The sequence below is a fragment of the Tiliqua scincoides genome, chromosome 1 (assembly GCF_035046505.1).
Source record: "Tiliqua scincoides isolate rTilSci1 chromosome 1, rTilSci1.hap2, whole genome shotgun sequence".
NCBI lineage: Eukaryota > Metazoa > Chordata > Lepidosauria > Squamata > Scincidae > Tiliqua > Tiliqua scincoides.
Genome location: NC_089821.1, coordinates 161,487,509 through 161,609,404, shown reverse-complemented (window position 1 = coordinate 161,609,404; position 121,896 = coordinate 161,487,509). Strand labels below are relative to the sequence as shown.

At 41.7% G+C, this 121,896-nt stretch overlaps 1 protein-coding gene across 1 annotated transcript; it reads right to left on the bottom strand.

Moving 5' to 3' along the window:
• Nucleotides 1-473: 473 nt before the first annotated feature.
• Nucleotides 474-73,901, bottom strand: MBOAT2 (membrane bound O-acyltransferase domain containing 2). The gene is made up of 11 exons (XM_066612196.1): nt 73,838-73,901; nt 43,874-43,969; nt 38,535-38,590; nt 37,261-37,315; nt 35,880-36,063; nt 15,309-15,501; nt 13,611-13,714; nt 11,263-11,327; nt 9,904-10,036; nt 7,490-7,641; nt 474-6,567 (listed from the first exon to the last, which is right to left on the bottom strand). Exons 1-11 carry the CDS (start codon nt 73,867-73,869, stop codon nt 6,345-6,347), a joined length of 1,293 nt encoding a protein of 430 aa, XP_066468293.1. The 5' UTR covers nt 73,870-73,901; the 3' UTR covers nt 474-6,344.
• Nucleotides 73,902-121,896: the final 47,995 nt, after the last annotated feature.

Genomic DNA, 121,896 nt, shown 5'->3' with positions numbered 1-121,896 from the left:
ACTCCTTGCCCAATTTCAGCTTCAGGGTTAGTCCATTTTGCTTGCATTATAGGGAAACAGGATAATCACATGCTATGCGAGGGAGACATAGCAACCTCCAGCAAATCGGGAATAATTTTCTATATGAAAAACTACCTGAACCATGTGCTACCATTTATTACAATATACTTTTGTATGTTTGCAAATAAAAAATACTGTGAGCAAATAATTTTTGAATCTATGTATTCCCAAATATGGTTTTGTAAAAATGTCTCAGATTGATCTTTTACTTAAGTGGTTTCTCTCAAAGACTATTTTCTGAACAATGGTCATGAAGTGAGTGTTAAGAATTGTGAAAATATTAGGTTAAAAACATTTTATTCTCTTTTGTGGCTAATCCCACTCTTTAGATGTTATGGTTTGTTGAATAAAAATGCATCTCATAGCTGTTTAGATTAAATCACTTAAGAAATGAAGAAAAGAAACTTCAGGCCTTTTTTTAAACTACTGTTTAATCAGATTTGAAAGACACAAATTAGAAAAACGTTTATAGGCAAGTTAAAAACACCTTTAAAACATAGCAGCATACTACCTGTGTGTAGCACTGCTGAGACAAAACTAGAAATAAGTAATTATTAAAATATCACATCACAGTGTAAACTAACACAGTGGTATTTTTAAATTACCATACACCAAGAACTAGTTTTATGGATCTGTTGAAAAATAACAATTTTTTAAAAATATATATATTGGAATAATAAAAATGAAATTCATGGACAATGCCTTTATCGTCTGATCCAGGGAAGGCAAATTGAGGAAATACTGCAATTACCCACTTTTGAAGCATATTCTGATCTCAAAAAGCAGATATTTGAGGCAGGGAGGGGAACATTCTGGACTGAGCTAAGAATAAACCCCTTCATCAATATGTGACCAGATAGGAAATAACTAAATCCCATTGTTATAGTATTATATGGAATAATTTTATATTTTTATATCCCTATATGCATCCTCTTGAACTGGGATACTAGTTTCCATTCAATACTTATGGAAATCTCTCTCTAACTGAGCTAGAATATGCTTGAGGTCTGGTTTCAAGAATCATTATCTACATACTACTGTATTTGTATGACACGTTTTGCCACTGTAAGACACACCCAAAGACTTAATAGAAATAGTTGAGATCAATGATTATGAAAAAGGTATGAAACTAGATATTCATAAAATGTTAAGAACCTGACAAAACACATAAAAGGCAAAAAGAAATGTAGGCAAATGTTCCTTTTATAAACACTTCCAGTCTAAGTGTTGATGTACCTTTGATATGCACAGTGAAACAACATTTTGAAACCTCTGCCAAGTTGGCAGGTCATTTCGCAGGTAAATACAGTAGGAATAAAACAGCCACGTCTCAAAATCAAGATGAGCCTGTAGACAGCTACAACAAACCAGCTAATGAACCTCAGGGGTTCACCCAAGTGCCAAAATTAACATATTTGTTTGTAGCCTGGCATGACAATGAGATTTTTAAAAAAAGTGGGGGTGGGGGGGAACTCTCAGTATTTTCAAGTGGATCCAGGATTGAAGTCCCATACTAGGATAAAAGAGTCACTGTATTTTGCATTTTAAAAAAAGGGTCATGTCTTCGACAGAACCAAGATGGCAAATGAAAATAACTTTTTTCCCTTGCAACAGAATTACAGTACTACATTGCTGCTCACACAGTAGGTTCCCAGAAGTAAAAAACACACAACAATGGATAGACACTTGTAGTGAAAATCATAAGTTTCACATTTCATTAAAAACTAGTGAATTCAAAGTAAATCATGGCAAATATTAATTTGAAGGACGTTTGAGTAATATCAACTTTTAAGATGAGGCAAAGGAGTGGCTTAAAAGGGAATTATATAACCTACATAAAACAAGAATAAAAGTACACGTGTCTGTTCACAGCATGGGAAATAAAATAGCTGTAACACACACAATGTGCAGTTCTGTGGCACTTAACAACTAAGGCCAGGGATCAAAACTGTGCTGTGCACATTCAAAATGTGTGCACACTTACTTACAGTGGGTTAAGTTTAATCAGTAAAGGTATATGGAGCATAGATTAAAACTAGTTCTCCCCTAATATATGAAAAATTCCCAAACCCAAGTATGATCCAATAAAGGTATTACCAACCCAATCGTCATGAATTCATGATAAAGCTGTCAAGATCACCCAGTACTTCTCATCAGGCTGGATGTTGAGCAAGTGGGCAGAGGTTGGGGGAGGAAGAGAGAAAAGAGAAACAAATGTGGGTACGATGGACAAGTTCCCGAATTTGCGGTTTATACTTCTTAAAATAGATGCTTACTCCCTCCAATTATGCAGACATAACTGGATTACTCTCAACAGGAGCATGACAAAATTGGCATGCATCTATTCTTATGCACACCATTTTTGGACTGTTATAGAATGCAAGAGGATTTTTGCCCAGTCCCCCCACCCCCAATCATTTTGCTTTACATTCCAGCATGATCAAAGAGTTCTGGAGAACCTGAAAGCTTAACTCTTAACTTTTTGGTTGATTTTTATAAAAATATTACCATACTTTGGCTTCTGGATATTTTCAAAATAAACATGACAACCTATGTTCTGTGCAATAAATTCCCAATTTATGATGTGGCAACAAGTTAAACATGATATCAAAGGTTGATTTAGGACTCAGATATTTTAAAATAATTTCTTCATAACAGAAATTGATATTTGAAAATATTAACTTAAATCTTAGCTTCAGTCAGATTAGACCTTTATAGGCACTTAGAGGATGTATTTCATTTATAACAGGGCAAACTTCAGGCTTATGGGCTCTACCTTGTTTTTTAACTAGAACCTCAAGTTCTACCATCCTGATCCAGATGCAAAAACAGTGGCTCAGATGAATGAACAGACAATTAGAACATACACTTAACTATTTCTTAAAACAGGTTGCCTCTAACCACATGTTCTTCCCAGGAATATGCTTCTAATTTCAGAACTAAGAGCACAGTCCTTTCACCCCAAAACCAACTTAGAACCCAATCCTATGCATGTCTACTCAAAAGTATGTCCCATTATAGTCCATGGGCCTTACTCCCAGGTGTGTGGATAGGATTGCAGCCTTATAGATATAGATTGCAGCCTCCACCCCAGTTTTGTTGTTTGAGCAGTGGGAGGCAGGAGAAGACAGCCGTTTTGTTGTTGCTAATGAAAAACAATTGCAAAGAAATCTTTGCTGATCCACTGCTAATCACACAAAGGACTAACAGTAGATCCCAATCTACCTTTTGCCAGCTTCTAATTTAAAATTAGAGCAATGCAAAAGCTACTCTTATTTAGATTCAGAAACAATTTAAATTTAATTCTTATACTTTGTATGTACAGTACATTTTTCACTTGGTGTCAGGCTAGAAATGACAAAGGAGATAATTATGTATTCAATCACGGAACCAAATTATTGTTTGCATCAGAGAGCAGAATTTGGCATACAATATTTTGTGTTATATAAAATTATATAACCTGAAATTATAAAATTATAACCTGAAAGTGAAAAACATTCTTTGAAGGTGGCTCTTCTTAATGTAAATAGTGATGCAACTATAACATTCAAGCAGGAATCCAAATAGTAACATGGTATTGCCTAAATAGACAGAGGAGCACATGGTCATGATTTTTCAGGGAATCATGCTTGTCATCTCTACAATAACAAATTATTTCCAGGTTGCGATGAGGCCAGGGGTGGGGGAAAAATATTCCTTACCTCATTCTCAGGGTAAAGATATCATGGTTGGTTTTGAATAGTTTTGAAAAGCAGCCCTGGCCCTGCTCCTCAGTGGCAGACAGGAAGGCAGCAGATGAGTGCAACAACCCACATTATTTTGTTATCCCACTCCTCACTAAGGCAATTACCATTGTAGAAGGTGCTGCAAACATCAGGTCACATTCTTGACTTGGGGAATAGATGTGTCTGTTAGTGGTGAGCGGTAGTGGGGAAAAGGATTTGAACTTCCCATTCCTATCACTTACCACTGGACAGACCTTCAGCTAAGACATACAGAAACAGGAGTTGGGGTGGGGCTAAGCAAAACAGCAATCTCTGTTCTTAAACGTTGCTACTGAGTTCTATGGGGGGAAAAGAAAATGGGATTCAAGTTTGATCATAGTTAAAGAGTGAACTTTCCCCATTCCAAATGGGTATCACCAGAGTTTTGTAGGAGGTTAAATCCAATGTATTCTGATGGCAACCATTTATTTTCTCCTGTTTCAGTGAATAACTGCCACTCATATGGGAAAAAGAAAAGCACATCACTTGGACACTGTTGTGGATGGAGCAAAGTGTCCACTGGGTTGCCTATACTCCACTGAAAGATGCCCACACACACTCCTTTCTCTGCCTCTCTCTCTCTAATAAGAATGCACTCAACCTACCAGAGACACCAGCAACATACAGGCCCTCCTTTTCAGTACTAGTTCACACCTACCATCATCTCAGCCAATATTGCAACAAGCCTAGATCTTTTAATGCTAAAATTGACTTCCGTAACACAGTCAGTATACAAGCCCTTTTCAGTATGCAGTTACATGCTCTCCAGATGCTTATTCCAATCTGCATTTCTAATAACGTATGTGATCATTAAAAGGCATTCATTTCCACAGACAGAAGATACCTGTATCCAGCTATCTTGGGATTTCAGGGAAGAAGACAATGAAAAGAACCAGAACTCTTAAGAAATATATGCCATTCTTACTCTTGATTCAAAGACAGATCTGTGAAGATTGAGTTTCAGATGCCCTATTTCTACATCCACAAACTCATTTGTTTTCTATATCCCTGATAACAGCAAATAGCTAATTTTGCCTGTCTGGATTCATTTAAAATATTCAACTAACCACAGCATAATGTTTACAGTGCAAAACATTACTGGAAAGAAGATTCAGCCTATCTTTAAAACAATTCAGTCCTGACCTTCCTTGCTTTTTTCTTCTGGCATTTTCTTTGAAAGATAAAATGGCTTGCATCTGAACATTGAAAAACAGAAAGGTATGCAGAATAAGCAAAGGAAAAAGTATAGCCCTTTAAGTACTTCATTTCTTCACCAGTTGTTAATATTCACAATAAAGTGATCACTATTTATCTATTCCCATGACAGATTTTCAAAATAAAATTGTGAGAACAACTTGGGAATATTTTATCAAAAAAGTACAATGAAATGTCTATCTCAAATCCATGTCTGAAATCCTGGCTTAGACATTTCCTAAACCACAGGCTGTCCAGTGTTACAGGTCATATAACATCAAAAGATGAGCTACACAATACCGATATAACAATTTCACCATTTGTTTAATATAAACTGAATTATAACCATAAAATAATCTGGCTATACTTATATCATAAGCACCTTCTTGAACTATTTCTTTACATCTCTGACAAAGTTTCTAAGTGATTGTTTCTTCAGGCCAAAAATTGCAAAACGATTTCTACAGGATAACAAGGAGGAGTTTTACTGGAAAGGTGCAGCTTTAACAGGAACTTGGAGTTTCTTTTCATCTTTGCCATTTTGCAGCAAGCTGCAAAGCTCCTCATATAACCTGAAAGAGCAGCAGAAATCTAAACTTGAGCATTTTGCCCTGGAAAGAGTGACTTCAAGTTAAACAAGGCAAAAAAAAATAAAAAAATTCCAGGGCGATCTTCTGTAATGACAATGTTCATCAAACTAAATTATCTATAATTTGGCATTGGCAATGTTTGCAGTCCTGTATGGTAAGAATTTGATATACTAAGAAAACCCTCCAAATACTGAGATGCTTATTGCAATTCATTTTTATAGATTCAGATATGATGTGACTCTCTGCTTCCATTTCTCCATTGTTTCCTTCGGTACCCAAAAGCCTACATTTGAACTATGTTTCCCATATAATATTAAACCTGAAATACCACTATTATTTCAGTAAATAGAGGGTTTAAGGCAAGGCATTCACTTGGAAAAATGGTATTTTCCATCTGTTATTCTGGACTAATTGTTCATCACCCACATCAGTGCCTTGGGATACACAACGTACATTCATCAAAGGGGCACACTATGACCCAATGGACATACGCTGTAAGTCCTGAGTGCCCATTGAAATAATGGTAATATTTTCATATAAGGCGTGATCCACAGGAACATGGCACGGGAGAGGTTAATTTGCTTTGCTTGCATTCCTACTAGTGTAATTCAATATTCCGTAGGGATATATCATTCTTTTCTTACTACCCATCTTTTCAGACAAATACAAACCCCTTTAGAAGGTGCTATAAATGGGCTTTGAAAATATAAAATATATCCACCATAGCATCTCCTAATCATTGTTGCGTTGCTGTATTTCTGCAGGTGATTTCTCTTTTCTGATTGAAACTATTTATCGTAGAATAACTGTTATGTCCCATAATGCTTTTGTTTCCTTCTCGCTTTTTGAACCATGAGGGCTGGATGCTTTCTCGTTCTTTATTTTCTTTTTGAGTTCTTTTCACTGGAAATATCAACAACACTAAGATGCAGGCAATGTGGAGGCAGAAATTCCAGGAGCTAAGCAAAGAAGTAAAAATAAAAAATTTTAAGCCAAATTGGTCATTTGAAAACAGCATTTTACCATACCCCCACCCACATATAATGTATCAGATTTGCGTATCGTTTCATATTTTTATATAGTGAGGTGGCTATTGTTTATAAGACTGGTTGGAATGGTCCAAGTGTGATTTTTCCTTCAGAGGGACTTAGTGATCGGAATCTAGCCTTCTCTGCCCTTCCTCCTAGCAGCACTCTAAGGAATTTAATACTGAAGGAATTTCAGTCTTCAAGCAAGGAAGGTGGTTATGCGCATGAGAAGGAAAAACACTGTCATCATGGAAAATGCAGGAATTGTTCAGGAGCAGAGAGGTGATGATGAAGATTTAAAGCTGCCTTCCCCCATCAATTTCTCGTAACAATTCTATGGGAGGAGCTCTGATGTATTCCATTGGTTATTCGCTTTAAATATTGTGTTACAAACAATGTCAGCTTTCTTTTACATTTTATATGCTTTACAGTGCATTTTTTTACACTGAAATGTAAATTGTTTATGTTTATGTCTTGTTTGGTTCAGAGATTTAGGGGAGCTTAATATGCATCAATAATGGATAATATTGATTAAAATAAATGACTGGAGGCCATAGGAGAGAACACATAATCAGGCACAGACTAGAAAATCTACAGGTGGGTTATCAAACAACTATTCATCATCATAAGAGCTGCAAGCCTTTTTATTTTGTTAAAATGAAAACTGAGACTCTCAAGATTCCATGAGTGTTGCCAGATTCTGCATCAGGCACCAAATACGCCATGAAATTCCATGCATGAGAAAGCAAAGACTACCAACCCCAGTTACTACTTGCTCAACTGTCAGCAAACACCATGAATAATTCAACTTGCCACTTAAAGCTTGCTTTTTTTTTTAAGAGTGTCAACTTACCTGTAAAACATGAAAGATGGTTTTACAGAGAGAAGTACAAATGGTACAACTGTATAACTTATTGCTACTTGAGTCGTCATCCACGTCATGATATCATAACATAATTTAATGGCTGGAGTATCAATAAAGTAGTGTCTAATGTTCTTCCTAATCTAAACCAAAAAATGATACACAATTAGAATCATTAAAATCTTTACAGAATACACAATATCATTACAGACCTTATAAGAAACAACACCTGGATGAAGACCTGAATTTAAAGGCTTTAGTATTGACCTTAACATCATATCAATCCAGTTAGGCTATTTTTATTTAAAATAACCTTTCTCCTGTAGACTGTTCAATAATAAAGTGAAAACATTACCTTCTGGTATTAAAACTAATTGAATCATTATGACAAAAGAAGCTAACCGTGAGAACCCGAGAACCCCCTTTCATCATGCACACTGCTACAGTGAATCTCTGGCAAACTTAGGCCAAGTTCTGAAATGGCTTGCAATTTTCAAGTTTTCCATTACCCTCTCTCTAACACAGCTTGCAGTTCAGCAGTTCCCAAACTGTGGATCCATGGCCCACCAGTGGGGTCATGCCCCAACTTCTGGTAGGTCATGAAGGCAGACTATACTATGTGCATTAAGGATTAAACAACCTTCTACTTTGGGGGGGGGGGCACTGCTGCCCAATCACCATTATAGCCACAGAGGCTTGAGTGACTGGTAAAGTGATTTTTGGGGGGTGGGTTCTGATGTTAAAGAGTTTGGGAAAAAAGCAGTTGATGGAAAAAATAAAAACTTGCCAGAGCCTTCCTGTTCTACTTTTCTTTCACAGTCAGAAAAATAAAAGAATCTCACGGCAAAACTTTCTTGAGATATTAAAGACCTTTCCAAACTAGTAAAATTGTTTTCTGCTAGCATGAAAGACTAATTAGTTTAAATCCAGTGTCCATCACACCATATAAGTTTCCATGTAGTGGAAAGCTGTAAGCTTCCTTAAGCGGCTGGAATCAACTTGCTATGCCAGTAAGTCCTATTATATCAAACTATAACACACACACCCTCTCTAGGAAAACCAAAAAGCACTGGCAAAAGAGCAGGAATACAAACAGGGTCTGATTTAGATGTGGGGATGTTTTTACAAGGAGGTATTTCCCAAATTCAAATATTATTTCTACAGGAAGAGAAAAATTATAGTTTACCTGCAACATAGAGTATCACTGGTTTGAGAGCTGGTAATGCCTGTGACATTTATTTTTTTAGTAGGTGTGCCTACTAAACTCTATCCTGCAGAATGACTTACAGAATTTTTTTTCAAAACCATATATTTCTGTCTCCAAAGGGCTTGCGATCTAACAAAGTGTGAATCATGTTTGATGCGGTAAGTGACTGTGGGGATGAAGTGGTTCTTAAAATAGGCCTTCACACACTTCCTGTTTAAAAAGTCATTCTGGTTTATTCAAAGAACTAGGAATAGTAAGCTGTGCTCTATCATCCAGACTCTCTGCTAGGTATATTCCAAGATTGTGTTTAGCCCCTGGAAGCCCTGAGTAGACATAACAATTTCCAAGTTCAGGTCAAATGTATGCATTTGCACTTGTTTTCCTTTCTTCTGCTTGACATAATTGCTCCAAATTTCCTTCACAGTCCTTACTGTTTGTTGAGTTTCCCTTATTATTGATCCCAGCTTCCTAAGGACATCCCCAGCTTTTAAGATGGGTGGTTGGAACTTATGAATGACTCAGTTATTAGTCGTAGTAGTAAGAATTTTTTTACACTTCACCAAAAAGTATAGCAAAAAAATTTTTAATGGTCCTTTTCTCAGAGGGGTTTACAATCTAAAAGAGGATGCGATGAGAGACACCAGTAAACAGCCACAGGCAGGATGCTATGCTGGATGAACAAGGCTGGTTACTGTCCCCTCACTAAATACAAGACAGCCACCACTCGATGACAGATTCTAGCAACCAGAATTCAAGATTTCTGTTCAAAGCTTAGAGCCAGACATTAACACAAAGTAAGGTAGCAACATGGACCTTTTCTGCCTTGGGCACCGAAAGGTTTTGAGTCATCTCCACTTTGTCCTTCAGAGATCATTTTCCTCCTCCACAATGATGTTAAGATGCTGGCCACAAATCATACCTTTCAACATTCTCACTTCAGGTTCTAATGGTTTGAGGAAGCACTATTCACCTGTATGACCCCAGTTAGAAATTGGTGCTTTGGTTAACATGTTCACAACTGTACAGGATGATTTCTGAAAGCATGATGAATAGACTCCTTTTTCTTGCATGCATAGCACAAGTTCAGATTTTTGGCACCAATTTCAGAATTTTGGCATAAACCCCAGTAGCAATTTTGCATTTCTGCTGTCACTGTACTTAATTATTAAGAGTAGAGCATACATGCGGTGGTACTTACAGTTCGTGCTGCAAGTGTCATTAGTACCCCTGTTAGAAATGTTAAATAATATCCTGGATATACCCCATGCCAAATGGCTGACAAGATAAAGGTCTGTATCGTCGGACTGAAGGAGGCTCTTTCATAGCATACTCTAAAAGTTCAAACATAAAATATACCCTATAAGTGGTACAGAACATACAGCCAACCACAAGTAGTATGAATTATTTATCAATGAAATTTTCAACACAGTATAAATCGGAATCTATGCGCTGAACACCATATCCAACATATACATTCATTAGGATACAGCCCAGTCTGAGCTGGTAATTAATTCTGTCAAGAGGAAATGTAATTAATACATTTCTCATAAGATAAATAGTTAAAGGAGCTACTCAATCTCTTTTGGATATAAATGATCCAAGATACAACTGCTGATCCACTCACATGGATAGGTTAGGATGTCTTTCAAAGAAGGTACAGTGTCAGTAACATGCTGAGCTAGGAAGCTGTTTACAGTTCTAACTTACACAAGGGATTTCAAAATGGTCCCTAAATTACTTGCAGGAAGCCTCCTTTCCCAGAGATCAATCCCCTCCAGTGAAGCCCATTTTCTTGCACCCTCACACCAAAAATCCTGGTTCACCCACATTCTCCTGCACCCAGTGGCATAGCTAATGAACATGTAGCCCAGTGCGGAGCTCAAAATGATGTCCCAGAAGTGATGTCATAACCAGAAGTGACATCACACCCAAGCTTTTTAAAAGAGTGCAAATTGGGGGGAAACCTGCCTCCTCGATATTAACGCCTTATTGGTTCCATGCTGTATCATAACATCTCATTGGCTCTCAGAACGATCAGTCTCATAGGTCAGTTTTGAGTTAAAGAAATCCACTTTTTGTTCCTTAAGGCAGTTGTGTTTTTGTTTTCTGGTTAATTGGCCATAACTTTTGATAGAAAACAGATATTCTGATGTGGTTTGTTGCATTGTATTCCGCATTAAATTACCTTTACAGTTATATATAACATGATGGTATTATTCGTACATACAAAGATTTTCACAATTTTAGCCACTAGTGTCAAGCTCAGTTTGTTGCCCCCCCCTAAAGCTTGTTGCCTGGGTGTGACTGCTACCCCCTACACCCCCTTAGTTATGCCACTGCCTGCACCACATCTGGAACTCTTGGCATACTTTAAATAGCATAAGATTACTATTCCTAGGACAAGGGCCTTAATGAAAGTAGGGCCCAAAAAGGTTGAGTCCAAAATGGCTGCTAAGGTTCTGGCCCCGGGCCCATGAACAAATATGCCAGCCTTGCACATGACGGCATTAGTGCTTTTACTGGAGCATAGACAGGGCATGGATATCCACATCGGTACCTTTTAAGCCACAATGCTGTCTGGATATTCCAGTTATCAAGAAACATCTTGAAACTTGTTGAAGACTGTAAATTGTAACACACACAGTTATTTTATTTCAGTTAGAATAGTAAAGCAGATATACTATCTATACAGTATAGTCATTTATGGCAGATCAGAGATATCCATGCATTTTAAGATAGGCAGCGATAGGCAATAAAGGATTTGTTTGGGTATTTTAAAAAACACACACATATACCCAGTGCTTTTTTTGTGGAAAAAAAGGTGCAGGAACTCACAACTTGTTAATCTTTTATTTTATTTATTTATTTATTTTTAAACCATTTTTTATTGGAGAAATAAAATATTTTTTATGTGCTTCCCCCCTAAAGATGAACTTACTTCTGAGTAGACATGCCTAGGATTGGGCTGTCAATCTCCACATCCCCTTCCCCCTAGCTATTTTTTCTACACATGGGGAAAAATACTGTACAGGTGCACTTGTAGCGTGTAGTATGTAGTGTGGCACTACTTCGAGGAGAGGAAGCAGTGAATGGATTCCGAAAAATGGCTTGCATGAGTTCCATGTAGTAAAATTACTCTAAGCAACTGTGGGAGTAAGAACAAAAAGGGAATTCTTACACGAGAGGGGTCCTTAGGTGCACATAGAAACAGCTACTTTTGCAAACAAGCGATTAAATATGGTTTAATTCAGGTATCAGAATACTCTGTGTCTTTGGGAAGGCGCTTGGCATGCAATTGTATGTTCTCTGCTGCCCTGAGCAGCCGCTTTGCATTGCTAGAGAGGAGCTGCAAACGCTGGCTGGCGGAGGGCATGCTTGTGGGGGAAGGATGAGGAGGATCTCTAGCAAGGTTGGACAGCATGTTGTACACACGTAGAATTCCTTTTCACCTGCCCTTAGCATGTGAAAATGGGTGCAGATATATATCTCTGCCAGGATTAAGAACCCAATCTTAGGTATGTCTACTCTGAAGTAAGTCTCGTTCTAGTCAATGGAGCTTACTCCCAGGAAAGTGCCTAGGATTGCAGCCTAAGAGCCCAATCCTATGCATGTCTACTCAGAAGTCTACTTTAGTGAATGGGGCTTACTGTGGATAGGATGGCAGCCTTAGAGTCCAATCCTGTGCCTGCCTCTGTTTTGCTCCCCCCTCCTGGAATGCCTCCGAAGGGGAGGGGCCCCTGCAAAAAGGTGACGGAACTCCGTCCCCCCCGCGTTCCATTAGAAAAAAAGCCCTGCATATACCAAGAATACAAACTGTTTTGAGCTCTCTTGATGGTGCTATTCAAAATTCTGCAGCTGCATAATCACCAATAAACATGACAAACTATGCTGCTGGCAAAACACAGCCAGAACTATGACTGGCTCAACCACCCACAAATAAGCAGCCTTAGGGCTACAAGGTGTGCCCAACCCTTGGCTATTGAGTTGCTCCCAGCACATGCAGCTCCTTCCGCATACCAAATACACAGTCACAGTGATGTATAATATGCAAAGTTTTGGGCACACACTCCTTTCATGCAGAGATACCTTTGCTTCACCCTTTTTCTATATTACACTATTTTTGTCCTATCTCAAAGAAAAAAAAATAAAAAATCCCTTAAGGAGGCCCTAGCTAAAAATCAATGCAACATAATAATTTTCCCTTGCCCCATGACTGAAACATCTCAAATATACTTGAAAGTAAACATTCTGCCAACTGCTTGCTCCTTTGCTTATCTGCTTCTGCATCTGAAGAAGTTGGTTGTAACCTAAAGCGCTTCTGTCTGAGAAAGGTGATGAACCAAGAAAACCAAGAAGCTATGACTGAAACCAAGAAGGTATGGATTTTGTAACTCAGTCAAGTGTAATGAAAAATGAATACGTTCCCAAGTACAAGATCTTTTGCACTCATAGGCACATATGTGAAAATTTGCGCTTGGTCAATGCAGCACTAATGTTGGGTATAACCATGTTGGAGAGAGTGTAGCACAACAGAATTTCCCAGCAAGATCAGTGATTCTCAAGCAAAAGTGTGAGCAAAGCATGAGCTGGTTGGCTATAACAGGGACTGACAAACTTCAAATATTAATCAGGCACTATCTGAAGCTTGTCATTTGGACTCCAGAGGGGATTGTCCATTTGGATAAATGTGTTATCTGTATTTGTTATTATCTGCATTTATTCATGCATGGTATCAGCCTTTTGAATGTATTTGCAATTTAAAGGCAGGTGATATTTGTTGTGAGATGCAATCTGTTCAAGATAGTAAGTACATTATATCTGTTTTAATATATTCTTTTACATTGTACAGTCCAGGGGACAATTTTTTAATTTTACACAAATATTTTCAGAAATCCATATACTAACCTCTATCTGCAGAATTCTCAGATTTGAAATTGAATCCCAACAGGAGACTCCATTTTTATCATAGCCTCTAAAACCAAACCCAGCTGCATTGTTAATTGCATCTGCTGCAAAGAGACAAGAGGAAAAGGGAATAGTTTGTAACCAACTACAAAATGTTGTTATACTTATTATAAAAACTAGTGCAGTATTCAGGAGTGGGGAGACCTGAATTCAAATCCCTGCTTGGCTAATAAAGGTCACTGAATAACATTGTGTCAGTCAACATCTCTCAGACCAACCTACCTCACAGGACTCTTGTGAGAATAAAATAGGGAGGGAATAACATATGTCACACTAAGCTCCATAAAGGTGGGTTTAAAACGTAAACAAAGAAACAGAAGAAGCTATTACTACCGGAACATGGCATTTTGACTTTTTTGGAAACACATTTCAATCCCCTATTTAGGGGTTTTGAAACCCCCCCCCCCAAAAAAAAAAACAAACTCTGGATGAAAAACTAAATCTCTGACAAGACTGAATTTTGAATGCTGCAATTCTATACATCAATGATAGACTTCTTCAACCAAATCATCTAATGAAAAGGTGGTTTGTCCCACTGCAGCTTTTGCCACAAGCACAGTACAATTTATGTAACTGTAGAGAATACAAATTCCAAACTTCCCAAATCCCAAACTAACTTAACCACCAGCATCACATGCTGGAGCTCTGTGAAGATTCTGACCCCTACTGGCCTTTATGTCCTGGTATACACTGCACTCCTAAGCGCTCACATTGGGCCTGGGGAAAGATGCCTGATTGTAGGAGAATTTAGGAAGGGAGTGCCAAACTAGATTTTTGTTTTGTAATGAACTGGGTCTGCTGGAAGCCCAGGGATTTTGCCCTCCCCTCCCCACTCTCTTCAGGTCTGGGCATGCAATGTGACTAAAATCAAACCGTCTCTCTCTTATTTAAAAAAATGTATAGCCAATCCTTTTAAGATTCACAGTGGCTTACAATTCCCCCCCTCACCCTTGAGCACAAATCCTAACTTCCTCCAGAATTCTATCACTATCCTTGATAAGGCTGTGAAGGCAATAAAGAAAGTTTCCCTTGCAGGATCAGATAGTTACATTTAAATGAGGAAAACATGGTCCTGCTAGCAAGCACTGAAATTAATGGATAGCAAGCAAAGTTAAAAGGTTGCTGACCACTTGGAAGTGGTCATGTTCAATTACAATTTACAGTCCCATATTCCACAAAATGATTGGGTATTCCCCCCCCCCAGCTTTATACTTAGTTATACACAGATATCAGCAATGGGGCTAAACAGGTGTAGAATACAGGTACCAGAACTATAAGATAAATGAATTCTACAGAATGCATAGGTGAGATTTAAATCTCACCTAATGATGCTATTGTTTCAAAACTGAATGCTTCCTAAGAGTAGTTACTTAACCGGCAAACTACAGACCTCATGCAATATTTGCATATTTAAATCTAGAGGAAATAAGCTGCTAGCAGCTGGAAGATCAACTTATTTATGTTATGGTTCCTTCTTGAAAGCCAGTGTTTTGCAAAGGAATCTTTTTGAACATAGTTCCTTGTCAACCCACAAGAGGGCACTGTCCCAAATACATCCTTAATCTGTACAACACTAATGTATACTGTACTGACTGAACCTGTGCAGACCAAGAAGTTTGCTATCAAGAGGCTACTTACCTAAAGTCCATGCAAAATAGTATTTGGGTCTGGCAGCCATAAGAGACAGGTACAGGTAGATAACCCTTGTAGGCATTGATGCTGTTGCTCTGAAATGATCATCAATGTTGTATTCCACAGGCAAAGTTTTGCTAACAGTCATATGAAAAAATAAGGATAGTCCACACACTAAGAGTTTCTGCGCCACAGCTGTCTGAAACATGCAGGAAGTAAGACTTTGTGAGTATCTCTTTAAAATAAAAACTTTCACATGGAATTATTTGATTTCTTCATCCAACACATGAGTATGCTTAGACGACACCTGTTGTGTTGCTTTTGTTTGTTCAAAAGAATAAAAAAACATGCATGGCTCGAATCCCTTCTAGTAGATTAGTGACAACTAAAATGCTATAGAACTTTAGTTGGCAAAAAAGTGTTCTGCTAACTGACATGCTATGTAGCTCCGAACGCTCAGAGAAGCAGCAAGAAGCACAGTAACTCACAATTCCATTTCCCATGCTTCCAGGTAATGCGTGAACGAAGAACCTGAATATTTGCCTCATAGAGATACAAGTTTGCCAGAAGCTTAAGCCAGCGGGGCATCTAAGTTTTGCTACTTCTCTGAACGTGCAAAGCAGCTAGATTCACTTAAAACCGACTGTTTTGTCAGCTGTTAGCCAAAGATGGTGACAAAAGGCTGTACAGCCATATATATTCTGGGAGGTTCATACATACACCTACTGGAGACTGGTGCATCCTCTCTTATTCAAATCAGTAGTGATTCTCTCTTTGACCTCTATCCAAGCTGAACGTCCCTGCTAATGTAACATTTAGTTCAGAAAAGAGGGGAAAGGTGAATTTGGAAAACAAGATGATTTCTTTAGTTCCTTTCTTCTGAAGCATGCTTTTACAAGACTAGGTCTCCTAGAGCTAGCTGGCTGTGAAGCAATTGGCATGTATTGGAGTTGTACTTTGGAAATCACATCAGAGCACAGTCCAGAAAGTAGATGCCTCTGTTTCTTAGCTCTTTTTATAATTCAGATTATAAAGAAAGCCAGGGTGATGTAGTGGTTTGGGAGGTGGACTCAGACCTGGAAGATCCAGGTTCAGAGCCTCCCTCAGCCACAAAACTTCTTGGGGGACCTTGGGCTAGTCACTTTCTCTCAGCCTCAGCTACCTCACAGGGTTGTTGTGAGGAAAAAAGGAGGGGAGCAGTCGTGTACACCGCCCTGATCTCTTTGGAGGAAGAGCAGTATAAAAATGTGATAAATAAAAAAATATAGCAAAGAAGTACACATCCATCATCATCATTATGGAATAACATACCTAAAATATGCACTGGGCCTTATGTCATTGCCCTCTCTCTAGCCCAGGGGTGTCCAAACTTTTTGGCAGGAGGGCCACATCATCACTAATGCTGTGTCGGGGACCAGGGGAAAAAATTAATTTATATTTCTAATTTGAATAAATTTACACAAATGAATATAGTATTAGAGATGGAACTTGTTTGAATAAATGAAGGTCTTGCAATAGCTCAAGGCCTATAAAAGGCCTTGCACAAAGCAAGGCTGATCTTTCCTTTATTGCTGCTGCCTCATCACAAATGTGAAACAGCAAGCAGTGGAGGGAGCCCTCATCCCACAGCTCACACAAGAGGTTGAACAGTCACCCTCATGCTGCGAGCATGCATGTCGGGCAAGGGTGGGCTCCAACAAGTCTCTGGAAGGCTCACTGGAGACTGGGGGCTCCCCACGGGCCAGATTGGGAGTCCTTGATGGCTGCAAGTGGCCCTCAGGCTGGGATTTGGTCACCCCTGCTCTAGCCTATAACCTTTAAAAAGGTCATCTTAAATTGACCTGGACCACATAGTATACAAAAAGTACTGCAAATGCATTTCACTAATGGATAACAAATGCTATGTGGCTTAATTCAAAGTGCTGGCACTGACTGCTCTCAAGAGAAAAGACAAAAATATACAGAATAGGATCATTCAACATCAATTTGTAGAAGTAAGGAAGATCTAGTTAACAGAGTTCTTAATGTAACCAATCTGTGGCAATTCATCCATCAAATAAATCACCACATCAGTGGCTTCCTTGCAACTAATATACCATCATTCACGCCAAAGAGCATTTCACAAGTTGCTTTATGTGTTGAATAGCAGACTGCTGCTTTCTCCTCAGGCTGGGGAGGGGGTTATATTTTTCACAGTGCTTTTGCCACACCTTCTACCAGTTTTGATTTCATCCACCTCCTATTCCCTCTGACTGCCACAAACTTACACCCTGACAAACTTTAGCAAGAGTTTGATTGAACAAAGTATACTGCCATGGTAGAGAAGACAGTGGTTACAGCAAGGCATTGTCACCTGTGTTCTCAGCATTTCATTCCACTTAGCAGGTTTACTGTTGACTATTCTAGATAGTATGTCCACTGATGGAAGAGATGTGCACAATATTTTTTACTGTTCACAGTCTAGTTCCTGCACAAAATTTTTGTATTGTCATTTCACCTCCTCCACTTGCTAGCTGTATTCTTTTTCCACTGCCCTGTTCTCAGTTCTTCTGTTTATCTGCTGCTCAAAGAAAGGACAGAAAAATGCTTATTGTTCTCTTTTTCACTTTTACTTAAGCAATAGGTAACAAACTATCAGAGAATAAGACTGTCACTACCAAGCAACCTCTGCCTCATCACAGAGCTTATGTGGCTCCTTGGTTTACTGAGGAGCTGCAGGAAATGAAGTAACTTGACAGATGTACAGAATGTGGCAGAAAAAATGTGACATGCCCAACTAAACATAGGTGAGAGTTCATGTTAGAGCTTACTCTGTGATGGGGATAGTAGCAAAGAAAACTTTTTTCCTCTGCCCCATTGCATTTGTGGAGAATGGGCCAAATCAGCTGTTCCAAGTTGTCCAGGGCCAGCTTGGCTCCTCGGCTTGGTGAGGAGAAAGATACCTCAATTATCCAGTGCTGTGACCAATTTGCAAGATACTTTGTAGATAAAATTGCTCACATTTGTTCAGACATTGACTCCACATTGACAGTGCTGTTCAGTGCTCCCATAACATTTGTTGGACCAGTTGTTTGGGATACTTTTCACCTTCTACAACCCAAGGATGTGGACAGGATCCCTTGGAACCTGAAGCCATATGCTTGATCCTTGGCTTGGCTTGTTAGATCTGCATGGGGGGGAGGTGCTTGAATGGATAGGGAGGGCTATTAATTTATCTTTGATGGAAGGGGCATTGCCAATTGCCTAAAACAGACTGTGATTTGCCGTCTCCTAAAGACACCCTCCCTTGACTCCACTGTATTGGAGAACCATTGGTCAGTTTCTAACTTCCTTTTTTGGGCAAAATGATCAAGTGGGGTGGAGTTTCATCTCTAGGGATTGTTGGATGGAATAGTTTATCGAGATCAGTGTTTCTCAACCAGTGGTACTTGAGGTGTTTGGTGGTACTCACAGAACCCTTGGACACCTGCCACCCGGAAGCAAGACCAGGAACGTGACACAACAGCAGTAGGAGGCTCAGCAGACAGAGCTCCAAATCATGCTTTTTCATGTTTGAAAAAGCCCTCCCATACACCCTGAGCCTCTTCCTTGGGTCACACCTGGCCTCCCAACCCAGAAGTAACTTGTAATGTCATCATCAGTTACTTCTGGTGGTACTTCAAATAGGTGGACCATGTGAAATGGTACGGTGGAGGACAAATGCTGAGAAACATTAATCCAGATCCCTTTCGATCCATCATGTTTGGCTTGAGATATGCTTGGAGACTGCAATTCGGGAAGAATGAGGCAACTTGTGTGATTATGACAGCTTGGAGGTTTAACTCAGTTCAGCTACTGCTGTTTGGACTACACAGGCTGCAAGTTTATTTCTGAGCACAATTCATGGTGCTGATTTTGGCCTTTACAGCGCTATAGAGCTTAGGGCCAGGGAACCAACCTGTCCCAGAGGACATCTCAAGGGGTCTTGCTGCGTGTGCCACTCCTGGTGGAAATTAATTTGGCAGTGAACAGGAGCAGGGCCCTCTCCGTGGCAGCACAATTGCTATGGAACTCCCTTCTGGTGGAATGAAGAACTATGCTCCTTGCTTACTTGCCAAGAAGGCCTCAAAACTTTTTCATTGTGTTTTCCCCATTTGAATAGTTTTCACATTTGGATTCTTTGTCTCTGCTATTGTATTTTATAGCTTTTATACTTTTGCGCCTGTAATTTTAGCTTCTATATTATTTGTATTCTGCTGTTTTGTATTTTTTATCATTTTATTGTTAAATTGCTTTTAATTGACTTACTGTTTTTACTGCTTGTTATTGTAAGCTCCTTGACACCCTGTTTTAGGGGAAAAGGCAGGATATAAATCCTTTAAATAAGCTTCATTTTGTTGAGTTTATTCAAGTCATCCATTTACAAAATGTCTACTCTAGCATTATTCTCCCCCTAGTTTCATAACATGGCTACGGGAAATATGACCTGGATTATAAATAATGTCATGTCAGCTCTCAGGAGAATATGAACTTCTTGTAAGAGCCTAATATTCTGATCCACAACCTATTCTCTGAGGAGAGTATCAGGAGAAAGTTGTCTTTGAATCCACCTTACTATGATTGATTAAGCACATATGCTGTACCAGTGCAAACCAGAACGCAGAAATGCTATTGCCTTTCATTTACGATAAGGGTGAAAATTTATTGAACTACCAACTAAATTTTCAGCATCCAGCTAGAAACAGTCTGATAAAGCAATCTAAGATAAACATTAATTTCCCTACCTTAGAGGCATAATACTTAAATTATATTACAGGAAACATAGCTGACGTTTTATGTGTATGCCAGCTTTGGTCAATTCTTCAACTATAATTATTTATAGATTAACTTAAATTTCTAACATTTTGTTTCTAGTTTAAAAGCATTTTTAAAAGTCCGCTGGGATACTGCGGGGGCTACAGGGATGCTCATACACAGCACCAGACTTTGAATTCTGCGGAGGGAATGGAGATGGTCCCTGAAGCTTTGCTGTATGTATAGAATTGAAGTTGGGCTTTCAGACAGCGTATTGTTTGACTTCCTGCACTTTGCTGGGGCTAGCATCACCACTCCTGATGGTGGGGCCTCACCACTCCTGGTTCACTTCCCCCTCAGCCCATATCATATGGCTGTCACCTCTCCAACAGGTGAAACTTCATGGACAGCCAGGTTTGGACTGAAGCACATATCATGCAATGGCTTATATCTCAAAGTCATTAGCTTAATGGAGTGAACCACCTTTACAAAGGCAGACATTTGTTGTATCAGAATTTCTGGATGTAACACATTTCCTTTCAATGAAGTGGAAATCCGCCATAAAGAATGGACAGTTTGCAGAAGGAGGTGCCTTTCTATTCTATGGTTCACACTTTTCTATACTGATGTCAAAAGAGGGTTTCCTCTTCAAAGTACCTCAACACAATTTTTTCAACTCAATGTCTTCATTTTGTCATACTAACTTTGCAGCTTGCCTCTTATTCATGCAGGATCCTGACTCAGAGCAGAGAACTTGATTCTTATATTTATATTTTGGTTGTGATTCAAAATGACAGGATCTTTCAATATCTTACTATGTTTTGAGCCAACACTGGAAAAAGGCTCCCTGTGAGGATGACTTACCAAATGTTATGCCTACTTTTTGTTTTGTTTTATTGTACATGGTATGAAAGAAGAGCAATACTGAAAAGGATCTGCCACTAAAAAACTTAGGTTGGTGAGGCTATATTCTTCCTCACTATAGTAAGCCAAGATGGAAAAAACATTTTAAAAGCACATTTGGCATTAAAACAGTATGCTAAGGCAATAACCACAATTTTATACAATGCAATTGCTTAAAGAGCCCAATTACAAGTAATCCAAGAAGACTGTTGTACAATGAAATATAATTAAGCCAGTGGAAAAGAGTAATGATAATCAATACTTGCTATTCAACTCAAACTAATCCTGTACCAAGCAAAAATACTCCAACAATTTAAAAAACTGAAATGAATAGGTTTATAGAGGCATGACAATGAAGTGCAGAATGCAGTTTAAATGACGGCACTATACAGTATGAAAAATGAAGATAGTCCCATGTTTATAGAATAGGAGCAGATACTTGAAAGGTATTCCTTTTAGTTAATGTAAATGCTACAGGGATTTTATTTTTTATGATTTGTTGTGCATCTATGTATTCTGGATCATGGCCTTTCCCAACAAATGAGTTGAATAAAATGAATGAATAAAAGGCAACAACAACAACAACACAAAAGCTATGCAGTCAGACAGCCAGCAGCAGGGTGGGGGCTATCCAGTGTTCTGCATCGAGTGCCACATGTATGATTATATGCCTCTGGGGCATAAGTCATGGGTGTGTCCTCGGTGCAAGGAGCTCCAGGCTCTCAGGGAACGCGTCCGCTCCCTTGAAGCCTTGGTGGCCGACCTGGAGAAGCGCAGGCAGCCAGAGGAGGACCGTGGGGAGACTTCCGGGGACAATCAGGCTTTGTCCCAACCTCAGGCGTGCAGCTCCTCGGCTGCCCGGGTGGGAAGTCTCGGGACTGGAGGACGTCATCCTGGAGAGGAGGGAAACAATCCCCTAGGGGGGATCCCTTCTCCAGGGGATGGGCCCGTATCCGAGCGCACTCGGGATACTCCTCGGCGGGAGGGGGGTCGGGGGCTTCTTGTAGTGGGGGATTCTATTATTAGAAACATAGAGAGGGGGATTTGCGACGGATGTGAGGACCGCATGGTGACTTGCCTGCCTGGTGCGAAGACTGCGGACATCACTTCTCATCTAGACAGGCTAGTAGACAGTGCTGGGGGAGAGGTAGCAGCTGTGGTGCATGTCGGCACCAACGACGTGGGCAAGTGTAGCTGGGAGGTCCTGGAGGCCAAATTTAGGCTTTTAGGCAGGAAGCTGAAAGCCAGGACCTCAAAGGTAGTGTTCTCTGAAGTGCTACCTGTTCCACGCGCAGGGCCAGCTAGGCAGGCGGAGATCAGGGGTCTCAATGCGTGGATGAGACGGTGGTGTAGGGAGGAGGGGTTTAGATTCGTTAGGCACTGGGGAACGTTTTGGGACAAGCGGGGCCTGTACAAGAGGGACGGGCTCCATTTGAACCAGAATGGAACCAGACTGCTGGCGCATAACATTAAAAAGGTGGCAGAGCAGCTTTTAAACTGATCCCTGGGGGAAGGCCGACAGGAGCCGAGGGGCATCCGGTTCGGGACTCCTCATCCCATAGGGATGAGGATGGGGAGGTTAGAGAACAACAAGACAAAGGCAGAGTAGGAGAAGAAATTGGGAAAGGTAGCGTGATGGGATGTGATAGACGGTTTGGCACAATGAGAGGATGCAAGGACAAAGGAGCGAATAAGCAGCCCATCCTGGGGCATTCCGTGTATAAATGCTTTTATGCGAATGCCCGAAGTCTACGAGCAAAGGTGGGAGAACTGGAATGTCTGGTGACAAGGGAAAATATTGACATAGTGGGCATAACGGAAACCTGGTGGAATGCGGAGAATCAGTGGGATACCGCAATCCCGGGCTATAAACTCTACAGGAGGGACAGGGAGGGGCGTGTTGGAGGTGGGGTGGCCCTTTATGTTAAGGAAGGGATAGAATCCAGCAAAGTAGAGATTGAAGGTGGGTCCGACTCCACCGTAGAATCTCTGTGGGTTAAATTACCAGGCTTGTGCAGCGATGTAATACTGGGGGCGTGCTATCGTCCTCCAGACCAGAAATCGGATGGGGACCTTGAAATGAGGAAACAGATCAGGGAGGTGACAAGGAGGGACAGGGTTGTAATCATGGGGGACTTCAATTATCCTCATATTGACTGGGTCAATTTGTGTTCTGGTCACGATAAGGAAACCGGATTTCTTGACGTGCTAAATGACTGTGGCTTAGATCAGCTAGTCACGGAGCCCACCAGAGGACAGGTCACTCTGGATTTAATATTGTGCGGTACACAGGACCTGGTTAGAGATGTAAACGTTACTGAGCCATTGGGGAACAGTGATCATGCTGCAATCCGTTTTGACGTGCACGTTGGGGGAAGAATACCAGGCAAATCTCTAACAAAAACCCTTGACTTCCGATGGGCGGACTTCCCTCAAATGAGGAGGCTGGTTAGAAGGAGGTTGAAAGGGAGGGTAAAAAGAGTCCAATCTCTCCAGAGTGCATGGAGGCTGCTTAAAACAACAGTAATAGAGGCCCAGCGGAGGTGTATACCGCAAAGAAAGAAGGGTTCCACTAAATCCAGGAGGGTGCCCGCATGGCTAACCAGCCACGTTAGAGAGGCTGTGAAGGGCAAGGAAGCTTCCTTCCGTAAATGGAAGTCTTGCCCTAATGAGGAGAATAAAAAGGAACATAAACTGTGGCAAAAGAAATGTAAGAAGGTGATATGGGAGGCCAAGAGAGACTATGAGGAACACATGGCCAGCAACATTAAGGGGAATAATAAAAGCTTCTTCAAATATGTTAGAAGCAGGAAACCCGCCAGAGAAGCGGTTGGCCCTCTGGATGGTGAGGGAGGGAAAGGGGAGATAAAAGGAGACTTAGAGATGGCAGAGAAATTAAATGAGTTCTTTGCATCTGTCTTCACGGCAGAAGAACTCGGGCAGATACCGCTGCCCGAACGGCCCCTCCTGACCGAGGAGTTAAGTCAGATAGAGGTTAAAAGAGAAGATGTTTCAGACCTCATTGATAAATTAAAGATCAATAAGTCACCGGGCCTTGATGGCATCCACCCAAGGGTTATTAAGGAATTGAAGAATGAAGTTGCAGATCTCTTGACTAAGGTATGCAACTTGTCCCTCAAAACGGCCATGGTGCCAGAAGATTGGAGGATAGCAAATGTCACGCCTATTTTTAAAAAGGGAAAGAGGGGGGACCCGAGAAACTATAGGCCGGTCAGCCTAACATCCATACCGGGTAAGATGGTGGAATGCCTCATCAAAGATAGGATCTCAAAACACATAGACGAACAGGCCTTGGTGAGGGAGAGTCAGCATGGCTTCTGTAAGGGTAAGTCTTGCCTCACAAACCTTATAGAATTCTTTGAAAAGGTCAACAGGCATGTGGATGCAGGAGAACCCGTGGACATTATATATCTGGACTTTCAGAAGGCGTTTGACACGGTCCCTCACCAAAGGCTACTGAAAAAACTCCACAGTCAGGGAATTAGAGGACAGGTCCTCTCGTGGATTGAGAACTGGTTGGAGGCCAGGAAGCAGAGAGTGGGTGTCAATGGGCAATTTTCACAATGGAGAGAGGTGAAAAGCGGTGTGCCCCAAGGATCTGTCCAGGGACCGGTGCTTTTCAACCTCTTCATAAATGACCTGGAGACAGGGTTGAGCAGTGAAGTGGCTACGTTTGCAGACGACACCAAACTTTTCCGAGTGGTGAAGACCAGAAGTGATTGTGAGGAGCTCCAGAAGGATCTCTCCAGACTGGCAGAATGGGCAGCAAAATGGCAGATGCGCTTCAATGTCAGTAAGTGTAAAGTCATGCACATTGGGGCAAAAAATCAAAACTTTAGATATAGGCTGATGAGTTCTGAGCTGTCTGTGACAGATCAGGAGAGAGATCTTGGGGTGGTAGTGGACAGGTCGATGAAAGTGTCGACCCAATGTGCGGCGGCAGTGAAGAAGGCCAATTCTATGCTTGGGAGCATTAGGAAGGGTATTGAGAACAAAACGGCTAGTATTATAATGCCGTTGTACAAATCGATGGTAAGGCCACACCTGGAGTATTGTGTCCAGTTCTGGTTGCCGCATCTCAAAAAAGACATAGTGGAAATGGAAAAGGTGCAAAAGAGAGCGACTAAGATGATTACGGGGCTGGGGCACCTTCCTTATGAGGAAAGGCTACGGCGTTTGGGCCTCTTCAGCCTAGAAAAGAGACGCTTGAGGGGGGACATGATTGAGACATACAAAATTATGCAGGGAATGGACAGAGTGGATAGGGAGATGCTCTTTACACTATCACATAATACTAGAACCAGGGGACGTCCACTAAAATTGAGTGTTGGGAGGGTTAGGACAGACAAAAGAAAATATTTCTTTACTCAGCGTGTGGTTGGTCTGTGGAACTCCTTGCCTCAGGATGTGGTGCTGGCGTCTAGCCTAGATGCCTTTAAAAGGGGATTAGACAAGTTTCTGGAGGAAAAATCCATTATGGGGTACAAGCCATGATGTGTATGCGCAACCTCCTGATTTTTGAAATGGGTTAAGTCAGAATGCCAGATGTAGGGGAGGGCACCAGGATGAGGTCTCTTGTTATCTGGTGTGCTCCCTGGGGCATTTGGTGGGCCGCTGTGAGATACAGGAAGCTGGACTAGATGGGCCTATGGCCTGATCCAGTGGGGCTGTTCTTATGTTCTTATGTTAAGGCACAGAGTGTGTGTAAAAAAGACACAGGAAAAAAAGTAGTAAATTCAGTTGCTCTCTCATGGTGTTTTTAGCTCTCTGAAATATGTTTAAAAGAACTTTGCCTGATGGGAGTTGTTTAAACAGCTTTAGAACACAGCCAAATTTGTTTTGCAGTTTTATGGCTTCTGCTAAGGAATTCTTTGTAGTCCCACTACTCTTTTCGCTAATCAGCAATGAACTTTTGGGTATTGAAGTGTTCTGTTTTTTGAAAGGAATTTTCAATGGGAGGGAATGAACTCAAACGGGCATTTCTCAACCATGCAAAGAGGCACTTTTACCCTTTTGCTAAAAATGTACATTACATAATAAAGGACCACTATGACAAATTTTCATGTCAGATGGCATTTTAAAAAAATTCCCACTTACACTTAACTGTTAATGTCCTGATTTACAAAAGAAAGTTTTTACAAAATCACACTGGGCATCAGTCTTTATCACAGTTTGTTTGCTGTTGAATTGCTTTCACATTCGGCATGCTGGGCGCACACCTATGCCTCCTAGGCCAAGCTCTTAAACTCACTCCTAGGCTTTCCTCTCACAGGCAGTAAGGATGCAGAGCTACTTACATTCTGATATACGCTTATTCCAGCTGGTCCCCCTCTGTTGGTCCTAAGGGATGCATGCCTAGTTCAAAAGACCTGGGCCAAGGCAATCTTGGGTGCCAGTCTAGGTATACAAGCAAGGTAGGGGAGGGGGGTGGATTACATACACAATGTAGACGAGATCTATAGACTAGCACAAGGAAAAAATGACTAGCCAGGCAAAGGAATGTAAACTATGACAATTCCCATAGTAGACAAACGAAAGCTTCTATTCCATTCCTGGCCATTCTATTCCATTCCATTCTATTCCATACTGGCCCATTCCTAAAACACTAGTCTTATTTACTATTTAACTAGGCAGAGTCAACCATCCCCATCTCCTCATTCCCCACTAGGACCAGGAGATGGAACAAAAACTGCCAGGGGACAGGGAGAAGAAAGTGCTTAATTCCTATATCTCCTCTACATGCTGTACTGTCCACCTCCTATTCCAAGACAGAATGTTCTTCAAATGTAAAATGAACAGTTATTACTTTATCAATGTTTCACACTCAAACGTTGCAGAGGATCAAAGAGACCATGTCCTCAAGGTATGGAAAGAGGCAGAAATGACAGCTTTATCTCTAACTCCGGTATCACAGGCCTATGTGTCACACAAGTCTGAAAAATATTTGATGGAGCCAAATAGAGTGAAAATCAATAATGAATGCTGTGTTCCCCACCTATTCTGTATTTTTGGACACTGTTAACCTTCTAGAAGCCCTATGTAAGTTCAACAGCTAAATGCTCCTGAGATTTCATTTTGCAAGCAGCTTTTGTCTGTGTGAAATTCAGTTACTAGAAGAGAGATCAGATGGATTTGTTGGGCTCTGGAATGGCTACCACCATTCAGGACTGGCATGAAGTTAGTGACTAGGAAGCCAAATCTGCCCATCCAGGCCACGGGTGGGATCCATCGGCTTACTCATAATTGCATCCATTTGGTGAAAACATTTCTTTGCATCTTTCTGCCTTTTCCACCAGCCTGCTTATACTTTTACTACCCAATTTCCTTTCCTTATATTGTTCAATTTCATTTAGATTTTTAATAAATGAGTTACATTTTGACTCTCTCTCAAAGGGTCCTACCTGAATTCTGCCTCATCTGTATTCATAGTTAATTCAGTGAATTGTCATATCTCATTGCCCCACAGATGCTACTGTCAATAATCAAATTCACAAGAGCCCCTGGGGTTCAATACTTTCCTGGGAGATGTTCTCATAAGCTTGGCTGTTTAGCTCCCATAAGCCGACACATATTGGACATGCACAGGCCTCCTTGTCCCTGAAATGAGCTGTAATCCTAGACACAAACTGCTTCCTTCTACACTTCAAGAGAAGGAAAAAAGAGAAGGAAGGAAGCATATGTGTGCTAAAGTGCCATTAATAAAATAGGCTACTACAGCATATCAGTGAAGAAATTATAGTAGCTAGAAGTACATTAATTGAAATATAGCTTAGGGCACAATCCTAAAGCGTTTTGGGGTGGGCGTTTCCGGAGGCAGACAAGCAGGACGTGGGGCCAGGTTTTGGCAGTTATGCTGGATCCTAACCCCATTCCCGGGCAGCCTGGGGAGTCCTGGACTGCTCGGATTTGCACTACCTCTTGAAGTGGCACAGATCTGAGTAGCCCCACTGGAGTTGCTGCTCCTTTACCTGGGTAAGGGGAAGTAATTCCCCTTGCCCCTGGCTGAGCAGCTTTCAGTCCCAATTCCGCCTTGGATGCAGCACAGGCCTACCGGCCTGCCTCCTCCAGGCAGGTTAGGATTGGGCTGTTAGATAACCATCTAAAGGCCAGTCAATTTCTATTCAATACCATTTTTATTTAGTATCCCACACAGTGCTGTCAAGTGAAAAAGATAAAATAGTTCAATCACCGATATTTGGTTCTTATTTACATGACTGGATGTTAATTTACATACACTGGCAAAATATATTTTAAATATTAATATTTCTAGGCCAAGAGTCCTCAGTCAGTCTTGAGACCCTATGTGCTTTACAACTTTAATATTTAATGCTGACTCCAGGAAATTTGAAGTATTTTTTTCCAATCTTATCTAACAATTCAGACTGTCAATGTACGCCTTCAGTCATTTCTTCCTTTGCTTCAAGCCCTCTCTTCTACCTCACTAAGCCTTGTTGGTTTAGGAGCTATGATGTCAAGAACTGTTAGGATAGCACATAATCAGTTCTTATTGTTGTATGCAGCTCAGTGACGATGATCTCTTTGCAGCATTTTAGGACTTCAGCAGGGATGCTGTCTTTTCCAGGTGCCTTGCCAAAGGCAAGGGAGTCCAGGGCCACGTGAAGTTCTTCTAGGGTTGGTTCACTGTCAAGCTCTTCCAGCACAGGCAGGCACTCAATGTTGTTCAGTGCTTCTTCGGTGACTACATTTTCTCTGGAATATAGCTCAGAGTAGTGCTGCACCCAGCGTTCCATCTGCTGCGCCCGATCCTGGATGACCTCGCCTGTGGCAGACTTCAGAGGGGCAATTTTCCTCTGTGTTGGACCTAGGGCCTGCTTGATACCATCATACATCCCCTTGATGTTGCCCATGTCAGCTGCTATCTGTATCTCGGAACAGAGCTGGAGCCAGTAGTCGTTAGCACATCTCCTGGCAGTCTGTTGGACTTTGCTGCGAGCAGTTCGGAGGACCTGCAGGTTGCGCTCACTGGGACAGGCCTTGTATGCTGCTTGAGCTCTCCTCTTTTCCTCAATGACTGGTGTCAACTCCTCAGAGTGGGCTTCAAACCAGTCTGCCGCCTTGTTGGTCTTTTTGCCGAATATGGACAAGGCGGTGTTGTAAACGGTATTCTTGAAATGTTCCCATCTGTTGGATGCGTTTGCGTCGGCCGGGCCTGGAAGAGATTCCTCAAGCGCTTGTGCAAATTCCTCCACTTTTCTCTGATCCCGGGTCTTGCTGGTATCAATGCGAGGTCTTCCTTCCTTTTTCGTGTGATACAGTCGCTTTGTTTGCAGTTTCACTCTGCTGCACACCAGGGAGTGGTCAGTGTCGCAGGCAGCACCATGATAACTGCGTGTGATCTTGATGCTGGGAAGGCTGGAGTGTCTGGTGAGGATCAGGTCGAGCTGGTGCCAGTGCTTTGATCTTGGATGTCTCCAAGAGACTCTATGTTGGGGCTTTGTGTTGAAGAATGTGGTGCTGACACAGAGACCGTGATGACAGCAAAACTCTAGCAGGCGTTGGCCATTTTCGTTCATCCTCCCAGTGCCAAACTGACCTAAGCAAGTGGGCCATGAACTGTTATCAGCACCAACTCTAGCACTGAAATCGCCGAGGATGAACAATGGCTCTTTTACAGGGATTTTCTTGACAGTGGTGGCCAGGTCATCATAGAATTTGTCTTTGGCTTCTGCTGGAGACGACAGAGTCGGTGCATAAGCACTGATGAGAGTGATAGGTCCTGCTGATGACTGGAGCTGCAGGGACAAAATTCTTTCACTTCCCACAGTAGGTGGAGAGAAGGTGGAGTACCTCAAGACATGAGGGATGCAAACATCATCACGCTGTACAAGAACAAAGGTGACAGGGGTGACTGCAACAACTACCGCGGCATCTCTCTCCTTAGCGTTGTAGGAAAGCTGTTTGCCCGAGTTGTACTAAAGAGGCTCCAGGTACTTGCAGAGAGCGTCTATCCAGAATCGCAGTGTGGATTCCGAGCCAACAGGTCCACCACTGATATGGTATTCTCCCTTAGACAACTGCAGGAGAAATGCAGGGAACAATGACAGCCACTCTTTATAGCCTTCATAGATCTCACAAAGGCTTTCGACCTGGTCAGCAGAGACGGCCTCTTCAAGATTCTCCCCAAGATTGGATGTCCACCCAGGCTCCTCAGCATCATCAGATCTTTCCACAAGGACATGAAGGGCACTGTTGTCTTCGATGGCTCCACATCAGACCCTTTTGACATCCGAAGCGGAGTGAAGCAGGGCTGTGTTCTTGCACCAACCTTGTTTGGGATTTTCTTCGCTGTCCTGCTGAAGCAGGCCTTTGGAACTGCAACAGAAGGCATCTATCTCCGGACCAGATCAGACGGAAAGCTCTTCAACCTCTCCAGACTGAGAGCAAAATCCAAAGTCCAGCTGAAATGTCTGCGTGACTTCCTCTTTGCCGACGATGCAGCTGTCACTACCCACTCTGCCAAAGATCTCCAGCAGCTCATGGATCGTTTTAGCAAGGCCTGCCAAGATTTTGGACTGACAGTCAGCCTGAAGAAAACACAGGTCATGGTTCAGGATGTGGACTCACCTCCCTGCATTACAATCTCTGAGCATGAACTGGAGGTTGTCCATGACTTTGTGTACCTTGGCTCAACGATCTCCGACACTCATTCTCTCGATACCGAGCTAAACATGCGCATCGGTAAAGCAGCTACCACGTTTTCCAGACTCACAAAGAGAGTCTGGTCCAACAAGAAGCTGACGGAACATACCATGATCCAGGTCTACAGAGCTTGCGTCCTGAGTACACTTCTGTACTGCAGCGAGTCATGGACTCTTCGCTCACAACAGGAGAGGAAACTGAGCGCTTTCCACATGCGCTGCCTCCGACGCATCCTCGGCATCACCTGGCAGGACAAAGTTCCAAACAACACAGTCCTGGAACGTGCTGGAATCCCTAGCATGTATTCACTGCTGAAACAGAGATGCCTGCGTTGGCTTGGTCATGTCGTGAGAATGGATGATGGCCGGATCCCAAAGGATCTCCTCTATGGAGAACTCGTGCAAGGAAAGCGCCCTACAGGTAGACCACAGCTGCGATACAAGGACATCTGCAAGAGGGATCTGAAGGCCTTAGGGATGGACCTCAACAAGTGGGAAACCCTGGCCTCTGAGCGGCCCACTTGGAGGCAGGCTGTGCAGCATGGCCTTTCCCAGTTTGAAGAGACACTTTGCCAACAGTCTGAGGCTAAGAGGCAAAGAAGGAAGGCCCATAGCCAGGGAGACAGGCCAGGGACAGACTGCACTTGCTCCCGGTGTGGAAGGGATTGTCACTCCCGGATTGGCCTTTTCAGCCACACTAGACGCTGTGCCAGAACCACCTTTCAGAGCGCGATACCATAGTCTTTCGAGACTGAAGGTTGCCAATACAAGAATACAAGATTGTTGTATCAAATACTGTCGGGTACAAACATAAGTCAGTACGATTATAGAGGATACAGTTTGGGTATAATAGGTTCAAATCCATCCTCAGCTCACTGTGAGCTTTTGGGCAAATCATGGTTTTAGGCCAACGCTTCCCACAACTAAGATAAAATAATGAAGATGAGGGTGAATATAACTCACAGCCCAATCCTAAAAGGCTGTTCCACAGGCACAAACGGCTTTACGGCCATCATAAACACAACTAGGCCTGACTGCTACCACAAGTGGCCGGGTCTGTGTGAGACAAACACCAGATACTCACTGGTGCAAGTTAGCCAGTGTAGGGATTGGACGGAGGCAGGGAGGGGTTTGAATGGGGTGGGCAGAATGGGTGGTGATAGGGGTGGTGGCAGTGCATGATGAATCCAAAACCCCTTCTCAGGCCTTCACTGATCAACCTTCACTGATCAACTTGAACTTGCAACAGCAATTGAGCTGGCACAGGTCTGAGTTGACCCCAGAGCAAGGAAACTACTGTTTCCTTACCCAAGGAGGCCTCCATTGGTCAAAAATCCCATGCGGGATACAGTGGAGGCCATGCCAGCACTGCTCCATCACCATGCGAGGATTTATTTGCAAATGGGCTATCAAAGCACTTCATATCCATTATTGCAGTAATCCTTAAAACAACCTTGTATGACAGGACAGTATTACCATCCCAATAAGGTAGAGATTGGAACTTGAGGCTGAGAGATTGAACTTGCTTAAATGTCACTCAGCAAATCCATGGCTAAACTGAGATTTCATTTCTTGCCTCATAAGCTCATGCTCTTTACAGCTAAAGTCTGAGGCCATGGTCTGAAAACAAATGACAGACCAACTGATGAAAGCTAAGCAGATCTGGATGGTGCTTGGATGGAGGACTGCCTGAAAAATCTATGCACATCACCTTGAGTTCCAAGAAGGTTGTAAGGAAATAGATGTGATAAAACAAACTGTATGCTCCCTTAGTTAAATGCAGTTGAAAACTACAGAACTACAAAATATTCTAAACATGGCAAAAGAGTGCAGAAATTATGAATAATGTTTTTATATTGACCTAAATTCAACATCCCACCAAAATCAGTGGAAAGATGTGCAACTGGTCAATGGATTTTAAATCAAGCTCTTAGTGATTAAAACTTTATTTTTAAGACACTTGTTGGAGTGAGTTCATTCTGATGCTTGCTTGGCAGTCTCACCAATTCCAATTAGTCCAGTAAAGCTTTCTGAGTGAAATAAAGCTTGTGGCATTTAGGATTGATGCACATCGAGTTATGCACACATTGCAGGCAATTAACATGGGGTTCAACAGCTAAAAATATTTCTAAGAAGAAGCCAGAAGCAAAGGGAATGTGTTCCACAGGAACATGGGAATTTAAGGGTAGCTAATAGCTATAAGAAAAAGAAACTTACGAAGATAGACATTAATTTCAGACAGTTGACACCACTTTGAGCACCAACAAATGATAGCTTGTAAAAAGGCATAATAGGAGGGAGATATGAAATAAATCACTTGAGAATGGACTCGATTCAGTTAACATGCAATTAGCACAGTAGAAACTGTTACATTAAGCTCATATCATGCACCCAACAAAGTTAACAAAAAGAGAAGGGGTTGTCATTAATTTAATGTTACAGAAATAAAATTAGAATACGAAAGGAAGCTTATTAGATTAGGCAGAACACAGTTCTTTCATCTAGAGCTTCACATTTGCTGATCCTCATTACTCATGAAAAACTTAATCTGATGATGCATTCTTTTTCTTTAAAAAAATTGGCATGAGAATCTAGCAAAAAGAAAAAAACTTCTTAGATAAGCATTTCAGCAAGATGAAAACACTGAAGTGTGACTCTTTATGTAAGAAAGCAGGTTGAGGTGGCAACTTGATACAGCAAATGCAGGAAGAGAGTTACATGATCTTCATTTTTTTCTCAAGAAGCACGCAACACACACTGGTGTTATAAAATGCAGCCAGTTTTCTTTTAACATCAGTCGGGGCGTGTCAAGAGCATACACAGATTTTCTGAAACGTAATATTAGGAAGCTAATGCAGCATAAACAAAAAAGTGAAGCATATGAGCAATATAATTAAAGGAAAAACTTACCTGTGGATTGCCATTACAGTACATGTTATTTTGAAGGTAGAGTTCTTAATAGATCCTCACTGACTGACCTTACACTGTTCAGATACTTGAGAGCTTTCTAGCAACTTTATACAGTAAAAAGCCAAGGACCATCTTTTTGTCAATTATCCTGTACAAATGCCTGGATTAGGAATAGTGTAAAAATTCAGAAGTGGGATGGTGGTGGAAGTTGCTCCAGTTCAAGAATTTCCTACCCATTACAAGCCAAGCGCAACCAACCCTAACATTTTGCCTTGGCTTGTAATGTTTGACACCAACCAATTTTCCTCCTTTCCCAACATTTTTGAAATTTATCAAGTTGCAAGGTTTAGGGGGAGGAAACCAGAAAAGGGTGAAGGCAGCCTTCACAAAGGGCAAAGTTTATGAGTCATTGCTGTGGATGTGAGCCCTGGAACTGCTGAATATCTTTTTGTTAATTCCTCTTTATGAATTGATCAGGAAAGAAAAAAAACTACAGCTCCCCAAAGGAAGGGCAATTCCTTCTTAGCAGTTCCTCACTCTATACTGAAGACTTCTGATCATATGAGGAGTCATCATTAGGGACTCTGGGAAGTAAAGTTCTTTATTGTTCATATACTGGGAGATAGAAAAAAAAACAATTTTCAAAGTTCCTATAATTATGCAGAGTTTTAGCCTTAATTACAGAGAGCTCAAACCACTTAGCAAGAACACCTAACTTTGGTAAGCCCACTCAGATGCTGCTCTCCCTTCCCCCTCTGGAAGTCTGGGAAAGTGCAGGATAGGAAAATGGCAGGTGAGATGCCTACTGATGATGTGGGCCTTCAGTGGGCTCGGTCTTACTAAATATACAAGGATTTTAAAAAGTTAAAAATAATCAAGTAATTACATTAAGCTATGCATTTGAAGAAAAAAAAAATATGGCCCAAGTATCTGATGGAAGACAAACTCCTACACTGGAGAAGAAAGAACAAAGCTGTGCTGTGTCTGATATGCAGCTTCTATCAAAACCATCAGTCCACGTCTCCATTTCAAATGTTTATTGTAATACTTTTGGTTTTAAATTCTTTGTTTAAAAATTTTGTACGCCTTCTTGAATATCAGTATTGATAGAAAAGTAAGGTTTTTTTAGTGCAAGTAAGTGAAAAAACGCAATATAAGGGGAAAATGTCATAAATACAGACATGCTCCCATGTCTGCAGGGGTTCAGTTTCAGAACACTTCCACCACCACACCCGCAGTTAAGTGAAACCACAGATACAGGCAAACAGGCGTCGTCCTCTGGAGGCAAGCGGAACTATGCTCCCCTCACTTCCAGAGGGTCCTCTGAGCCCAGCAGAGGCCGCAGACTGAGCCCAGGAGAGGCTGCAGACTGAGCCCAACAGTGAAAAAAGTCACTTCTGGTTTCTCCATGAAACTGGAAATGATGTTTTAATGCCTTATAAGGAATTAGGAGGCCTGGGGAAGCCCTCCTGGGCCAGAGGACCCTCTGGAGGTGAGAGAAGCAGAGCTCTCCTCACCTCCCCAGGAGGTGCAAATAGGCACCCAACTCATCTGCAGGGAAGTGAAACCGTGGATTCGGGATCCACAAATATGAGGGCCCCTGTACAACAGATATACCTGCTTAGCTAGTATAATCAGTAAGTTTCAAATTCCAACAATCCAGAAGTTACAAAAATGATTTTAAATACATTTAAAATCCATTTGTAAATATAAATAAAAAGTTGAAAACTTTTAAAGAACTTTTTAATATTTAAGAACAAAAGAATTTGTAAGGAATTTTATAATAAGAAATGGGGAGCTAAACGTAAAAAGGGTAAGAGTAAAATACAATTGTGCCTTGACATCCTTGACATTCCTGGAACCCCCACAGATGCTGTAACCTGCGGATAATCAAATCCACAAGTCAGGGCACACTAACTCTCTTTCTGAGGACTGTAGAGGCCGTGGATTTGGGAGCCGTGGATTTGCCCAACTTGTTACCCTCCAAACGCAACTGGTGCTATGCTCCAGTGGCATTCAGAAGTCCTTCTGAGGGTCTGATCCTTCTACAAATTGATAAATTTTATATTACGTGAAACTGCTTGTAACGGTATTCAGTGTTAATCCACAAGGTTTGGGAGTGAGCATCTATCGCGAATATCTACCTTTAGATTTTTCTTTTTGAAGACAGAACTGTACCAATTCATGAATATCACCATTCATGGTCGAGATACAGCTTGAGAATTATGCCTGTAAAACAAGTAATGCAAACAAAGCTTCTCATGCAATGACAACAGAAGAATAGCAGCACTGCAGAAGTCATAGATCTTACATTTGGAGAAGGATCTGTTTGTTCATATTTTATCTCTTCTTTCCCATTTGCTTCAGACTGTGTCAGTTGGTATGATCTGCCTTCAATGAAAGTAATATAATCTTTATAAGAGCATAATGGGCCTGCCAGGATACCCATGAAATTACAGTTGTAACTTAAATACTCCAGTAGACTTGGCATGCGTCTGTAATTCAAAGACAAGCAACTGGTGAGATTTTCCTTACACTTTTTAAGAGGTCTATTATAAGAACAGAACTAATAGCACACAGTGACTATATTCTAACCAAAAGGAAAGAAAAACACATAATGACATGGGCTTCATTCAGACATCACATTTCTGATCCACCAAACAATGGTTTGGAAGGGCAGAACAAGAAACAGGCTCAAGCACTCTCTCCTGTTATGTTTAACATACTGGTTAAACAAACCATAGTTTCCTGTTGAATATGAACTAGCAAAACTCTGTGCTGCAAACCAGGAGTAAACTCATGTTCACTCGTTCAAACCATAATTTGCCAAGTTAGACGTAATGGAAAACTATGGGTTGTATCTTAACGTACTTCTGCAAGCAAAATAAGCTGTACTTGCAAAACATGTACCACTTTCCTTGCACAATATCCCCTTCCTACTGTAGTTTCCCATCAATATCTGCTTGAATGTCCAAGAAGCCTCAAGAATAAAGGTACTAAAACTTGGTAGGTGGGCTCCAAAGATGCTATGCACAACTGAATGATTGATTTAAGAAGTCTGACTTGTGATTTACACCACAGAACAGGTGTCACGCAGTGGCTATGAACTGCACTATTGGGACTTCCCTGGTTCAAATCTCACCCCTGCCATGAATTCTGATTAGATGGCCTTAGGCAAGTCACTCTCTCTTAACCTCATCTCTACAGCTGCAATATGGAGATTACAATACTTATTCACCTTACAGGTTTGCTGTAAGGACAACATCAAGATAATATATGTGAAGCACTTTGCATACTCAGACAGCACTATATAAAGTTAGGTAGTATTACTATTTATCATTATTGTTACATCTAAGAGATTATTCCCAAACCCAAAACTCTGTTACAAGTTTGCCTAAATAAAGTCATAGGATTGGGAGCCAGTAATTCAGTGTAAAGTATAGAATGAGTGGCAGCCATCTTCACAGGTAGCAAACAATATCCAAAATGATTTATGTAGCTGTATTTATATCCTGCTTACCGTTTCTGAACCAAAAAGCCAAGGTGGCTTTATCTGCATAATACACAAATGGCTAAAAGAAAGTCATGGCGAGGGGCTTCCTCTCTTCTCCTGGTAAGCTATAGACTAGCTGACCACTAATGGAATCTACAGGGACAGGTAACAGCTTACACTGAAACAGGGAAAAGCTTACCTCACAGCTAAACATCGCTGTGATGGTGTCAATTCTTCCTCCTTTCGAAACATTCCTGTGAATGGGAAAATAAATGCAATGTCATACATTAGTTCCCAATTTATCTGCAAATGGAACAGGTCATGACAAAAACTATAGTTTTGGACAAGAAAAAAGTGTCTAGAACAGGGCTGTACAAACTTTTTAGCAGGAGGGCCATATCATCTCTCTGACACTGGGTCGGGGGCCAGGAAAAAAAAGAATTTACATTTCAAATTTGAATAAGTTTACATAAATGAATATATTAAAGATGGAACACATATGAATGAATGAATGAATGAATGAATGAATGAATGAATGGTCTTTCAATAGCTCAAGGCCTATAAAAGGCCTTGCACAAAGCAAGGCCAGCCTTTCCTTTGCTGCCGCTGCTGCATCACAGATGTGAAACAGCAAGCAGTGGAGGGAGCTCTCATCCCACAGCTCACACAAGAGATAGAACAGTTGGCTGTCACGCTGAAAGCAGCTGCATCAGGCCAGCACTGGCTCTAGCAAGTCTCCGGAGGGCCAGAGGCTCACTGGAGACTGGGTGCTTCCTGAGGGTTGGATTAGGAGTCCTTGAGGGTCGCAAGTGGCCCCAGAGCTGGGATTTGGGCACCCCTGGTCTAGATAATTCCCACATACCAGCACAAAACATATGCAAATTAATCAACAAAGAATAGGTAAGTAAGATCAAAGAAGTACTCAGCCCTAAGTTACCACAATTTTGTTTCCTTAACAAATTCATCTATCCTGTAGATTTGAGGTTCAATTTTTTTTGACATAAACAGAGACCTGTCCCCATCTTAAAAGATTTCCAGTACTGGGACCCCAATTTATTGACATCTGAATTATGGAAGCTATGTCAACACTTTTATACAGATGTAATCCATTCATTGTGATGCTTTTGTGCAACTACAATAGCGCTGGACCAGCAAGAGTGAGCTGATTCCATTTTCATACATTCTGACTTATGGATGAACCTCCAGAACTGGTATGTAACTTGGGGACTTAGTGTATATGGAGAAAAAAATTAGAAGAATCCTTGAGCAATCCATAACATATTCAGAACAAAAAAAATATCTTCAGATCTTTAGTTATCATGTGATGTCCCACCCATAGTCTGGTTAGCATATTGATTCATATTCCTGTTACCTAAACTCCTATTAAAAGACAATGAAAAATAAATATGACCATGTAGTTTATTTTCTAAAGCATTCAGTCGACATAACTATGCTCCAAAAAGAAAATCTTACCATCATGAACTTCATAAGCCAAACTTGTAATTTTCTGTGTAATTATCATCATTGGGCTGCAGAAATGAGAGAAGAGAACAAAGCTTTAAAACTGGGAATTCAGATCTTGCTTTCAAAAAAGTAACTTTCCTTCTGAAAGACTGAATGTGACAGACTGCACAGTGTGCTTCAGTGGTTGGAGTGTTAGATTATGAACCAATGGCTGAAGAGATCCAGGCTAAAATCCATGGTCAGCCATGACTAACTTTGGGTCACTGCCTGTTCTCTTTCAGTCTAACAGACCTCACAGGGTTGTTCTAATGATAAAGGGATTTAGACCTTGAATCATTTGAAGGAAGGTCAGGATTAAAAAGATAGGTAAAATTAAATGGTAGCTCAAGCATTCACGTACAGATGTTTCTTTACCTATAATAGTGCCTCTGAACTGCAGCCATAGTTGTATATGACCTTATCCTTTGCTTGTGTGCTTCCTAGAAGCACCTAGGGGGACATTGTGGGAAACAGGGTGTAAACTCAATGAGCCATTGGACTATCCAGCAGAGCTCTTCTTGTGCACTTAAGAGACAAGATTTTGGTTCTCTACTCCTGCTCTCCCCCCCCCCCACACACACATAACAATTTAACTCAAAGAAGGAAATGCAACCTGAAAAATGGCAGAGTGAGTAACTCACATTAAAAAAAACAACACCTGATATATCCCCAAAATGCACCTGAGGAAACAGGAACAAAACAGGGGTGGTTTAATCCAAGAGTGATACTGGGCGGGGGGGGGGGAGATCAGGAGTGCCTTTGGAAAACAGGGATAATTGAAAATTCATGTTGTAATATGAATGTCATCCTGTCAGGCATATACATTCAGTAACATTTGTTCCACAGATACTAGAATATAACTGATGTTGAAAAACCAAACTTAAAGTAATCAGTGTCTTCATGCAGCCAGTTTGTGGGGAGTATATTGGTTTTTCTATGTGATACTGAAGACATAGTTGGCTGCTTTTTAGTCACACAGGTAACGACAATGGCAGTGAAAGCAATATAACAAAGATGCATCAGTACCCAAGAGAACATCATTCCCTGATTACACAGTAAACACCACCCATTTTCAAACCATATATTCCCTCCAACCGGAAACCTGATGAACCCATGCCAACCAGCAGATCAGTGAAATGAGGCCCCACTCAGATGAGGGATGAATTTCTGCATATTTGATCTACAGAAACAAAACAAAAATCGAGACAACCAAAAAAATGCCTTCCTAAGGTGGGCTACACATGAGCAAAGTCCTCCCACTGGAACTGGATGTTAGAAACAAATTGAGATACTCCAACTGAGGGGTCCTTCCCTTCTCCCAACAGCCATCAAGTTCTGCTTAAGAACCATTTTGCCCTCAAAGAGAAAAAACAGACTAACAGTAAACTGCTTGAAAAGAGCAGCATGAAATGAGCATATACAGTATTTTAATCACTGATTATCCTGTGACAGGGAAAGGAAAGCAGCTGCTGTAAAAGGATGTTTTGAAACACCTGTGTTTTTATTGCACATCATCCTTAGGTTTGCTTTTATTATTATTATTAACAGTATTTATATACCGCTTTTCAACGGAAAGTTCACAAAACGGTTTCCAAAGAAAGACAAACAACTAATGGTTCCCTGTTCCAAAAGGGCTCACAATCTAAAAGGATAAAAAAAGAACAACAGTAGACAGCCACTAGAAAAGACAGTGCTGGGATGAGGAGGGTCAGTTACTCTCCCCCTGCTAAATAAAAGAAGAGCACCCACTTAAAAAGTGCCTCTTGCCAGTTAGCAGGAAGAGGCAACTCACAAACACAAAGAGACTCCCAGAGCTATCTAATCTTTCAATAAGGAATAAAAAGGAACTTCCTCAGAAACTCCACTGAGGGCATGCCATACAGCTTGCCCCCAACCTCCCAACAACAATCCATAGAACTCTGGTTGGGGGCCAACAAGTTCTGCCAAGTCTGGTATGCAGTAAAGTCCTCACAGTCACACAAAATGAACGTTGAAATCAAGAGTCATCTTTCAAACTCAGTCAAGCACTACTAGTAATACACCCTCTCTTTTTTTCTTTTTTTGCACATTAGACTTATTCAGTGCCCTATAGTTGTTTAAATTTATTTTGAGAGTTTTTGAACAAGGAAATGTTTGATACCATTTGTGTGTAAGAGGAAGAAACTGAATTCTCTCAAGTATACAATCAGTATATATTTTGTATATTCTCAAGTATACAATCAACATTCCTTCAAAGCAGCACCAATCATTAAATATAATCTAAACATACAGAAGTCATGAGATACACAAAATAGCTTAGAAGTTGTAAATTAGGGCACTCTTCATTTCAGAAACAAATCATTCTCTCCCAGCTGACTGAAAATGATTTTGTCAAAAAATGTATGTTTGTCAAACCCCAACTGTAATTAATTTTTTTCTATTTCCAACATTACATACTTTTAGAATTTTATATTTTACTCTCTCCCTCTCTCTTCCTGATAGTTTTAAATGGTTTTACCCCATCTTTCCTCTCCATATAGAGACCAACTTACAGTAAGCATTAACAGTATAATCAAACCAATTAAACAAATAAAACAAAGCAAATAATAGGAGACAGCAGATACAAAACCATTGCTAATTTAACTTTTACCAGAGATTAATTTGGCCCAATAATTCTTGTCACATCTCAAGTCCTCTTAGGATTTTATCACAGATCTGATAACAGCACCAGACGTTTCATACAACTGAAGAATTGTTCATTTCTCTTCTCATTTCAGAAAGACTAAGAAACCATTCTTTTTTGTCAGACCTTTGGAATTTCTCCCTCAAGGGATTGCTGATCCTAACTGGTTGACCTATACTTCCCCCCCCCCCTTCTTATTGCTCTTGATGTTATCTTCCTGTGGTTAATTGTTATTTTCTATGTTGTAAGCTGCTTTGAACATGCTTGCATAAGCAAAACACAAATGCTACATACAGTGGGCTTCTGATAATACTGCAGCGTCAGGACCTAGGCTAGACTTTTGGGAGGTATGCTAGACTATCAGGAGGTACTGTAAACTAGTTACATGTTACAATGTTAACATGCTTGGGTGCAGCTTTATTGCCTGTATGTGTGTGCATGTGTCCATATGCTGAGTGGACACAGAGTAGTACAGGAAGGGCAGGAAGAAGTACATTGGCCAGTGAGAGTGGAAGAGGAGGTTGCCTGGGACTTGCCAGTTCCTGCCACCTCCAGGGCTTCTGGCCCCAACTTTAGACCTTAACAGTGCTCAGCATCCCTAAATGAGGAGCAGAGGAAGGTTTGCCCTGTCAAGCAAAAGGGCAAAGTTTGGGTCAGAAGAATAGGACTGGCCTCTCCCCTTTGAACAGCTGAAGCTGCCCATAAGTCCTATTAGTTCCTGGCTTAATGTCTTAACAGCTGCAAAGTGATTGCTAGTGCCCTGCATTGCACTTGGGTGCAGCTACTTTGTCCTAGGATGTATACACACATGCCTCTGGAGTCATGTGCCTCCACTCCTCATGTGCTTCCTACCTGTGCCTCAGCACAGACAATGAGCTTGCCCAGAGTGCTGGATCTCTTGCTCAGCCAGCCAGGCAGTCACATGCAGGGATGTGAGGTTAATTTACCCTTTAATTTATCAGGAATGTGAAGGTTTGGAGTCTTATAGCTGCAGCAGAGTCAATAGCATAACTGACTTTTTTTTTTTTGCTGAATCTCACTCACTTCTCATGCCAGACTATCAGCAGTGTTGTACAAAAGGCTGTCAGTGGAGTGCTACTGAATGATATAAATAAATAAATGAACAAAATAGGCCTTGGTAACAACAACCCCACCCATTCACCAAATACATGTTTTGATGATGTAGAACAGTGGTTCTCAAACTCAGGGAGAATTTTACTCCCCAAGACTTTGCGAGGGAGGGGCCAGGGCAGCAATGCAATCCCCAGGATCATGGCACTAAGGGAGGGCGAGAGGGGTGCTTTCACTTACAGCGGGCTTCAGTAAGCAGCAGGAGTTGTGGGGAGCCCTGCACAAACCTCTGCAGGCCCCCCCAAGACTTAGAATGTGGAGAAACAGTTTGTGCAAACCACCTCCTGGGTGTGATGCAAAACCAGAAGTGGTTTCCTCATACTGTTTGTCAACATTCCAAGCCTCCGGGAGCCCTACAGAGGGCTTCACAGGGCTCCTCAACTCCTGAGGCTTGTTGAAGCCCACCATAAGTGAAAACAACCCCCTCACCCCCTAGCAACACAATCCTGGGGATCTCATTGCTACCTCCCCCCTTCCCGCACCCTTTAAATGAACAGGGGAAGCTTTACACAAGCTGGTGGGTCACGACCCACCAGTTTGAGAACCAATGATGTAGAATTTACACTATAATAAATAAGCTGGTGAGGTTTCATAAAAATCTTGTATGCAAATCAAGGGCCAAACTAAATGTGGGAAGTTTGTAATTAGCGCTTCCAATGTGTTTATCATGTTCAAATAAAGAGCCCCCACTTCCCGTCATGTTGGAGGAAGGCTAGAGAATGGCTTGCCACAAAGAGATCACAGCAGCATCTTGGCTCTTTGACTTAAATGAGACATGATGTAGGACAGTGGTTCCCAATCCTTGATCCATGTAGCCTTATCTGCCTTCTCGGTTTTGTGACCTGCTGATGTTGGAGATCCACAAATAGGATCTACTCCTGGAAGGAAGGAAGGAAGGAAGGAAGGAAGGAAGCTGCTGGTGAAGGGGGGCTATAGAGACTGGAGTTATTAATTTATTGAGGGGTTGACCCTTTTGACCCAAGACTGTTTTATGGATGAAAATGGCTTTCCCCCTAAAGCTATCTATGTCATGGGGCACCTGTATGATACAAATGTGCTCCCTCCTCCAGGCAAATATAAATAGAAAAAGGTGAAGTGTCAAATCCCCAACCACCTCACCTCCCACCACATCTACAGTTGCTATTCAAGTTTTTTTAAAACCCTGGGCCATGAGAGACTGTATTCATGCACCTAGTTCTGCCTTGAATGAAGCTGTGAAGACTCTAGGTAAATAACTGGATAGAGGCAACTCAGCCCAGAAGGCCTCCTTGCACAGCCAAGTAGAGATTAACTGATGCTCTTCTGCTACTACCTGTCTATCAGCAAGGTCTCTAAAAGTCAAGGAAACCAACTAAGATACTTTGAATTATGCACACATCTACAAAACATTTTTGTACATCTACACATCTACCTACGTTTCTAGGAAATAAGTACGCTTTAGTTCAATATTTATTTGTTCCCATTGTATTCAGCCTCTACTCAAATAGCTGGGATACAGTAAGTTATTTATTCTTACCCAGAAAAATCAGCAGAATATTGTCCATAGTCAAAGATATAGACTCTAGAAATTTGGCACACAGTGAGGTATCCCAAAGCAAAAACGAAACAATATCTGAAAGAGAAAAAAAAAGGTCATCAAATTATCTATCTGAATGGTCCAGAAATTGTTATACGCATTAGTGAATTACTCAAAAATTATTTTCATTCATTTCCCCTAACATTATGAAGTACTTCCATGATCCTATTTTTAAGTTTTATTGAAGTTTGATGAAAGTTCTATGCAAGAGTTGTTTCAGCTGGTTGCATAAACCAACAGCACCAATAATGTACATCATTTAAGCTCTTCATTTCATATTTTTGTAAGATTACATCTTTGTACAGAAAAACTAAATCAACTATTGGGACTCATCCTAATTATCTCTTGTCACTGTTCCATTAAGACTCCAACTGAACAAATTTTGAAAATAAAAAATGGCAAAACTAGGTGAAAGACAAAGCTGAGGAATGTGCATGCTACCAGGCTTTTACAACTGGAAGACTGTTCCAACAGTAATTTGATAAGTTCAAAGTCAGGGGTGATTTTTTTTTTCTTTCTTCCTGCCAAACTCACAAAATGCAACAACCATTTCCTTGGTTACTATAAAATCTTTCAGACCCATTTCATATTCCTTGTAGTAGTTCATCCTCATTTTCTTCTTTCCCTTTTGGCAGACTTGTTCCACCACTGCCTCCCAATTAATTCTTGCCCAACCAAATTCACACATATGTATTGATGTAGAAATTTAATACTACACCATTTCTACATTTAGGCTCTAATCACTACAGAAAGAACTGTTCTTTCAAGCAGAATGCATTTACATCAGCTTCTTTTTGTCAGTTACAGCTTGTATGCCAATTTCAAGTTAAATATTTATGGAGAAGCACATTGAATAACATGTAAAATGTAATGCTACTGCCAGGCAATACCAAAGAATACTGGGAGGCTGTTCACTTAGCCGAATCTAAGTATTCTGAACTATTCTAATACACCAGTGATTTTTCAAAGTTTTACATTCCTGGCAAAGGGGCTGTGGACAACGATGAATGCAGCCCAGCTTTATTTCCAGTGGATAGTCACATTTTTATGACTATAAAGATAATCAAAATAGCATCCACCTTGTTTCCAACCCAAATTAATAAAACATTTGAAAAACCCTTGGGCTATATTCCTTGTTTGAAATTTTCAAGACTTTAAAGAGACTCAAGTTCTCTTTAATGAGGAGGATTAGTTCCTCTCTTGTATATAAAAGAATTATAATCTTTTTCAAACTTGGTGAGAGACCCTAAGCATGAACTCAAAGCACGAACATATTTTAATTCAATTGTTAAACATAAAAATGAAAAACTCATATTTATATTTTCACATAATTGCAAAAATATAAAATCAAAACACCACCAGCATTTCAAAAGCAGTATACAAATTATTTGGTGTGTTAATAGAAATGTCTAAAGATTCTACCCTCATATGCTCTTATATAACTTGATTACAGTGTCCAAAATCTTATATATTTTGTTTTAACACCTTCAGATGTTTTCCATCATGCAGCAGTTTCCAACCATGCTGCTGTTAAACTGGTAATAATTAACTCATAATTATTTGGCACACCCACACAATGTGAACTACCAAAAACCACTTTCTTAGTCTCTATAGGACAGTGGTTCTCAAACCTTTTAACACCGGGACCCACTTCTTAGAATGACAATCTGTCAGGATACACTGGAAGTGATGTCATTAACCTGGAAGTGAGGTAATGGCCAGAAATGACATCAAGCAGGAAAATTTTTCACACCCCAATACAACAAAATCAAATCAATTAGTTAAGTAAATTAAAAGTTTACAATGAGGATAAGTTTTAAAATTTATTTAAAATAAAGAGGAACCCTTCCAAGCAATCACTGATCTGTTTGAAAAACATCCCCCAAACATCCCAAAGGCAGCAATTCTATCCACACCTACTTGGGAATAAGTCCCATTGACTAACATTTTTAAAAGCATATATATAGTAGCTTGTTAAAAGTAAAGGTCTGTAACATTTCTCCAAATGCAGTCACATACCGTGGGAGCATCAAGTCTAATAAAAAAATAAAATGCACATTGCAATTAATGGGGACCCACCTACAGATTGAGAAACATTGCTATAGGAAGAATATATCCTGTTAAATCAGTTATTAGTGCTAATATTTTAGGCTGGACAGCAGTATGTGTAAAACACATACACAGACTGTAATACAGATAGATGGATAGGGAGAGAGATAGAGAAATACACACACACCCCCTGGGGGAGAGGTTTAACAGCACACATTTTACAGTAGCAGCTAGCTGCTGGAGTCTCACAGATGGTCTTCCAAAAAATTCAGATGTGGGTCTTCCTGCCAATCTGCTCAGCTTCAGCTCCCTGCTTTACTTAACACTGCAACCCTTTCACAACAACTGATTTCAAAATGGTCACTGCCCCTAGTTTCATACAAAGCTGGTGCTCCCTGAAACTTCTCCACCCCATGATGTCCATCATTTTGATTCCTACTATCATTACAGAGAGGACAATATGAGTGGTTGCTGTATGTGGCTCCATAAGCTCAAACTTTTACCAGCAACACATGGTTGCTGCTTCATGCCAAAAATAAAAAAAGATATGACATCAGTAGGTACAATGACTGAGAGGACTAACTTTAGGAAAACCAGAAGGCAGTTTCACAAACTTAGGTGTGTGGCTAAAGCTAGAGAGACTAATAGGCATCTTATTATATGGTGAGCATGACTACCTTCAGGCAAAAGCAGTTTCAGTTGTTTTAAAAAAAAGATGCTCATTTATCTAATTCAACAATCTGCAAAATAATAAATGAAAATGACTGGGTTTCAACTTTCTGGATTCTTACAGCACAATCCAAGGCTTGTTTCCTCAAAAGTAAGGTCCATTAAATTCAGTAGGACTCAGACCTGGTTAAGGGCTTATAGGATTGTTTTAGTATCCTAACTGTTCCCTTTTACACACATGCTCATGCTGACCTGCTCTCTCCCCCATTATGTGTTGAGGTTGCAAAAATTTACTTACAGGTAAATCTTACTTAAAATACCCATAGAGTAATAATGCAAACTCATACATCCCTTTATGTCTGAGACCAGAGCTTGCTCTGCAATGTCATAATTCAAGATCTGAAAGGGAGAAGAGCAAGCATTTCTTGTGTAAGGTGCAGAAGGTACTTATTGATCAATTTATACACTGGTTTTCTGCACACATGCACCCAAAGTGATTCCATGAGCAATTAAAATATAATATATTATATATATAATATATTATATATATAATATATATATAATATAAAATATAATATATAATAAAATTATGCAGGGGATGGACAGAGTGGATAGGGAGATGCTCTTTACACTCTCACATAATACCAGAACCAGGGGACATCCACTAAAATTGAGTGTTGGGCGGGTTAGGACAGACAAAAGAAAATATTTCTTTACTCAGCGCGTGGTCGGTCTGTGGAACTCCTTGCCACAGGATGTGGTGCTGGCGTCTAGCCTAGACGCCTTTAAAAGGGGATTGGACGAGTTTCTGGAGGAAAAATCCATTATGGGGTACAAGCCATGATGAGTATGCGCAACCTCCTGATTTTAGGAATGGGTTAAGTCAGAATGCCAGATGTAGGGGAAGGCACCAGGATGAGGTCTCTTGTTATCTGGTGTGCTCCCTGGGGCATTTGGTGGGCCGCTGTGAGATACAGGAAGCTGGACTAGATGGGCCTATGGCCTGATCCAGTGGGGCTGTTCTTATGTTCTTATGTTAATATAAAAACATGTAATCATATAATACAGTCAAGAAAAAGCAAAGCAACAAAGAAACAGCAAAACTGAAATCCCCAATTCTAACCAAGGAATGCAGCCACAATGCAGCCCTGGAAAAGGGAATAAACATTCCCTTACCTTGAGGGAACCTCTGTGACTGCCTCCCCACCACAGAATGCAGCATATGCCCTGTTGGCACAGCTGCATTGATTCTGGAAAGTTGTTTAGGATTGGTGTGTAAGTTGAGAGGCTCTTCTCTTTCTCATATGTCTAGAAAAATCACTCCCCCTTTGTGTTTGCCACATTATTTCCTAGAGATAATAAGGGGGAAAAAGGGAAAGGACTCTTTGAATAGGGAAGTATATACCTTCACCCGTTACTGGTGTCTATCTTTCTACACTTTCAAATTATTTCAAAGCGTACTATGGTGGTAGATGGCGATGAAGATTGGCAGTTCAGAAGCAATAAAGCAAACATGGGGGACTAAGCTAAACCCACAGATCACCAGATGCTATTCCCCTAATCCAGTGGTTCCCAAACGTTTTAAACTGGTGACTCCACTGACGTACTCGACACTGACGGCGTCTCCCCATTAGGGCTACTACAATCCTATGCACTGTATCAGGCACTAGGTTTTTTCAAGGATTCTGCGGCTCCACTGGCGGGTTTCTGTAGTTCCCTAAGGAGCCATGGCTCACAGTTTAACCACTGCCCTAATCGAAAAAATTTACTTTTTGTACACACATCATTCTGTATGATATCCTCCACCCCCAAATATTCCAATCCAAGCATACATATTACTTCCTAAAAAAAAACAGTCTATGGTTTTGCAGTCTGGGGATTTCTCAGACACCTTTACAAACTAGTAGCAAATACATGCCCTCCCCCAATATAAACAAATCTTGAGGCTTCTCTGTAAACATTTGCAAGACTAGTAGAACCAAAACAAGATGTTAACAAGATGTTCCCAAGATTAAATTAGTTTTCTTATAAATTTTTAGGTGCTGAACACAAATATGACAATGAAAATGCAAAATTAGCTACAGTTAGTGAAGGATATGTAATAAATAGTTCCACAGATGTGAACTGGTAAATGTCCACTTCTTTCCCACCACCTATGTATGCAATGTAGTATCTCCTAAACTAGAGCCAATCGACATATTTCAATCGAAATATTTCATATTTTCATTTTTGTGTTCAGCACATCAAAATTAGTAATGATTAGCTATTGTGTGTTGTCCAGCATTATAGAAAAGGGGTGTCAAACTCATATAGTAGGCCAAACAGTTTCCATGGTGCCTGCTGAGGACTGGACTTGATGTCATTAAGCAGGAGGTGATGTCATTAAGCAGATGATGGCCAGAAATAAGCACTTTGTTCTCATGTAAATACTCATTAGCTGCAAATGACAGACGAGAAAAAATGCAAATCTTGATCATATTTCCAAGATATGGGAGAGCCCAATTTTTACGCAGGTCACCCTTTCAGCAGTGTTGCTTCTGCCACAGAGTCAGTTTGCAGCTCAGCAGCTTAAAAGTGGCCTTGTGAAGTGACATCTCAGAAGAAGAGGCACTGGTGAAAGAGCATTCCACATGATAAATAGGCTTTTCCAGCACCTTGGCAGTTTCTCTCTCTCACACCCACCTCTTGGTCTACCCCTTCCCCAATAGTATTCTTGCCTTCCGAAGGCTCCTTCCATCTCCCTCCCAGAGTCTTGACAGAAACAGCGCTGTGGAAAGGGTAGCAAAGGGACAGCCCAATTATCATGGAGACAGGATAAAGAGCTTCCAGGGGCTGTATCCAGCCCAAATGCCTTATGTTGGACACCCCTGTTATAGGACTATCTAAAGGTGAATATATAAGCATAGTTGAAAAAAATCCTAGCCAACTTAAGATTCATCTCTCCCAACATTGCAAAGAGCAGCTGAAAAGAGAATAGCCTAACACTGAACAATCAGCCCAATCCTGAGCTTCCCAGCACCCTCTGGAGCAGCAGCAACAAAACAGTTACCACTGTATTCAGCAGGTGCCAGGAAGCAGCTGGAGGTCTCCTCGAGAGGGAACTTTCGTCCCCTTCTCCTAGGGAAAGCCCCAAGTCCTGCAATAGAGCTCCTCAAGTCTACGCCGGCTGTTTTGCAGACTTGAGAGACTCCGTGTCAGACCTTCTGGCCCAACAAAGAGTCCAAGATCTGGCTGAGCAGAGCTTCACGGCACATTTACTGCACCCAACACCAGGGCTAGGCCTCAGCACTGGTGCTTGCTAAGTTTAGGATTGGGCTCTATCTTGTTTTTAAATCATGTTTTTAATTGTGTTCATCATTGTTGTAAGCCACCTTGGGTCCCTTCAGGGAGAAAGGTGGGGTAAAAATGAAGTAAATAAATAAATAAACAAACTATCTTGTAGAATGGAATGACATGTTTTGGATTTCTTAGCAACCAACCATGTATGTTACTGTTACGTGAAAAGCCCCTTTTTCCTTAGTTGTGATTTTATATCTGGTTAGGTTAGTAAAACATCATGCAGGCCACCCAGCACACTTTTCCAAAAAACCCTGGTCAAGCTACAAGCTCATGGATTACACAACCTCCCCTTCAATGTGGACACTATACTCCTTGTATTGTTTAACCCAATCACTGTTTATACAAAAGTGTCTCCTGATCCAGTCACTGTTATGCAAACACATTAAACCTCAACACACAGGTCACAATCAGGTCAAGTCACCTCCACTTCCCTGTGGTTATATGCATCTTAAATCCACCTCCCGGATCATACATTGTAGAAGAAGTCTGACATAGTAAATTGTTGTTTAAGTACCTCCTATTCATTGTATTGTTTAACTCAATCACTGCTTAAGTACTGTATGCAGATTTGAACTGCCTTCCTGGTTTACTGCATGTTGTAAGTTCGCCCCCTCCCCCAGGAAGCCAGCCATTGCTGATAACTGACTTCCTGATCATTCATGTTTTACATATTCCAAGTACCCCACTGTGTGTAGTAAGCAAGTACATCCAGGTCAGCTCCAGGTCATCCAGGCCAGTTACAGGTCAGCAAAAACCCTTTTAAGAGAGAGGGCTGGCACCTGCTCGATCTCTCTGACTCTCCCCCACCCCCAAGGCAGAAGGTCCTCCTCCCAGCACTCCCCCCCCCATCCAACTGCTCTACAAGAAAGGTAACTATATCGTGTCTGGAACCCGTTCCTTTCTCCCCCCCTTTTCCTCCCCTTCTCTCCCCATCTTTAGTTAGCAACTGGGACTGGCAGATCAGGGACCCCTAAAATCCTTCCCTACAATCTTTCCCTTTTCTAATCTTCTCGGATGCACCAAATATTGTTCACATGCAACCACCATAAAGCTAGGTACACTGGATGCTACACATAAAGCTAGGTACTAGGACCAAGACTCATCATTTTTCCATGTGCATTATGTTTACCTGTGTGCTTTTGTAATAACAATATAATCTTTTATTGAAAGTTATCTTTCTCTCAGTCTCCTCATTAATCTAAAGGGAATTTCTCTGCATTACGCCATCTTGTTATCCAGCCTATGGTCCTACAGTTTCCAATAAGGGCAGTATAATTATTCCCCTATTCAAAACAGCCCTTTTTGGTAACAGTTAATACATATTATTCTACTTCACTGATGTAGTCAAATTAGACAGATGTGGGGCAACAGTACTCTTTGGCGTTCCAGTGCAGAACACTTGCACAAAGGTCAACCACCTGCCTGGTAACCTCCAGCAAAGTCAGAACTGCTTTCAGGCACAGTGGCAGGGAAGGTGCCCCCCCCCTCAAGTATTCTCTCTTTCATGTCTGCCACAAAGACCTACGTAGGAAAATAGGTGTGGGCAGGTCAGGAACATTTGTTTTGTTGAGACAGTAATTTTTGTGAACTTTTTTGCAAGGCTGACTGGAAGCAGGGTACAATCCGATGTGAAAACAGTAAGATGTGTTGAAATCAAACATTTTCTTACCCAAATCCTTCCAGATCATGTCTCTTGCAAGCATCGGATTTACAGTTTGAGGCTGGAAGAACTTCTCAGATGCTTCATATTTTAATAGCAGAATACTGCTGAAGCCAAGATGGCAAGTGTTCAACTAAATCAGTGGTTCTCACACATTTAGCACTGAGACCCACTTTTTAGAATGAGAATGTGTCAGGACCCACCAGAAGTGATGTCATGACCAGAAGTGACACCACCAAGCAGGAAAATTAACAATCCCGGGCTGCAATCCTACCCACACTTTCCAAAGAGTAAGTCCCATTTACTATCATTGCTACTATATACAAGGTAGCCTGTTAAAAGTACAGATCTGTAACATTTCCCCAATACGGTCCCATGCCATGGTAGCATAAATCTATTTAAAATAAAATATTGAAATGAATAGGACCCACCTGAAATTGGCTCGCAACCCACCTAGTGGGTCCTGACCCACAGTTTGAGAAACACTGAACTATATGAATGGTCACATTTTAACCAAAGATTGTTCTGGGTTGGATAAGATTCCCATTTACCATTGGACAAGTCTGCAGTAGTTTATAGTGTGGAGTAGCCCACCTCAGAGGGAAGAGGGCTGCAGAGATCATATAGTCATCTCAAATAGTCAGAGAATGTTTCTATCACTTTCTCCCAGTATTTCTTATTGGGAGGACACCAATGGAATTCCTTCGCATTCCATTACTACCACAAAAGGTAATCAACTAGCCAGAATATTTGTTGTGGCATGAAATAGGCATAGCTAGGGGCAGGGAAGGGCAGAAGAGAGATGAGAGTAATTCAATCTTTAAATGTAACTATTTGCAATATTTTACACATTATTCATGCCAGCATAACTGGAGAATAGAGAAGTTGATACTGAAACCATGACACAATTAGGTCAGGAATAAAAAACATGTACATATAATTTTAATATGTTCACGCATCTTCAAAAAAGGTGGTAGCTCCAATAAGTGTTCCCAAAATTAACACGTGGAAAATTCTGGACAATTCAGATTATAAACGCAACTGCATTCCATCAGAGCTTTAAATATTATTGCTACAGAATGCACATTGTAATATTAAACTATGTACCAATATTTATATTCTGCATTTTTTAGTCTCCATTCTACAGGAAGCTTCAGAGAAAAGAACGTACGGAAAATCCAAAATTACTCTCTAACTTTGAAAGATTTAAAAATAGAGCACATTATCAACTACAGCAACATTTTCTGCCTTTAATTAGCTCCACTTTAATGCTTTCACTGAATGAAAGCCTGTGGGGGACAAGAACCTTCTTCATGGGAGTCACAGGATTGTTATCCTGCCTGTATCGGGTTCATTTAATAGATAAGCATGAAAGGGGAAACAATTTATTTAGCCAGTCACGCCTTTTGAAAACCCCTTTTCCAAAGTTCAATAGGCATGTGCACTATTATTTTCACACCGTTTTACATGACATGCTCAGAAAATGTGTGAAAAGGACTTATAGCAGACAAATGTCTGATCACATGCCATGGTACTTCAAAATCCTCTAGAGCAGCATTTCTCAAATTGTGCTCCTAGTACCCCTGGGAATCCTGAGACCCCTTCAGGGTCTCCATGAGCACACTATAAGGGCCACCATCTGCTCAGTGCTGCACCACTCCAGGACTTCCAAGACTCTGCAAATGCAATGGTGGGGCTCCAAGACTCCTTTTACAAGTGTAAAGGATTTCAGAGACTGAAAAGTTTGAGAATCACTGATCTAGAATGTCACTAAATGGTAGGGTTCCACTAGCCTGTAGTTTGTAAATTGCTCAACAGTAGAAAATACTAACAGCAGAAGCCTAGGCATTGTGTTCATCTAATCAGAAGTCTCTTTGTGTTCAGTGGGGTTTAGTCCCAGGAAAAAGTGTATAAAACTGCAGTCTTGGGTAATTTCTATAAAATGGTTCTAAATTTCTATAAAATAATCTTCTACTGGCTTAATCACATCGCAGATCCATGAATATTAAAGACATATTTTCTAACATGCTAATCCATTGGTTGTACTGAACTGGTCTACTACAGTGGTTCTCAACTTTTAGCACCAGGACCCACTTTTCAGAATAAGAACCTGTCAGGACCTTCTGGAAGCGATATCATGACCAGAAGTGACACCATCAAACAGGAAAATTTTAAACAATCCTAGGCTGCAATCCTACCCACTCTTACCCAGGAGTAAGTCCCATTTACTATCATATACATAGTAGCCTGTTCAAAGTACAATTGTGTAACATTTACCCAAATGCAGTCACATACCATAGTAACATCAAGTCTAATAAATTAAAAATAAAATATTGATATGAATGGGGACCCACCTGAAATTGGCTCACAACCCACACAAGTGGGTCCCAACCCACAGTTTGAGAAACACTGGTCTACTAAGTTCCCCATTCCATTTTTCATGTATCATATTTGTATCATATTTATTACATAGAATCAAATATTTATACAAAAAAAATCATAGGTTTCTTCTTATCTTTTAGCTCTACAAGTTTTTCTAATAATGGAGGAGACTCTGAAGCAGACCAGGAGAATGGCCCATACTTCGTTGTTAAAAGATGTATCAATTGTACATATTGCGGATTAGCAAAAACAGGCAATCCATTTTTTGTTTTTAAATTAGAGAAGTATAATTAGAAAATTATACTTAGTTTTAATATATTGTACAATATATTGTACAGCCATTGTATTTAAAATATTCAAAAGTGGTTTAGAACTGTATAATAAAATATACAGATTCTGCAAAGCCAACATTTTCTTGGTAGCCAGCATTAGAACTCTGAGTAAAACAACAAATGCAGATTTCCATATTAATGCCTATAGGATTTCGTTTCATTTTCTTTTCCTTTGTTATGAAATGCATATTGGAAGTTATACACATTAAATGCACTATAAACACAAGAGACAACACCAGCAATCAGAAAACCACTAACCCTTCTGCTGCAGTTTGACCTTTTTCCTCCCTCTGGCCAGAAACCACATCAATTAACAAAACGCAAATTATCACTGCTACTTATCAGTTATATTGGACAAGCAATTTGCAATACACTTCACAAGCTTTATTGTGTTGCTCTCACAACCCTTCGATTATTTTTCCTAGTTTACAAGAAGGGAACCAAGGATGAGAGATCATGACCTGCCAAAAAGAGTTCAGAACGAGTGTATTTTCTCCTTTCTGCTCAAAGTTAGACTCTAATTACTGAACCATGACAGTTCTTACGGTGGTACTACTATCAAGAGAAGTTAATTTCTACTTTTCTGTAAACTGTTCTAAGATTTATTCCCTTTGGAATCCTAAGCTTCTCCCATGCCTTCCAATAAAGCAAAGCAACATTACTGAAGGATCTAAGAGCAATCCAATGGCATCATTGCTGCTCCTGCTATGTCAAGGAAAACAAGGAACTTTCACTGTTTGTACTTGTCAGGCAGGTACACAACTGTACTATCATTTTTTGAAAATACAAGCTAGAAAGTAACACACCTTTTCTTTGTTCTCTATATCGCAAAAAAAAGAAGAAAATAGAAGTTGTTTTAAAGCTCTTCCAACCATTGAAGTTTGGATTATTTCATGTGCCCGTTTTTCTTTACTAACCAGAACAGCCAAACACAAGAGAGGTCCTGACCCATCACAATTTATACAAAAGTTTCTACCCATCCTCAAACTCATTTTTTCTGTAACACATACATTAAGTCTGATTCTAGTAGAGAAATAGGAGGCTAATTAGCCACCTTGAGCACCCTTACTGGGAGAAAGGAGGGGTAGAAATTTATTAAATAAACTATAATTTACCAGCATTCTGATTACAGGTAGTGCCTCGGTATCCAAAGGGAATGAAATCTGTGGGTCAGGGCACCCAGAACTCCAAACACAACCAGAGCACAGTTCTAGTCATGTTTGGAGGGGAAAGGTTGGGCCTCGACAAAGGTAAAGGAACAAAATCAGCAGATAACAGCAGATAAGGCCTCTGAGCTCCTTACTGTACTTATTGTGACTCCATTTTTCCCCCTCACACCACCTCTGGTTGTGGGGAAAGCTGTGAGTTTGATTCTGTTTTGGGCTGTGGGCAGACAGGAAGCATTCAATACCAACATCCAATCCAGTTCATTATTCCTTGTTACTTGTAAAGAGATAGGAGAGAACAGTAGGGAACTTAACATAAGGAAGGAACAGTAACTAGAATATATTCAACTGAGAAGGAAACAACCATCCCCTCCCCCCCAAAATAGGAAGCAAGGAGAATAAAATGAATAATGGCCCAATCCTGTCCCATGCGCTACTGGGAGACAACCATTGCAAATGTGCCATAAAGCACATTGCGGCAGCTGAAAGAAGGCAGGTCTAGAGGGACGGGGATGGCAGCAGAGGCTGACAGTGGATCCTATCCCCCTCCTGTGCCTCAAAGCCCTACATGGGTCTACTCAGTTCTGCGACAGTAATTGATCTGGTACAGATCCAAGTAGACCTATAGGGGCTGCTGAAACCCAACACAGGGCAAGGAAACAAAGGTACTGTACATTTGTACATGCTGCACTGCAGGCCAGGCAGCCCAGTTAGGATTAGGCAGTAAGTGTAAAATTTCAAAGGTGACTTTTTTTAAACACAGTATGGGGGGGCCTGTATCTGTGGATTCACTTATCCATGGATCACGTCCACCACCACCCCCAGTGGGGCCACCCACACACCCTCCAGAGGTGAGGGGAACACTGCTCCCTTCACCTCCAGAGGGGCTTCTGAGTTCAGCAGAGGCCGAGGACATCGGTCCCCAGCCTCAGCTCAGAAGGAGAAAAAAAACATTAGTTCTAGTTTCACAGAGAAACCAGAAGTTACATTTTTAATGCCTTATAAGGCATTAGGAGGCCCAGGGAGGGGCCACTAGGACTTCCTTGGGCCTCCCAATGCCTTATAAGGGTTTCCAATTGTCATTTCCAATTTTCTCAGTGAAACCAGAGGTCAGGTGTTTTCTCCTCCTGAGCTCAGCAGTGGCCAGGGATAGACGTCTTCAGCCCATGCTGAGCTCAGAGGCCACTCCAAAGGCAAAGGGAGCTCTGCACTCCAGAAGGAGTACACGCAGGGGTACACGAGCTGGGGGGCCTGGACTCTGAGGATAAGTGAATCCATGAATATGGGCCCCCCATACACATTTTATCCTTAGTAATGTCATTTCATAGGTTACTTGCTCTCTGACTAAGATCACATAGTTACCACCAGAAATAGCTTTAACGCAAATACACACACAGAAGAAATTACAACCAAAGCAGCTTTTAGAGGCAGTAAAATAAGTTTTGGGGTTATTTAGTAAACAATTTGGGGCATTGTGAAAAATCCTTCATGCCAAAAATGTTGACCCTTGAACCCTTGACCCTTGTACCTTGTGTGGTACAATATCACAATAGTGATAAGTGGCTTCCTAGTACTACCACTTTTTATTGTCAAAGTTTTGCTGTTGCTTTTATTCTGTTTTATTGTTTAATAATTTGAAGCCTTATTGATAATGTTACCACTTTCAAACATTTGTAAAAATCTAATGGGATCTAAGCAGAACAGACCCAGAGAGCGCAATCCTAATCCCTTATGTCAGTGCTTTCCAGCACTGACATAACAGCAATGCAGCTCTAAGGTAAGGGAACAAACATTCCCTTACTTTGAGGAGGCCTCCATGAGTGACACCCAACTGCAGGATGCAGCACATAGCCCATTGACACCGCTATGCCAATGCTGGAAAGCACTGACATAAGGGGTTTGGATTGCACCCAGAGTTAGTTCTTCCTTAACTGTTTCATAAGTAATGTTAGCATACCAATATGAACTATCCTATTACAAGATATATTTTGTTACCCCAGAGGAAGAGTCTCAACTTGAAACACATTGGCTCTTAACAAATATCACTGCTTTCTGTGTACCTCTGAAGATCTTGCTCTCTCATTTTCTGGGTAGGCACTTTTTCCATTTTTATTTTTTTGGACAGTATAGCGGACATAATTAAGTGAGGTGGGAGACATTAGAGATTGTAACTTTGATGTTCATGAGTGATTGTTAAATTGAAATCATCTGCAACTTGAATCAATGAGTTTTCAAAAGACAATGTGTTGGGGCTACATAGTAATGTGGGAGCCTTTTGCTGAATAGAAGCATATATCAGTTGATACTTAGGTATGTAACAGAATTCTGCTATCTCAGTTATTATGCTCTTCATTCATTCTATCCCAGTCTGCTCTCAACTTTCATAACCACTTGCTATAAATGTCCACAGACTTTAAAACAATTTGGCCTCAGGGCGACAGTACCTAGAACAGCTGGGTCATATTTTTAAAGCTTCAATAAAATTCAAGGAAGCAGTTGATTGATCATTGACCTTGCAACAGAAAAGGCAAGATCTAGCTGCTCATAACACTATCTGTAAATACAGCTGTTGATAATAAATTTCAAAGATTTTCAGGAACTCTGTAAAAATTTGCTATTTCCAGCAACTATGAAACTTTGATAGTCAGTGTTGACTATCTAGCACAGGGGTGCTAAACTCATTTTATGCAGCAGGTCAAATTGCATTCATGGTAAGTGCTGAGACTGGAAGTGGTGTTATTAAGCAGGGAGTGACATCATTAAGCAGGTGATGACCAGAAATAAGTTCCTAGGTGAGAACAAAGTTCTTATTAGCCACAAATGACAGAAGTATGCAAATCTTGATCCATCATCAAGAAACTACAAGTCAGCAACTTAACAATGCCTTAAAGAAAGCAAATGCTATTTTGGGATGTATGTTGCAACAACTTCCAGTATGGTTAGAGAAATATATTAGAATTGGTAGTGCAAGTGTCTGAAAATGGTCCTTGAAGTTATATAAATTCAGTCCCTTAATCTGGACTATTAGGGTGTGGCCACTATATTTGTTCTTTTTTTAAAAAAAACAAACATAAATAGGATGCAAGTTGTGCATTCCACCTCTACAGTCATTACATTATCCCTCATTTCCTGCATGCTGGGAGATGCATTTGTTCCATAGATACTCTGGTGAATGCATGGATGGGAGAGACACCCTCTCAGAATACTTCAAAGTTAAAGCTCCACACGTTTAGCTGAGATGAAAGCAGCACCCAGAAAGCATATCAATCTTCTCAATGGGACATTCCGTATAAAGATGCCATTCTTCAAAACGAAAGATTTCAAATAATTCACAAGTGCATTCATTCAAGATGCATTGCGAAGCTGCTAAATTAGACGTCACTCACAAGACTGATCCAGTTGACCTAATCCTGAATACACAGGCACAAGCTCATGAGCTGCCATGCACATCTAGTCTTAGCCACACTCACTTGTAAGCCAATGCCATTAACTCAGAGGAACTTACTTCCCAGTGTGTTAACAACACAGTACAGTGATGGTTTCATACAGGCTGATTAGCTTCTTCATAAAATACAACACTGAAAACATTCTTACTGAACAGCAGAACAAAACATGATATCTCTGAATATAATACCTCCCCTTCAGAATTTCAATCCATATGTTCCATATAACTTCCAAAGTACGAAATTGTGCAAGTAAAATGTTCTTCACCCTTCAATGAAAGCTCAATTAATAGCAAACTGCTCTATTAACAGTAAGAATGCTCATCTTTGAGCTCAAGAGACTGTCCTGAGCTTTCAATTCCCCCCTCCCCTTTTGCTATTTCTCACTCAGGTTGGAGGCCTTGATGCAAGGAAACAAAACAAGTTTGCTCAGGCCACAATTCTACACATACTTATCCGGGAGTAAGTCCCACTGAGATAGTGGGACTGTGGTAAAGACAAGGATAGGACTGCACTCTCAGTGACCTGCCAGTTGGGTGAAATTCCTTGCCAGCCTTGCAAATAACCCAGCACTGATACCTGGCTTTACTATGTGTTCACAAATTTCCATTTTGCAGCCTGACATTTTCTGGACCCACAGACAAGATCCTGGACCTGTCCAGTGCCAAGCAAAGCTTCTTGAAAACATCTGCTGAGAAATAAGACACAGTTGTACAGGATGGGGGTGGCTGCTGTTGTCTGGCCTGAGCAGGGGATGATATGAAGCTGGTTGCTTCCCACAGACTGTGAGCAGGCAGAGAGGGGGAGGTAAAGCAGCATACACATGCGCAGGTCATTTTCTTTTTTACTAAACAGCCTTGGTCTTACTTGCTTTGCACACATGCACATGTGTATGTGCACACACTTTCCCTTTTGCCTAGCTGCAGCTGGCAATTTCACTGCTTCCTATTTAGTTGTCCCTGTCGGCAGCATTGGCTAATTGTTATTGTGTGCAATTGGAGATTGTTGCTGCTGCTGGCTGGCAGGTGAGGCAAGCAACATACAGACCAGACAAACACTGTAGCTTCTGTGGGCCTGATCCCACCTGAGGGCCTTATGTTTGACATCCATGTTCTTGCACAGGGGTGTTCAAACATTTTGGCAGGAGGGCCACATCATCTCTGACACTGTGTTGGGGGCCAGGGAAAAGAAGAATTTATTTACATTTCAAATTTGAATAAATTTACATAAATGAATATATTAAGAGATGGCACTTATATGAATGAATGAAGGTCTTGCAATAGCTCTATCAAAACCTTGCACAAAGCAAGGCCAGCCTTTCCTTCGCTGCTACTGCTGCATTACAGATGTGAAACAGCAAGCTGTGGAAGGAGCCATCATCCCACAGCTCATGCGTGAGGTCAATCAGCCATCCTCACACTGAGAACAGTTGTGTTGGGCCAGCATGGGCTCCAGCAAGTCTCCAAAGAGCCAGAGGCTCACTGGAGACTGGGGGTGTCTTCCCACGAGCCAGAATGGGAGTCCCCAAGGGCCGCAAGTGGCCCCTGGGCCGGTGTCTGGACACCCCTGTTCTAGTACATTACACTTATAATGTAATGGTAACTTATGTGTGACATCATATACACATTTCCTTCATGGAAGTAATTTTTACATAGGGAATTCATCATGTGAAGCTGCCTGGAGCCACAAATGCAAAAGCAGACATGTGGCTGAAGTAGTTTTTCAAGAGCAAAGACTAAAACTTGACCCTTAACACTGCACTCTAACATAATTGGCCTCCTGTGCTAAATGTACTATACTACACGTATCAAATGAATATAAGGGCCACTTCAAAGTTATCTGCGTATCGCCAAGTTTCTTTAAGTTGTATACTACTATGCCAAAGCACAGATTTTTATTTTTTCTTCTTTGACATTACTAGGGTAATCAGCATAGGTTAAAACCATTTCCTTTTCTGTTTGTATGAAGTTGATTAGAATTTGAATTACCGGCTTTCCTCCAAAACCATTTAAGGTTTAAAAAAAAAACACGTAGGAAGGGCAGTTGAGTTTGAAATCCTCCCCCCCCCCACCGGCCAGCTGAAAGGGGGAGGAAGTAAGCAATCCCAGAGTAGGTAAGGGCCAGCTCCTAACCATTCAGTGTGGGAGGTTGGAGCTGAAACACTGAGCTAAGTCACTGATGTAAAATCACTGAGCTGTATCATTGCTGAACTATTTGAAACAGATTGTTATTAAAGAGTAGTTTATAAATCAACCCAGATTCTTTTGAAGGGTTGCAATGTCTCTATGTCAATCCTGCTTTAAATTCTGGCACAGCACCAGGTTACTGAAGGATAAACCGGTGTCAGGGGTTGAGAACTTGAAAGGAAACATCCTTAATCTCTCAAGGCCTTGCAGACAGTGAGACCTTGGCAAGCTAGGTACCGGTGACAGCAGATGAATGACCACATGGGTCATGATTATTTCCCCAGCTGGCACATTACAATCTATGAATGGTCAAGAAATGAGAAATGGAACAGGAAAGAAAAGCTTGAGCACGACAATCAGCTTAGGCTCCTAATTTCACCACACGGTGAGGGAAGGGGCCATGTCTTAAGAGTGAAATCTGTGCCAAACCTGTTTCACTTAGAGCCCTAACACCCTTGAAATGCAGTACAGGTGGAGTCTGTTTATCCGTGGATTTTATATCCACAGATCTGGCTCAGTGTGAGCCCCTGTACCTGTGCTAAGCCAGACTTGGTCCCATCTGAACCCTTGGAGGGTGACCAGAGCTGCTCTCTGGTCACTACCAGAGGGCTTTCTGAAGCCCGAAGAGGCCCTGCATATCCGCCTGTGGCGTCAGATTGGTCAAAAATGCAAAAACAAAAACAAAAAAAAACCACCTGCAGCTTCCAGTTTCTGGAGGAAAACCAGAAGTGATGTTTTTAATACCTTATAAGGCTTTGGGAAGCCCAGGCCAGAAGTAGTGTTTTTTCAGCCTTTTGGGTCATTCTGAAGCCCACAGAGGTTGTGGGTGGACAAGCACAGCCTCCTCAGGCTTCTGAAAGCCCTCCAGAGGTAACCAGAGCAGCTTTAAATGGGCCGAAACTACAGATATCAGTATCCACAGAGGGTCCAAGAACAGGTTGCTTGCAGATACTGAGGCTCCACCTGTACCTTGTTGCACCCAACACAACAGCAATGACAGTACAAATTCCAATGGATCAGTTATGACAACTAAGGCTAGTTATTTTGTTCCTCCCTCAGCCTAGATCAGGGGTGCTCACATTTTTTGGCTCGAGAGCTACCCAGCAAGGCCTGGAGATCTACCAGAGTTTTTTTACAATGTTCGCGCCATCATAACATTTAACATTTATGTGTACAATGTATGTAGGTGTACCTTGCATAACCACATGAGCCAATATTGCACAACACAACATAATTAACTATAAATATTTTTTGTAATTACTTGAGTTTACTTTGACGACTTGCACTGAAGTGAATCAGCCAAGGATGCATAGTCCGGGCAGTAGCTGCTGACAGCCAGCCTCAAGCACACTTCCAAATGTTCATCAGTCATGGTGGAACGGCACTTGGACTTAATGATCTTCATGTAGGAAAAGGCTGACTCACATAAATAAGTGGAGCCCTTCCTGCCTCAGGTGCTCTTATATCCCTGAGGGCCCTATTGCCTTCAAGTGGCTGCAGCTGTGCAGCACACTCTGCTGGATGCCCAGGCCTTACCCTTAAAGGGGCCACTGCTGACACCACCTCTACCTCCTCACCAGATCTTCCTCAATTCCAATACAAGTGGGGGGGGGGGGGAAGCAGATCTCCATACATACCAGTGCAAAAACAGGGGAAAGGTGTGGGGGAGGGAAGATCTCTATATAGACATCACAGCAAGACCTGTGCAAAACCCCTTGCACACAGAACCAACAGATGGAAGTGGGGGGGGGGAGATCTCCATACATACCAGTGCAAAAACAGGGGAAAGGTAAGTCAGCCCCAGAAGAGTTAATGGGGCTCACTCCCAGGGATGCGTGGACAGGAGCTCACTCCCAGGGAGCGTCACTCCCAGGACGGGGCTCACTCCCAGGGATGCGTCACTCCAGGGAGCATCACTCCCAGGGCGGGGCTCACTCCCAGGGATGGGTGGACTGGAGAGAAGCCTGAGATCAATTCATTTTGCCTCGCAATCGACCGGTGGATCGCGATTGATGTATTGAGCACCCCTGGCCTAGATATTCAAGAAATCAAGTTCAATCACAACATTCTGTAGTGATAAATCAGTCTTGGCTTACAGCTGATTAAAAGGCAAGTTAAACAACAGTCTTGTTCTAACCCAGTGTTTCTCAAACTGGGTCAGGACCCACTAGGTGGGTTGCGAGACAATTTCAGGTGGGTCCCCATTCATTTCAATGTTTTATTTTTAATATATTAGACTTGATACTACCATGGTAAGTGATTGTATTTGGGGTAATGTTACAGATCTGTATTTTTAACAGGCTACTATGTGTATTCTTCTAACAATGATAGTAAATGGGATCCTTTTGATAGTAAATGATAGTAAACAATGATAATTAATGGGATAGTAAATGCAGCCTAGGATAGTTAAAAATGTTCCTGCTTGATGATGTAACTTCTGGTCATGACATCACTTCTAGTGGGCTCTGACACATTCTCATTCTAAAAAGTGGGTCCCGGTGCTAAATATGTGAGAACCATTGCTCTAACCAATTAATGTAGCAAGGAATGAGAATAGAATACTTGCCTCAAAATACAAATTCTCCAGTAGGTGCATACTAAACTGATCTTCACTGCAGAAAACAACAACTTTTCAGACTGATTTTTTTTTAAAGATATTGATTGAATTTAACATTCTTAGTTCACATTACAATACCCATCCTTTTGATCCTACTTCTCTCAATAGTGTCACCTTGGAGATACATAACATAGCTACTGGACTCCACTGGCACATTCATTTAAACAGCTGTAGTAATTATATTTATTAGGTGACTCATATCCATCACACTAAACCTGTCCCATGTAGACCCCACTGTACAAAAGTATATTTTCAGAGCCAAGCAGTATGTCCACTACAGCAAGTACTAGTAGACTCTATAACACATTGAAAGTCAAGGATTTTTGCTGAAAGGATATTCAAGTTCACACACCACATTCCAGAGGATGAATTCACATCAGTTCATTTACTACTTGCTACACCAATAACTTCTGATCTTGTCTGACAAGCAGACTTGCATGCCATGAAGATGGTGAAAAGAAACATATGTTTCCCTCAACTTTTTCTAAATGCAGCCAATTCTTCCTCTTTGTTCTGTAGGGGAGTCCGATTTGACATGAGTGTTGAGGTAATAAAGCATGTGGCAGTACTACTATGACTCAGCCCTCATTTGCTTCTAGTCACATCACTTGGCAGCACGACAGGTGGAGTCACAAGCCATACAGAAGCAGCAATAAAACGAACAGTTGCTACTTTCAATTAAGACTAAATAGCTAGAAAGAAAGTGCAGCCAGAAAAAAAGTTATCACATGAAGTTATCACTAAACTCTATACTCAAGCAATATAAAAATACATACAAGACTTGTGAAACCAGCAGAGCTTTCTGGTACATACAACCAAACTTGTTAATTTGAATTAGCACATGCAACTGTACTGTAGAGATTTTATCTACTACACAAGATGCAGATTAGAACAGAAATCTTGGCCAGGATCCAAGGAGCAATGGAACTGTCACAATGAATCAAATGGGGCTTCAGACTTGTTTTTCCTCAAACAGGAATGCTTCATGCCACATAGCAAAGTCCCTCAGAAACTGAGAGAAATTTCAAGAGCTGTTTGCAATATACAGCATCAGGCACCAGTTTAAAATACAGCATTTCATGGGGCCAGTACAAGTCTGTCATAAGAGCCTAAGCACCAACTTTATTTACAACCCAGGACAGTATCCCAAATTTACTTCGACATGACTAGTGACCCAATCCTAATCCAGGTTTGCACACATGATGAAGGGGTGGCACTGTAGCATCCACTGCATCCTTTGTGCCAATTGGGGATCACACCAAGTGGGAGAGATAAGAACTGAAAAACTTTCCTCACCTTCCCAGTTGCCATATAGTGCCCCAAGGGACTCTTCAGATCTACACCAACTCTTTAGCTGGCATAGCTCTGAGGAGCTTGCCAGGGGTATGTCTGGGCAGGACTGGGAGGTTTGGGCTACTATACAAAAAGAATGTGTGTGACTAGGAGAGAATATAATCACTAGGTCAGTGATGTTTAATAAAATAATGTTAGTGGCATATTTTTAATCTTCTTCCACATGGACAATGTGACTAGCTGCTCTAGTAAATCAAGTTTAGAATCAAGAGAAACACAATCAAGAGAAAATTTAATATTCCTTGTGCATCTAAATTCCTGACATACTGCTGATTTTCAAAACAGGCAATCTTTCAAAAATAGAAAACTAACACTGTGCTGGGAGGCAGAAGGAAGCAACAGATACATCTAAAACTATTTTATACATTTCTATAATGTTGGTATAAACAAGACCTCTCGGTCAAGAAATACGGCATTCCTCATCAATACGCCTTTGAGAAACTCACAGTAATTACCCATTAGTTCACATTTTCCTTCACAGAAACAATTCCTTGTTATTGTTTACTTGCCTTCCCCAAGAGAAATCAATATTGGTTGCAGTTGAATTTGTTCATCTCCCCCAACTGAGCTCTTGCTGAATCAGGTAGAGCTTATTAATTAACTGAACACAAAAAAAGGGTCATTCCAAACATGTTTATGGTACAAGAAATGCACAGTTGTTACTTGTTCTTTGCATGAGAGCCAAACATCTTCCCTCCAAGCTGCGCTTCTGCCTGAGAAAAAGCAATCAGCCATTTTCCACCCACCACCAGCTAGGGCCATCATCAACTGTGAGCAAGTCCTGTGTTAAATGTGATGGTAAGTGTGTCTTGGGCACGTACTGAACACTGTCAGTGAAATCACTAGTAATGTAACACAACCAACTGCTTCCTTATGAATTGTGTGTGCTTCATTATGAAAGCTTGACACAAAGAAGATTAATCCATCTATTCCTCCATAGGATTTTCCAAAATTTCTCAGCTGCCTGTTCTTAAAAAAAGGAGAGAAAAAAACCTTTTAACCACTTCTCTTTTCCACTGTTGAAGTATATCCTGCCTTGTCCCATCAATTGGAGAACACTAGTACTGAGCACCCTTTCAAGTAACCTCCATCCACTGTAGAGGCCAGGAGTTACTGAGGGTAACAGAAGTGAATGCTGCTGCATGTTTAATTGTTTTTAAACACTGCATGCAAATGCCTAAAAGTACTGTATTAACACTTTTATTCAGAGTTACAAAAAACTCACATTTCATGTTGAGCTTACAAATCAGTAGAAAGGATTTTAAGGCGGCTATTAGTTCAAGCTTACCTCTTTGCATATGTGCTAAGGCAGGTTTGAAATATGCCTAAACCAGTCACAATTTATCCACTTCTCAAAAGAAACATGAAAGTTTGATCTGCAGTTTACAAAGTACTGTAGGTAAAAGAAGACAGCCAAAGGCATATATCTTTGGAATTTTAAAAAAATAAATGTGTGTGAAAAGTACAGGGCCAGCATCAAACAACTTTGACAGTCATGTGCATCAGACCTTCATCTTAAGTCATTTCACAGAGACTTGCTTCTTTCAGGAAGCTTCCAAATGTACATATATAGCTGTTATAAGAGTCCATGCCTTCCATTTACATTTTATGTGTTTTCTACAAATTCACACCAGTGGACAAATAGCAAACACAATTGCCATAGAAAGTGTGGAACTACAGCATTTGTGGAATGTGAACAATGGCTAAAGTGGCCTAAGAATGCCATGAAAACAGGCAGGCTCCTCTCTACACAGGCTACTGAGGTGGGAGCTTCAAGCAGTAGGCTGGAAAGGCAACATCTAGTCACCCACCCACATTAACCACTCCTCTTCACATTCTAAAAGCTACAACTTCCCTGACACTCTAGTTTACAACTTGCCTGTGCTTCACACTTCCACACCAATTCCCTCTTTCAAATTTAGACAGCTGGAGGAATAGCAGAAGAGGTGGAAGCTGGTATGCTACTGGATAAAGGAGCACTGCTGCAGAACTGGGAAGTCTTGAGCAAGCCCTGCACAGAAATATGGTACTCAGAATCTGGCAGGTGCCGCAAGATCCTGAATATTTCAACTTCACTTTTTTAAAAAAATAGTATTTTAAAAGGAACTACCTCCTACTTCACATAGGTAGATTCTCTCTCTCTCTCTCTCTCTCTCTCTCTCACACACACACACACACACACACACACCCAGAAAACTGGACAAACACTGGCAGTTTCTTTTACTTGATTAAACACAGTGTGTGAGACTGTATAACTCCTCAACAGCAGATTTCACAGTCTGTATTTCACACAAACATTCTCTATCATGCATCCAGCAACCTTGTAAGACCCAGTACTCTTCGCTCATCTTCCTCACACTACCAGGAAACCTTTATATTATCCCAACCTAACCTAATTCCTCATTTGTTTACAACCTTTTCTGTACTATTAGCTTGGCAGAAGAAAGAAAAACTTGCCAAATCTTACTTAAGAACAGAAAGAGAACCTATACTTGGATACCAGTGCAATGCAACATGCGCAGAAAACTTAAAAACCTTCTATTAAGAATTTGTCTACATGTTACAGCAATGGCTCTCAAGCTTTTAGTACCAGGACCCACTTTTTAGAATGAGAATCTGTCAGGACCCATTGTTAGAAGCATATACATAGTAGTAACACAATTACATGTATTAATATGTTTTTATTTGTTTTAAATTATGTTTTTAATCTGTTGTAAGCCGCCTTGAGTCCCTTTGGGGAGAAAGGCAGGATAAAAATAAAGTTATTATTATTATTAGCCTGTTCAAAGTACAGATCTGTAACATTACCCCGAATGCCATCACAAGCCCTGGTATCATCAAGTCTAATGATTTAAAATTAAAATATTGAAATGAATGGGAACCTACTTGAAATTGGCTCACAACCCACCTAGTGGGTCTCAACCCACAGTTGATTCATGACCCACCTAGTGGGTCTCGACCCACAGCTTAAGAAACACTGTTACGGCTACCATGGCGAAGCTGCCTTAGTGCCCAGTCCTATTCAACTTTCCAACCCCAGTGCAGCCACAATGCAGCCCAGAGGTAAGGGAACAAATGTTCCCACACATTGAGGAGGCCTCTGTGACTGCCTCCACATCAAAGGATGCAGTGCATGCCTCACTGGCATACTTGCTCCAACACTGGAAAATTGGACAGAATTGGGCCCTTAAAGAGCTACACCTGCCAGTTACCATCATATGATGGGCCCTCAGGTGCAGCAGCTCACACGGTTATTTTCTTCAAGACAGTGCAAACTCTTCTCTACATGCCTGTTCCAGCAAGGCAACCCAACTACATACAGGCATTTGCAGCCTTCCGTGTAATTATGACATTGCAAGGTAACTTAAAAGGATCTTAGACTAGGAGAACTAATTAGTTTTTCCCTGGGCGATTAAAAAAGCCATCTGAGTAAATACCATGCCAACCTGCAAGCCTTGTGTTGTATCCCAAGGGCTGGAGAAAACCAGCCTCTCCAGCATTGATGCAACATTGCTCTAGCAAAACCTGCCACAACTAGTTATCCAATGCTTTTATGACAGGTAACGGAAACCTCCCTTGCCCTACCTTCTGTGATTTGCATAGGATGCTTCAATCACAGCCACAGAAATAAGTCTTTTGCAGTATAATAGGATCAAGCTACCAGTTATAAAAGTCTGGTCTAGTTTAGTATGCTACTCTTATGATGCTATCCTTCTTACTTCAGGCTTTAAAAAATGATACACAGAAGTGTGCATAGCTAAGGTTAAAATGGGCAACTGGATTACATATGCAGAAAACCTGCAGTGACAAAAATCATTTAGTTGACATCTACATTGTCTATAAAAACAAAACAAGAAGTTGTATTCAATATCACTACTTATTTTAAGTAGCTTGAGGATAATCTAAGGAACGGAATCATTAGTCAAGGGGATCATTATGAACACACACAAAAGCAATAGGAAATATATTTCTATATGGTTGGTTGGCATCCTTCAGTCTCGAAAGACTATGGTATAAACTTACAGCACCCAGTATTCCCAGGCGGTCTCCCATCCAAGTACTAACCAGGCCTGGCCCTGCTTAGCTTCCAAAATCAGACAAGGTCTGGAATGTGCAAGGTAACAGTTGCAAGCAGTGCTTCTATGGATATTTGATATGTATTTAGTATGTTCCAACCGCTTATAATTTTGTATACCATTATATAATTTTGAAAAAAAAATCTGTTATTGAGATTTTAAACAATAAAAATATAAACATTAAAAATATCTGTTTCACAATTGTATCAGTGTTTGCAGTTTTTAAAAAGTGATTTCTCAGGGGAAAACGTTTTCTAGAGATGATGCTATCCTAGTTGATACAGGGTTTGACAAATTTCCTTTGAATCTAGGGGTCAGCCCAAAAATTTAGGAGTCACACCAATTGTTTCTGTTTTCATGGTTTTGTTATATTACTAGTGGGGGGGGACCGCTAAACCACTCGCATGCACCAGTGAACAGTATAAAATAGATTTTGCATTTATACAAGCATTAAAAAGCACATTTTCCAATTTCAAATGGTAGGAAAACCTGACAAATGTCAATGTGACAGCAAAACAATCTAAGGGCTTTGGTCCAAAAATAAATAAGTTATAATTAATGACACTAAGGGCGCAATCCTAACCAACTTTCCAGCATTGACATAAGGGCAATGCAACTCCAAGATAAGGGAACAAGCATTGCCTTACCTTGAGGAGGCCTCCATGACTGCCCCCCAACTGCAGGATGCAGCACATACCCCACTGGCACAGCTATGCCAGTTCTGGAAAGTGGGTTAGGATTGCGCCCTAAGTCTACAATTTCATACACACTTACCCAAGAGTAACTTTCACTCAACTCAATAAGCTTTTTTCCTGAGTCGTCATAGTCATAAAACAAGTGCTCTCGCTCTCCCCCCCACCCCCCTTCCATGCCAGGCCAGCACAGAGGATGCTGCAGTGAAGGTGCACATACACACAGCCAAAGGGCTTAATGGAAGGGGGGGGAGAATGTGCTCTGCGGGACCACTTCCACCATATGCAAGAGTTTCCATCCATAACCATGCCCTCTCAGTGAAGGCTCTTCTTGAGCCTTCCCCAGCCTTGTGGTGCTTGCTGCTCCCCCCACCAAACCAAGCTGGGGGAGCCCCAGCAGCTCTTGCTGTTAAGGCAGCAGCCTTGCAATCCCCTAGGCACTACGAGAATATTTTGTTGCCATGACAACCTGGTACCTGGAATTTGTCAAGCCTTGCCTTGATGGCAGCAAAATAACCCCCATACTGGAGCTTGCAACACAGAGAAAACCAACAGAGTTCCAAGGTTCAGCTGGAAATGGATCCCTGCCATCTCCAGGTAGGAAGGAAAAGACCCATTTCTGAAATCCTGGAGAGCCACTGCTAGCCAAAGACAACAATACAGACACAGATGGACCAATGCTCTGATCCGGTATACACTAATGCATACCTGAGATAGGACTGTGTTTTACAAGGTATAGCTTTTCTCCTGCTTTGAGATGAACGAACAACACAAGGAGGCCGTTTTCAACCATTCTCCATGGCAGCTCCCTACTCCCAGCAAGTCACTGACATACAGAAGTTCACCACAACACAAAGGCATTTTATCCATGCCTCACAAAACGGTCCCCCTTGATCTCACAGTCCAATTACATCACAGAGTGAGCAAGTGTGTTTTCCTGTCATAAGAAGCCTTGCATAGCTCCACTTTCCCTGTTAAAAAGATGGGTTTTCATTGTCTGCAGAGTTCCACTCATGCAACAATCCAACACAATGGCTCCCACTTTCTCACAGCAGGAAGAATGGGAACTTGTTTTGTTCCTAAAGAGACAGAAGAACAGATTTGCCAACCTACCAGCAGGAGACCAATATTTCTCCCTTGCACACATTATGAGATAGCAAACCCAGGTCTGTCAGCAGGGAGCCACAGCTACTCCCAGCTCCACAACCACAACTAGTGAACTCATTAACACAAGTGACAAATTAAATACACTACAATGGTTTATTGGTCACATTCACACCTGACATTTTCACATGTATTGATTTTTTAAAAATGAAATACGTGAAGCAGCTGTTCCAGCTTCCTTGTCATATAATGAGCCTCAGAGCCTGCCCTACTACTAAGGTACAACCAATTAAGAACACCCTCTTGCATAAAGTCAATATACACCCCACATAATATAATATACCAGTGGTTCTCACCCTTTTCAGCCTGGGACCCACTTCTGAGAATGACAATCTGTCTGGGACCCACCAGAAGTGATGTCATCACCTGGAAGTGATGTCATGGCAGGAAGTGACATCATCAAGCAGGAAGTGACATCACTGTGATATCAGAGCCGGAAGTGATTTCGTCAAACAGGAAGTGATGTCACCGTTCTTACCTAGGAACTCAAACTGTAAATGACAAGAGGAAATATTCCAGCTCAGAAGCTTCTTCCAATTCTTCCCCCAACCCCGCTACCATTGTACCATACCAGAAGTAAGTCCTTCTTACTGCCCATTGTGTTAAGTTGGGATCATCTAATTAGCTTTGTGATATTCTCCAAAAGGAAAGGTGCTTAAATCTTATTACTCACTCCCTGGAACTAGCCTGGGTCATGGTGCTTTGGAGACAAGGACGCCAGCAGGTGAAACAGTGTATGGGCAGGCACAGGGCAATGTGGAAGTCAGGGCTCTTGAGTTCGCAAAATTAATGACATGGTTCTGAGCTCTGAAAAGGTCTGGTGTTTATATTTAAAAAGCAATTATCCATTTCTACTGAATATCTTAATGCTTCCAGGAATAAATATGAAAGTTTAACAACCTGCATCTGTAAAAACACCACCAAGAAATAGGAAGTTTTAAACATATGCCAGAACTGTCAGCTGGCAACAATAAAGCAAAACTGGTGAAAGACCATGGCAATTCTCTGAAAGACCATGTAATTCTCTGAAGACTGAACCAGAGATACAAGCAAAGAGTGAGCCTTGTGGGCTTTGAAATCATTCAGCTGCCAGTACAGCCACCACCATTCCCATCATCAGTAATGCACCCCATTTCACAAATTACCCTGAAGATCCCAAATGCTTCTCTGCCACATACACTGACTTTACTTTCAGTTAATTTCACATACAAACCTAAAGATAACCAAAACCATGGAACTGGAAGGACATAAGAGGTCATCTAGTCCACCCCCCGTCTGTAGCTTCTCAGACATATGCTCAGTGCTTACTTTCAGCCCAGTTCACACACAACCCTGATGATGACCAAAATCATGGAATGACCTAAAAGGTCATCTAGTCCACCCCGTCTCTAGTTTCTCAGACATGTTCAGTGCAGAAGAGATGACCAAGGCACTTGGAGAGATGTATCATATCTGTTTGACTACTTTTAATGGTGTAGGGCGGGGCCATGGAGCAATCCCCTCACAGTTGGAAACGTAGGGATACCCTACTGTTCTCCTCCCAGTTGCTAAAAGGAGCCAAACAGTGGGGTGGCTATATTGGGAGCGCTCGCTTGTCCTGGCCTCTCCACACTCCTTCTCGCCTGGCTGAGCACATGGCAGCAGAGTGTGGGCGCTGAAGCCTCCTCCACCACCACCCACGGTCCCCACTCCAGGGCGCTTCTCCACTCGCCCTCTCGCCTGCCTAAGGTTAAAGGGAGCCAAACAGAGGTGTCCTGCATGCCCCCAAGAAGGTGGGAGCACGCACCTGGAAATCTCCAAGCAGATTCTCCTCTTCTCTCCGCTCCCCTCCTTTGAATGGGGCTGGGCAGCAGCACACTCACAGAGGAAAAGCGGCACGCTGCCTGCCCTGCACACATGCAAGTTACTCTGTTTGTTTACTCTTTGCCTGGAAGCCTAAAATGGCTCCGCCTGGGTCTACTTGCCCTGCCTCAAAATGGCTCTGCCTGGGTCACTTTGCCCTTTTTCAAAATGGCGTTGGCCAGGTCTGCCCTTTTTCAAAATGGTGGCTGCCATCTTATTGCGAGCCACCAGAAATTCAATCGCGACCCAGCAAGTGGGTCACGACCCACACTTTGTAATATACAATCTATGTTAGTATGTACTAGAGCGTGAAGAATGAGCAGACAGGAGAGACCAGCACATAGCACACATTCTCTGGAGCACAGCAAAAAGTAAACTGAAGAAAACAAGTAAACTGAAGAAAACAAACCCAGTTAAATCAAAGCATGCAAGCTGTGCTTATCTAAGGATTCAAAAACAAACAAGCCATATTGTCATTTTTTTTTAATTTCTTGAAAAGAGTGAAATAAACCACTATTTCTTTAGACTCTCACCTGTCACAGAATTGCATACTCTGATTTATTACAAATGTGCAATTAATTTGTGATGAAGCAATGAAAACTTAACAGTTACATATGAAGAATTACAGCATCCCTCAGGGCTCCTTTATGTAAACAGTAGGTGACACATGCTTTTGGCACTTAGAATAGCAGACAAGAGCAACACACCATTAACACAAAAAAAGGGCTCTTTAGGAGAATTCAGACACAAAAAACAATTCCAATCAAAGTTACAGTACAATTTATTATGTTCAATTTAAAAGACACAGAATGTGCTGGAATAAAATTGCTTGCTTTCTATATTACACAGTCTGTTCTAAAGCACATTACTTTACTTGTAGATTATGTCCCCTTTATATTTCATTTGGAGCAGTTATGACAGTGCCAGTACTCACTTGTGCATATTTTCCACTCCTATAATGATCATGATATAGTAGGAAATTCCACTTTGTATAAGAAAATGTAAGGCATACCTAGGGAAAAAAGGGGGTAAACAAACTTCATTAGTCCAAATACGCCATTTAATTCTACACAATAGCAAAATGGAAAACATATTGCCCCTTGATAAAATTTATCCCCAAACTCACAAAAAAACATTTTTGCATATTATTTCAACTAAGGTAATAGTTGAAATGGAGGCAATAGCTTTTCAGAGATGTGGAGGTGGCACCAGAGAGTTGTACTCATGAGACTCATTCACCTTGCTTTTTGATCACAGTACAGGTTAACATTACCAACTGAACCATGTTTTGAAGTGCACCAGCACACAGCTACAGACTGAGACTAATTATTCGAGGGGATTCCTTTCCAAGCACTCAATTGGATGGCAAAAAACGCACTATAGCAAATCAATTTAAAAAACCAAGTTTCTTAGCTCCAGTGATTTAAAAACAGCCTTGCTGACCTCCGGACTCTAAGGTAAGAGTCATTAAGAAGACAATCCATCAATCAGTCTTCCTCTAACTGCTTCCCTCAGCCCCTCCCTTCACCAATGCAAACGTACTCAGGGGGAAGGGAGGGGCCGCTGAAGGATTGATGGATTGTCAGCCAGCTGCCCTCTCTCTCTCTCTCTCTCTCTCTCTCTCATTAAGGAGGCTATTGTTAAAGGACTGTTCAGTTTTTAAACTGATTTTAAAGGAGTGCATTTTCCCCTTCTCCAGGGATCAGCACATTCTCTCTCATTTGCAGGGGGCCATTCGTGTTGAGTCAAATCCGTGTATAAAAAATTCATGTATAAATAGGCTGGACCTGTACTTGCAATCCAGTTAATTTTATCACTCTGTGTGTTTGGAAGTAAATAAAGTGGTCCAGGGGGGTCAGGAATTACAACAAGGAAACTGAACAAGGTTTGTTTTAAAGTTAACATCCCTCCATACCTTGCCTATTCAGTTTATATGTTTGTCAAGCTACAAATACCAAATCAGGGCTAGAACCATAGGAGCAATTAAAGAAGAAATTCCTCCCACTGCTCCATGCAAATCGTTACCTGTACAGTTTTACGTTAGGAACGCTATGTGTGCATTTTGGGTATTTCTATTGCTGTTAACTGGAAATTGGATAACTTTTCACTTCTATTCATTTGAAGTTTCAGTCCAGACCCATATCAGTGATCCAAGTTTTGACATAGAGATTAACTGCATGCTGTACACAAATAGAAATCTGAAAGGCAGAGGTATCCGAACAAAGAAGCAACAGACAGGATGATCAACTCTCTCTCCCCCCAAATTGCCATCCTCCTTCAGGAGCATTTTGCCCCATGGAATTCCAAATGCAGACACATGCATCTGGAACTCCAAGGGGTTAGCTTTGGCCCTCGGAATTCAGAAAAAGCAGGAAAACACTTTTGAAATAGAAGGGACCATATCTCTATTGCTTGATTGAATGTCCCTGCACATCAAGCATGAGGAAAGCAACCCTGTCAGAGAGAAGAGCTCAGTCTTCTTGACATGTTACTTCCCAGTTTACAAGGAATAGTTAGGAAGGGGGAGCATTCAAACATGCAATCCTGCATCCAGAAGAGCTGTATTGTATGCCATTACTGAATGTTTCCAAAAGCACCAGTAGTCTGTTTTCTGTGTTTAGTTAAATACAGAATAAGGCTAGGATACTACTGAAAGTTGTAGTAGAACTACCATTTGAAGAAACAAGAGCACCAACCATACTGCTTCACAGGCTCTACTAGCAGTTGCACCAAGTTTCACTTCACAGTATGGGTGGAGGAGACCACTCAAAGTGGCTGATTATACAGTTAAGAACATAAGAACATAAGAACAGCCCCACTGGATCAGGCCATAGGCCCATCTAGTCCAGCTTCCTGTATCTCACAGCGGCCCAGCAAATGCCCCAGGCAGCACACCAGATAACAAGAGACCTCATCCTGGTGCCTTCCCCTGCATCTGGCATTCTGACATAACCCATTTCTAAAATCAGGAGGTTGCGCATACACATCATGGCTTGTACCCCATAATGGATTTTTCCTCCAGAAACTTGTCCAATCCCCTTTTAAAGGCATCTAGGCTAGACGCCAGCACCACATCCTGTGGCAAGGAGTTCCACAGACCGACCAAACGCTGAGTAAAGAAATATTTTCTTTTGTCTGTCCTAACCCGCCCAACACTCAATTTTAGTGGATGTCCCCTGATTCTGGTATTATGTGAGAGTGTAAAGAGCATCTCCCTATCCACTCTGTCCATCCCCTGCATAATTTTGAATGTCTCAATCATGTCCCCCCTCAAGTGTCTCTTTTCTAGGCTGAAGAGGCCCAAACGCCGTAGCCTTTCCTCATAAGGAAGGTGCCCCAGCCCCGTAATCATCTTAGTCGCTCTCTTTTGCACCCTTTCCATTTCCACTATGTCTTTTTTGAGATGCGGCGACCAGAACTGGACACTGGACAACTGGACAGTTACAGCAATTCGTCTTTGGTGTGGGGTAGCTGGCTGTGTGACAGAGAAGCAATATGAAGTAATCTGCATCCATGGGATACAATATCCACATGCCAATATAAATTTGAGTTGGACTGCAGTGGGGATAATGTTAGGGCCTTTTACCTTTACAGTATGTTGAGTAAGCACATTATCTTACCACTTGGTTGAGTTTACTGAAATTTGGAACCCATCAGCTATCCTGAGCTGAAGTCTTCCATAATGTGCTCCATCCCCATCTCCAAAAAATGAACTAACTAGCCAACAACATGAGAATAAGATTCATAGGTCAAATGAAATCTAGAAAGCAAAGCCTGCATGCTATAGGTAAAACAGTCAAACTACTTACCATCCAAAACAAAAAAGTGCAAGATAAAGGCCCAAAAGGGTGGCAACAACATGCCTTATAAATGGACTTGTTTTGCTTGAATGAAGGTAAGTTCGAAACCAAACAGCAGCAAGCAAGGCAAACAGTTGGCACACTACAAAGTTGACCTGCAAAAGAATTAAACAAACATTCATATCATTGTATAGAAGATTATTACACAAGTGACTTAGACTTCTCTTGTTAACTGAAACAGATTGTGTCCATTTGACTAGCCGTGAAGTAACTCTTTAAAATAATAAAAGTCAGTCTGGAGAGCCATAGGAGTCATTTAAGAAAGCTGGAATGATCTTCAATCATTGTTCCATATCACCCCTTTGCCACTCCAGAAACACTTCCCATAACTAGTACTGGATGACAATTCAACGTAACGAAGCCAACTCCTACATCACCGATGATAACTTCATGGTTACAAAACACAGGGAATGCAAGATGGATGTTTGCAGAGTTTGTTCCAATAACACGTATATCCTACATTTATTTAGATCTATTTATAAGCATTTATATATAATGCTTATATATATGGTTATATATAAATGCTTATAAGTATATATAAATAAATATATGTAAATAAATCATGTAAATATATATGTATATATAATATATATTATATATTATATATATAAAATATGTAAATAAATCATATATATATATATGTGCATCTGCAAAGAAATTGAAAAAGCTATCTGTATAGTGTGAGAAAAAATGATTACTAGTACATGCAGTGACAGCAGCAGCAGCAGCAGCAATAGTGTATGTTTTCACATTAAAGAGAATTAAAATTTAATGGTAAGAATACACTTGAAAAAGTACACATAACTCCATAACTAGGTAAACAAGTATGTATAAGAAATACAGCATACATAAAGGAATACAGAATCACAGCCCTGAGCCAATGAGCTTAGTACATGCTTGCACTGCCTTAGACATATAGTTGGACCTCAGTATCCTTGGGGGATCCGTTCCTGGACCATCCCTCCCCCCCCCCACTGGAATACTGAAACCAGTGGATAATGGAATCAATGGATGGGAACCCATAGGACTTCTGATCATGACCAGAAGCACCTTCAAATCATGTCCGAAGGTGCTCCAAGGCCCCTGGAGGTATCAGAAAGGCACTTCTGGTTTTCAGAAAACAGGTTCCAAACTCACAGATAGAAAGGACCCACCTGTATATATTAAATAAGCTGTCTGCGCATGCTCACTACTGCTGAAAGAACAATGTAAAAAAAACTGCATTCTGATCTATGCAGAGGGCAGGTATTACTTGAACTGGGTCTCAAATAAGCGGTGAACCAGTTAGAGTGCTTAATGCCCTTACTTCCACCATTCTCTCAGCTCAGGCACAAATCGGGGACAAATGCATTTGACCATCAAGTGTGGTATAGGAAACACATTAATCATGAGCACAGCATGCATGTGGCTCTCTGCCTGACCATGTGTACAGTGCTACTGGATGACAACTAATAATAATGTAAATTGGCCCTTAGAATCACTGAAAGCAGCAGCACCCCAGGTAGCATCAGCAGAAGCTTGTGAAGAGTTAAACTGTCGAAGAAAGCATTTTGTGATGCATTATTTATTGTAAGCTCTTCCTAGTCTTCATGAAGACAGCAGGATAAACATTTTCTAATTAGAACAACAAATGAATGAAGTTGCAATCAATTTTTTTAAAATATAGCTTAAGAAAACAAGACAGGTACTCCCTCTTGCCTGAAATATTACTGGTACGCCCCAAGCAGAATCTCAGGGACTTTAACCTGTTTTCAGTTTCTTTACCTACAGTGGGAAGTATTAAGAGAGGAAGGTGGAGAATCACGTCGAGATACCTAAGAAAAATGGAGTTAGTCTTATGCATAAAATCAGAGTTGGCATGCAATACCACCTGGTCATGGAGGAAAATGCCAGTTTTCATTAGCCAAGAATATTCTCAACTGTTTGCACCTTTCAGAAACTGCTAGGTATGTACAGGTAATCTGAGAATGATCTCTTTCTCCCCCTCCCTCCACTTCAGAATAGATGCTAAAGCAGGCATAGGATACTGATGCCAGGGCTCTCCAACACCATTACAAAAGCTAGCTGAAGCTTAAGTGGTTAGTAGAACTTTATGACGTTCCCGTTGCCAAAAAACAAAAGCTCTTCAAAATCTCAGAGCCTTACTTGAAGCTTCCTGGAGTCAGAGTTACTGAAGTCTTCTCATTTCTGCTATTGAATCCCGAAGCAGGTAGATTAAACATTTCTGAACGTGTGTCAGATGGGACTTGGAAACAGAAAGTTCTGTAACACTGAAATTGGCCACAATAACAAAAGTTCTTTGAACTAGGCTCTGCTGGGCCACTGAGGAAGCATCAGTACAATTCCAATTGACTACCCTTGATCCTCCATGGTAATATGCTGATAAGAGGCCAGGCACACAACAGAGCAACTATTCCCATTGCTTTCTGGCATCTCCATCAGGCAATAAACTTCTCTATCAGATGATCAGCAGGCAACAAAGAGAGGAGGTTCACTTCTGGATATCAGAAGTGTCCAACTATTTGGGGGTATTTCACCTTGCCCAAAGTGTCTCATAGCATACCAGTCTACCAGTGCAAAATTGGAGGCTCCTGCAACATGTCCCAGCCCAAAAGTCCCCACATTCCTCTGCCCACAAAAACATATTGCCAGCTTCCTTGTGATGTGATTTAGTCTTTGGCCAACATGTTCACATGAAACTAAGGCCAGCTTTCTAATCTGCTACGCAACCAGTGAGGGGGAAAAAAAGAGGGGGGAAGTATTCTACTCAAGGTTTTCATTTGGGGGGCTCAGTCATCAAGTATGTACACTTTTGTTTCATGTTTTTAATTGTTTTGTTTTAATTGTTTCAGAGCTTGTTTGACATTGTTATTATTGACCTTAGTGGTCCTAATGCAAGTTGTCAGGACCATCTGCGCCTTTGCAAAGGTCCTGAGAGCCAAAGAAACCCCCAAAGGAAAAGCTAGTACCAACAGTGTTTGTGGCAGCAGGCAAACCTAACAAATTGAATTGGTTGAATTGAAATGAGAAGGGTGACTAATGTAAGTGAATTTGGTGTAATATACCCTCCCCCCTTCTGTAACAATGGACTGAAAAATTCTTCTGAGATTTTTCTTTGACACTGTAGGAAGAATTTAACATACACTAGATAGTCCCTAGGAATCTAAAACTTTTACAGAAAACCATCTCCGTTCAATGAAACCATTCTGCACTTTACAGCAAGAACTATATTAGAGACCAGGGTCACAAGGAAGGCATCAAATAACAGGAGCTCCTGGTACACCAAAAGATCCTTTTATTATTCCCCCCCCCCCAAAGAATAAAGGATTCTTATGTGTATCCAAGACCTACATAAAGGTTTTGAGATCTCAGGAGTCACCATTAGTCTTTGTAACAACCTCCCCCCCCACCCTTTAAGAGCAATTCTCCTGTGGGCTATCTGCTTCAACCAAATTCAAGTCCTTGAACAACAGACCCTGCAAGGTCTTTGATAGCTGCCCTTATTGCAGATTCCTCCTTAGACACAATCCAGGCCGTAGTATTGGCAGTTGTTGCTAGCGAAAACATCAGGCTATGGACAAGGTGTTGATCCAGGTTGATCAAAAACGGAAGAGAATAGCTACTGGTCAGGTTAATCCATTCTTATCAACACTTCAGTAACAAAAAATCTGGTTCCTTAGGAAAGCCAGAGGTAACATTAAGGTAACAGTTCCAGAAGGGTTTTGGATAGTGGCTAGTTCAAGACTTTTTACTACCTTCACTGGAAGGCTGCCATAGTATTTGGATGATAAACAGTTATTCCAACCCATTTTTACAGTTGTATCTTTCCCACAGGCTGTTCCCCATCATTCTTACCCAAGAAGGAGAGGAGACATTGGAGTCAAACCCCTGCTTCCAGCTCAGTACCATTCCTTGTTGACATCAATGGGGATGCACCATTCTTTGTTGACATCAATGGGGGCACAAGACCTTATGTACCTGCACAGAGCAGGTTCAGTTGGTGTAGGTGAGGAGGTCCTCTTCCAAGTTGCATTCCCTGCAATTTTTACAGGAACTGAGCCGAGCCCTAACAGAGCTGCACAGGGACAGCTCTGGCATATACTGACAGAGGCTACATGGGGCTCATATTTCAGCTGCACAGCCATGCAGCTTAGAAGGAACACTGCTTCCATGATGGAAGTCTTAACTGAGAGATGGCTATGTCTGTGACCAAAAGGAGAGGCAATTCCCAGAAGCAGACTCTCCCATGGCCACAAAAGTGAGGAAAAAATATGCAAAACATTTTCACTCTAATAAAAAAGTTGTTCAAGAAATAGGAGGGGCACTGGTTATCTGTATTGAGCAATAAATGAACATCAAACCCAATAAAATTAAAAGAAAAAACAGAGCTTACCAAGTTGTTATTAAAACCACCGCAAGAGGGAAGAACCCCTGTATGACTAAGAATTTAAAATGAATCATTCTAAGTTTTACATATTACTAGAATCAGAATGAGCTAACAGTCAGCCTGCAAGAGTGCAGGTAAAGATGAGAACTTAATTCACAAATTAGATAGGTCTGCTCTCATCTTTTATAGCTTCCTATATCAAAGGCAAATTTGGACCAAAAACACATTTTAGGATTACAGATGAATTTATTCAAGTTCCAAATAGGAGAAAAAGAACAATGACCATGACAATTATTCCTCTCAAAACAAACTGGCTTAGCCCCATTCAGTACTAAGTTTAAGCTGCCATGGGCAGCTTTCACAAATTAATCATGAATAAAGTGATAATATGTCTTCCAGTACAAACAGTTCAACTTGCAGAATCATTAAGGAAAGAGTATTCATGTAGGTGAAGCAACAGGGAATTGAGAAAAACTAAATAAAAAGGCGGACTGAAGACAAATGCTGTTTTTTAGGGAGAAATATGTGTTAAGTTTGCATTTCCCACAGAAAACATATGAAGTTTGAAAGTAACAAATGGTGGATTTTAAAGATATATACGTGCATGTGCGTGTCTTGGAGACCTGCCCCCTCTAAAGATGTTTACAGATTCATCCCAAACAAGGAGCCACCTTTTTCTCATCTGCTAGTTACACAACTGAAAGAGCTAGTCACAGGGAGTAACGCTTTCTGTTAAACTATTTCCCCACCAACTTTCAGAAGCCACCACTGAGTTCCATAGTTTTGCCTTCTTTCAGCAGTAAGGCTCATTGATTGTATAACACCTATATGGTGCAGGTAGGGCTACAGCATGTGATTTGAAGCTGCTTCCTAGCAATTTATTTGGTTCAGGACAACATACAGAGACAGCACAGAGTTCAGACAAGTATAGTCAACAGCTGGTTTAGTTCACTAACAGATGGAGTTTTGTCTGCACTGGATATTATTGAAGTATATTGGTTTCAGGATGAAAAGTATCTTCCAGCAGCCCAAACATGGTCTGAAAATCCCCCTTTTTTAAATTACACCAACAACAGCATAAATCTCAGCAGGAGAGACACTCTGTAGATCTCTGGGCATCCTATTTATCAAGTTATAGTTTTTGTCATGATCTATGGTCCCAGTAAATTTATACATTATGTACCTATGCAAGTATCATTTCTGGATTTTTTCTTGTAGTGACATTTTAGTATAATGCTCATTGCTTTCAGCCAAACAAATAATTATTTATATTTGACCCATAGGGTTCAACAGTCACTATGGATCATGGTAGAATTTAAGTTTAACCATATCTGTATGTCTGACTGTGACAACATGGATGTAACCAGGGAGGCAGGTGCGGGAATGGCAAACTACACACATGAGACTGAGGAGTACCCCAGTAAGAAGGATGAGAACCAGTATACTAATTGGTGCATCAGCATGTATATGTATCTTTTCAAGCTGCCTCATGTTAACACAGGATCAGTGGGTATGCACAGAAAAAACCCATCAGGCAAGGGGAAGAACGCATGATCTGTCCCTTGACCCCAACTATCATTTTACTAATCTTTACCCAGTCAACCTCCAAAATCAGATAAAAATGGCGGGGACAGGAAAGGGGAGAAGAGCAGTCACAAGGGAAGAATCAGCAGAGAGCGGGTTAAGCACCCCCTCTTCTCCCTTGATCTGCTTTGCAAATATCCTGCCCCTTGCTGTTCACCCAGCACACCCCTGAAGCCATCGTACCTTATCATATGTGGTTTGGGAACCTCTGTTGCCAGAGTGATATACAACTCTACTCTTAGAAAACCGCAATTCAGGATCACAAAAGTTCTCGTATCAATTTCTTACGCATGCAGGTGAATTAAAACACTGTAAGACGTATACAACTTTATACAAGTAATGCATGAACTTCAGTTCTGAATATTCGGAAGCAAATAGTAAAAGTCATCGACCAAGAGCACAAAATGAGGGAGAGAAACCACCAACTGATACATACATACTGCAGCCTGAAAGTGCTCCAATGTAGATACAAGTATCTTAGCAGTGAGTCCTTGTCACTGTAAAATGTTAGAAAGAAAAAAAGAACTTCAAGTATGAGTAGGCAAAGCAAGGCTCGGAAACATTCTAACCTACACTGGAGGACATTACTGCCATGTTTTGAAGAATGAGTAAGTCAATAGACTATCCCTGAAGAAAATATGAGGGGTTTTTTTTTGGGGGGGGGGGGAATGGAACCAACCTCCTTTCAACTGGTCCGTTAAAGATTAAAAGGGTCACACTACACTTTATGAGGAATGCATACTGTGGCCCAGTGTGCTTTTATTTTCAAAACAGAACACAAGGGGCCAGAAAGTGAGATAGAGTGTCTCATTTTCTCCTTCATCCCTCAAGCTGGGCTATAAATCTCACAACAGCCAAGGTAGAAGACACATCAGTGAAATAACTAGATCTGCTAACCTCTCTGACACAAAATATTCGAGACTCACTCTAGCCTAACATTTTCACCCACTTGGTCTAATTTCAGAAACTGATTGACTTTTTAGCTTCCCAGCCTTTTCATTTGGTTGATGTCTTGCAGCAGCAGCAGCAGCAGCAAGCTCAGTGACTTAAACAGCAGTATTTTTGGATGTTGCTGCAGCTAAGCTAGTTTTTTTTTTTAAAGGAAGCTCCAGATACAATGCCTCCCATTGTGTCTGTTCTGCAGTTATCAGGGGCAGAGTGTCAAATCCCCATCTTTTCAAGCCTAGGAAACCATGCTGAAACTGTAGTAGCAAAGCCCCAATGCCATTTGGTGCTGGCATCAGTTCAATCCCAGTACAGAAATGCAAGCTACTATTCCAAGACCCTGGAATTTACCACAGATCAGTAAATTCTTAAAGTAAATGCCATGTTAAAATGAACAATCCACAACGCCTCTCCTGTTTGATGCTCTGCAAAAATTCTTAACTTTGCCAAACAATTATGGCAATACACTTGCTTATGCTGCAAATGGAAGCCCCGCATATCCACTGATCCAACATCCTGCTGATTAATATGTGGACATATAATAAGTGAAGAATAATTCCTAAAGGCTATATCAAATTTTATTCATAATTTGGATTAACAATGGAATCTTTAATTTCTTTTATACAGATTTTTTGATACTTAAAGGTGTCCACAGATAGAAATTAATTTTATGTTTTAGTTCAAAATATGTTCCTACAAGGGAAGGGACAAACTGTTTTGAGTTCAGGAAATTCACCTGTAGCTATTGAACTACCGTTCCCTGGAGATTCTCTAGAATCTAAACATCCAGAAACTGTCAACAAAAGGGGGGGATGCTAGAATACCTTCCTAATGAAGAAAGGCTGCAAACATTTCTTCGGGGGGGGGGGGGAGTTAAGAAAAAACATAATTGAGACATACAATTGTGTATATAGAGCGAGTAGATAGTAAGATTTCCTCCCTCCTCTTCCCCCCCCCCCCCGCACAACACTAAAATCTGGGAACATCCAGTGAAATTGATTGTCAAGAGTTGTAAGACAAAAGGATGCACTTCTATCCACAGTTTATAGTCAGACTGTGAAATTTGTTGCAACAACACATGGCAATGGTCACCAGCTTGGATGACTTTAAAAAGTGGACTGGACAAAGTCATGGAGGACAAGTCCTTTACTGGCTATGTGCTGCCTCCAGATTCCACAAAAGTATGTCACCAAACTTCATCTGCAAGGGAACAATGACAGGAAACAACCATTCCTTCTCTCTTGTTTGTGGGCATCTATAGAGAAAGGAGTGGCAGAAGGGCAAGACAAACACAGCCGTTTTGCGCTAGCCTTCCAATTTCAACTCCCTCTTACTCGTCAGACTGGATTTATCAAAGAATTAGAAATACTCTGCTGCCACTATCAAAGCCTAGGAAACCCAGACAGAAAGAAGCTACCTTGGAAAAGCCCCTCTCCCAAGGAGCTCATAAAATCCAAAGAGATCACTCTTGAAACCAAACAGTAACAAAATTAGGGTGGTCATCACCACTCTAGTAGGTAATCAGTAAACACACACACACACACACACACACACACACACACACAGTTTATTTAAAAGACTGAAGGACCAAAACAAAGAGGAGGAGGAAGCAAAGCATTGCAAGGTTCAAAGTGAGACACTTAACAAAAGCAAACAGGAAGGAATAGCAAAAGGGTTTTTCCCCCCCAATGGCAAGAAGATTAAATCTCAAGAAATAAAAAAATCCATGATGAGGATAACAAAGTACCTTTATCCTACTTTCTTACCCACACTGTTCCAGTGGTCTGCTTCCTGTACTCATTCTGTGACGGAGCGTCCTTTTCAATTACAAGAGCAGCTGCTTTCAACAATGAACCCAAGCCACACACATAGGTATTCCTGCATGTCAACTTATAAACCATAGGATTTATGATATCAGGAATTTATATAACTGGAAGATTTATGACCACCTGGACACTCCTACCTGCTTTCTGAGCTGGTCAGGTGGGCTGCTGTGCCCAATCAGCTTGCAGATGTCAACTGCAGTAGGATGGCTGGCTGGGATCAATTGTTCTTGGGCCAGACGAGATGACAGCAAATCCACACTTTTAATGAGATGCCATGACAAGTGGCACTTCTGTTATGGTACAGATTTCAAAAGAGGTTTCTGTAGCCTACTTTAGGAGGTTGATGCATTATGGAAGCCTCAGGGAAGGCGGGATTGGAAGGCTCCATAAATGGGAGGGGAGAAATAGCCAAAATAGGGGGCGGGGAAGAATTTTAATCACAGCCACCCAGCAACACCTGGTGCATCACTTTGGGAAGCAGGATGCTTGATTAGATGGGCTTCTAGCTAGCTTGATCTAGCAGGTCTTTTCATAGATTCCCAACATACATTTGTCAGTTGGAAATTTATTATATTTTTAATATCAGTAAAAACTGACCACCCTATACAGGAAAGTATAGAAACTTGAATAGAACAAGGTAATCTGTTGATGCACAAGATGGTAAATTTTGGAATCAAGCACATTAAGCCCCATACCTTAGGATAAAGGTGGGGGTGATGGTGGACCAACACTTTCCTTACACACAATTTTTTTAATTTCACACATACCTTTTACAAAACTATCTTTCCAACAAGAAAAAAATCCCAGATAGTTTTCCTAATTCACTTCAGCAGTACAGAACTGAAACTAAAGAAAATCTTCTTAAACAACCAAGAAAACTGCTAAATGCACAACCACATAGTGCAACAAGGAACACCACAAATTTATGCACAAACTCTCCAGTAAGAACATTGCTCAGAGGCCAGAATAGCCATATAGCATTTTTCTACAAGTCTTGGCCACCTTTTACTCTCTACTTATCATTCAGTCACTTCTCTTCGGTCAGCTCTGTACATTACACTTGGCACAGGGATTGGTATTCACCTGGTGCTGCCATCTGTAACTGAGGCATCATGGCATGAATTTTCCTGCTATGAAATGCCCATTTATAGAGATCAAGGGAAAAAGTATCGTCCAAAATAATGTAGCAAAATGAACCATTTATTTTGCTATGGAAACTGCTTTGCGAAAATGTTTTTGGCTGAAAAGCAGTAAATACAATATTCTTAATGTAATAATAAATATCACCAGGTGGCAAGAATCTTTCTGTGACACCATGTTCATAATCACTACAATAGCTTCAACAGAGAGAGAAACACTGAAGGTCACAAATTCAGTCTAATTTCATATACCAGGGATGTCATCCAACCAGAGAGCTAAACACTTCGTAAGTCCCACTGATTTCAATACAAAACAGTTAAGTCAAGAATGAAATTGGTAAAATTTGAAGGTGCTTAACTTGGATTGGACAGTGCTCTCTCCATTTACAACCAACTCCATTTCATATCCCCTGGAGCTCAAGGATAAAAGGTTGCTTTGTATCCTGCTTGACAAGAAAAGGATTTAGCCAAACTTCTCAAACTTGTCCAGTAAGCTTCTCCAACAGTTTAAAAACAAAAAAGAGACTTACCCATATGCTCATGGAGTTGAAGGCAGAATTTGCAAATTGGGAACGGTAGAGATAAGTGAGTGACAATTATATTTTAAGAATAAGCGAGTGACAATTTTATTTTAAGAATATCCCAACTGTCCTCAAATGAATACAAGTTAACTCACAGAATTTTAAATTGAGGCAGTAAAACACCACAAAAAAATTCAAGAAATGAAATAAAATAGAAACATAAAACACAGCATTTTAAAAATAGAAGAATTTAAAAGCCTTGTGGAAACAATACCTTTGATAAAGGTACACAAAGAGTTTCTCCCTGGGGAGAAAATTCCAAGATGCATGCTGCTGCCAAGGCTGCATCTCTTATGCCCATCAAATGATTGTATGGTCAAAATGCTGCCCATGAAGAACTGTCCTTAGGCTTACCGCTCATCCATGGCCTTCTAGGCTGGGGGAGAAGCCTTCCAGAAATGCCCATGTTTCCTGCAGTGTATGCAACCCACACATGAAAGGTTATACACCATATTTACAAGCTAGTATTATGCTGACAGCGGCAAGTTACTGTACATAAGAGAGAAACAACTCAGCCTTTTGCCCAAATACACCCACCAATTTCCAGTTGCTGATTGTTGCTGCAAGGCTTAGCTAAATGTTTATCTTCCTTCCTCACCCCAGATATTCGAAGCACTAAAGACAAATTACAAAAATAGCTAAAATACATTTTAAAAGCAAAATACACAATATAGGTGGAGCCTGTTTATCCACAGATTTTACATCTGCAGATCTGGCTCAGCACGGGTCCCCCTGACTCCCATTGAGCCAAACTCGGCCCCCAGCCCTCTGAAAAGCTGTAGTCTGGCCCCCTCTGGAGGGGCCTTCCCTGGGCCTGAGAATGCCTTAAAAGGCATAAAAATGTCACTTCTGGTTTTCCCAAGGAAAATTGGAAGTAGCATTTTTCCAGCTTTAGGAATCAGTCTGAAGCCTGAGGGGGCAAAAAACATGCAGCCTGTGCGGGCTTCAGAAATCCCTCCAGAGGGGGCCAGACTGCAGCTCCAGTCCCCTTCTGAGGGCTCAAGGGGCCAAAAAAAAGCTGATTTGGTTATACGCGATTTTCTGTATCCATGGGGGGGGGGTCCAAGAACGGATCCCCGCAAATACTGAGGCCCCACCTGCACAGGAGCAAACTCAACAGAACTTTAAAATACCTCTGAAAGTACAGCAACAATCCTTTAAACAACCCCCCCAAGTGGAAGGAATGACCAAGCCAAAAATAATAATAATAATAAGATTCTCAGCCCTCCCCAGAAGTATAACACAGTGGACATAATTCTTAATTCAAACAGGAGACAATTCCATAATAAGCATGCCAACAGAGAAGGTCATGACCCTTCTCATCAACAATCTGCCTTTTAATGGAGGCAGAATGCACAGTAGAGGAGGGGCCAGTTCATATGGGAGAAGGTCATTCTTAAAAACACCTTGGTCCCAGGCAATATTGCCCCTTAAGGGTTCACACTGCTGCACAGACCTCTTTGCAAGCAGCAGGGCAGCACTTTCAGACATACAGCAGCGACATCATAAACCATCACTGAACTTGCAGGAACTCTGAGCTCCAAGCTGAATGCAACTTGGCCTGGTTGGGTTTCAAGCTATGCAGTCGCGCAGCTTAAAGGAAATAATGGCCCCAAGTCATATAAAACTTCATAAAGACAAAACCAGCACCAGGAATTGGGTCTGAAAACAAGCCAGCAACCACTGCAGCTGAAGGAGCTGCAGCCCAATGAAATCAAGCCACCTAGCCCCACCAAGACTGCATGTTGAAACTAAGTGCAGTTTCTCTACAGCCTCCCAGGGTAGCCCCACAGAGCAGTCATCATCTGTGTTTAGGTCTAATCAACTCAAGTACAGCTGCAGCTAGTATATCAGTCAAAGCTGGGAAGAGACCAGCCTAGCCACCATCACCACCTGACAAATCCAGAAACCCAGAAAGACCCCCAAGGTGCAAACCTGATCTTGCAAAGGGAGTACAACCTCATTAAAAACAAATTGGCCTCCCATTCACCCAAGCCTCTTACTGGTGCTTTTCGCATTACATCTGGCCTCCCAATCCAGAAGTAACTGCCAATGACATCATCGCCAGTTACTTCCAGTGGTGCTTCCAATTGGTGGATGATGTGAAGTGGTACCGCAGGGAACAAACATTGAGAAATGCTGCCTGAGAATATGCCATGTTGGTAAAAACCTGGCACTACTTCTTCCCTTACTGAAAAATAGAAAAGGCAGAAACAGAATGTCAATGCAGAGACACAGTGAAATTATTTCCATAATACTGTACACACAAAAGCAAAAATATAGACTGCTATAAAGACTGAATCTGACCCTTGCCTGGCACTTTCCAAGTAAGATTTCAGTATAGTGTTACTTGTGCAAATGACATGGAAAAGCAATCTTGTTAAATAAAAAGGTGAGAAAGCAATTCTAGCATTTTCCAAGAACAAATGTTGTTCAACTAGAACATCTTTAATTAATCATATCCTACAGAGCCCAGGCATCTTGACAGTTTTGTCCTTGCATCCCCAGCGGTACACACAAATGCAAGACAGCAAAATTCAAAGTCAAAACTTATGAAGGAGATAGTTCCAGATGGCTGAAAAGAAAGTTAATATGGCTTTAGTTTAGGTGTGTTTTTTTTTTTTACTCAAGAGAAAATTCTGTGCAGTCACTAATGCAAAATTAAAAGAAAATCACAAAGCAATCTTATTTCAGTGGGGAATTTTTAAACACAAAAATTCTAAGAGATGCTTTTTTAAATTTTCAATGTCAAAGTTACATTACTTTCCACCAGAGACACACACACACAGAATTTGGACTTCTGTTTCTATAGATTTGGTTTCCACTAATAACAGCAAAAAAAGTTCTCTGTAATCTCATCCAATACTCAGAGCAGGTGCTCCTTCCACCACATGCCAAACTGCAGTATAGGAGGACATATTAATTCAGGACCTGACCCAATTCTGTTATAGCTCTACCTAGGTAGATAAATAATTTGCACTATACAAAGAGCACAAATGATAATGCCACAGAGTCAACACCACTTTTAGGATTCTTTCCTATTATATTAAAGCAGGCGGGCAACCAGGAGATCGTAATCCAAAATGGAATGTTCAGACTTACATTTTATGGTCTAGTAGTCAAAATATAATGGAGAATGATTCCATGAATGGGAAGACATTTGGAATAAGTACTTGCAATAATTACTCTGTTCTACACAGGTTGTTCTATTTCAGTGTTATTCAAACTGTGCGGCGCGACTCATTAGGGAGGTGCCAGAAACTCAAAGGGGGAGGCGCGGGATGTCCTCTCGCAGCGATACAGTCACTCCCCTGGGCAGAATAAGAGCCCGTCTTCTGCACTTTTTTTTTAAAGCAGAAGAAACAGGAGTTTCTCAGCTGTGAGAGTGGCTGCTGCCACCCCGCCCTCTTCTCCCTCCACTCCAAGGCTGTCACCTTCTGTGTTTGCTGCATGTTGTTTCCAAAGCTCTTGGACTCCAACCCCCATCTGGCAAGTACCGAGCATGCTCAGCTTGCAGTCCTTAACCCTCACTGATCCTTGTCTGGTTGGTTCCTAGTTCCCAGCCTGGGATCGCTTCTCATCAAAGTGAAATCTCTCTTTTCAACCCCCTCCCTCTTCCACTCCCCCTTTCTATCTCCAAACCTTCCCGCTTTCCACCCCCTCCCCAAATAAAACGCTTCCTATTTTACCAGTCACCAGGGGTCTTAAAGTTGTTTCCATGCAGTTGGCAAAGGGAGGGGGGAGAGAGAAGCACACACTTTACTTAGCCAGAAGCAGGAAAAGGGTACTCTTTTTAAAGTGATTTATTAATCTTGTTGTTTGACTGAAGAGGAAAGGCTGTATTTTTAAAGTGATGAATCTTGCTATTTGAAGGGAATACTTATCAGCCATTGATTGCCAGCCCAATTCTATCCACACTTTCCTGGGAGTAAGTCCCATTGACTCTAATGGGACTTACTTCTAAGTAGACATGCATAGGCTTGAGCTGTGCATCTCCTAGTATAGAAGACAAATCAGCTTCCTAACCAAACCCTTATCAGCTCTGATATATTTTTATGGTCTATTTTTGTTTTCCCCACTAGCTGCTGGAAAAATTTAATTTCATTAAATTAATAAAGGGTTCAATCCTATCCAAGGAGAATGGGAGAAATGACTAGTTGGATTGGGGTCCACAGGGGTGTGTGTGTGTGTGTAATGTTTGTCAGACTTGTTTTTCACAAAGTTCATTTGATAAAACAATTCTATTGGTATGCTTACAAAGTTTTAAAAAATGAATCCTCCTGGACCAGACAAAATCTACCTACTCTAGCATCCTGTCTCCAACAGTGATCAGCAACTGATCATTTATAAAGTATGTATATTGCTGTGTATTAAAATATTTTAAGATCTGCATTTAATTAATGATATGATTAATATAATTAATATTAATATATATAATATTTAATATTATATTATAATAAATATATTATATTTAATATTTCTGGCCACTTCCTGTTTAATGATGTCACTTTCAGCCCTCAGGAACATGATGGGGAGTCATGGCCAACAGCCACGGGGGTCAAGGGAGCCACTGGCCGGAAAAGTTTGAGTACCACTGCTCTATTTGATTTATCGAGTGATTGATCAAAAAAATATACAGATAACCCTACACATATTTATACAGAAGTCCCACTGTGTTTAATGGGACTTATTTTCAGGTAAGCATGTATAGTAGTGCAGCTGTTCAGAGTCTGTGCATGTATTTTTTAAGTGAAAAAGCAACAAGGTGATGGGAGGTGATACAGACAGGGCAATTTAAACCACTTTCACTGTAGTCCTGCCAAAAGTTGCACCCTGAAAGCTGCTGTTGGCCTTAGGATAGAAGCTTCCACTTGCATCATTCCCCAAGGCTTCTATTTAATTTTAAAACACACAAGTTCAAATACTGCATTTAACCTACTGTTGTCTTTAGAAGCAAGAGATCTACATTACAAGATGTTTGTCTTTTATTTTTAGAACCATTAACATTCAAATGCCTGTCAAAAGAGGAAGGTCTGCATGTGGCAATGAGAAGTCATCAGAGATTAAAGGCTTGGCAGAGCATTCCACAGCATGGGAGCGGTCACAATGTACTCTTCAGTATGCCCATACACAGTTAGGTGGTCAGTACAGCGATACAATTATAAGAGAACTATAGACACATTCTGACTTTCCCTTTCAAACACCGTCTTAAACTGGTACTGCATTAAACCACTTAAGCATCACAACTTTAACCACTGATGTGAATTTTTTTTCCACTTGTCCAATATTGCTGTGATCCCATCCACACCCTATGAATGACTAGAAAACTCTGCAACCTCCTGTGTGTGAAAATCTCTTCTTCTATGATGCCAGCAAGATTAGCAATGCCAGGCCAAGACATGGGTGTATTGACAAAATCAGGATGGATCTAGGGACATGGCAGTACTGCCACAACCACTACTCTATGCCTTCTATGCATCGCCAGGCATGCTAAAAACCACATGCTCTTTCCTTTACCTCCAACTGAAAGACTGAAGGCAGAGGACATCTAACAAAATTCTTCATCGCAGGCTGATAGGAGTTGTTTTTTTTTCTCCCCTTTCAGGAGGGTGGTGTCAGGATTCCAAGGGAAGAAAATGTTTTAAAAGTTCCAGTTCCAGAATTTTACACGAAGATCCTAGCTCCACTTCTGTTCTGAATGTCCTCATCTGAGGTCAGAAAAATCCTACACTCTACCATCTTATTTTAAGGCCTTAAAAGCATTTTTATGAGGATATTACAGTTCCTTCTCTGAAAGCTGAATTTCTCTAATATTTACAATTCCTTGCAAAAGTAGCCCAGAGAAAGAGTACAAAGCTAACGTTTGACTTTCAAAAAAGGAGCTTTAACTAGCCCCTTATAAAGCTATACAACTGAGGGCAAACAAAAGATTCCTTCAGGGCTAATGCTGTTGAGCAGTTACTTTACTATACTTATTTACAGACAGCCATATAGTTCTCAAAGTGGTGCTGCTACTGAAGGGACTACAATGGAATACAACACTCACAATATGGAAATAAAAAGTCTCATCAATATGCTTCCTAAAATTGTGCCTTCTTTCTGCTCTCTGTGAGGGGTGGCCCTGGCTTTTACTCTCATCCAATTACATACATGACCAAATGTTGAGTAGCAACCAAAAAATGCATAACATGGTTTATGCCATTTTTCTTAACTGAATATATAAAACAAAGGAAAAATTCCTAATATGTACTTGCTGACAACACAGAAATTTTTGTCCCTCAAATGTCAACAGCAAAATACTTAGAACAGTGTTTCTCAAACTTTGAGGAAGCTTTACTTCATAAGTCTTTGTGGAGGAGGGGTTAGGACAGTGACACGTTCACCAGGATCACATCACTAAGGGGGGGTGAAGGGAGTGCTTTCCACTTTATGTAGGTAGGGCTGCAGCAGGCTGCAGGAGGTGCAGGGAGCCCTGTGCAGCCCTCCACAGCGCTCCGCAAGGCTTGGAAATGTCAGTAAAAGCGGGTGTAAAGCACCTCCTGCAAAACAAAAGCGCTTTGCACCCGCTTTTACTGATGATTCCAAATCTCAGGGAGTGCAGGGAGTGCACCTTAAAGGGATGGGGGAACCTTTACATGAACTGGTGGATCGCGACCCACAAGTTTGAGAACCACCGACTTAGAATTTAACTTTTATGAAAAAAGCAACTAAGAACATTAATTGTAATTTGTTTTAAGAGTGTGTTTTAACCCAGCAATTCATCCATAAGTTATTCACAATATTATAAAGACTTCTGTTTGGTACCCCAAAGTAATGTCCAGTCATATGGTTCAGTAAAATTAAATGTTGCATTGTAAACCAGTTTAAAAGCCTCAGTAGTTTTAGGAAAACAACTAGTACAAGGAATTATCTGTGACAGTTACACAGCCCTTGCAAAAGCTGCAAAATGTGCTGTCTAAACTGCACTGCCAAAGAATAATATGAAGAGGTAAAGGCCAATAAGGAAACTTGGATCACGTTAAAAGATTAATTAATGCATGGTACCATAGGCTTTCATCAACTAGTCTACTTCAGAGGAATGAAGCATTATCTGGTGCAACAGAGGACATAACAGTATCCTAAACAAGGATTTAGACTCATATTTATGTTTAAAATAACTTCATCTTAAAATGGGTAACCAAGGGAGGAAAGGTCAGTTGCAAGAATACAGACGTTGCTTAAGAGAACACATGTGGTTGCCACTTTGCACCTCCAAAGGCTTTTGGATGCAGATACTTTTTCATCCATTCTATCACACCTTATGAAGATGCGGAGACAAGTGAATTTGCAAAGCTCCTAAGCAAAGCCCCTGCCTGTTTTACCAATAATCCCAGTCATCTGGGACAAGAACCAGCAGTCTGCTTTCTTTCCACATAAAATCCAAGCTGATAGAGGCAGACAGAAGTCTATTCCTAAAGAAAAATGGATAGCCCAGACCAACAAAAGACTTTGTCTTCAAGTCGCATGAAGTTGTGGTTCCACTTTACTCTTCATGGGTTAGACCTCACCTGGAGTACTGTGTCCAGTTCTGGACACCTCACTTTAAGAAAGATGCAGCCAAATGGAGCGGGTTCAGAGGAGAGCAATGAGGATGATCGGAGGGAGGGCTGGAGAACAAGCCCTATGGAGAAAGGCCGAGGGTATGTTTAGCCTGGAGTAGACAGAAAGGGGATATGATAGCCCTTCAAATACCTGAAGGGCTTTCATATGGAACAAGGGACAAATTTGTTCTCAATTGCCTCTGAAAGTAGAACTAGATCCAATGGGTACAAACTGCAAGAGATGATATTTCGATTGGATATCTGGAAAAAAATTCCTAACAGTAAGGGTGGTTCAACAGTGGAACAGATTGCTAAGGAAGGAGGTAGACTCTCCCACACTGGAGATGTTCAAGCAGAGGCTCAATATGCACCTGTTGGAGATGCTCTAGGAGGATTTCTAGGAGGCAGGGGGTTGGACTAGATGACCTTTTATGTGCCTTCCAACTCTATGTTTCTATGATGGTGATTCAGTTGCCTTCTAGTGGAATGAAATGAAGCACATGTAGTCTGAGAAACTGTACCACATAGGGAGAATTCCATCTCTTTCATTTATCTTATAAGAGCAATTTAATGTCTTAGATGACTATTACCAATTCCTGATGTTTTAAAGAGAAAATCAATTTCACCAAGATAAAAATTGTAATTGTTTGGAAAGTTCCATTACATAAAGAGGGGCTCAGAATATCCACTGATGTGCATGTTAATTTTCCATTTTAGTCAATCTACACCTTGGTAATGCATGTCTAACCCAATTCAGTATAAGTTGAATGTAACAGAATGAATGCCAAAGCACCATCTCTGTTCCTCCCACCCCATGCAATTTTTCCACATACCTATATCTCTGGCCAAAAGTTTATCTGATTTGATTTAAGTGACAAATTTTTTTTCAGATTTAGCCAAGAATATACTGAACAGTGGGCTTCTGAGGAGACAGAATGCCCTCTAAACAACATTAAAATCCCTTTGCCCACCCAAAAGTTTGTTCTGGTGTCCTATTACTGTACCATGCCTAAGCTCCTCAACAGAGTAATTCCCTTTTGGCAAAGTCAACAAACAAGTTGGATGGAGTACGACAGCCATGTCTAGTGAAATTGTCCCAGTTTATGAAATGTGTTCATCTTCAGCCCAAGTAGTTTTAATGTTCCATTCTTCACCTACAGCAGCAAAAACAGAAAACCCCCTCCAACCCACATTTTCAGCATATTTCCTCATCCCTTTCCACATATCATGAATTGATCAAATGTGAATGCAGCTTCAAAGGTAATCAGGAGTTGAGCAAGCACTTATAAATTCCTAAGAACAGAGCATCACATTTTAAGCACCCAGGTAAGCAGGTGCACAGGATTTTCTCAAATACTCAAAGCAGAGGAGAAGAGAGAACACACACCCATCTCCACATAACTAAGCAAATGCAGCAAGACCATATGTTCTCTATCACTGCACTGTGTTTGCAATGTGTTCTCCAAGATTCTCCATGTTGTTCTTTAAGGAAACTTGTTTACTGTAAAAAACATTTAGTAATGAAAGGTGTATGTTCATGAATTTTGAAGAGGAAAATATGCAAATTATACATCCATACACCCTTCAAAACATATTGCACTGCCAATACTCCTGTGCTTGTACTCGGTTATCAGAGCACAAGTACAAAATAGTACCTTAAGAACTAGTTTCCTACACATAAACCCATAAGACGAACACCTTCCTCCACTTGTTGACAAATGTGGTCAGAATTACAGAAGGAAAAGGTAGTTGAATTCATAATTGTACTGAATTCATGTGTACTGAAAATCTATGAACTCATTTTGCTTCTCTTTAAATTATTTGTTACTTCTTTCTATGGTCACTTATGAAGATAATTCCAACATTTTTTAAAGAAAAGCAAGATTTTGAAAATGATATCTGGAAGTGTATATCAGTTCACCTATAGCAAAATTGTGTATGTGTTTACTCAGAGGTAAGTCCTACTGTGTTCAATAAGTCCTACTTCCAGGTAACTGAGTATAGTATTGCAGCTCTACCATACTAGCCATCATTTAATCATGCTATTTTCAGGTGTTTGATGGAAGTAAAACAGACTTCCAGTAGCAACAATTCTTTTCCTACCTGTAAAATACAGGATGAGATTCCATTAGGCAGCTGGCAAGTCAGGACAGGATTAGGTATTGTTCAAGACTGTCACCAACCCAGTTTAAGAGCACACCTGAACCACAACTCAAAACCATCATTGGGTATTACAGCCCTGAATCCTATTTCATATAAATGGAAATGGTACTTATCCACCAGCAAATGTCTTCTTAGTAGACTATCATCTGCCATCCGCTCTAGAATGCTTTGCTGAACCTGAACATAAGAAGAGTCCTACTGGATCAGGCTCATGGTCCAGCTTCCCCCATTTTACAGCGGTCAACCAAATACCTCAGGGAGCACAAAAGTCCACAAGATACTTGCATCTCACTGCCATTCCCCTGCATCTGACATTCAATTTACCCTCACACTCCCCAATGAAGACACCATTCTGTGGCCTGGGTTTAACTTGGCCACATGTAACCTATTGAACACATCATCTCTCCGTCACCTGTCTGGCACTAGAAGATTCACAGTGTGTGTGATTTCTTTTTTTTTATTTTATTATATTACATAATAATCACAGTGTGTGTGATTGCTCCACTTTCACTTTCTGCAGGCTGGGGAGCCCTGCAGACCCTCGCGCAGGGCTCCCCACAACCCAGGAAGGCTGCTGCAGGGACTAGTGAGTACAACCCAGTCCCTGCAGCCCTGTTAGCACCACAATCCTGAGAATCGTGTCGCTGCCTTCCCCCCTGTCCCCGCCTTTTAAGGAGGCAGAGGTCAGGGCCCTCAGGCTGGGGTATCACAACACCCCAGTTTGAATACCACTGAACTATGTGGTCAACTGCCACCAACAGCCCGATCCTGAACCCACAGGCACCCTGAGCTCCAACAGTGCCAAAATGGCAACCACCAGATCTACATTTACTCCTTTCCCCTGGGCAGCAAGCCAGCAGCAACGGGTCTCCTTGGCTCTGTGCTCATATTTGAACAGGCGCAGAGTCAAGGAGGCCCTTGTCAGGCTGCCTGACTCAAGAGGGGTTAGCAGCAGAGGCTGCTGTTGGCCCTGCTCTCCTTGTGGGACCGATTCGCCTCTCCTCCATCCCGTTCCGCCTACTCCCCACCCCATCCCCCACCATGAAAAGCACTCAATGCCGACCAGTGCTTCAGGAGCGCCAGTCAGCCATCCTCCCAGCACATGCTGGCACAGCACTGGTGCTCTCTACTCCCCAGGTGCCATAAACATGCTTTATGACATGACACCCGGAGCTGGCGCTAAGCAATAACAGAGGTCAGGATTGGGCTCTGAGGTATGGAATTTCACCTGTACAACTGAATCACTTGTAGATACATATATAGTATATTAACTGAAACAGGAGACTATTTGTAAAAAAAAACAATTTACAAAGTAATGTAAATTGTCTTTTCCATCTATTTAGATTGGGAGCCCTTTTGGGACAGGGAACCATTAGTTATTTGATTTCTCTGTAAACTGCTTTGAGAACTTTGGTTGAAAAGAGGTACATAAATACGGTCAATAAGAATAGTAACAATAACAGACCCTTAATGAACTACACTTGAGAGGGCAACAGTAACAATAAAATAGTAACAATAGAAGAATAGTAACAATAGAAGAATAGTAACAATAATAGACACTTAATGAACTACACTTGAGAGGGCCGGACAGGATTGGGATTCTGTTGGTGTACCGCCTGCCCTGCTGCCCAACAGTCTCCCTGCCTGAGCTGACCAGGGTGATCTCGGGGGTAGCATTGGAGTCCCCCCGCCTATTAGTGCTGGGGGACTTCAATGTTCATGCCAAGGCACCTGCAGCAGGGGCAGCTCAGGATTTCATGACTGCCATGACAACCATGGGCCTGTCCCAGAAGATCTCAGCCCCAACACACACTGCAGGACACGTGCTGGACCTGGTGTTTACAGCTGGGCACAGGGGTAGTGATCTGGATGTAGAGGAGATCAAGATCACTCCATTGTCATGGACAGATGACTTCCTAGTAAGGTTTAGGCTTGTTGCTGCTTCTCACCTTTGCAGAGGACTGCATTCTATGGTCCGCCCCCGGAGGCTGGGACCTGAAGGTTTCCTGAGGATCCTGAAGGTTTCCTGAGGGCTCTGGGGGATTTTCCCACTGCCAAGACTGGCGTCTCATCTGGGGCCCTGGTTGACCTCTGGAATGGGGAAATGACCAGGGCAGAGGATGAGGCAGTGGATGAGATTGCTCCGGAGCGACCTCTGCCATGTCGCAGACTCGGAGCGGCCCCTTGGTTCACTGAGGAGCTGCGAATGATGAAGCTGCAGGGCAGGCATCTAGAGCAACGGTGGCAGAAAACTTATGATGAATCCGATCGGACATGGAGTAGAGCTCATTACAGAGCCTACTCTGTGGCGGTGATAACAGCGAAGAGATCTTTCTTCTCTGCTACCATTGCGTCTGCTGAGAACTGTCCGGCAGAGCTGTTCTGTGTGGTACGGGCCCTCCTTCATAAGGCCCCTCCAGTAGACCAGAAGAAACACAAGGTCAGCATGTGTTTGCACAACATTTCGCAGATAAAATCGATCGTATTCATCATGATTTGGATGCCACATTGACAATGTCTGACGATGTCCCCTTGGCAACTGCTTGTCCAGTGTTGTGGGATTCTTTTCAGCTTGTACAGCCTGAGGATGTGGACAGACTCCTTTGGAGTGTGAGGCTATCTGCCTACCTGCTTGACCCTTGCCCAGCTTGGCTGATAAGAGCTGCCTGGGGTGGACTGGCTGAGTGGACAGGGAGGGTGGTCAACTCTTCCTTGATGAAGGGGACGTTACCACTTGCTTTGAAACGGGCAGTGGTTCACCCACTCCTGAAGAAGCCCTCTCTGGATTCCACTGTGTTAGACAGCTACTGGCCAGTCTCCAACATCCCATTTCTGGGCAAGGTAATTGAGCGGGTGGTGGCGTCTCAGCTCCAGAGGGTCTTGGATGAAGCGGATTATCTGGAGCCTTTTCAATCTGGTTTCAGGCCGGGCTTTGGGACGGAAACTGCCATGGTCGCCTTGGTGGATGACCTACGCCGGGGACTGGACAGGGGGAGTGCGTCCCTGTTGGTCCCACTGGACCTCTCGGCGGCTTTTGATACCATCGACCATGGTATCCTTCTGGGTCGATTGGCCGAGTTGGGAGTTGGAGGCACTGTTTTGCAGTGGTTCCGCTCCTACTTGGAGGATCGGTCCCAGATGGTGGTGCTGGGGGATGCCTGTTTGACACCCTGGCCCTTGAGGTGCAGGGTGCCACAGGGTTCAATTCTGTCCCCCATGCTGTTTAACATCTACATGAAACCACTGGGAGAGGTCATCCGGGGATTTGGAGTGGGGTGCCATCAATATGCTGATGACACCCAGCTCTATCTCTCCTTTCCTCCAGACTCCAGGGTGGCGGTTGAGGTCCTGGAGCGCTGTCTGGAGGCAGTGAGGATCTGGATGGGGGCTAACAAGCTGCAATTAAATCCGGATAAGACAGAGGCTCTCCTGGTTCAGAAATCCTCGATGCAGGTGCTGGACTATCGGCTTGCGCTGAATGAGGTTGCACTCCCCCTGAAGGTGCAGGTCCGCAGCTTGGGGTTCCACCTGGACTCACAGCTGCACCTGGATTCCCAGGTGGCGGCTGTGGCTAAGGGGGCCTTTTTTCAGCTTCGGCTGGTGCGCCAGCTGCGGCCATACTTGGATCGTGCAAACCTGGCCACGGTGATCCATGCCACAGTGACATCAAGGCTAGATTATTGTAACACACTTTATGTGGGGCTGCCCTTGAAGACGGTTCGGAAACTGCAACTAGTGCAGAATGCAGTGGCCCGTGTGGTTACTGGAGGTAGGCGGTTTGACTGTCAGTCCGCTTCTCCAGCGGCTGCACTGGCTGCCCATTCGTTTCTGGGCCCAATTCAAGGTGCTGGTTTTGACCTTTAAAGCCCTATACTGCTCTGGGCCAGGGTATCTCTGAGACCGCCTACTCTGGTACAATCCAGCCCGTCCTCTTAGGTCATCAGAGAAGGCCTTTTTACAAGTGCCGCAGCCTAGGGAGCGGCAAGAAATAGGGCCTTCTCAGTAGTGGCACCAACACTATGGAATTCCCTTCCCCTTGACTTAAGAACTGCTCCCTCTCTTGAAACTTTTCAGCGAGGCCTGAAGACCCTTCCGTTTAGACAAGACTTCTGAGTTCCTGGCCTTTTTAACATCTTTTAACATCTCTTAATATTTTTTTAACATCTGTTTACAGGCCTGATCCTTTTTTAATTTGCTGCGCTATGCTCTTATCTGACTAGTTTTTATCTGACTACTGTTTTTACAATATGTTACAATATGTTATTTTTTATCTGTTTTAAACTATGTTTTTAATGTGTTTTAATTTTGTTTTGTAAGCTGCGGGGAGAAACCTTCGGGGAGAAAGGCAGGGTAAAAATAAAGTATAATAATAATAATAATAATAATAATAATAATAATAATAATAATAATAATAATAATAATAATAATAATACAGCAGGATTGATCCTCGAACTATAGTTTGAGCAAACTAAGGAGTAATTTCATTAAGTCATGCATAGAACGGGGAGGAATATGACAAAGCACACTGCTTTTTCTAAACCATGATTTAAAGCAGAGCTACTCAAAGTGGTGGTCCACAAGCAATAAGCTGCCAACCTGTGATGAATTTCCAGGAAAGAAACAAACAATAGTAATAATGTGGCACAGATATGATAGCAGTTCCCAGCACACTAGGAAAAAATGATGTGGGTCCCTGGCACACTACATAGTTTGGGAGGCACTGATTTAGAGGATCATCTGAATGCAGCTACTGCTACTGCGTAACCTGCACTATAAAACTGAAAGAAAAAAATGCCTTATAAATGGAATAAAAGATTTAGATCATTCTCTGCTTTGCCTTGTCTCTTGAATCTAACATGGCAGCTTCTCCCCTTCCACTCACTTAGAGGCTGTGCAACACCTCTTGTCTATCACAGTTGCCCATTTCTATGGCAACAGAAAAGCAGCAGTGCTGAAAGGAACTTCTGGAGCAAACTGAAAAAGGGGGGGGGGTTCTCTACAGGCCCTTAGAGCAAGAAGGGAACATCTAACCAGGCTAAAGCCAGGATGAATCTGAGAGAACAGCGAAGACTAGGTAAGAAATTTTCTCAACTGTAACCCAAGATACACAATCAGACTTACTCAAAGCATTAGCAGGGATATTGCTGGAATAACTCTTGGATACAGCTCATTTTTCAAAGCGACCAGCATAAATTAAGGGGTAAAGATCCAACTCTGAATGAATCAAAGTAAAATAGGGGCATGGACAACCAGCTTTGTGCCATCTTCCCAACAATGCACTGATAACCAATACTGAAGTACTGTATTTTTATAAATCATTCAGATAAAGCACTTTAAGGGCCCAATCCTATCCAACTTTCCAGCACTGATGCAGCCACACCAGTAAGGCACATGCTACATCCTGCAGTGGGGGGGGGGGGGACAGTCATGGAGGCCTTCTCAAGGCAAGGGAATATTTGTTCCCTTACTTTGGAACAGTATTGTGACTGCATTGGTGCTGGAAAGCTGGATAGGACTGGGCCCTCAGCATACAAAGTGCTTTATAACATTTATCTTGTTATCTTAGTAGCAGGTAACTACTTTTCTCATTTTACTGTGACAGCAAGGCACTGATTGAGAGAATGGTTGAAGAGGAATGCAAGCCCAGGATCCAGGGCAACAGGATAACATACTGTATCTATAACCCCTGCTAAATAGGCAAAGAGGTACCTTTTAAAATGGTGGCTCTTCTATATTAGCAAGAAAAGAGCAATTGCCCCTGTTTATCTCAAAATGTTTTCTAGTGGCTGTTTGCCAGTGTCTCCCATGTGTGTGGGTGCTTAAGATTTCAAGCTCCATTGGGACAGGGAACCCTTTTCTCATTTATTTTGATATGCACACCGCTTTGTGAATTTTTGTACTGAAAAGTGGTACGCATTTAAAAAATAAAAAACAATAATAAATACTGGTTCAAGCAGTTGCATGCTTGAGAACATTGGCCCAAAACTGCATGATCTAACCAGAAAAATCTTGTATTTCTGTTCTTCCCAGATAGTGTTTAGAACACCAAAGTCAGACCTCACTCCTAAAAGTAGAAATGTTGTTATGGAGGATAATAAAATTTAAGGATATGTTGCAGTAATATTGTAAGTTAGTGCAAAACCCTAAATACAAGTTAAATATGTTAATATTAAATATGTGCCAAATGCTTGTCAGTCAACACAATGCCTCTGAAACAGAACATCTGAATCCCAGAACATCTGAAACTAGAAACAGTTAATATCTCCATGAGAACTTGGGTATAATGCTGCTGGCACCTTTCTTTTTTGCTTACAGCTTCATAAGCAAATAACTATTTTTCTTTCAAATCAGGGAAGGAGCCAAACTCCTACAATCTTCTGCTCATGACTGCTACTATGGTCAGAACAAGTATGCACAGTCTGTTCAGACGATGCCCCAAACAGTGATTTGGAGAATCATAAATTAGTCACCAAGCCACCCACTTCCTTCTTCCCCCAAATCACAGCTTCACTTTGACACTGCAGTTTAGATCCAAGCCTAGTTTACCATGAGGTCTGAAGCGGTTAACACCTGCCATCCAAACAAGAAATTATAGTTTCAAGTGGTTTCTGACTCTGATTTAGAGGGCAAGTGCTATACATAATTTGCCAATTCAGACATCATGGCAAAACTATGATTAGCATTGAACTGAAAGTGAAGTCAGCTGCAAGACAGAAGGAGGCAGCATATGACTCCATTGGAAAATTATCTAAATCAGTCTCCTTTTTCAACATACTAAGAAGTAACGTTACTTCACTTTACATTGCAGGCACAAAACCCTCTCTCTTTTTAATAGCATTAGAACAAGAAGAGGTTGTTATACTCTGGCTCCCCAAGCTACAGACTCCCCAAGCTATGGATATCTGAGAGACGGACAATTGGGTTAGCATTTTGTACAGGTGCAATAGCATTGTGTTGGCAAGAGCTGGTTGTTACAATTTCCACAGGGACTTCCAGAATGGAACCAGTACATGTGTAGGAGATTCACTGCCCAATCCTGAACAGTGTGCACTGGCTTACTGCCAGCATGCACTGTCACAAACGTGCCATGAGGCACATTGGCAGGCCTTAGCACTGGGCAAACGCTAGTGCTAGCCCAGAGCTAATGCGGTTGCATAGACTGCCAAGCAATGGAGAGGTAAGTAGGGGCATGGGAGGAAGAGGCGTTCCGGGGTGGGGGAGGCACGCAGGGGGCAGGAAGGAGGTGTTTCGGGGGAGGGAGGGAGGCAGAATTCACCAAATCTGGTGGCTCAGTGTCCAACACAAAAGCTCTTCATTCTCCACCAACCATTGTGCGGCTACTCTGTTTAGCCAGGGTAAGGCTCCTCCTCCTGAGGAGCTGCTAGCGGCTGCCCGGAACATGTAGAATGCAGCAGCAGCCGTTTTCTGCACCGCTGCAGCTCCGGGCAGCTCAGGATTGGGCTATTAGGGCCCAATGCTTTCCAATTTTCCAGGGCCCAGTGCAGCCATGCCAATGGGGTGTGTGCTGCATCCTTTGGTGGGGAGGCAGTCAAGGAGGCCTCCTCAACGTTAGGGAACATTTGTTCTCTTACCTAAGGGCTGCATTGCGGCTGCACCAGTGCTGGAAAGTTAGATAGGATTAGGGTCTTAGTGCCCAATCCTATCCAACTTTCCAGCACAGATGCAGCTGCAGTGCAGCCCCAGGGTAAGGGAACAAACATTCCCTTACCTTGAGAAGGCCTCCACAACTGCCCCATCACAGGATGCAGTACATGCCGTTGGTACAGCTGCATCAATGCTAGAAAGTTGAATATGATAGGCCATTAGTGTATTACCAAAGGACAATTTGAAAAGTCATAAACAAAGAGCCCAGGGTTCTTTTTGCTCAGCCACATTCTTGTTTTTAATTAGATGGTTATATGTTCCACAGACTGCAGTTTCTTACATTAAATTATGCTGTACTTCTCCATCTGGCACTAAGTCTTCCTCTCAAACATTATAGTGAATATACTTGTATCTAAAAATCAACCAACACTTAGAAAGTAGAAAATTAGTGACAACTATTTAGGTCAGCACTTGGAAGAGGACATCATAGTTTGCCCTTTCAGTCACTACCTTGATACATTTGCTGCTGCTTAGATTCAATAGGGGGCAAAGAAAGAATAAAGTAAAGCTATAAGGCAAGCAAAGACTAGCATGCAAAAGGCTAGGAGTCACAGCAACAAAAACAAAAGAGAGGCAAACTGTAGTCATGAAAGCTTAGGATCATGATTGGAATCAGCTGTTCTTCATTTGTCCAAAGGGTCCAGGACTCAGTGAAGAGCCTGTTCAGACACTAGAAAAGAGGTTACTAGCAAAGGAGTGTGGATTAATCAAAGGAATTAAGAGAAGCAAGAGGAATTCTGGTGAGGACCAATAAAGGACAAAGGCATGCAGGACAGCTGAGGAGCAACCAGCCCTAGGAAGCTTCAGGATGTCACACTGAGCACCAAAACAACAAAGACAACCTTAGTATATAGCACTTTCAGTGACACTTTGATTTAGAACCATGTCTATTTTTTATTTTTGCACTGACAAACATGTGCTCAGCAATAGGAGTTGTTAAGCCTTCTAAAATATTTCCTTTTAGTTAAATTCTGGCCAACACACACACACACACACACACACACTGGAAAGTCTTCAAAGTACAGATACATTTTAAAATACTTGCAGGTGCCTGTTACAACTGAGAAATGTTACAACAATTTTGACTGAAATATATTACGTAACCTGATTTTTTTTATGTCTTGTACTTTTTTGACAGAAACATACCTACAATACACATAACAAACTACAAGCTCAATCTTCCTGGCTACTGGGAATTGTTTGGACTCAGACTGTATTCTTTGACTGATGTCTCAGACTTCTACATGGCAATCGTATTAGTCACATGTAAATGGTGTTATACCAGAATTTTGGTGAGTAAACTTCAAAAGTGACAGACAAAAAGGACCCATTGCCTGATGCTGGACCTGTTGCCACCCCTGCAAAAAACAGACAGCAATCACTCACCTCAGTTCTTTCCCATGTGATCCTTTTAGACAAAACAGGGAGTGTGGGCCACTCCCAGCATGCACCAAATTTACAATTTTCTTTAAAGGGACATGAAGGAAAAAGCCAGGTAAATAGCTTCCTTCCTCTCATGGTTCTTTAAGTTTAAAGGGACCACATGTGAAAGCACAAAGGTGAGGGGATAGGGAAGCTGCTTTGTCCACAGCAGTCTGGAGGAAGATGTTGAAGGGCACTCAGAACCTGCCACTCTCTCTGCATCCACAGTTGGTGCAAGCTGCATTGCTTGCTTTTCAGCTTGGCCAGACCCAAACAGTGGACACATGCAGCCCACTACATGAAAAATGCAGCCCACCAGAGTTCTGATATTCACACTGCTGATGCAACATCTGTGCACCCATGTAAATGTTTTTCAAGACAATGCAACCAAAGTTAAAACATGAATGAGTCCCATTTCCATATGAGAATTAAGCACATACAGGTACTTAATTCAATCCAGCCAAAGTCAAGGACTTTTAGTTTCCATTGATTTCAGTAGGAAGTTCATTTGCATTGAAATCAATGGAACTTAAACTCCTGAACTCTGATTCCACTGTACCTCTTACAAGTAAAACCTTCATCCAGGTATAAATCCCTCTTCGTTATATATTGGGGTGCCCGCACCCTCAAAATATCAGTATGCTCATATAGTACTCTTGTGACATAAAAACTCTTTCCAGCAAGCTATTAGCTACATATAATGGAGCCCTACAGCAAGGCATTTCAATCACACTGACCTAGCTTTACCTTGAATTTAGAAGTTATTCAGTGAGAGCCACTTGCAAGATATTACAAAAAGTTATTTGGTGTTTCTCAACTACTACAGTTCTTTTTCTGCGCTCCAGGAAGTAACATCAATTTTTTAAAGAATTTTCCTTGAATCAGTAGATTCCATTATTAAACTTGGCCAGAGCACAGGAATAGTTTTCCACTTTTTCTTTTTTTTAACAAATGCTAATTCACATAGCCTGCCTGAAGTCTTTTTGTTTATTTAACTGTTGGGGTACATAGGGGTTTTTTTAAATGAGCATGTTATTTTCAAAGTGCTCCCATATACCCAGTGTGGTAAAAGCACACCACATGAAAACAGGCTCTAAAATTAATATATTTAAAGTGTTCACTAGGCAGTCTTCAGCTTGAAGAACAGAAACTGTTCTGTTTTACGCACAGATGCACTAGGCAAATAATGAGGAAACTGAGGCACACAAATAAAATTAAGAAGTACTTTCCTGTTTGCAACATTTATGAATTTTACAATCCCCTCATATTTTCAGTTTTTCTGGAGAAGCACAATACCAATACTGAAGGTGTACCAGATGGCTTCTACACAAATATCACAATGAACACTGAGAAATGAAATAAAAGCTTGCCATTCATTTGCAGCACCCCCCCTCCATTAACTACAAATTGTTAAAGCTCCACCAACATCCTGAGCTCCAGAGATCCCTGCCTTACAAACTAGCAACAGTTACAATATTACATCCTTCTCAAGGCCACACTGAAACAGATGAAATTCCAACCCCCAAGGAGGTCAATGGGAGTTTTGCCACCGATTTTAATGGAACCCAAGATTTCCCCCCCCCCCCCGTCCACAAAATACTACTAAAGCTTCTGGGTTCCTAGTCTCCTTATTTTATATTCTCAGTTTTAAAGAGCTGTGTACAAAGTAGACATTTAACCCTCAAGAAATAACCTGGGTCCCCTATTGCACATATATGAATGGACAGATGAAATTCCAACCCCCAAGGAGGTCAATGGGAGTTTTACCACCTGTTTTAATGGAACCCAGGATTCCCCCCCACCTATAGTCCACAAAATACTACTAAAGCTTCTGAGTTCCTAGTTATTTTATATTCTATATAGAACTTTGTATTCTAGATAAAATATCGTTATTTTATATTCTTGGTTTTAAAGAGAGGTGCACAAAGTAGGCGTTTAACCCTCAAGAAATAACCTGGGTCCCCTATTGCACATATATGAATGGACAGATGACATTCCAACCCCCAAGGAGGTCAATGGGAGCTTTACCACCTGTTTTAATGGAACCCAGGACTCCCCCCCACCCCCATAGTCCACAAAATACTACTAATGCTTCTGGGTTCCCAGTTATTTTATATTCTATATAGAACTTTGTGTTCTAGATAAAATATTGTTATTTTATACCCTCAGTTTTAAAGAGCTGAGAAGTAGGGGCTTTAAAGAGTAGGGGCTTAACAAAGTAGGGGCTTAACCCTCAAGAAATAACCCAGGTCCCCTATTGCACATATATGAATGGAACATGGCTTTGAAGCAGCTGCTTAGACACCTTCATACGTGTTTTATCACTCTTGCTGTAACACCTGTAACCCACATTAAACAAACAAACAAAAATTACAATATCACCTTGTGAAGTTAAATAAGAGTTAAAAAAGAAAAGATGCATTGCCATACACTGTATTTTACAGAAGGCTTTAAAGGGGAGAGCAGAATCATAGGAAACAAACCACACACATCACACACCCATGATGATGATGATGGCACATACAAAAGGGTGGCTGTGCAAATGCAGACCCTCCCTTCATCAATGCACACACACCCTTTCCAGAGCTTTGTGCATGAATGAAGCCCAGGAAGGAGGGAGACGAGGGAGGGGGGAGCTATGCACAGGCATGTCCCCCCCACCTCAAAAAAAATGTGCATGAAGAGCTGGACTTTGGGGGTGTGCATGCAACGTGGGGTGGGGTTCAGAGAAGGTGGGAGAGAATGAATGGGCGGAGGGGGAAGGGACGGGGTGGGAGGAGAGGGGGCGAAGGGAACTGCATCCTTCCCCTCCTCTCCTCCCCTCCCCACTGCTGCAGCCGCTGCCCGGGCGCCTCACCTGGTCTATGGGCAGCCGCACGGCGTTGCTTAGAGGCTGCAACAGGGTCGAGCCGGTGGTGCTGCTGCTGCTGCTGGTGGCCATGGCGAGGAAGGCGCCTGCAGTGCCGCCACTCTGGGGCCGCCCGGGAGGGGGCCAGGGGACGAAGACCGGCCGCCGCTTCCCTCCTCAGCCCTCGAACATCAGCAGCGGAGGCAGCCCCGAGAGCCCCAGCCCCGAGCGGCGTCGTGACAACAAGGGGGCAGCAGAGCCCCGGCTCCTGAGTGACGTCGCCACCGCCCAATCCTCACGCGCCCTCGGAAGAAACGGCCCAACCGACGCCCGCAGAAGGAGCCACCGAGTGACAAGGCCAGCGTCCAATGGCAACGCTCGATGGCGTTGAGTGACAGGTGCAGCGGCACGAGGAGGCCAATCGCGTCCAAGCGAGGCGGGACGTGGCGGTCTCGCTGTGTCTTGAGAGAGAGAGAGAATAGGGGATGGGGGGATGTTCCCTCCCTCCTGGCTGCTTTGGGGAGGGGGGTCTCTTGAGGGGAGAGGCCGTCACCGGAGGCGGGGGCAGAGCCTGCTCTGCGGCCCCAGTGGCGGGGATGTCCTGGCTGGCAAGGGGACAATGGCTCAGGTGCCTTGAGGGGAAGTGGACGCGAGTCCTCCGCAGAGAGGAGAGGAAGGAGGCAGTGCGCGGCTTGCAGAGTAGGGAGAGAGCGGCTCTCTCTGCGCTGGTCCTCCCCGGGCTTGGCTTCTTGCCCCTCACAGTCCCCCCCCCCGCATGTCTACTCAGAAGTAAGCCCCATTGTGTTGAAGTTGGGCTTACTCCCAGGAAAGTGTGCATGGGTTTGCAACCTTAAAGCCCAATCTATGCATGTCTACTCAGAAGTAAGGCAATTTTAGTCAATGGGGCTTACTCCCAGGTAAGTGTGGATAGGATTGTAGCCACAGTTTCTTTCTCCCTGCACTTTGGTGGTATAAATACCTTGATCTGGACCAATTTACTTGCCACGAAATAGTGAGCCGGGTCTTGAGTTCATCAAGATTCTTCAGACTGGATGTTAAAAAATAAGAATAGAGAGTGGGAGAGAGAAAATATGTTAGTGGGCGTGATGGAAAATCTCCGCTCTGTCACTTGTTACAGTTTTCAAGTTGGAATAGGGAAGGTGTGATTTTCTTCTATTGCTTTTGGATGTTTTTCTTTCTGAAATGAAATGGATCAACTGCTGTTTTATCTTTAAAAGTATTCAAATATTTGCTGCTGGAGGAAGTTGGCTGTGAAGCTTTCAGGTGTCCCATCAGTAATGCCTACAGCTACGGTATGATAATGGTTACGTTCCTCAAAAGTGTATTTAAAAATTGCCAATAGCTTATACAGGCCCATTTTAGAAGAAAAAAAAAGTGACAGTAGTATGATATTTTCTGCAAGCATACGCTGTAGACCTCCTTCCAAATAAATGTGCATAGGACTAGGTTGCATATGTTATGAGTGTGCCATTACTATGCACATGTACTATATATCTATAGTCCCAAAGCAAAGTTGGGAGAGCTGGGTATATGTTTTCCATCACAACATGGGTTGCTGTTGTAAATTAAAATGATTACAAAATCCCTCCCTGGGCATAATAAGGAGTCTTCTGAATAAATTAATGAATTGTTACATTAAGATAAAGCAGGGGAACACTAGGTACAAGGCATCCTGTGCCAGTTTGTTGCCATACCTTAGCTGTCACTCAGAGCTGCTACTTCAGTGGCCTTATTAAGCCATATCTGCCCATTGATGCAACACCTGTGAGCTGGGCAGAAATGGGTTAATGGACTACTCATGTTCTTTTTTGCTTTTGTGCAAAAGATTAACATGGCTATCTCTCTGGCAGGTATCAAAGAAAGAGTACAAATTAAATCAGAAACAGAAGGAATACAGAATGACAACAATTATAAGAAATATGTAGTAGTCCTGGTCAAAGAAAGAATGTCTTAAATCTTTATGGCTCAGTAACTAGAAGGTAGTTTCATGGAATGAGCTGCCTAGTAACATGAGAGAGCTGGTGCAGTGTAGTGGTTAAATGCCTACATTGTGAATCAGGACTTCCTTAGTTTGAATCTTGCCTCTGGCATGAACTCCCTAGATGAACCAGACTACAATATTTTGAGAACACACAGCACAATCCTACACACCAGTGTTTCTTAAACTGTGGGTCGGGACTCACTAGCTGGGTCACAAGCCAATTTCAGGTGGATCCCCATTCATTTCAATATTTTATTTTTAAGTACATTAGGCTTGATGCCAACATGGGATGCGACTGCATTTGGGGAAATGTTACAGACCTGTACTTTTAACAAGCTACTATGTATATTCTTTGAACAATGATAGTAAATGGGACTTACTCCTGGGTACGTGTGGGTAGGATTGCAGCCTAGGATTGTTAAAAATTTTCCTGCTTGATGATGTCACTTCCAGTCATGACATCACTTCCGGTGGGTCCTACCAGATTCTCATTCTAAAAAGTGGGTCCCAGTGCTAAATGTGTGAGAACCACTGCTATACACATTTTGTTCAATAGGGTTTATTGCCAAGTGTGTCTGCTTAGATTACAGTCTTACTCACAGATTTGTTGTACAATTACATCAAGAAAATAATATACATGTGAACTCAGCACTATACAAATGCTAAATATTATTATTTTATCCCCAAGTTACACTTGCGGTGTTCCAACTTCAAACTGAGGACTCACTGGTGACTTTCATCCCAGTTTCCCAGCTTAGAGTTCCAGATAAATATTTGCAAGGACACACATGCACTTAGAACTCTGCAGGCCTCCTCTGATACTAACCTCCTCTGATACTAACCATCTCTCTAGAATCGGTTTTTCGTGCTTTAAAGCCCAATCCTACCACCACCACCCCAAGGCAGCAGCACACACAGAACATGTACTGTACCCTTGGGGGCAGGGGGAAATCCTGCAGGCTTCCTCAAAGTAAGGGAAGATTTGTTGCTTTAGTGGTTGGCAACCTTCAGTCTCAAAAGACTATGGTATAAGCCTACAGCACCCAGTATTCCCAGGCAGCCTCCCATCCAAGTACTAACCAGGCCTGACCCTGCTTAGCTTCCAAGATCAGATGAGATCAGGCATGTGCAGGGTAACAGTTGCTGCTTTATTTTGGGATAAGCTTCTGCTTCCATGATAAGTCTTTTGCTGGAGCAACACTGAGTAGCCCAAGAGAGGTGGCTCAAGGCTGGGAAGAGGGATAGAATATCAGCAGAGCTGCTGCCATCAATAACCACCTTCTTGCCACCCTCAAAATGATTTAGTTGCTAATGCTGATGAAACTATTGGGGCAGTGGGTCACTGGGGGATTGGGGAAGCCATTGGGAGCACACCTGGCTACCCATGAGTTATAAGATGACAGCCTGTATCATTGCATAGCCCTAAACATGAACTGCAAGCATGTGGATGGGTTGTGTGAGTATAGCAGTATCTTGTGGGTGGTTACATATGTGGGCTCTGCTCTGACTGCCAACCTGTGTGCATGGTGGCTATGAGTGGTGATGCATATTTCCTGGTCTCCTCAGCCATATATCTGCCATTGGCTTTGTCCTATGTAGGTTCCCTTGGGTTAGGTTTCACTGAATCCCAGGGAGCTTGCTCCCAGGTAGGTGTCTCAGATTATGGCCCATGTGGCCTTCTCACGTGCAGCCCAGGCTGGTTTTGTGAGTGTGTGATTGTGTACTTTCTTCTATGAAGGTGGGGTTGGTGTCAGGGTATGGGCTTGGCAGTGGCTTTGCGGTCCAGCAGGTCGGTCTTGGGAGGCTTGATCCCCGTAATGTCTGTGCAGCATCTCTCAGTCACCATATCACATATGGAGATGCCAGCAGTGTTGCAGGGCTTGCTGCATTAGCAGGACGTGGCTTAGGCTCTACTATTTTCCCTCTCCCCCACCCTTGCTGGCGAGGCTTAGAATCAGTTTTTTTTGTTTTACAGCTCAATCCTACCTAAATTCTGTCACTGATTAAGACATCGCACTGGCATTCATGAGACATTGATGCAGCATCTGAATAGAACCTGAATAGCCTTAAGAGAGACACTGTTGTGGTGTGAACTCAGAGAAGGGACCTAGGTACAAATCCCTGCTCAGCACTGAAGCTCACTGGGAGACATCGGGCCAGTCAATACCTTTCAGCTTAACCTATCCCACAGGATTTTTGTGAGAATAGAAGGCATGGGAAGGGTAGGATAAAAATGCAATACATGGACATAGGAGTGTTTTAAGTTGTGCCTAAATTGGTCCTTTGGCTAGAATGAAGGTTAGATTTCTGTTCCACAGTAGCAACACCATGAGTAGCTCAAAGACCTGTTTCAGTGTCTCATGTGAAAACACAATCCTCCATTGTAAGTTTCAACATGGAGGAAAGGAAGAAAGAATGAAATGAATTCATCATTCGTTTAGGATGAATTTCAGAGTTTTCAGTAAGGCATTTCTTCAAAAGATTTTCCAAGGGACTTTGTGATTTATTGTCCATACTTAAGAGTATGCCCACGTAACAGCATTGGGATAAAATTCAAATCTGGCTATCAGTATGCATTATCCGTAGTTTTTCTTGCAAGTGAACATTTTGCAAGTGAACATTCTTGCAAGTGAACTTACAGTGCTGAATCAGCCCGCAGTTACTTCATAGTAGGACTGGTGTGTCAGCCACCGAAGTAATAGTAATACTGTCCTGTAATTCCCATTGTGTTTTATCTTCATAGTTGCAAATATTAACTAAATAGAGCATTTGGGCATGATACAATAATCTTTAGTTCACTATATGACAGACTTGGACAATTCTTTGCCTTCCTAGTCTATTTGGTTCAGATCCAGAGTTTGGGTTTCCCTAAGGTGCCATCACTTGTTTAAATAAACATTTAATTGAGCTTTAAAACACATGTTCTACAAGTTAGCCATTGTGAACATTATTTTTTTAGTTATATATTTTAAAACAGCATTTCTCAAACTATGGGTCGGGACCCATTAGGTAGGTCGCAAACCAATTTCAGGTGGGTCCCCATTCAGTTCAATATTTTATTTTTAGTACATTAGACTTGATGCTAACATGGTATGTGACTGCTTTTGGGGAAATGTTACAGACCTGTACTTTTAACAAGCTATTATGTATATTCTTTGAACAATGGTAGTAAATGGGACTTACCCAGGAGTAAGTGTGGATAGGATTGCAGCCTAGGATTGTTAAAAATTTCCCTGCTTGATGATATCACTTCCGGTCATGACATCACTTCCAGTGGGTCCTGACAGATTCTCATTCTAAAAAGTGGGTCCCAGTGCTAAATGTGTGAGAACTACTGTTTTAAAGAATTCAAATTTTAGGTAAAAGACTCTTGCTCAAGGTCATACTTAAAAAAGAACAGGATGCAAGATAGGGCTTTCTTTTTGTAAACCAGAGTCAAATGGACATTGCCTAATTACGGGAGAGAAAATTAAAATTGCCTTTGCCCTCTGGGAAGTGGGAAGTTATATTGTGCAGGACATAAAGATTATCGGTAACCTGCACTTCTGTCCTCTGTAGAGCTGCAATGATGATCTCCCCAATGTCTCCTTCTTCAATGGGAGATGAAGAAGATGTCTTCATTGGATGACACTCTAAAGGGTGTCCACAGATATCACAGAATGAACAATCTATTGTACCCCCCCATCTATGATTAAGAGGGAGAACTACCAAGCTAAGCAGAGCCATTGGATGCAGGGGATTTCCTCTTATCTTACCCAGTAACTCCTTAAATGTGTACTGGGAGTAATCTATGCATAGAAGTAGAACTGAAAGCATTCTAAATATGCTCTCGTCCAGCTCTAACAATCCACTGAGGCACAATAGATCTGTTGCCATTATAAAAGCTAAGTGCGTAATAACTAACCAGGACATAAGATGCCACATTGAGTTAGTATATGGGCATTGTTTTGAGAACAGCTGAGGCAGTGGAGCCATCAGAGGGAATACTAATGGTACTCAGCTCTGACACACACCAGATTAAGTGCTGCTTTAAATGTGTAGTCTGGCTGTTTTTTCCTTAAAAAGTAGCCATGGGTGAGGAGGAGTAATCAGAATTGAGAGCATGGCATAGAGTTGGGGTGGCCAACCATGGCACATGTGCATGCAGTCGATTTCTAAGTGGCCCAAAGTCACCCTGTATTTTTGAAAAAGTTTTAAATAATAACCAAGAAAGCTTGATTTCTTTGCAACTCCTTACAGCATGTCCCCAAGTTTCTAACACTGCAGTGGGTGCACTCAGGGCATCCAAGCCTACTCTGCTTGATTTGCTCTGGTTGGAAAATGGGGAGAAAGGCAGGAAAAGAATGATGAACAGGAGAGAGCTTTGACAGGGCAGATGCTAGTGAGCTGCATTCTGCTAACTAGCGGGTCACTCACTTGAGAAGCCTGGTGGTATGCTGAAGAGATGGAAAGTGGTCTGTAGAAGGTTGCAGGGGCTGAGCAGGGCAGCACAGAGATGGCCAATGAGATCTGCAAAGTCCAGATGGCTCAGCCAGGTGGAGATGCCATCTTCAGGAAAATCTCCAGATTGAGATCCTGGCTAAGATCATCCGCAAAGAGATTTTGGCAAAGATCATTTTCGTGGATGATACAGTGGACATGCAGAGGGGTGCTGGGCTGGGCTGGGCTGGGCTGTGCAGAAGGGCAATGAAAGCTCCTTGTAAGGACCTTGGAATGAATCCTCCAGGGCTGAACTAAGGATCCATTTAGGTCACAGTTCTGGCCTCATCAGCAGTCAGCCAGATGTCTTTGGAAAGTCCCAAATAGGCAACAGTATTATCATGTTTCTTGCTCATTACTTTCTGGCACTTGGTGATATACTACCCTTGAATTTGGAAGCTCTGTCTATTGTGGTGATTGCTAAAAGCAATGTTAAGGTGGAGTGGCACATTCAGAATTATTTACAGAAAAGGTGGCACTCAGCGTGTAGAGGGGAAAAAAATAAGCTTCCCAAATCTACTCTTTGTCCTGGGAAAGAAACTGCCATAGGTGGGGTAAACAGCAGCTTGGAGAAGGGGATTTCTCTCAGGACTACAGCACAGGGGCAAAGGTTAATAAAGGCCATTCCTCACATAGTAGTCCCACTCCTGTTTGCCCCTCCCCACAACTGCTATTTAAGAAAATAAAAAATAAACTATATTTAGATTCAGATATAAGTATTGAAATAATTAAACATTCCCCAAACATCAACAGAAAAGAAGAGGCTGTACATATTCGCAATGCCTGGCTTCCAATCCTAAAAAGAACAGACATTAAGGAACTTTATAAGGAAGAGATTCTAGCAGAGATGGGATACTGAGATTAGGCTGAGTTTGCTTTAATTAACACAAACGTAAAATGGAACTCTTAAGCACCTCAAGGGTACTGGTTTTTTAACTGTGGTTTCTGACTTGCTCTCTAGCAACCTGTCTAGGCATGTTTTCCCTGATGAAGTTCTGAAAAATAGAACGAAACGTTAGACTTTTTTAACAACATGGATTCTAATTCTTTGCCACAACCATGATCTGCTCACCTGAATAAATATATGTCAAATTGTTGACTAACCTTAATTTGTAAATGTAAGAAAAAATGAAATGATACTTATGAAAAAATAAATTCACAAGAAAAATCAGTGAGAAGGCTGAAAACAATAAATATTGAGGCAAATAGGAAAATACATCATATGTTTTTCTTGGCCCCTAAGTTCCTGACTTGGAACTGCCATGAGAATGACTAGACGCTATTCAAACAATTATTCAGAAGATGAACAGATCACTTTATGTATGGCTTCTTTGTCTGTTTCTTTTATAAAGAACTCATAGAACCAAATATTTGTTGCACTAAATAGCGATTTCTAACAGAATGGCAGCTATGAAAGGCACATCAGTGCAAGCTCCTGCTCCTCTCCACTATTATCTGGCCTCTGGCCTGCTTTGTGCTGGGTAAGGGGGAGTGAAACACCTTCTTTGAATGAGCACAGCCCTTTTGCACTACTTATGTGGCCACTACTACCTGGGGGCTGGGGATAAGAATAGGCCCTCAGTTTGGCTGTACTTGTCATAAGAGGCGACTAAACAGCCACCGGGTAGATGGGACTCGTTAGCCTAGGAAGGCAGCTCATCTGAGAGAAGGAAAACTCTGATCCCAAACCTCCACTGCCTTGTGGCTACATCCAGATATGGAAAAGGCTTCAGGAGTCAACCTCGAGGCAAAATCCGGAGCCGGAGTCCCTGAGGCAGCTCATGGCTGAATGCAGTCACGTTCTGGCAACTCCTGTGATGCCACTGGAATCAACTGTATTGGCCTCTGCCTTTCCATTGGACCATTTCAGCGACATGGAGAGGGGGGATTTGCTGCATGGGTAACCCTGCTAATTGGGTAAGAGGCACTTTTTCAAGTGGGTGCTCTCTTTTTAGCAAGGGGAGAGTAACTGGCCCACCTCACCCCAGCAGTGTCTGTTCTGGTGGCTGTCTGCTGGTATTTTGCATCTTTTTAGATTGTGAGCCCTTTTGGGACAGGGAGCCATTTAGTTATTTGATTTTTCTCTGTAAACCGCTTTGTGAACTTTTAGTTGAAAAAGTGGTATATAAATACTGTTAATAATAATCCTCCATACCTACTTTACCCAGGCTTCGCGCACTGGAGAGGACACTCTGTTCCAGAGCCACCATTCAGAGCGTAACACCATGGTCTTCCAAGACTGAAGGATGCCAACAGTATGTGGCCAGTCATAACAGAATGCAAGGGACTTTGTCACAACCAACAAGCCTTCCCCAAACAATTATCCCTGCAGGAGTAGGAAAAGCAAACCCAGAAGATATAATGTTGTTATATCTCTTTAGCTAAGAGTGGCTTATTTAAAAACCACACAGACCAGGTCCTTCCAGGGTGTGTTATCTGCAATGATTAATAGAAATCATGCGAGAGTTTTGAGGAATGGTAATGCTTTTGACAATATCCACCAATTTACGAGCCAAGTTTCATTGACAAAGACCTTGCTGCTCATTGCACAGAATGTGGTGAAGTACAGATGTTCCCAGTCTGCGTGCACAAGAATTATTATATTATTAGAGTATACTTTATTATTATGAAATTTTTGCACAGGTGTTATTGACTGGCTTGTTTCATACAGACATCAAGTCCTTCCCAAGGGCCTGGGATACTTGGCTTTTATCCTGTTTTGATATAAATACCGTCACAAAATGTGAGCTCAGTAAAGCTGCTTTTTACAGTTGATTGATGGTAAGTTCTGTGGCTCCTATGCTGTTCAGGTGGTCTTTGGAATAGCACTAAGGGTCTTTGGAATAGCACGAAGGGTCTTTGGAATAGCACGAAGGGTGCCAAATGCCACTGTGATCACTTTGGTCTTCTTCTGCCTCAACCTTTCAATTTGTTTGTATCTTTGTATTTTGTTGGTTTTTTTCCAGTTCTTTTTCTTCTACTCTGCTATCACCTGGTATTGCTATATTGATTATTTTGACTTTTTTTTCTTCTCAACTACAATTATGTCTGGTGTATTGTGCGATAGATGTTTATAGTTGGAAATCCCACAATATTTTGGCATGATGATGATGCAGCCATACTGCCTCCATGTTACAGGCAAGGTCTTAGGGCAGGGCTTTTCAAACTGGGGTGTTGCGACGCCCCAGCCTGTGAGCCCTGGCCTCTGCCCCCTTAAGGGGCGGGGGCAGCCTGGAGGCAGGGAGGAGGCAGTGGCGCAATCCCCAGGATCGCGCTGCCCAGGGAGGCTGCAGGGGCTTGGGTGCACTTACCCAAGCCTCCTGCAGCCTCCCCAGGCTGTGGGGAGCCCAGCGCAACCGGCAACAGGGCTCCCCGCAGCAGTGAAAGTAAATGCGGCACGATTGCTCCCAGTGAGTTTGAGAACCACTGATTTAGGGGATACAACACTGCTTAATTCATTCTTACGTGCTTCAACTCTCCATATTTATTAAGGTCAGTCATTGTTTCTTGGCTCCTTTTGTCAATCACTCTTCCTATATCCCTCTTTTTACTTTTTGTGAAAAAAAAATTTGTTAGCATGGTTACTGGTGTTAGTGGAGGACTTAGAGCTCCCCTGGTGAAGGAAGCCTGAGGTAAAAATGTAACAGCAGAGACAGTACAATGTTGTACATCTGTATGTTTAGAAGTGTTCATGATTGAAATCTCAGAAGTTCACAGTATGAACAGGGGGTTAATGTTGTATATAAGGGTTAATCTGTTTCTTGAAGATTTCCAGCCAAAAGTCAACTATAAGAATGCCCATACTTCCAGGCTTCCCTGAAGCCTCATTTCAGGGAAACATAACTGTGGCAGGGCTCAGTTAGCTCCATCTGAAGGTACTGTTAGGTAATGATGTTTTGGTTATGCATTGCCTATGAATTATTTTGACCTATTCTAATAAGTTTAATGAAAGTTCCTCACTGTTCAATTTAACTCTCATTTCCATCATCTGATTCTTGGGACTAGGTTGGCATGTCAGTCTCACAGGGTCCATACATGAACCCTGGACTGGGTGTCAAATCTGGGCTTCCAGCTTGGATTTGGCTAATACCAGAATTGTTCTTCAGGATTCCCCTCCCTCCTCTGGGTCTCTGGAAGTCACATTTCTGCATGGGTGGATGGATGCACTTTGTAGAGCACATGAGTGTAAATTGGTATCCACAGGGTGCCCTGGAATGGATCCCCCACAGGTACCGAGGGCCTACTGTATACCACTTTTCAACAAGAGTAGTTCACAAAATGGCTCCCTGTCCCCAAAGGGCTCACAATCCAAAAATAATACAGAAGATACACCAGCACAACCACTGGACAAGTTACCATTCTAGCGTGAAGAGGGACAGTTGCTCTCCCTCTGCTAAATATAAGAGGGCACTGCTTCAAAAGAGACCTCAATACCCCTGCTAATTGGGCAAAGAAGCATCTTTGTCCAACTGACAGGATTGTGTTGTTGGTTACAGCAATACCTTACATCCACTTGACTTTCATTGTTTTGCTCTTCCAGACATTTTCAATTTTATCCACATTTCAATTTTTGTCCACCTGCTTTCCTCTTTCATCCAATTTCATGCAGTCTTCCATGACCATTATTGATGTTCCTATGTTTGTTTCTGCTAATTTAGGGTTCACATGTGTTGTTTAGCTATTTACATTTTTCACTGGCCAAAATAAATTTGCAAGCCAAGTAAGTCTATGCTTTCACATTCATCTATTTTTGACTTCTGTCCATGCTCTGATCCTTAACCAGATGAAGCGCAAACCAGATAAACCAGTGTGAGGTATAGCAGTGCAACTCACAGATTTTAGCATTCAGTTTAAATGGGTAGCAGCAGCTTTTTCTCAGAAATGTCCTTAAGAAAAAGCTGTTTCTAGTAAGAACATTGTAAAGGGTTTGAGTTTCAAAGGGTTCAGAGATTTACACTTCTTTGAATATGAGGCATTCATATGCACCACCTTATATTCCAGCCTTGTATTCTATAGGCAAGTGATATAATCCAAGGGGGAGAGCAAGGAGGGCATGTTTCTTCTTCCCTGCTCAGACACACCAGTTTTCAGGTGTTGCCTTCTTGATTGCTGAAGTTTGCATAACCCCTGCAACTCAGATTCTTTCATGGCAACTGAATTGTAAAATGATATGCCAAACATATGGTATAAAAAAAACTATCATCTGAAAGGAGATGGGAGCTTAGTCATGTCTTGGTTCACTTAACCGTTACATTAACTAACCAATATTTTCAGAACAAAATGCTGCTGTTTTGTAGTCATGGCACTGAATTGGAGAAGAATTAATTGCTCCAAATACTGCTGCACCCTTGCCAATTCTTAATTTCAATCACATCTGGAGTTGGTGGCTTTATTACTTCCTTTCAGAATCTTTATAATTATAAAAAAAAAAAAGTAGCTCCCTCACCATACCATTAAGATATAATTTCTGTATCACTGGACATTCCCTTCACATCCAAATCACTGAAATATCAACAGTTTTTCTTTTGGTGAGAGCTAGATGGTTCCCTTCATGGCTCAACAAAACATTTTGCTACAGCTGCTCTACAAATTTTATAGCTGGGAGTTGTTTGTCAAGATAATAAAATCAGACTACTCCACTGTTTTCCTCCCAAAGGAAGAAAGTATGCTGTTCTTAGAGCTGTGAACATCGATTTCCCCCATCCCTCTGAAGCTTTGTGAGTTTGTTATCACTCCCTTGATTGTCAATGTCAATCTGTCCTTGTACCATGAAGAAGAATTGTTTTATTATTTCCATATAGAATCACCTGCTAGATATAAATCTAGTTGGACAGAAAAGCTACAGTTCTGATGATTTTTGAAACAGTAGCTTAGTGATGAACAGGTGCCTGCACTGCTTTTCATTAGATGAACATGCTACCTCTCTGCTTTCTCTTTGGATATATTCTTTGCTTTCCTGCTATTTTCCTAGCATATTTTTCAACCAGATTGCATTCAGGTATTGATGCTAGTTATTTTGTCTTCTTTAATGGAGTGCCTCTTCTGACCCTATGCCTAAAAAGGGTTTTTGTTGTTTGTTTTTGAGAAACAGCAGCTAAAACCATGGGAGAGGGAGTGAATAGAATAGAATCCTTTATTGGCATATAAAACAAACAAATCTAGAAGTATATACATTTGGGGGAGAGGTAGTGAATCACATTGTCAATGAGCCGTCATCTATCAATTGTTGATGTGGCTGAGTTCTAGGAGTATCTCATTTAAGAGGTATAGTAGTCACTTCCTCAGCAATGTTCTACAATGTCTAGACAGACATTGTGCAAGGAAAGTTGCCCCCAACAAACTGTCTGTTTGAAACAGCAAATCAGAGTGCTTTTTGTGAGTAAAACTGCTCACATCTCATCTCAGCATCACAGCCTGCTATTTCAAGGTCTAGAGAAGTTTCTGCTCTTTTTTTTTAATTCCTCTAAACCTTTCCCCCAACTTAATACTGAAACTAAATGTAAAAGCAGGCA

Excerpts from the sequence above, each read along its gene's own strand:
- MBOAT2 (XM_066612196.1), bottom strand. The coding sequence starts at position 73,869 with ATGATCATTATAGGAGTGGAAAATATGCACAA. Across the intron at positions 38,591-43,873 it reads TATTCTGCTGATTTTTCTGG|CCCAATGATGATAATTACAC; the intron begins GTAAGAATAAAT and ends TCATTTCTGCAG. Across the intron at positions 6,568-7,489 it reads CCATCTTTCATGTTTTACAG|CTCCTGGAATTTCTGCCTCC; the intron begins GTAAGTTGACAC and ends TTCTTTGCTTAG.